Raw genomic sequence first — 108,238 nt, 5'->3', positions numbered from 1 at the left:
AATCAGATCACCCTGCCGAAATCAAATCACAAAGCCCACCAAAATTAGATCACATCTGCCAAAATCAAATCCCAAAATCAACCACACTAGCCAAGCCACTGTCGCCTAAACCCACAAAATCAACCTAGACCCACTCTCGCCGAACCACCGTAGTTGCACTTGCCGAAACCCAACTAAAGTCAATTCACAATAGAGACACATGAACTCACCAAATCACAAAGTAAGATCACCTTGTCGAAATCAAACCACAAAACCCACCAAATCAAATCATACCGCAGCCCACACTTGCTGAACTACCTAACCATGAAATCAACCTAGACCCACAAAATCACGAACAAGGACAATCCACCACCACCACCCACGAAATCAACTCGTCCTATGGAGAGATGAGAAAGAACAACAGTCAAAGAAAGAGAGTGAGAGTTAGAAACAGAGAGGAGACATGGAGATAAATGAAAAGGCAGAATGCAAGAGAGAGAAAGCAGAAATTAGGAGTGTGTATGAGTTGGGTTGGGTCGAGTCGTGAAGCTAAAGTATTTCTTTTTGAAGACTCTAGGAGTGAACTTTGTCGCTTGTAATCTTCTCGGTTGAGGGTTATTAGATTTCATGGATTCCTTGTACATTAGCTAAATGTTTTTCCGTTTTCCTTTATTCTTGCTGTTGTGCTTTTTGTGTGTATTTTCTGTAAACAGCTTGTGTATGGGGATTGTACCTTTTTTGGTGGTAATGAATTTAGTTACTGAAAATATGTTATATATGTCCTAGCAAGTATTTAGCACCCTTAACACGAGATTTTATAGCTAAGTTAGTTTTAACACTAAACTAATCAAAATTTGTGTAAGTGACTTAGCGAATTTCCAAAACATAAATTACACTACATATGCATGGTAATATAGAAAGCTAAAGGAAAAAGAGAGAGGAAGGCAAGCAAACCACACATAACACCACAAGTGTTATGGAAGAGGGAAACTCGAGCCTCAGGCATAAAACCTTTCCTCCGACCACCTGTCGAAAATCTCCACTAGGCAAGACAGTTGCAGTACATAAGGAATACAATGAACCCTCCAGGTCCAATCTCTTACACATACTTGAGACTTCTAAGCTCAAGCTAGCAACTAACTTTACCGAGCCCTTCTCCTCCCAGCTTATGGGAGACCCTCCATTGGAGCTCCAATGGAATCACCGCCAATGAAGATTGGATTTAGGTTGTGGCTTCTCAAGTTTCCTTACTCATTCACTCACTCACAAGTATGTGTTTGTGGATGAGGAATGTTTCTACAAAATTTCTATCAATGGAATGAAAGAGATGATAAAGAGATAAAGAACTTGGTTTTTCTCTAGAAAAGAAGCTCTCTTTTCATACAAAGGAATGGCTTCACTCTCTTGGCAAACTTAGGGTTTTTAGGATTTGGTCATTATTTATCTAAAGCCCCTTGCCACATCTCACAACTATCTACGTGTGCTAGTAGAAAAACAATGGTTGGTGCAATTTATAGACTCTCAAGTACACTACCCCAACTTACATGAAACCCATAAAACAAAACATCACCAATAAAATATATTACATATAAAGTTTTGTCACTACATAAAGCTAACATTAAACATGACTTCTTAGTTACCTATCATAAAAAAGGAAAAATGATCATTGAACTCTCCACTTTTCTTGTACATGTATATACAACACTAGTCTGCTGGACAAATTTTCTTACAAAAATTATCCATTGTAAGAATTTTCTCCTTAATTCTTGTGTAAGAAAAAAAAACAAAAACAAACAAACAAACTTCTTGAGTAGGGACCTTTACATTCCAAGTAATCTTTGTGAAGAGGGATGACCTCTAGTAGAAAAAACCTTAAAAAATATTATATCTCAAAAGTGTCACTTTTGGCAGGAGTTCCAACATTTAGGTTTGATAAATTATTCTTGATATTGAAGGAATATCGGAGATCAATTAAAGATTGAAGGATTTTCAACTCCTAGTCATGAAAGGGTTTGATGAAGACAATATCCCAATGAACATGCCCATTGTGGCAGCAAATGTAATCTACCATAAAGGCCTCTAGCTCGGGCAATATAAAATAGGTTTGGAAATTCATCCTTAAGTATCATATGAATTAGTTTTTCAAATCAATTAGCTATATCTCGTGACATGCTAATAGGAAAGGGAGCCAAAGAGGGGAAGTAGGTTCTTCAGCTAAAAAGAGTACTCTTGATCAAAGTGATTCTCCCCTCCCTTTGATAGATAAATTTCCTTCCAACCTACCAGTCACCCTTCCAACCAGTATAAAATTGGATCTCACGGTGCTTTGGACTTATATTTATTATTTAGCCCCTAATAGCGGTCTTAAATATTTCATAATCAAATTAGAGCAACAACCAAATTAGATAGCTTGCACTTAAGAATATCAACAAAAGCTTCAATCTTTAGGATCTCTCCAAGAGAAACTATCTGACTTGATATAGCTAAAAAGGTCAATATAAATAATTAAGAATTTGTAAATTTTAAATTTAAAAAAAAAAACAACTAATAAAAAAATAGATGTTTTAGGGGGATATTGGGCTTTTGCCCTTATTTTGTAAAAATAACAGCAATATATTCCTGTTTTGAAACTATTTTTGAAACTATTTAGGTCTATATTCCTATTTTGAAACTCAAGTTCTATGCATATTTTGCCACTTATTTATTTATTTTTAAATTTAAGTGAAACTTGACCTTGATAAAGTCAAGTTTCAATTAAAAATTTACATATAAATCGATTTTGAGGATATCGAGTTTCAAAAATAGGGACACAAATCTAAATAGTTTTAAAACAGGGACATATTACTGCTATTTTTGCAAAATAAGAGCAAAAGCCCAATATCCCCTAGTTTAGGGGGTAACTAAATCTATAAGACCCAGAAAAAATCCAACTAAGTAATTAATAATTTTCTATTAATAGTTTAATACCAAATAGTTTCCCACCATAAATAATTTATAAATACCTATTAACTTTCTACAATGAACTGATTTATCAAAAAATAAATAATTAAGATAAATTTTTATAAATTTGTGATTGGTAAAAATTTGTAACGTTAATTCAACTATTAAACATAACAACACAAGAAAATATATATGCCATTAAAAAGAACAATGCGCAATTACAAAATAAAATAACTTTAGAATTACCTTTTAAAACTCCTTTTAGCTCTTTGTATCTAGGCAAAAATGGGAAACTAAGCATAAATATCTAACTATATAGTTAGCAGGCAATGTTTACAAATTATATTTTTTACTAGCATCTTGAGTCTAAGAGACTCGATTTTGGCCTATAAATCGAGTTTCAAAAACTCGATTTTTATGGTCTAATCACATCTGATGTGTCATCTTTTTCCACGTGGCGACCACTTGAAAATCGAGTCTTTAAGACTCAATTTATAAACCAAAAAAATTTAAAAAAATTTAAGTCTCATGCGGCCTCACCTCACCAGATCAAATCAGATCAGAGAGAGAGAGAGAGAGAGAGAGAGAGAGAGAGAGAGAGAGAGAGAGAGAGAGAGAGAGAGAGAGTTTTTCTTCTTCAGCTTCTTTCCTTCTTCTTTGGCTTTTTTTTTTTTTTTTCCTTCTGGCTCTGATTTCTTTTTTGTTGGTGCTGTTGTTTTGTTATATATAGGCTTATAAATCGAGTCTCAGAAACTCGATTTCCATGTGGACGCCACGTGGAAAAAGTGCCAACTCAGACCCGATCAAAACATGAAAATTGATCCTTAAAGACTTGATTTATAGACTCTAAATTGAGTCTCTTAGACTCGAGATGCTAGTAAAAAATATAGTTCGTAAACATTGTCTGCTAACTATATAGTTGGATATTTATGCTTAGTTACCCATTTTCGCCTTGTATCTATCCATAGAGAAATTATAGAGTCTTCTGGTAGATCACGTTATTTGTCTACTATTATACTAAAAAATTTCCATTTGTTTAAAATTGCTGAGTCAGTAATTAATTTTTATTTTAAAAAATTTCCTAACTAACAATTTTAAATAAGTGGCAGTTTTTTAGTAGAATGGTAGACCACGTCACTTATCTACCATGTTGATCTTATAATTTCTCTTATCTATGCCATTTAATGAGGAATTTTTACCTGTTATATTTTTTGTTTTAATTTTTATTAATTTATACTTTTAATTTTTTTTTAAAATTTATTTTAGAGATAAGGATTTTATTTATTTATTTATTTTTTGGGTAGAAAAGGAAATAATATTTTGTTTGATAGGAGCTCGTCAACGTTTCATAAACAAAGGAGGCGAAAAGTGAAATTGGCTAGAGTACTCTCTACCAGTCTACCATAACTTCATTTCCAACGTTCAGAGAAAGGTTTATCCAAAAAAAAAAAAAAAAAGGTTCAGAGAAAGGAATTCAAATCCCTAACCCTAGCCCTAACCTCTATGCTCACTAGTCCAACCACCGTGATGTGTTATCCTCCGTTAGAGTTAATCACCGACATACTCTCCCGATTACCAGTGAAATCCCTGGTAAGATTTCAATGCGTTTGCAAGGGATGGCTCGCCCTAATCAACGGCCAGGATTTCATCAAGCTGCACCTCCACCGCTCCTTCAAGTCCAACACAGATCGCACCCTCATCGTCCAGGAACAAAACGCCGGTATTCCCTTTGATTTCTTCTCAGTCAGTTTCCATGACGAGAATCGCTTCGGCAAGCGTTTGGAAATTTACCAGCCTCTGCATTGTTCAAATACCTCCACCGACATCTTGAGCTGTTGCAACGGTTTGGTTTGAATTTACAATCAATGGGGCCAAGTGATCGCGATTTGGAATCCATTGATAAGGAAGTATAGGAAATTGCCCCGCGAGCCAATTGAGAAACCTTCTGGTTTTTCAAATTCTTGGCCTATCAGTTTAGCATTCAGGTATGATTCACATAATGATGACTATAAGGTTTTGAGGGTTGTAAGATTTTTGAACTTGGGCACGCCCGGAAAGGAGTTTGAAGTTAAGTTATGTAGTCTTAGGTTGCAGTGTTGGAAAAAAAATTGAAGATCAATGGCCAAACAAGGAATGGTCGATAAGGTCTGACTCGGTGTTCTCGAATGGAGCTTTGCATTGGTTAGTAGCTGTGAATGGGCAGAGTCCGGAAAATATTGTTGCTTTCTATCTTGCCACGGAGAAATTCCGGGTCATTACAACGCCACTTAAAGCACCCACTTCTTGTTTGACATGTCTGGAAGTATTGGAAGGACAGCTCTGTTTTATTGTGATTGTTGATGAGATGTATAATGATATTTGGTTGATGAAAGAATATGGGGACGAGAGTTCTTGGACTTGGATTTATAAGATTGAGCAAGGTGTAGTGGGTTCAACTTTTGAGTATTGCAAGCCTCTAATGTGTTCTAAGAATAATGGGAAGAAGATTGTGATGGAGGAGTGCCATATGTATCGTACTTATCTTATTTGGTATGACATAGAAAAGAAAACACGCAAGAGGGTTAAGATTCGTAAGCTTCCGGCACTGTTTCAGACGGCAACTTGTATAGGGAGTCTTCTTTTGCTTGATGGTGATAATGTGATTGATCCAACACAAAAGAACAATAGGTAAAACAATTATAGTTTGATGAATTTGTTTTTGTTTGCTTAATTGTCTGTCTTAGTATTGTGTCATAATTTTTGGTTGCATAAGTCTCTTGATAATGGGAAGAAGATTGTGATGGAGGAGTGCCATATGTATCGTACTTATCTTATTTGGTATGACATAGAAAAGAAAACACGCAAGAGGGTTAAGATTCGTAAGCTTCCGGCACTGTTTCAGACGGCAACTTGTATAGGGAGTCTTCTTTTGCTTGATGGTGATAATGTGATTGATCCAACACAAAAGAACAATAGGTAAAACAATTATAGTTTGATGAATTTGTTTTTGTTTGCTTAATTGTCTGTCTTAGTATTGTGTCATAATTTTTGGTTGCATAAGTCTCTTGAAGACCAGTCATGGGTTCTATTCAGTGGTATGCATTTTGTTGTAGACTTTATTTGCTCTTTCTCTTTTCCGATATAATTCTTTGATTATGTAATTTTTTGAGATTTTTTTTTTCTTTTTGTATAGGTAATACCTTTATTGAGAAAAGACTACTTCATGGAAAAAGATACTAAGTAGCCTAAAGAATTACATCACAAAAATATGGGAAATTGTTTTTATGATAAAATAAATCATGTAGCTGACTCGATTGCTAACAAGTGTTAGTCTTTGTCTTTGCCAGGAATCAACGTCCATTAGAGGGTCTTAATCCGTTGGTGAAAGTAGTGATTGATTAATAAATGAAACACAAGAACGATAAAGAGGTGATTGTTGACTCTACTGTTTGTGGGTTTGGATAGAAGGTTTAGTTGCGGTGCGTTTTCCTCCTGTGCGTTTTCTCTTCTTTTTTTTTTTTTTTTTGGCCACACTTGTTGACTTTGGGGGGACAAAATACACAGTGCGTTTATTGTGCGTGCACTGTTTATGCACTATTCATGCATTGTTTATGCACTGTTCATGTAATATTTAATATTAAAAGTACGTAGGTCCCACAATACTATTCACACATTTAAAAATTATTTTGCTATAATGTTTTCAGCAACAATTAATTTTTATCAACTTTCAGCAACAATAAGTGCTATCCAAATAGACCCTGTATCTTTCAAAATGAATGGATACCGTTCTTTGATTTTGAGCTTGCTCCGTTAAATAGTCAAGTATGATTATTTCTACCTACATATAAGAGAAGCTGGATTATTTGTGTCTTCTGTAATATTTAGCTGTTTTCTCATCATGCCATGTTGTTATACTTGATAGTTCCTGTATTGATGCATACAGTATGACAATGCTTTTTTGGTGTTGGAATATGGTTCATCAGTTGTCTTAGGCTCTGAATAGGTCTTTTTATTCCTAGATGCTTTTTGTATATACTTATGTCATATTAATTGTTGTGGTAGTTATTAAGCATCCTTTGGGGAAGGGCTCATGATTGCTTGCATACTAGACTTTTCAAATTTGAATGTTGATATTGTTAGGAAACAACTGTTAGGCCATCATCTTTATGGAAATGAGTTTGTAGCTAATGTCTTGAGATTTATCATTTGCTTTTTTTTGAGAAGTATGATTGGTTTGCTTTCTTAAAATCCTGCTGTATTTGTTTTCTAAACTAGGGATGTGAATGACTTTTATTTAAAAAAAAAAAAAAAGGGAGAAACATCGCAACCCATGTACACAGAAAGTGTATGCGGCCTATTTTAAATATTGGCAATTGAATCTTTCAAGACCTGTGAATGATTGGGAGTTGGAGTCTTTGTTGACTTTTATGGACATAATTTATTCTTTCCCAAGAATGGGAGTGGTGGGTGATGTCTTGGTTTGAGGGAATATGTGTACTAGTTGCTTGCCAAATCAAAACAATCAAAGGTGGTATCTTAGGAATTTTTTCCTACATTCTGTTTCTCCTTTAAAGGTGGTGTCTTATTTTTTCAACTTTGATTTTGCTGGTCTCTAAGTTAATAAGTACACAATTGTGGTTTGGTGTTTTTAAGGGATTTTACTTTTAAGTTAATCTTGATAAGGAAAGATGGGAAAATTAGGGTTTTGAAGACTTGGGGTTTTGGATTTGGCTTGTAAATGAGAGAGAATTGATGTTGAATGTGAGATTATGGTGAGTTGAAGGTTAGGCATTAGGAATGGTAGTGATTAATAATGGTTCTTCGTTGGGAATGTAACTAGGGTTTGAGATTGGAAGATGGAATTTGGTAGATGAAAGATTTAGAGAATAGAAAGTATGAAGTTGCTGGATGATTGAAAGTTGTGACTTTGAGAGAGACTCAAATTCTCCAATTGAGTCTACTTTGACAGAGCCTCTACCTCCAAGCAAGATTATGTAAAAGTCTAAGCACACAAATGAGTATTCTTTATTTAATGAGAGTTACAAGCCGTTACTTATACAACAATAGCCCTAATCTAATTGGCCCACGTGGCTCCACATTATTGGTTTACTAATTCCCCATGTGCTCTTACTAATTCACCAGGTGATCCTATGGTTTTAAACATGTGATTAGTGTGATATATGTTCTTAACATTAACTAACTCAAGCTAGCGTACCTCCTAATAACTGACTTGAAACTAACCAGCCTTATCATCTGCAACCCTTGATTCTCATCCAACTGAGCTCCATGCTGCCAGCTTAGAATTGGATCACATGCATGGGAGTGAGAGGGAACCACCGCATGAATTTTGGACCAATCTGACAATGGAGTGCTGATTGGCACCTCCCCTAAACTAGGTTTTTTGTTTTGTTTTTGCTGCTCTATGTGCCTTCCCATGCATTCCTATCATTAGTAATCAAATCTAGTGATATTTTCTGATAACTTTTTAAGAGTAATTTAATGACTATTAGTTGTCTTAAGGTTTGTTTAGATATTACTTATTTTGCTGAAAACTGAAAAAACTGTAGCAAAATAATTTTTAAATATGTGAACAGTGCCGCGTGATCTATTTTTAATGAAAGTTTGTATGAAAAAAAAGGTTTATGGGTCCCGTGAACAGTGCTTGGGACCCACTAGAAAAGCCAACAGCCACAAAAACACGCAGCTAAAAAAAAAAAAAATGAAAGAAAGAAAGAAAAGGAAACGCAGATTCAATAAGCTGGCTTTTCATCAGTATCCAAACAGGTACTTAGTAATAATAATGGTGCTGACATGTGTTCATGCAAAATAAACCTCTGGTTTCTCTTAAGTTTTCTTCTTTTTTATTTTTTATTTATTTTTAAATTTATTGGGGAATTATTGAAGAGAATGTAACATAGTGTTGTTGATACTTTTAATTCAATTCAATGCATCAAATTTCTTTAATTAATTCTTTTGTGTATTTATCATCAGAGTTATTAGCTTGTATATATGCTCTGTTCTATTATGACATTTCAATTATATATTTTTTGGTATGCATACGAGAACCCTAGCAATCAATGATAAAAAATGTGTCCACATTTTAATAAAATTTTCAGGCTAAACAAGTAAGAGGAGCTCTATTAATGTCTTTGGTTGCATTTTACACTATTTTTCTTGAAATACCTCCTTATTGCATCATGGGTCTTATGCTTCTATGGGTGGATGTTCATTAATTTTCAATTTTTTTGGTTGGTGTTTCATTCTACAACTCTCTCTGATATTTGTACAGCATGCTGGATAAAATCTTTTATTTTATAAAGAACTTGCTAGAGAGTATGCTGGTGGAGGAATGAGAATGGCTATCAATTGTATGCCTATAATATGGCAAGTATTGACAAGTCTTTACAGTCTTTGTTTCCTTTGATGAAGTTTGTTCTTCTTTGTCACCAAATCTGACACTTAATCATCTAGTGGAGTTAATAGCTTACAACTGCAAGGTAAGGGTTATTGGTTGGTATTGGAATCATAGCTAGTTAAATTCAAATTTTCATGTTTTTGCAACTCTTTATCTTTAGATTGGTTCAAAATTGATTTCAATGTTGCTTGACATAAATGGAGGATGATTTGTTCTGTACCACTTGAAGTCTTTTGGATAGAACTTAGATGTAGATCTTTGCGTAGCGGCTCAATTTGTTGATGTCAAAGGTGCCATGTTTACAACTTTGACATCTCACTACAGTGTGAGCAGGCTCTCACTAATGTTTTAGTGATGATTTTCTTTATGTAAGGAAGCTTCTTATAAATATACATGGTTAACCCCCATTTCTCCTTATTTTTGTGTTTTTTTTTTTTTTAAAATCTTTTTTACCTTCTGATTACCAGTTTTGGTTTTTTTTTAGTTATTCATCTTGTATTAGTACAACAGAAAATGAAATGAAGCATTTAACACCGATAACATATATTGTACATTTTTTTTGTCAAACATGTTGCTTTTCAACTCTAGTTATTTACGACTCTCAACCATAGTACTATAGTAGCCCATTGTGGTCAAAAGATTGTGTGCTGGGGGGTTATGGCTTTTCAATCTTTCTTGTTTCAATAACACATTAGTTTCGCATCTTTTGGATGGTTGGAAATTGTGATTTCAATGTTGCCTTAAGAAATGTCAAATGGCTGCAACTAGTTTTTGTAAAAATCAATGAAAGTTTGGTGTCTACTTAGTTTCCTTTGATGGAGTTTGTTGTTCACGGATGTTCTCTGCAACGTGACTTCTCTAATGTTCTCATTTGATTGTATCAACCAGGTACGAATCTTGTAAATAAATTGTCAATTTTCTAAAACAGGTCCTATATTATAATTGTAATGCTCATGAGATGTTATTCATAAATCAACTCTTACAAAATAGTGTTTTTTTTTTAAAAAAAAAAAAAAAATTATAAGCCTCTTACAGAATAGTTACTTTCTGTTTAACAGAAAAATCTAACAAATTAAAAGCAGACCCATTCATGAAGCAATAATAATAATTAAAAAAAAAAAAAAAAATTTGTGAAAGGCACAACTTACTCTAAGTTTGGATGGGGGAGGCCTATTAGGGGAGGAAGGATTTGAGGGAATTTAAATTATCAATTTTGTCTTTATGATGTCAATTTATATATATATATATATATATTTCACAAAAGAGGGTCATAATTACCAAATTGTATGACAATTCCCCTCCTCTTCCCTTGTGACTAATTTTTTAAATGTCCAAATAAAGGTGAGTAATATCTATTTTCCTTGCGCCTTACTTCATTTTTAAAATATCTAGATAAGGGAAAGGTTCACAATTTACTATTCTCTCTATCTTTTCCTAACTCTTAATTATTTTCTTCCTTCAAACTTCCGAACACTCTTTTTTGAGAACTTCCAAACACACTGTTAGTTGTTTGGCTAATTACTTATAAGAGTATCAGCATTGGCGATGTCAAAATTTTAGCAATTTAATATCACAAAAGGTTATTTTATCTATTTTACCATATCACTTTACAAAACAATCAACATTAATAGTTTTATTTTAACATTCAACACAATAAAATAATATAAACAACACAATAAAATAATATATCTACTACAATAAACAACAACCACCACCACTAATATAATAAAATAATATATCTTTTAATAGAATATTATATATATATTTTACCTTCTTAGCTACAGTGCTTAGCCATCTTTGGCTGTGCACTGTAGCTCAGCAGCAAAATATTATGCCTTTCCATTGATGTACTTGACTTTTGCTTAGCATTTTAGCAAAATGTCTCCACCAATACTAATGCTCTAAGTGAGACAAACTAGCTTAAACTTGTCTGTGATAATACTATAGCTAGAGAATTACAAAAAATAACTCTAGAAAAAAAAAATCATAAAAAATCAACATTCTTCTTGGTTACTTTCTAGTTTATATGTTGTAAGTTAGAGGAGGTGGAATCACAAGAATATCTGAAATTAATCAAATGATCTAACGTGAAATATTTAATCATAATACTAATTATTTGCCCTGTGGCTAAATTTTGAAGCTGTTTTTCCATCCTTTGCCCATGGTCCATACAGCTACATCATAATAAAATCATATTTCTATCATAAAAGAGAACAGACGAAAAGAACCAGATAATAGTGAAGTATCCAAAAGATGTCCAAAAAACGTGTGAACTATATATAGAATGGTTTTTAAGACCACAAACTATTCCACAATTTTTTGTCATAATTCTAATGAAGTAGATTATGAGTAGTTGCTTATCACTTAAACATGAACTCTCAAATAACAACTACCACTTTGAACATGTACATGGGACATGAAGACAAGATCATAAGTTCATAACCCAATAGTTTTAGAAATATTTGTTTTTGGGGATATATGTATTTCCTAAATATGTTACTATATTGTTTGGGATATTAAATATGCATGTTCCTAGTTAAGTCTATCATAGAGTTTCTAAAATCCGATTCATTAATTTTTTGAGATAATTAGAAATATATAAATTAATATGCTACTAACCATGTAGCTCGAACCTCTCCCCTCCTAAACCCCAAGCATTTTGTGCATATCTAATAAATTCTTATGAAAGCTTTGTTTATACTTAATAGTGACATTCATTTTCTCACCAAACTAGCATAAAATCACTTGATTTGCTAAAATTGTAGCATTTACTAAGGACTATTTTTGAGTACATCGTATGGGTTAATGACTAGTTAAATTGAACAAGGGAATCAACTTTTCTAAAAGAAAAAGATATCCACCCATCATGACTCCGTGAATTGAGGCTTACACTCCACCTCACATCAAATTAAAGTCTAAATCCAAACAATTAATTTTTGCTTAGGCCCAAATAAATAAGTGACTGCAAAAGTAGAATTGTACCTTTTAAGTGAAAAAGAAGAAAGAGAAATGCTAGTGCCACAAAACACTTCATAACTTTTGCTACAATTTGTCGCGTGGCAAGTTGTGAGTGATGGAGATAAAATAATGGGTCCATGTGAGTCCACATCTTAACCTGTCACAACTCACCACGTAACAAGTTGTAAAGTATTTTGTGGTACTAGCATTTCTCAATATGAAATTATTATAACTCTTCTTACCTATTTCTCTCTCACTTTATCATGCTATACAAAGATGATCTACCCTTGAATTGTATTGTTCTAACTTTTTCGCTAATCTTGTTCAGGTGTTCTTTTTTAATTACATATTAGTCATGCAGGAGGCAGAGCATTTCAATAGACTTTGCACATTAAATATATTAGCAATGTGATGTGTATATCAAGTTGTATATGCTAGAGTGGATGCAGAAAATGAAGCATAGAATAGGAACACTGAAAATACGAGGATTACATGGTTTAGCCTTGTCGGCCTAAGTCCACAAATGAAACTTTTGAGGGCTACATTTTTATTATGTAAGAGTGTAATACAATAACCTATGTTACAATGAACCGTAATATGAGTATAAACAGACGATTAAATCCTAGACTACTAGTACAACTAGGTATGGGTTTGGGCCTATTACATTAGAACCTATGTTACAATGAACCGTAATATGAGTATATATAGGCGATTAAATCCTAGATTACTAGTACAACTAGGTATGGGTTTGGGCCTATTACATTAGGCTAATATGTCAAACATATCTCTAACAGCACAATTCAAAAGGGGATTATTCCATTTTGATTATAACACCTTGAAATCGAAATTAAAATTTACTTGTACATAATGCGATTAGTGTTCCTTTTCTAAATTCGAATAGCTTTCATAATTATTTTTCTTCTTTGGAAACCAATGATGTTATCCACACAAAACATATGCATTTAATTCTTGGTGTATTAATTTTCAAAAAGCACTTTATAGAAATTTTGTGTCGTGTTATACAGTTTCTTCTTTTTTGCAATGATGTATTATATGATTATACATTTTAGGTTTCTACAAGAAAATAATAGTGTAGTCTGTAGAGTAGATTTCAAGGAAGTCAATCTTATGTTGCAATGGCATATTAGTACATTTCTCCAAGTAGAGTGGTGCTTTAGCGACCATCAATTTCAGAAATTGTTACTTCATTTACAGAATTAGCCGCTTCACCATTTAATTTGTCTTTATTATTGAAAGTACTCTTCAAAGTAAATGCAGGTTCTTTTGGAGAAGGAAGAGTCGTGTCACTACCCAACATGAAAACAATTGCTGACATGGTTGGCCGATCTGTTGCATGTTCTTACATGCACAAAAACCCGATTTGAATGCATCTTGAAACTTCAATAGAAGGGTATGTCTCACCAAGTGATGGATCAACAATTTCCATTGCTTTACCTTCTCTCCATAGGTCCCAAATCTGCTGACAATATATTCATCACATCAGGCTAAATAATATAAGCTAAATTTAGTACTCATTGTCTGCACTCGTACTTACATGTCCAATCAAATTTGAGGGAGGACCATTAGGATGATAAGTACTGTTCTTTTTACCAATAATTATCTCTAATAGCAAAACCCGAAAGCTATATACATCAGACTTTATTGAATATAGTCCTTGCATTGCATATTCTGGTGACATATAACCACTGCGTAAAAAAAGAAAAAGAAAAAATCCATTGACCCTTGCTTATTATTTAACAAAAAAAAGATTAAAAATGTTCCATTGGGCAAGAACATGGCATATTACATTAGAAGTAGCATAAGATAATAAAGAATTATAAAGATATTCTAGATATTTTTCTTAGAGAGGCCTGCGATTTGTACTCTTTCTAGATATGGAAACGTTAGTCTCTAGATATGAAAATGTTAGTCAAGTAATTGGGCAGAAACTATAAATATATCTTTGCAATTTGGCAAACTTACTATGTTCCAACGATGCAATTTGTATATGCTTCAATTTGGTCACCCCCAACAATTCTAGCCATACCAAAATTTGAAATTTTTAGATTCAAAGTATTATCGAGAAGAATATTGCTGGCCTTTAAATCTCTATCGATAATTCTTAATCTTGAGTCTTGATGAAGATATAAGATCCCTCGAGCAATTCCGCAAATAATCTCAAATCTCTTTTCCCAATCTAAACATGACCTTTTTGTTTCATCTAAATGAAGAAGTGAGAACTTGGATTAGATTGCATTTGTGCTTACTTGGTTATTTATATAATCTCACTAGTAGGAATTGATATGTTTGTAATTGGAGGACCATTTTCTGGTGATGATGAGTTAATTTTATGTGAAAAGAAGACATACCAAAGATGAAAGAGTCTAAGCTTTTATTTGTCAAGTATTCATAGACTAACATCTTCTCTTCTTCGTGAATGCAGCAACCTAAAATTCTCACAAGGTTCCTGTGTTGGAGTTTAGCGATTAGTGCTACTTCATTTTTGAACTGTTCTATTCCTTGTCCTGAATATTTTGATAGTCTTTTCACTGCTATTTCCATCCCATTTTGTAGCAAACCCTGAAATTAAATTTCAGATTTCATTATATCAAAAAAAAAAAAAATTTAAATTTCATTTTGTCATAGTGCACAATTATTGAGAGAAATACAACTTAGTGCATTATTTGGGCAAGCCTAATTTCATTTAACAAATTCTTGCTCAGTGAATACCCCTAGACATTTAGGATGTCCTTTCTAATCCATTTACACACTTGAAATAAGATTATGCAATTTTAGGTACTTGTTCACGAAGAATACCTTATAAACTGAGCCAAAACCACCTTTACCAAGCTTGTTAGACACAGAGAAGTTATTTGTGGCTGCAATAATTGTTCTTAAATCAAACACTGGAAAGTTTGAATTTCTAGTTCCATTGAGGTCCCTTTTACTTGGAGAGTCTTCAAAGTTTGGAAAATGGGAAGCAATGCTTTGATTCTTCCCTGTCATAAAATAAGTAACAAATAATGTAAGTTACCACCTTTCTGGAAGGACATAGTTTGCCTCCAAACATTGTTTGAAGCCTTAGGCTTCAACCCCCATTAGAAAAATGACAATCGTCCTTGTCATTTGTAATGACAAGGATGAGTGTCATCTTCCTATTGGGAGTTGAAGCTTAAGACTGTGAACATAATTCGAGCCAAACTTTTACCTTTCTCCAATCATGAATTCCCACACAAAGCCCTATCTAATGAAACTGAGCAGATAACTCAAAGAAAAGAATGAAACAGAGGAAAATAAGAGGAAGAATTTAAGTTTATAATTTTTAGTTCCTCAGTAATAAGAAATCCCACTTGGTTGCTTTCAAGGGAAAATAATGCATTTTGTAATTTCGGTCATGTTTGTTAACAATTCTTTGTAGTAGACTGTATGAAGACATTTTTCTTAACTTTTACAAATACCAAGGCACACCAAGCTCTAGTTCTCTCTCTCTCTCTCTCTCTCTCTCTCTTGAATTCTTATTCCATTACATAATCTCCTAAGTATTTTAGAACACTTATTCCATTAATGAAATGGAAATAATATATTGATTTTATCTATATCTTGAAAAAAGCAAATAAAAGATAAAGGATATGCATACTAGTAAAATTTTAAATTTCTTTCTATTTTTTCATTCATTCTTTTATAAATTCTTATACTAAAAAAAAAAAACCTATACCATGTTCCATCACATTCTTTTAAATACTCCCATTCTCAAAAAAACACACAAAACAAAGCAAAACTCTCAATTCCCAAATATATTGTTAGAATTGCCTTTAGGGATTTTGTTCACCAACATTAATAATAAAGCTCGTATGTTGTATTTTTGTATCCACCGCCTGTGGTGGAAAGAATTCTAGCGGATAGTGTGTTTTGTAACAGACTTATAATTTCCTAATCTAATATTATCTCCTTGCTGACCAAAAAAAAAAAAAAAAAATAGATGAAAAGGAAGCTACTTTATAAAGAAGAGAGAGTAAAGACTTGTTTACTTTGTTTTTTCCTCATTACCAACCAATACACAATAGAGATCCCCACAAGAAGAAACATTACAGCATCAAAACCTCCTAGAATTGCCAACATCGTCTTTTTCCGATGAAGACCATTTTTCTTAGCATATTGAGCTAATGTTTTAAAATATATATATATATATATATATATATTATTTATAATGACATCAATAAATTTGAGAAGTATATCGAACATAAATAATTAATATTGATGTAGTTTTAGAGAGAAAAATGAGTAGGAGGAAACAATGGGTGTAAGGAGAACCTGTGATTCTCTTTCGGATGCCAAAACTCACTTATCAAAAGAAAAAGAAATAAAAAAGCACAAATATTTTTTCTTATATGTCAACAAATGTCAGATTGAACAAGTGTCATGTAGTAGGACACAAGTGATGAATCTAATTATAGAAAATCATTTGATATTAGGCACATGCAAATCTTAAACGATTTCGACTTGTGCCCACGTTGCTTATGGGTTTAGAATAAAGTATGAAAAAGAGAAGATAGCCATTGTGAACGATAAGGAATATTTCTACAAGTACTTATCACCTACATGCTCATCCATCATCTACATTCTCATTCGTCACCTACGTGCTAACTACTGGGGAATATTTTCTTTAGTCAGCTTTATTAGTCAGCTTTACCCATTAGCTTCACTAGCTAGCTTCAGAGAACTAAAACCACAAGCTCAACTCGTCGTGCAAGATTAACCCTTCCGAATTGGTGAATCTGTTTGTTTGTTCCACTTCGACTAAAAACATCCTATTGAGTAGTCTGGCTTCACCACTCTTTTGTTATCCCTAAAGATGGAAGAGTAAGGGCATCTACTTGAAGTTAGTCATCCTACCATGCCCAGGTGTAAAAACCGTTGCGCAAGACCCAATAATCTACCTGACGTTAGTCATCCTACTATGCCCAAGTAGTCTAATTATGGGGTTTGCAACCACTAAGTGTAGGAATATTGAACCCTGTAATCTTGGTGCCGTTAGCCCATGATCTCCATTATGCTGATGCCTACAATTCAACGAAAGTGATAACTCCAAACCCCTACAATTCGACAAAAGTGGTTACTCTAGACCTCTGCATAAACACCAAGATACCACAGGTTTGGGCATAACTATGTGAGTGCAAATAACTTAATGTACTATTTTTGTTTCATTGCTTGTTAGTTGGAGACAACAAGGTAACATCTATATTCTATTGACTATGATTAAGTGAAACAAATTAAAACTCTAGACTCATAGGACAAAATTTTCGTCACTAGCATCAGGCATTATTGCTGGGGCAGGTATTTGGCAGTGTCACATATTTTGTAAATTCAAAAACATTATATGAAGTCAAAAAGACCAATAGATGAAGCTTTGTAAAAGAATAAAATATACTTAGTACAATAGCATCCATGCGTATGTATAAATCTTGTCCTACATCAAAAAATGTTCTTGTATCCACCAACTCCCCATGCCATCTCAAGCATCCAATCCCTTCACTCTCACTTGTGCTCGAGTAAGCTGTACACGAACAATTCCTCAAGTACTCTCGCTCACACTCTTCCAAACTTAAACTCATGTTTGCAAGTGCTTTTGAAGTGTCGGGCACCTTCACATGTGCCAACTTTACAAATCCTTCTCCAGTATTGCACGTGGACACTCCTTGCTTCCTCACGCACCCATGTGACCCATTTCTTAAGTACCAATCATGGGGCAACTTGGGTTCAAACCCAGGTAAGCACATGCACTCAAACTTGTCCACGTTATACTGATCACAGTAACCATTTGGACCGCAAAGGAAATACTTATCGCAATACTCAAATTTTAACGGGATCCCCACCCATCTACTCTCAGACCAAATGAAGAATTGCAATGTTCCTAATTCATGGAGAACGAATCTAGGTTTAGGGAGAGCTTTGAGATCAGTTGTATAATACATGAGGGTGATCTCATCTTGATAATTCACAAAGATAAAATTGAAGGTGAAATTAAAAAATTTAGGTGTCAATTCGGGTACACCACCTAATCCTTGGCTGGTCCAAGATCCGAGTCGCCATAACGGAACCCGATCCATGTAGAAGAAAAACTGGGGATACCCATTTGGATCCAACCCTAATGAGTAATTGCTAATTCCCATGTCATCTTTGGATTTCCATGATGTTAGGTACTTGTTTAGCCTGGTCCTCCGGTTCAACCCCAATTTCATAAGTGGAAGCATAGTATTGGTAGGATAATCGAAGCTTTGCCATAACTTCACCCCTTGGTTGTCTTGTTGAACCAAAACAAGATTTGCTGAGCCATAGAATTGTTTGTGGGTGAGACTGAAACAGAAACATTAGCAGACCAAATGGGAATGGTCCGGTTTTGGGAGTGGAGAACGAGGTTTCCCTGATCGTTGATAGAGAGAACTCCAGAGGTATCATTGAGAGGATTGTCTCTGTTTGCAACCCACACAATAGTTTGTTCAGTAATTTGGTAATACCAAATTCCAATGTAGCGGCGGTTGGAATTGCCGGGGCTGAAAAATCCAAGTGCAAAGGTTTTTTGGTTTGAGAGTAGAGTTTGACCGTCCTTGATGGGCTGGTCTGGTGTTATTGTATCAAGAGAAATGCAAATTGGGAAAACAAGGGAGAGAAGTAATACTGCATTTAGTAACGGTTTAGTAGGGATCTTGGTTTTTCCAATGAATATTACTCATATACTATGTAGGACATGAAAGTCCGAAAGGAGGGCATGTGAATATGTGTGCATGTAACTTCAATTTATTAATTACCATTCACACTCCAGTAAACTATTTAGAAAAGAGGTTTGGGTTCCAAATCTTGATGTAAGCATGTATGGACTAAGAACAGGTACAATCGGTGATTTGACAACAAAAATGAAAAGAAATCTAATATCAGGAATTATTTCAGTGTTTACTAGGTAAGTATTGATTAGATAATATTTCAAAAGCCCTTGGATCCTATCTTTTTTTACCATTATGAGATTTTTCGTATGAATTTTCCATCCTTGCGTAAGAAATACATCATCTTTCACTAAGCACAACTAATTTACTAAGCTACACGTGTTGGGGGACCTTTTATGGCCGTGATTGAAGGCCTTGACGAGTTGACCATTACCTTAAACTTACTAGGGAATAGCGAATCCAATGGAATCCCTCCACTAACATGAGACATGCTTGATTAGTGGATAAATTGAAGAAAATGGAGCGCTTAATTAGGAGAAATTGATAATTTCTCATTAATTAGAGGTCTCCTTCAAGTCTTAATTTATAGAGGGGTTATACATCACACACAAAAAAACATACAAATTCTATCTCCAAACACTCTTTCTCTTTCTATCTTAGGTGTTCGGTGTCCGAGTTGATTGTATAGATTTTTGCATTATTTGTTTTGTGTCGTATGTGGAAACAAAGTTTCTTCAACACAAGTCTTGGAGGTAGCCATAGTTTTTCAATTAGTATGGTCAAACTGGGGACTTGGAAATAAAAACCTTGACAAATATGCACGACTTTCAACTTAATTAGCACGTATATACTATCTTAGTTACTTGTTTTTTTTTTTTTAGGAAACATCTTTGTTACTTGTTTGAATGAGTGACAGGGGCAGAACTGTGTGTATAACAGGGGGGCCATGGCCCCTGCAAATATGCCTTTTTTTTCTTATGAGTTGGCCCTCCACCAAGGAAATTGCTTGCCCTGCCTCCCTTACGGCATGGCCCTACCTATCCATGTCCCTTTCAAGCCTCAAAGATGTTATCTTGTGAGACAGGTGCATTCGCCTGTCTCACCCAAGATTTTTTTCAAGCGTTAAAATTGCTTTCCCAAACACATATGGCCACTACACTTGGCAAGCAAATCAACACTTCCTTTTTATTTTTTATATTTTATTTTTACTATCTTCTTTTTCATTCAACTCTAGTAATTAATTTCCATTTCTCAGTACTTTACTTTTCAGCCATCAACCACTCAATTCTAAAAAAGTCTCATCTTGGTGCAATTTTTCTAGTCTCACTCTTCATTGACTTCAAACAATTTAGTAATCTCATAGTCACATTCTTATTCAATTACTTTTTTTAATAAATATTTTTCTTGATTGAACTTAAGGGAAAGTAGTTTTAAATCTTGGGAGGCACAAAAATTTTCTTATATATATATTTTTTAATATTTATATTTCAGTTCAATTTCCATTTATTTTATCCTATAGCTTATGATTTTAGTTTTTTTTTTTTTTCATTGTATAAAATTTTCTTATATATATATTTTTTAATATTTATATTTCAGTTCAATTTCCATTTATTTTATCCTATAGCTTATGATTTTAGTTTTTTTTTTTTTTCATTGTAATTTATAAAGCCAATTGATTATCCATTGATGAATACATTTTTTTTGTTATATTGGTATGTTTAGTCATTCGATTATTTAAAGAGGAGCTAATTTTTTTTTTTTTTTTTTGATAGAAAAGAGGAGCTAAATTTGATGCCAAATGTTTTACTCTTGTAGCATAATGCCACATCGCCACTTTATGATCAAGATGCTAAGCTCTTTTTTTGAATATTTTTTATACGTGTGTATTGCAAACTAAAAAAAATTTGTATTCTCAAAAGCATTTAGAAAGATATGATGCTCTTGTAGTGCTTGGAGTTTTTTCTTGAATGTTGATTCAAAATAATAGTTTAGTCTTGCCCCCAAGCAAAAATTCCTAGTTCTGCCCTTGATGTGTGTGTAGAGGGGGAAAATTCCCGACCTATCACAAGCTGACACATCACACTACCAAGACCACAAAATGCAGCCAATTACAGAGCACCACATACTGCTGTTAGGCTTTACCATTACTATTCAGAAGCCAATAGAAATTCGCCAAGTGTCCTGCAAAGACCAATCACACATCATCGCACGTGTAAGCGATGACACAATCAGCCTCGCACGTGTAAGCGATGACATAAGCAGACCAATCAAACTCTGCCGCGTGTCACCAATCAAACTCTGCCATGTGTCACCAATCAAGCCCCGCCATGTGTCACTTACCTACCCCAAAACTCCTATAAATAGAGGCTTCCTAAGCCATTTAGGGAGGACCAGGCCATTGGAAGCACTCAGAAGTCCAGAAGCTCTGCCGGAACCAAGCTCTAAAGCCTCCAAGAACTTCAAGAACTTCAACTTCGAATACGAAGAACATTCGAAGAAAAATTATCCAAATCATCCGCCTAGATCCAAAAGTTTGCTGGAATCAAGCTCAAAAGCCTCCAGAAACATCAACAAATCACAAAACAGTGAAGCTCTACGGATCAAGCCTCTAAAGCCCCGAAGAACTTCCACCACAAACCTTCGAATACCAAGAACATTCGAAAAGGAATCATCCAAATCATATTCCTAAATCTCAAAGTTCACTGGAATCAAGCTCAAAAGCCTCCAGAAACCTCAACAAACCACAAATCATTGAAACTCTACGGATTCAAGCCTCTAAAGCACCGAAGAACTTCCACCGCAAACCTTCGAAGACGGAGAACACACGAAGAACACACGAAGAACGTGAAGAACAAAGGATTTCTAACAAGCTCATAGCCAGAGATTCATTGTAATTTCGTTTCAACAATCTTCGATCCATCCTTCAACCAAATTGAAGGATACTTTGTGTTCAAGTGAAAATCACATTACCACAAATCCAATTAACAAATCTTTCAAGGAGATCGAATCAGAGGATCACTCTTTTGTAATTACAGAGAATTGTACCACACATTCATCAATACAAATTCACATTTGTGACACTATTTTACTTGTTTGACTTATTTCGAACCGAGAAATTTAGTCGTTGTGTGTGTATATATATTATAATAAATATAAAAGTTTACCATAAAACATTTCCTCAATTCAAAACTAATTATTCATAATTTTAGACTTTAGTATCAATTAAAAGAAAAAAAAACACACAATATAAAAAATAGAAAGCTTAAAAGTCACCATTGCATACTAAGAAAACAAATAATAATAATAAGTTAATGCAAATAAGTTATCATTCTATCCTAATAAAAATTCAAAAATTAAAAAACTAAAAAAAAAAAATTAAAAAAAAACTTTTTTCTGTACCGGCTGGTATTGCCCGAAATTGTCCGATATGGCCGGTACATGGCCGGTACGGCCGGTATTTAAACCGGTACGAAACGTTAATGTTTTGATACCGGTATGCAACCGGTACGGCCGGTACCGGTACGGTATCGACTTCCTTGGTTCGGTGTCCGAATTGATTGTATAGATTTTTGCATTATTTGTTTTGTGTCGTATGTGGAAACAAAGTTTCTTCAACACAAGTCTTGGAGGTAACCATAGTTTTTCAATTAGTATGGTCAAACTGGGGACTTGGAAATAAAAACCTTGACAAATATGCACGACTTTCAACTTAATTAGCACGTATATACTATCTTAGTTACTTGTTTTTTTTTTAGGAAACATCTTTGTTACTTGTTTGAATGAGTGACAGGGCAGAACTGTGTGTATAACAGGGGGGCCATGGCCCCTACAAATATGCCTTTTTCTCTTATGAGTTGGCCCTCCACCAAGGAAATTGCTTGCCCTGCCTCCCTTACGGCATGGCCCTACCTATCCATGTCCCTTTCAAGCCTCAAAGATGTTATCTTGTGAGACGGGTGCATTCGCCCGTCTCACCCAAGATTTTTTTCAAGCGTTAAAATTGCTTTCCCAAACACATATGGCCACTACACTTGGCAAGCAAATCAACACTTCCTTTTTATTTTTTATATTTTATTTTTACTATCTTCTTTTTCATTCAACTCTAGTAATTAATTTCCATTTCTCAGTACTTTACTTTTCAGCCATCAACCACTCAATTCTAAAAAAGTCTCATCTTGGCGCAATTTTTCTAGTCTCACTCTTCATTGACTTCAAACAATTTAGTAATCTCATAGTCACGTTCTTATTCAATTACTTTTTTTAATAAATATTTTTCTTGATTGAACTTAAGGGAAAGTAGTTTTAAATCATGGGAGGCACAAAAATTTTCTTATATATATTTTTAATATTTATATTTCAGTTCAATTTCCATTTATTTTATCCTATAGCTTATGATTTTAGTTTTTTTTTTTTCATTTTAATTTATAAAGCCAATTGATTATCCATTGATGAATACATTTTTTTTGTTATATTGGTATGTTTAGTCATTCGATTATTTAAAGAGCAGCTAATTTTTTTTTTTTTTGATAGAAAAGAGGAGCTAAATTTGATGCCAAATGTTTTACTCTTGTAGCATAATGCCACATCGCCACTTTATGGTCAAGATGCTAAGCTCTTTTTTTGAATATTTTTTATACGTGTGTATTGCAAACTAAAAAAAATGTGTATTCTCAAAAGCATTTAGAAAGATATGATGCTCTTGTAGTGCTTGGAGTTTTTTCTTGAATTTTGATTCAAAATAATATTTTAGTCTTGCCCCCAAGAAAAAATTCCTGGTTCTGCCCTTGATGAGTGATTTGGCATATTGGCTAAATTTTTCTTTTTTAGCTTTTTGCCTTTTTTTTTTTTTTTTTTTTTTAGAGAGAGAGTTTTAACCTATGGTGTTTGCTATTGTGAAATTTTAAAATACTCACAAATGTACAAACCGTACAAAAGTATAGTTTGACAGGAACGAGGTCGAATTCTCAGGGACTTGAATGAACGTAGGAAAATTAATTAAACCTTAACCAAATTAATCCTAATCTATTTTAATAAAAAATGGTTGGTTTGAAATTAAATAAACTAAAAAAATAATTAAACTAAGCAAAGATATAATATTAAGCAGTAAAGAGATGTAAACAATCTTTTTTTTTTTTTTTTTTTTTATACAAGATGTAAACAATCTAGAGTCAAGAATTAAGGTTTTGGAATCCGTCTTGTAAGTCATATCAGCATATATTTATAATCATTAATTTTTCCCAACTACTGCATGATAATCTAGAAATCAATCTTGCTATCATGGAAAATATTTTCATTAAAACTTCTATTTAAATATCTAAAGCATGCTCTTCTTAATTTGCTTCCTAGTTATAAAATCAAATCATCAATTGTATCCGTAACTAAACAAATTATAAGAGATATCCAATTTTAAAATCAAGAAATAATAAACCAAGCATTAAATTAACTAAGACAAATCCTAAATCATGAGAAAAATATGATTGAACTCATATCTAGAATCCCATATCTAGAATCCCATATTAAAGAACAACTATTGTAGAAAAAATAAAATCACATAAATATTAATGATAATCCTTAACAAGGTTTCATCCTCAACTCTAATTATAAATTTAGCTACTCATGGTAATTAAAATAAAATACTAAACATTAAACTAGAAAAATAATTAAAACTAACTGTCATGGAAGAGGTAGCCGCAGCTCTCTATGTATTTAGCCCTCACAATCTCTGTTACACAAATTGACCTAGAGGCTTATATACAAAAATAGTCGCCTTACCCACTATATATGCTATAATCCTAATACAATTAGAATAAGGAATTCATATTTCCAACCCACGCACATGCAAGGGACTTCGTGGCCTAGCTTTACACGCTGACTTCTATTTCTTTTGTGATATGGACATCTCATTGCTTGATTGTAAGAGTTTCTTTCCTAGCAAACTTCATCCATGTTGGATTGCATGTTGGGCTTCTTCTTGAATTCTCGCCTGGGCTGGATGCTCAACTTCTTTGGGCTGAATCTTTACTTCATGGCAAGCTCTCTTCTCTTGAGTTGCTTTATAATCGACCTGGCCCACCTCGCATTCAACTTGTGACTTGTTTAGCCTCTCATCGTGAATAGCCTTTATTTTCCATAAAACAAATATAATATATAATTAGTCACAAAATAATATAAAAGGAAGGCTAATTATGCAAATCTGATGGTACTTTATTGTATATATTTCATGCACATCATTTTCTTCTAATGATAACTCTTAATCATCAGACTAAAATACTAATAGAATCTCATTAGAAACTAACCATTAGAAACTTTACTGTTGAGCTAACCATTAGAAACTTTACTGTTGAGTTAACTGAAATTCCAAATCTCTTAACTTTTTGCCCTTGGTTTGATGTTAGTTGGTGAAATACAGAAAGTAGCACATTACCAAAGTTTAGAATTATTATTATTATTATTATACTTAAAGGAATGCGAATTTTCCTAAAAAGAAAAATGAAATTTTGAAAAGTTTTTATCTGCCAAATTCCCATATAAAGTTTTGAGTTTTGTCTAGAGACGGATTTGTATATCATCATTTATAATACTCTTTCATTCTTCAATGGTTCCGATCATGGATGGTTTCTATTGGCTCACATTATATTCCGGAACAATTGTATAATTTCTACTCCATATCATTCTTGTTAGGAGCCATTTGAGAATTTCATCCAAAAGAAGGTTTGTACTGCACACTGTAAAAACGAGAACAATAATAAGAAAGGTTTTATAGGTATTAGTTTAGTCCCTCGGTTCAAAAAGAATACTTTAAAATTTAAGACAGCTTAGAAACATGTAAATTCTATATTATTTGGAGAACTTACACTTTGTCATCTTGAATTATACCCCAAATTACACTTTACATCATAAAATACCAAAATGCGTAGCTAGCACCATAAACTACAACTTATGTTACACTTTGCACCCATTGTTAATTTTGTCTTTATTTTGGATGACATCACATGAAAAGACCCAATTGCCCTTTTTTTCAATCTCTTAAAAATACAAATTTAAAATGCACAGTGGCAATACTTGTGTATATTTGCACATGTGCTGAAGCAAAAGTACATTTTGCACAACAGATGTGTAAGTTGATGTTGGTGTTTTTTTGGATTGATTGGGCAAAATTTGCCACTTATGTTATTTTACAATGCCTTATGCTAATGTCCTTACATAGTGGTTTTGTAAATTGTACATTATGTTATTCCAACGCACATAATAACTTTCTGGCCATTTAAACCATTTTAAGGAGTAATTTTGGTGACACAACTATTTGCACAATTTTGTGCACAACTCGCCCACGTGGCGAGTTGTGATTGGTGGAGGGGTGACCCACCAACACCCTTCCACTAACCACAACTTGTCACGTGGGCAAGTTGTGCACAAAGTTGTGCAAATAGTTGTGTCACCAGAATTTTCCCATTTTAAGCCCAACTCACTTCACTTGTCTGTATATATATGTGGAAAGTGACAATTCTGCTTAGTAGTATTTTGTGAACTTCTTCAACTAGATGACATACTAAGTAACCAAATCCTAAGACCGGTTGAAAGTTCATGACTATTCGATCTTTGATCAAACAACTTGAATATGATAAAACCTTAATACTTCAAAGCCCAAATGAAAGTCAACTGAAAAATTTTAGGAATAAGGTTTTGTTATTGTTCAAGAGAGAAACAATCAAATGTAATAAGTTCGCATAATATTTTTCCAAACCAAATATTAACGAATTTTAAAATCATTATTAACAAAAAGAAAAAAAAAAGTGTCATATGCCTCATATCTGTTACACTGCTTGCAAAACCCAAAAATAAATGTAGTTCTTTCTCAGCCTCACGACCTTGATTGGGCTTATACACCAAGATTGGGCTTTTAAAATGTCCCGCCATACCATATATTGCATAAAGAAGGCATGAGTATATATATAAAATTGAAAATAGAAATTGACCAGAGTTTTAATTTCATAAAAAAACTTTTAGAGTTTGTTTAGATACCGTTTATTTTGTTGAAAACTGAAAATTTATTGCTAAAAATATTGTAGTAAAATGCAAAACATAGGCAAACGCAAAATGCAAAACAGCACTGTTCACAAGTTTGGTTGGTTTGTAAATAGTGCCATGGGACCCCGGATTTAAAATGCAAAATGCCAAAAACGCGTTAGGCAAAACGCACGGTTAGAGTTTGTTTGGATATTGCTTATTTTACTCAAATTGAAATTTATTGCTGAAAGTACTATTAGAAGTTAGTTGAAATAGTGCTCATGAATAGTACTAAAAAGTACAGTGAGACTTATAAATAGTAGCAAAAAAAAATTAAATAGTAGTAAAAATAAACTAAATAGTAAAATAATACACATGCTTAATCAAACTAGATAGAAGGATTCTAATCTCATTAGAATCTATAACTTTTAATTATATCTTTAATCTCATTAAAAAACTCTAATTAAAAATAAATCAATCATTTTTAATCATACAACAACGATTTAGGACTAAGAGTTTTATTTTAACTAAAAACCTTCAATCTCACCTCATAGTTAGATAATAATTAATAAATGTCTTCGACTTTTAAGGACTTTAACCATTACTCATCTAGATTAACAATCGTAATCACGTTAAAATTCAATTTTCAATGTGGAAAAAAATTTATATATAAAAACCAGAAAAACAGAATAAATAGATGAAAAGCGATATTGGCCTTGCCCAAGTTCTCGTTTCATAGGAATTAACAATCCCCTCCGCGATGTTTAATCTTCTTCCGCTTAATGTGATCGCTGAGATACTCTCTCGATTACCAGTGAAATTTCTCTCACGCTATCTCTGCGTTTCCAAGCAATGGTTCACTCTAATCCACAGTCAAGCTTTCATCAATCTCCACCTCCGTTGCTCCATCGAGTCCAACACAGATCGCACCCTCATCCTTCACCAACAACATGCCACCGTTCCATTTGATTACCTCTCCGTCCACTTCCCAAACGACGATTAGTTCGGCAAGCCCATGAAAATTCACCACCCACCACTGCTACGCTGTGTAAACATGTCCACCTAACAAATCCACGGTTTGGTTTTCGTGCATAGTAATACGGGCGAACTCGCTATCTAGAATCCACTGATACGTAGGTACAGGAAGTTGCCGACGTTAGAAAAAACTTTTCCTAGTACTATGATCGCTTTAGGATTTGGCTATGATACTCGTAACGACGATTATAAGGTGTTGAGGGTCGTACAATTTTTAAATAGAGAGTTTGATGTTAAGATGTATAGTCCTAAATCAAAGTCATGGAAAAATATTAAAGAGCAATGGCCCAAAAAGGAGTGGACAATATCTTCCAAGTCAGTGTCGGTGAATGGAGCTTTGCATTGGTTAGTAGCTGAGAATAAGCAGGGTTCGGTGATCATTCTTGCTTTTGATCTTGCCATTGAGAAATTCTGGGACTTTGCAACGCTGCGCCAACCACCCACCTATGGGGTGGAGGGGTTTTTGGGAAGCGTGTTTGGAAGTATTGAATGGAAAGCTATGTTTTGTTGTGAATCTTGATAAGAAGGATATTGAAGTTTGGTTGATGGAAGAATATGGGGAAGGGAGTTCTTGGACTCGGGTTTATAAAATTGATTATGATGGAGTGTTTAAGAATGTCAAGTGTTTCAATCCTCTAATGTTTTACAAGAATGGCAAGAAGATTCTCATGGAGAAGTGCTATCTGGTTTGACATAGAGATTAAAAAACACAAGAAGGTTAAGATTCGGAAGCTTCCCTATGTGTTTCGGACAGCAATTTGTACAGGGAGTCTTCTTCTGCTTGATGGTGATAATGTGATTAGTCGATATTGAAGAACAATAATGTAATTGATCGATATAGAAAGAACAATAGGTAAAACAAATGAATTCGTTTTTGTTTCCTTAATTGTCTGTCTTAGTATTGGTGTCTATCATTTTTGGTTGCATAAATCTTTCAAAGACCAGACTAGAATTCGAGAATTGGTGAAGTGGTGGTTGTGAATGATAGGGGACAACTCTATGAAGTTTCGTGTAGGACTTGAGATCATTGTTTGAGTGATAAACATTTTAACTCTTTGAATTCCTTTCTCATCCTAATATAAATACCCCTTATATCCACAAAATGTAGAGAGCTTCTAGAGAGAATTTTGAGAGAGAAACTCTAGAGAAAAACAAGATTGACTCATCCATAATTTTTACATAGAGACTTTTCAAATTCCTCTACTCTTACCCTCTCCATTGTTATATCCTTGAGAGGTTCTCGGCCAAATCATTTTTTCACCATACCCACATCTGTGAGAAGGCTTTTTGGTGCTTTGGGAAGCAGTTAGGAAGGGACCAATAGTTATTGGTTGATGCTATGGGTTATAGCAGAATCTAGTAAGCTAGAAAAGATAAAGGTTCGGCGTAACTTCGTTGGAGCAAGAAGCTTAGAGGGCTTAGATACACTGGGTAGATTAGGCTTGGAGGGTCTATTGCTATTTATGTATTCCAAGTATATTTTCTAGTGGATTATTGAGTGCTTAGAGGGCGATGAAGAGGTTTTATGCTGAGGGCTTCAGTTTCCTCTTTGATAACACATCGTTGTGTTGTCCTTGTGTTTGCATCTCTGTTCTCTTAATCTTTACTATTTAATTTTTGCTGTGGATGTGATTTTAATTGGTTTAGATTGTTTATCAATTCTGTTATTAGCTTATGTTCATTTTCCGCACATATATTGTTTGACAGTAAACTTGAATTGATATTTTTGTAATTGGAGGTTTAAACGTTTATAGTGTTTTATACGCTATTTGAACTTTCAATTGGTATAAAAGCGGGTACACTAGTTGTGGTTTAAATACCTAAGTGTGATCCTTGATCTCTTGTGTTTATTTGCCATGGATAGTGCTTTGTATGCCTCTATGCATGTTTTGGATGTTGATGAATGTAACATGTCACGTATTTGTGAAAATACCTCTATGAATGATAATCCTCATGATTGTGATGCTATATTACGTGAATCATTTGCTGTTGTTGATATTTCAAATGACAAACTCTTAAAGAAAAAGGCTAAGAAGTTTCAAAAGAATTTGAGCAAGTTATTTTTTGAAAAGGATGATTTGATTGCTAAGCTCAATGAATCTAACAAATTGGTTGAGAAATATAAGAAACTTGTTGAAAATTCTCTTGAAAAGCTAAAAAAGTTTGAATGTTTAAATATGGACTTGGATGCTAAATTTGTTTTGTTTAACAAACTAGTTAATGAGTTAAAATGTGAAAATGAATCTCTTAATATGCATATCAAGTGTTTGATTGCTGAACCTATTACTAAAAATGATGAAAATATTTGTTGAAATCATGTTGTGGTACCTAATTTTGTGCTTATAGTGTGTTCTACCTCAAAGAATAAATTGGTATACATTCCTCCATACAAAAGAAATCAAAAGGTGGAGAGAAAGGCTATTAAGTCAAAGCCTCCGTTTTGGTCTCAATCTAAGGCTTTGGATGGATCTAAGTTTGTTCCAACTTGCCACCATTGTAGTGTGATTGGTCATATAAGACCTTAATGTCGTAAGATGAAGAGATAACAAAATCATATGGCTAGATCCCTTCCTAAAAAGCCTAGTGGACCTAAACACATTGTTTGTCATCATTGTGGTGCTTTTGGTCATCTAAGACCTCATTACTTTAAGTTTCATGCTCTTAAAAGAATAAAAAGAAAAGAGAAACTTGAACTTCGTGGAAGTTGTGCTAAAAATGGTAAACCGGATTTGAGTGAAAATAACATGTTGTTAAAGAAAGTGTTTAATGCTTTTAACTCCTTGTCTATGTGCATCTCTAGTTCTCATTCATTCAACTCTTATCTCACTTTTTATGAGATACTCATTTTAAACAATCAATCCGTTTGGATGAGGAAGGGTTCCTATGGTTGAGTTTTTGCTCTTTTGGTCCTTGATATAATTTTTTCGATCTTTGTAGGACCCTTTATGCATTAGATGCTTCATTGTCATGCATTTGTGCATCATGCATAAATGCATTGTTTGTGTTGTTTTTGCATTTGATCTTACTTTTATGTTTTAGCTTATTGTGAGTAAAAAATCCAAAATTACATAAAAAGTGAAAAATTTAAAAAGTTTAATTGTATATGTTTGAGCATATATCTCATGTGAGTTTGGCATTGTACCTTCGTATAAATAGCTTAGTGCATTTATAAGCTTAGATTTTTTTGTATGCACATCTATCTTTGTGGGAAAAACTCTTAACATCTATGTGTAATTGTTGTAAATCGATCTTCAAACTTGTCACGAATGATTAGTTAATAGTCATGTTGGTTTTGACACATGCATAGACTTCTGCATATATATCTTCCCACACTTTTATTTTTTTTGCTTAAAGAGCTCAATCAATGTAAATCTCAAAATGAAAAGAGATAATGAGCTGTGAAAGCCGTCCCACATACTAGTATTTGACTAAGAAAAAGGGAAAACGACTTGTATTGAAAATGTATGGTGCCCAAAAAGCCAAAGGCTTTTCATCAAATTGAAATATAAAAAATTTCAAGCATCAATCTCAAAATGAAATGTATTCATTCAAAATGATTAAATTTTATGATTTGTAAAAAAGCCAAATGAAAAGTTTCAAAGATATGTAATCATTTTCTTATGGGAGATCATATATGCATATTTTTATAAGTGAGATAGACCACTTGGCTTAGTACTAGTTGTGTATGACTTGATTGAGTTGACAATTTAAGCTTCACCCTAAACTAAGGACTATTTCACGTTTGATACACACACACACAACACACATGCCTAATGTTCAATGAATGCCTTATTCATTTGTTCGATTATACTTGTTTAAATATGATGTGTGTGTGATCTATATAAGGATTAAACCAAAAAGATTTTTAATCATTTTATATGTATTTGGAAGTGATTTTTATCACTTTTGTGTTCATGTCTTATGCTTACTTTGTTTTTCATTATTTAAGCATGTTTTGTGTTGAAAAATAGGTGTCAAAAATTTTGGCTACTCATTTTGGCTACTCTCACAAGTAGCGAGTTTTGGCTACTTGTTTTGGTGACTTGCAAGTCGCAAGTTCCAGTCATGAGTTCACACAGAATGCTTTCGCGACTTACTTGTGACTTGCTAGTCACGAAACACCCAGAATCAGCTTTTTAAGGAGCTTTTCATGGGAAACCTATTTTAAACCTCTCCTATTCTCTCTAAAACCCCTCTTTCAATATTTTTACATCAAAACCTAATCAATTTGAATAATTTTTCATTCCATTAATATCTCTAAGATAATTTTAAACTCTTTTCATTGTTTTGGATCTTTAGATTATGTTTTGGAGAGTTTTGTGCTCTTAGTTGGGATTTTCATTATAAAGGTTGGGAAAACTTAATTTTTGTCAAATTTTTGTATGGGATTGGTTTCTTTTGATGATTTGCTTTGGATGTTGGCCCTCCAATTTGCTTGTAATTCAGCACTTAGAAACCTTGTATTTATGTGGGAATCATATGAGGGTAGTGTGTGAGATAGTGTGAAGAAATGCTCAATAATGTGTAGTGAAGCAAAGACTCATGACTGGATCTCGCGGGTGGCTTGCGACTGGCAAGCCGCCAGATGATGCACACGAGCGAAGCATGCAGAGAAGCTGAACCGTCATGCCAACTATTGCACTACAGGACAAAAAGTCTAAACTGACCATTTAGTTAGCTCACGGCTTGAACTTGCAACTCAGTCAAGTCGTGAGGCCAAGTCGCCAGCTAACTCTGTTTTGAAAAAACTGACTCTTCGCATTCCTTTCTCACCCTAGTATAAATACCCCTTATACCCATGAAATGGAGAGAGCTTCCAGAGAGAGTTTTTAGAGAGAAACCCTAGAGAAAAACAAAATTGACACATCTATAATTTTTTCATAGAGACTGTTCAAATTCTTCTACTCTTACTCTCTCCATTGTTACATCCTTGAGAGGTTCTTACCTAAATCTTTTTCTCACCATACCATATCTGTGAGAAGGCTTTTTGGTGCTTTGGAAAGCAGTTAGAAAGGTCTAATGGTTATTGGTTGATGCTATGGGCTATAGCGGAATCCAGTAAGCTAAAAAAGACAAAGGTTCGGCGTAACCTCATTGGAGCAAGAAGCTTGGAGGGCTTAGGTACACTGGGTAGATTAGGCTTGGAGGCTCTATTGCTATTCATGTATCCTAACTACATTTTCTAGTGGATTATTGATCGCTTGGAGGGCGGAGGAGAGGTTTTTTTTCCAAGGGCTTCGGTTTCCTTTTCGATAACAAATCATTGTGTTGTCTTTGTGTTTGTATCTCTCTTTCCTTAATTTTTGCCTTTCAATTTCTGCTGTGGATGTGATTTTAATTGGTTTCGATTGTTTATCAATTATGTTATTAGCTTGTGTTCATTTTCCGCACATATATTGTTTGACATTAAACTTGAATTGATAATATTGTAATTGGGGGTCTAAACGTTTATAGTGTTTTATACACTATTTGAACATTCAAAGAGAAAGAGGCCCATTACGACTGATAAGGGGAATTTTTAATTGAAAAAATAAAAGTTGATCTTCAAAGACCCGTCAGCTCTATTATGCATACTGAAGACAGTAAGCTGAAGGTAGTAAGCTGAAGGGTAAGCTGAAGATAGTAAGCTGAAGGTAGTAAGCTGAAGATAGTAAGCTGAAGATAGTAAGCTGAAGGGTAAGCTGAAGATAGTAAGTTGAAGGTAGTAAGCTGAAGATAGTAAGCTAAAGGGAGTAAGCTGAAGGGTAAGCTGAAGGCAGTAAGCTGAAGATAATAAAGCTGACGACCCTAAAGCTGACGACCCTAACGAGGTCGTAGGCAAAGCTGACGACCCTAAAGCTGACCACCTTAACGAGGTCGTAGGCAAAGCTGACGACCCTGACGAGGCAGTAGGCGAAGCTGACGACCCTAATGAGGGAGTAGGCAAAGCTAACGGCTCTAAAGCTGATGGCTTCAATGTATTCTTGACTTGATCACCACGCATGAATGATAAAAAGATGACTTGCTTTCCACGTTCAATATTAGAGTTCTATAAGGAAAGGATTCCGCAATCTACGCTCATAAGGATTCCTATAAGGAAAAGACTTCTACTCCAAGGAAGAGAGGTCCACCCTCTACTACTATAAAAACCCCAATACCCTCACAAGCCAAGGTACGCATAATTGACCCCGCTCTATTGGATCTAAGTTTGTTCCAACTTGCCACCATTGTAGTGTGATTGGTCATATAAGACCTTAATGTCGTAAGATGAAGAGATAACAAAATCATATGGCTAGATCCCTTCCTAAAAAGCCTAGTGGACCTAAACACATTGTTTGTCATCATTGTGGTGCTTTTGGTCATCTAAGACCTCATTACTTTAAGTTTCATGCTCTTAAAAGAATAAAAAGAAAAGAGAAACTTGAACTTCGTGGAAGTTGTGCTAAAAATGGTAAACCGGATTTGAGTGAAAATAACATGTTGTTAAAGAAAGTGTTTAATACTTTTAACTCCTTGTCTATGTGCATCTCTAGTTCTCATTCATTCAACTCTTATCTCACTTTTTATGAGATACTCATTTTAAACAATCAATCCGTTTGAATGAGGAAGGGTTCCTATGGTTGAGTTTTTGCTCTTTTGGTCCTTGATATAATTTTTTCGATCTTTGTAGGACCCTTTATGCATTAGATGCTTCATTGTCATGCATTTGTGCATCATGCATATATGCATTGTTTTTGTTGTTTTTGCATTTGATCTTACTTTTATGTTTTAGCTTATTATGAGTAAAAAATCCAAAATTACATAAAAAGTGAAAAATTCAAAAAGTTTAATCGTATATGTTTGAGCATATATCTCATATGAGTTTGGCCTTGTACCTTCGTATAAATAGCTTAGTGCATTTATAAGCTTAGATTTTTTTTGTATGCACATCTATCTTCATGGGGAAAAACTCTTGACATCTATGTGTAATTGTTGTAAATCGATCTTCAAACTTGTCACGAATGATTAGTTAATAGTCATGTTAGTTTTGACACATGCATAGACTTCTGCATATATATCTTCCCACACTTTTTTTTTTTTTTGCTTAAAGAGCTCAACCAATGTAAATCTCAAAATGAAAAGAGATAATGAGCTGTAAAAGCCGTCGCACATACTAGTATTTGACTAATGGAAAGCGACTTGTATTGAAAATGTATGGTGCCCAAAAAGCCAAAGGCTTGTTCATCAAATTGAAATATCAAAAATTTCAAGCATCAATCTCAAAATGAAATGTATTCATTCAAAATGATTAAATGTTATGATTTGTAAAAAAGCCAAATGAAAAGTTTCAAAGATATGTAATCATTTTCTTGTGGAAGGTCATATATGCATATTTTTATAAGTGAGATAGACCACTTGGCTTAGTACTAGTTGTGTATAACTTGATTGAGTTGACAATTTAAGCTTCACCCTAAACTAAGGACTATTTCACGTTTGATACACACACACACAACACACATGCCTAATGTTCAATGAATGTCTTATTCATTTGTTCGATTATACTTGTTTAAATATGATGTGTGTGTGATCTATATAAGGATTAAACCAAAAAGATTTTTAATCATTTTATATGTATTTGGAAGTGATTTTTATCACTCTTTGTGTTCATGTCTTATGCTTACTTTGTTTTTCATTATTTAAGCATGTTTTGTGTTGAAAAATAGGTGTCAAAAATTTTGGCTACTCATTTTGGCTACTCTCGCAAGTAGCGAGTTTTGGCTACTTGTTTTGGTGACTTGCAAGTTGCAAGTTCCAGTCACGAGTTCACACAGAATGCTTTCGCGACTTACTTGTGACTTGCTAGTCACGAAACACCCAGAATCAGCTTTTTAAGGAACTTTTCATGGGAAACCTATTTTAAACCTCTCCTATTCTCTCTAAAACCCCTCTTTCAATATTTTTACATCAAAACCTAATCAATTTGAATAATTTTTCATTCCATTAACATCTCTAAGATAATTTTAAACTCTTTTCATTGTTTTGGATCTTTAGATTATGTTTTGGAGAGTTTTGTGCTCTTAGTTGGGATTTTCATCATAAAGGTTGGGAAAACTTAATTTTTGTCAAATTTTTGTATGGGATTGGTTTCTTTTGATGATTTGCTTTGGATGTTGGCCCTTTGTGGCAAAAAGAGCATGTATAAAGGGTGGTTTTCATGATGTTTATACATTGTTTCACATTGTTGTTCATAGTGTACATGCTAGGTGTTTGATAAAATGCCACTTAGGTATTTTCTTGCTTGTTTGGACTCTGTTGAGTACCAAACTTTGGGGTTTCTCATGTTTGCTCATTAGGAAACACACCTTACCCCACTTGTGCATTTTTCATGCATTGGTCATGCATTGGACATAGCCACCTCTTGCACACACCTTTGCTACCCTTGCATTGCATTGGTTTATACCTTGTTTCTTCATCCTAGCATGCCATGTTTACCTTATGCTGTGTAGCATTTCATTCTGTCTTAGGTTTGAGCTTCATTTTCTTATTCATCTTGCACCACTCATGCATCATTAACATTGTTCGTACCTTCGTCTCTTACCCTCTTTTCTCCTTGAACCCTTTGTCTATTCGTGTCAAAAAGGGAGAGAGTATACTCTAAAGCAGTATATCAGAGAGTTTTGTCATTTCTATATGACTCTTATGCACATTCTTAGTGGGAGAAATTCTATTTCTTGTGCACAGTTGTAGGAGCAAAGATATTCCATAGGGAAGATGCATATATCAAGGGGGAGAAGACATTGTGTTAATAAGAAAACTTTGTTTTGTTTGTGTTCCTTTATGTTTGTTTTCTTGTTTGCTTTATGGTGCTTTGAGTTATATTTAGTATCTATGCTTTTTTGTTCTCTTTGCATCATGTTTTTGTGTTGGATATGCATACTTCCTTTTGCTATTATGCTTCATTGATTGCATGTTTGGATGATCATTTCCTCTACTATGTGATCATTATAGTCATGTCTATATGATTGTTTTGGTGTATGATCAAGTTGCTCACATGTTTCACATCATGCTTACTTGATCGCAATTTAATTGTTACACTATACTTATCCTTTTATTACTTGCTTTACCTTGAGGGTCTAATGTATTTTATGCAAAGGTTTCAAGTTACAGGTATATATGTTTCAAGTTCATCACAGCTCCTATGATTTATGATAAGGGGAGTGATATGATAGAGGGAGAAAGAGAGAAAAAGCTTTGTGCTATATTAACTATGTTTTTGCATTACTCATAGTCTCATAATTCATGATTATGTTTAGCTATTTAAAATATATTTTTTGTACCTTTGCTCATGTAGCTTGTTTTGTACCCATGCTTTGTAGCTTTAGTACTTATTGTTAAATGTTTTGCATTTTCTTTAAGTACATCACTCTTGTGCCCTTGTTGGATTTTTATCCTTGATGCATTTACCTAGTGTTTATGCATTGGTTGAGTGTTAGACATGCAAATGATACTTTGCAATTGAGCTTATTAGTTGCATGTCTAGATGTTCATTCCATGTGTGAATGAGCATTGTGGTCACTTTTTATAGTAACTGTTTGTTTTTTGTCAAGCCATGGTCTATTGCTTTATTCCTTTTTGCTTGATCACATTGTGCTTACTCCATATGCATTACAAGTTTTTGGCATACAATGATCATACTGTGTTGTTGTGTTTTAGGAGATACTTGTTCTTATGGTTCAAGAGTTTCACAGATTCTTGAGTAAGGTGTGAGTGAATTTTGTTCAACTGTTCTCAACTCATGTGTTAAGTCTAGATTTTGTTGTAGGGTTTTGTTTCGGAATAGCCAAAGGAAGAGATTGTAAAGTTGAATTTAATCAACTATCTTGTTGGCTGTATTTTGTGCCAAATTTGATTATAATTTAGCATATAAAAACCCTGTATTTAGGTGGGAATCATGTAAGGTTAGTATGTGAGAGAGTGTGAAGAAATGCTCAAGAATTGTGCAGTGAAGTAGGGACTCGCGACTGGATCTCTCAGATGGCTCTCAACTAGCAAGCCGCCAAAAGAAGCACACGAGTGAAGCATGCAGAAAAGCTGAACCGTTATACCAGCTGTAGCACTACAGGACAAAAAGTCCAGACTGGCTATTCAATTAGCTTGCGACTTGAACTCGTGACTCAGTCAAGTCGCGATACCAAGTTGCCAGCCAATTTTGTTTTGGAAAAACTGACTCTTCGCATTCCTTTCTCACCACAGTATAAATACCCCTTATACCCACAAAATGTAGAGAGCTTCTAGAGAGAATTTTGAGAGAGAAACCGTAAAGAAAAACAAGATTGACTCATCCACAATTTTTACATAGAGACTTTTCAAATTCCTTTACTCTCACCCTCTCCATTGTTACATCCTTGAGAGGTTCTTAGCCAAATCCTTTTCTCACCATACTCACATCTATGAGAAGGCTTTTTGGTGCTTTAAGAAGCAGTTAGGAAGAGACCAATGGTTATTGGTTGATGCTATGGGCTATAGTGGAATTCAGTAATCTTGAAAAGACAAAGGTTCGGCTTATGTACACTAGGTAGATTAGGCTTAGAGGGTCTATTACTATTCATATATCCCAACTACATTTTCTAATAGCTTATTGACCGCTTGGAGGGTGGCGGAGAGATTTTACGCTGAGGGTTTCGATTTCCTTTTCGATAACACATTGTTGTGTTGTCCTTATGTTTGCATCTCTGCTCCCTTAATCTTTGCCATTTAATTTCTGCTGTGGATGTGATTTTAATTGGTAGATTGTTTATCAATTATGTTATTAGCTTATGTTCATTCTTCGCACATATATTGTTTAACATTAAGCTTGAATTGATATTTTTGTAATTGGGGGTCTAAACGTTCATAGTGTTTTATACGCTATTTGAACTTTCATGATCCATCGAGGAATTGTTGCCATCGACAGATTTTCAACAGCATCTCGATAGATTTATCTGTTGAGAATTAGTGCTCAATAGATCTCAAAAGATCTTCGATCCATCAGACACGTTTTCATAAAATAGCTTCAGCATGATTTCAAATTTCATTTTTCTTTATCTCTCTTGATAGAAACTTGTCTTTTCACCTCCCAAACATTTTCTTCTCTCTCTAAACCTCAAACCCACATGATTTTCGGCCTATTCAAGTCTCAAATAACTTGGTGTGATCTCTTTATCCCACATTCTTCATGCACTTCACACATTTAGACCTAGGTTTTGGGGTTTCTTGAATTTTTTGGGGTTTCTGAAAATTGATGAGTATTTTATGAAATTTTTGGGTTGGGTTTTGCTTATATGTTGTTATATGCTCATGCATTGCATTACATTTGTATTTTCATAATGTTTCATGCATTATAGATGTGTGTTTATATGTTAAACCTTGTGTGTTGTTAAGATTGGACTGGGTTGAACCCATGATTTTTTTTTCTTTTCACATCACATGCTTATGCATTGTTCATGCATACATACCTTTTCATTTCCATATTTGGTACTCTTTTTTATGGTGCTTTTCTCTCTCTCTCTCTCTCTCTCACATAATTTGTGCATGGTACCCAAGTGCAAAACCACTTTGTCTTGGAACCCTCTTTGTTCCAGGGCATCTTTTTCTGATCCTACTCCTCTTTACGTTCAGTTCCGTGATGAGAATGCCCAAAAGGACTTCTCGAAGAACTTGTCCAGACATGGTGTTCAATTGGAGCACCTCATGATTCTATCGAATTTTTCCAATACTACTCTACCCACTATCATTTACAGTCAGGGATGGGAATCTCTATGTGAGATACTTGTGAGTTGTCCCATCGTGATCATTTAGGAGTTCGACTCTAACATGCGTGGTTTCGATACCTCTATACCTCAGTTTGCTACGCACATTCGGGGTACATGTATCGTAGTCACTCCAAAGATTGTTTCCGAGGTACTACACGTTCCAAAGATATCGTATCCTGATTACCCTTCGAGTCCACGTCTAAGGACTGTGTCCAAAGATGAACTTCTGTCTCTTTTTTGTGAGGCACCTTCTTTATGTGGTGATTGTCAAAACACCTCATTCTCGGGCTTTGCAAAAGGTTCGAGGTTCCTTAACATGGTAATGACATTTGTTCTCCATCCCTTGTCTCACTATAACTCCATTATCGAGCCTCGAGCTTGCTTTTTGCTTTCCCTCATTGAGGACCTTATTATAGACTTTCCTTCTCATTTCATTTTCTCCCATATTGATGTCTATAAGGATACAACGACTCGTAATAAATTTATCTTTCCTTCTGCTATCACGAGGTCATCTGCCATTTTTTTGCGCCTTATCCTGAGTCTTCTCACTTCATCGTCATGGGTGCCATTAGCGCGGCATCTGTTCGATATAACGAGGTCCAACTTCAACTGAAGCGGCCACGGACTAAGATGGCGACTCCTCCAGCCCATTCTACTCCATCCACCTCCGCTCCTTCTTCTTCCACAGGTGGTGTGACGCTAGAGGTCGTCATGGCACAGCTTGAGCGCATAGATGCTCACTTTGATACACTTTCTACTGAGGTTTATCAAGTGAACACCCATGTTAGTCGCATCACATGATAACAGGCTCGTATGGGTGGCTTCATCGCATCTCCATCTCCCTCTCTATCTCCACAGGCTTCAGAGGATGATCACAATGATGATGAGGATAAGGATGCTAACTCTTCCGATGTTGAGGAGATGACCGCTTCTTAGTGACTTGCCCTTTGTCATTTGTGACAAAAATGGGGAGTTGTTTTGGGTTGAGAGTAGTCATGCACTTAGGGGGAGAGTTAGCACAGGACTTTTTGATAGGGGGAGTGTTTATTTTTTTTAGAGGGATATAGTAAGGATTTATGTATCTTTTCTTTTCTTTCTCTTTAGATACATTATCTTTTGTATACCGGTCTTGTGACCATTCAGTGATAGTAAATATTGTACTTCTTTATCTTATATATATGATGATGTTGTTATCATTTCACCTATCTCTTCATGTGTTGTTTTTTTTCTCTCTTTATACACATGTTTCTTATTATGTATGCAATCTTTTATTTCTGTTTCACACTAAGATGCTTTAATGAGTTTTGTTTAAAGTGTTTCAAAAAGATAGGTTGTCAAAATCTATCATTCCATGAACTCTTTTCTCGCAAAGTTTTTCAAGAGTTTGTGTTATGATTATATTTTATTGTATTCAACAAGTGATTATGAGTTGAGTGATTTATGACTTCTCTCATATTTCATTTGTTTGTTATGGTTTTGTCATAGATTGTTAAAGGGGGGAGATTGTTAGGACATATGTGGAACTTGTTAGAACATTTGTTATTATAGAATTGGCTAATCCTTTGACAAAATGCACTTTACTTGTAATTGAGTAGATCTAGGATGTGTTTAATACTTCAAGGAACAAGAGTTCAAGTCTAGTATTGAAGTCATGCAAGTCTTTCCAAGAAACAAGTAAAGAAGTACTGTTCATTAAACCTTGATAGATAGCTCGACAAATGTATCTATCGAGATTTAATGTTTAATTCTTGACAACTTTCGACAGAAGTTGTATCAATCAAGAATTATGAAATTTAAATTTCCAGATCTATTTTTCACGCATATCCAAGCTATTTGTGTAGGGTTTCTTTTCTCATAATTCTAGATATATATAAGGATTATTTTAAGAGCCATCAATGGTGATGCAACTTGATGCAAAGTGATCATTCACTTAAATTGTGACCAAAGACAATTTGCCCTAGTTCATCTCTCTCTTAAAGAAGCTGCTGCGTCTTTGCGTCAAGGGTTTTGTAACCAATGAGCTTTTTGATCTTCATCGTCTAGATGAACTGAAGGACTTTGCAGCCAACATCTTTTTTAAGTTAGTGTGTTAGTCACGTACTAGGATCTGTGCATCGATTGGTTAGTCACGTACTTGAAGTCATGCATTGAAAGGAGAATTAATACCGTTTGAACACATACATATTGTACAACCAACTCTTAATTTTCCCATCAATAGCCCTTAAAAATATAAACTACAAATATATAAACAAAAACCACGACATGAGGAGCACACCAAGCTTCAAATATGAGTAGTAATACGACTTTCTCAATCTTGCTTAGTTGTGGTAATAATAATTTAGATAATTCAAGACATGGAACAATATTAAATTATAACACTTTATTCTATTATCTTTTATGTTGAATCTAAACAAAAATTAATTGAAATATAAATGGATCATACATAAATTATATGTGAGATTGAATGACAATTTTAATCAACCAAAAATCACACCTTTAATTAAAGAAAAAAAAAAAATCACATGAACCCAAAAAAAAATTCTCAAAGAAAAAACATATAAAGTGACGAATTAAGATTTAGTAATAAGTTTTTGATGTAGTTGTCTTGAGACGTTTGTGAAGCATTTTGATTGGTAGACTCTTTTTTGAAGTTTATGTTACTTCTATTTTCTATTACTATTAAGAAGTATTAATCCTTAAATGGTGAAGGAATTGCAAGATATTGGCACTAATGATACAAATGATAAAGTTTGGTTTAAAAGAAAACTTTGGTGGTATTTACATGTCTGAAATAACGCATGTAGTTATACTACTTGTGATGTAGAACAAACCCCCTATGGCCTTTTTGGACTTCCAAGCGCGCCTAAAATTGCGCAAGGCAAAAAAATGCACTAATAAAAATCATTTGGCCGACAAAGTTGGAATCGCATGAAATTTGGCAAGCTGAAGCTAATTATACAAGAGAATTACATTAAATTAAACTGTTGATGCTAATTAGTGCAATTTTTGACCAACTCTACTCTATTCTCCCTCAATCCAAACTAATTATGAAAGAAAAAGGAAGGAGTTGTGAAACACACGTGGCATACTGAACCTTGTGGAGTATAATTAATGGGAGCAAAGATTATGATTCATCATTGTAGAAACTTTTGGCTGACTTAGAAATTTAGTCTCATGTTAATTATAGAAATGAATTTCGTCTCATGGAGGACCACATTATAAACTATAATGTGTTGAATGATTCATTAAATTTAATGTGTCCAACTATTGCCAGAGTTTTTTTTTTTTTTTTTTTTTTAAATATTTAAGAAAATGTCAAATTTTTAACTGACAATATTTCAATTTTATGTCGATGATTGTTTCAGTTTGGAAAAACGAACAATATGTTGTGTACCAATTAATACTAGTGAATCATTTTAGAGTTACCAATATCCATATATGTACATAAATAATATTTGTTTATGTATGTATGTTTATAAACATATAATTTTTTTTTTAAAGTCATAATATCAAGTTAAATTCAATAACCCAATTTATTAGTTCAAATAATATATTTTAATTTTTTAAAAACATTTTTAATTATTTTTTTACTATACCATCTGGAATGCCTATAAAATTTCTGGTACCAGTTTAAAATGTTAGTACAATATTGACTTGCTTAGAAATCCTCAAGGAATGTCTTAGGTGTGTGTGTTTATGGAGACACCACTTATTTCTTTATGAAAAATAAGAAACCTTTATGAATATATCTCTTTATTGAACAATTGAATGAAATAATCACTTGCTCAAAAGAAATTTAAAATTACATGACTTTGGTATTATTACATTCTATGAAAAAGAAAATTACAAGGGTTTGGTTCTAATAAATTATATATATAAATAAAAGTTTCATTTTCTATCAAATGCCAAAGGACTTTCACTCAAAAAAGCTAGTAGCGATATTCCAATCTCGGTCATAAACGAGTAGGCGCGGCTTCTGGTAAAAGTTTCCTGGTCATAGACAATTCTAAAAAAAAAAAAAAAGCAATTCGACTTTCTTGTATAAGATTAACGAAGATGAAGAATCAAAGTCTATTTAAAGACTAGAAAGATGCATCAAAGTCTTTATAGAGACTTTAATATTGTCAGTTAAAAATTTGACATTTTCTTAAATATTTAAAAAAAAAAAAAAAAAAAAAACTCTGGCAATAGTTGGACACATTAAATTTAATGAATCATTCAACACATTATAGTTTATAATGTGGTCCTCCATGAGACGAAATTCATTTCTATAATTAACATGAGACTAAATTTCTAAGTCAGCCAAAAGTTTCTACAATGATGAATCATAATCTTTGCTCCCATTAATTATACTCCACAAGGTTCAGTATGCCACGTGTGTTTCACAACTCCTTCCTTTTTCTTTCATAATTAGTTTGGATTGAGGGAGAATAGAGTAGAGTTGGTCAAAAATTGCACTAATTAGCATCAACAGTTTAATTTAATGTAATTCTCTTGTATAATTAGCTTCAGCTTGCCAAATTTCATGCGATTCCAACTTTGTCGGCCAAATGATTTTTATTAGTGCATTTTTTTGCCTTGCGCAATTTTAGGCGCGCTTGGAAGTCCAAAAAGGCCATAGGGGGTTTGTTCTACATCACAAGTAGTATAACTACATGCGTTATTTCAGACATGTAAATACCACCAAAGTTTTCTTTTAAACCAAACTTTATCATTTGTATCATTAGTGCCAATATCTTGCAATTCCTTCACCATTTAAGGATTAATACTTCTTAATAGTAATAGAAAATAGAAGTAACATAAACTTCAAAAAAGAGTCTACCAATCAAAATGCTTCACAAACGTCTCAAGACAACTACATCAAAAACTTATTACTAAATCTTAATTCGTCACTTTATATGTTTTTTCTTTGAGAATTTTTTTTTGGGTTCATGTGATTTTTTTTTTTTCTTTAATTAAAGGTGTGATTTTTGGTTGATTAAAATTGTCATTCAATCTCACATATAATTTATGTATGATCCATTTATATTTCAATTAATTTTTGTTTAGATTCAACATAAAAGATAATAGAATAAAGTGTTATAATTTAATATTGTTCCATGTCTTGAATTATCTAAATTATTATTACCACAACTAAGCAAGATTGAGAAAGTCGTATTACTACTCATATTTGAAGCTTGGTGTGCTCCTCATGTCGTGGTTTTTGTTTATATATTTGTAGTTTATATTTTTAAGGGCTATTGATGGGAAAATTAAGAGTTGGTTGTACAATATGTATGTGTTCAAACGGTATTAATTCTCCTTTCAATGCATGACTTCAAGTACGTGACTAACCAATCGATGCACAGATCCTAGTACGTGACTAACACACTAACTTAAAAAAGATGTTGGCTGCAAAGTCCTTCAGTTCATCTAGACGATGAAGATCAAAAAGCTCATTGGTTACAAAACCCTTGACGCAAAGACGCAGCAGCTTCTTTAAGAGAGAGATGAACTAGGGCAAATTGTCTTTGGTCACAATTTAAGTGAATGATCACTTTGCATCAAGTTGCATCACCATTGATGGCTCTTAAAATAATCCTTATATATATCTAGAATTATGAGAAAAGAAACCCTACACAAATAGCTTGGATATGCGTGAAAAATAGATCTGGAAATTTAAATTTCATAATTCTTGATTGATACAACTTCTGTCGAAAGTTGTCAAGAATTAAACATTAAATCTCGATAGATACATTTGTCGAGCTATCTATCAAGGTTTAATGAACAGTACTTCTTTACTTGTTTCTTGGAAAGACTTGCATGACTTCAATACTAGACTTGAACTCTTGTTCCTTGAAGTATTAAACACATCCTAGATCTACTCAATTACAAGTAAAGTGCATTTTGTCAAAGGATTAGCCAATTCTATAATAACAAATGTTCTAACAAGTTCCACATATGTCCTAACAATCTCCCCCCTTTAACAATCTATGACAAAACCATAACAAACAAATGAAATATGAGAGAAGTCATAAATCACTCAACTCATAATCACTTGTTGAATACAATAAAATATAATCATAACACAAACTCTTNTATAGTGTGTTCTACCTCAAAGAATAAATTGGTATACATTCCTCCATACAAAAGAAATCAAAAGGTGGAGAGAAAGGCTATTAAGTCAAAGCCTCCGTTTTGGTCTCAATCTAAGGCTTTGGATGGATCTAAGTTTGTTCCAACTTGCCACCATTGTAGTGTGATTGGTCATATAAGACCTTAATGTCGTAAGATGAAGAGATAACAAAATCATATGGCTAGATCCCTTCCTAAAAAGCCTAGTGGACCTAAACACATTGTTTGTCATCATTGTGGTGCTTTTGGTCATCTAAGACCTCATTACTTTAAGTTTCATGCTCTTAAAAGAATAAAAAGAAAAGAGAAACTTGAACTTCGTGGAAGTTGTGCTAAAAATGGTAAACCGGATTTGAGTGAAAATAACATGTTGTTAAAGAAAGTGTTTAATGCTTTTAACTCCTTGTCTATGTGCATCTCTAGTTCTCATTCATTCAACTCTTATCTCACTTTTTATGAGATACTCATTTTAAACAATCAATCCGTTTGGATGAGGAAGGGTTCCTATGGTTGAGTTTTTGCTCTTTTGGTCCTTGATATAATTTTTTCGATCTTTGTAGGACCCTTTATGCATTAGATGCTTCATTGTCATGCATTTGTGCATCATGCATAAATGCATTGTTTGTGTTGTTTTTGCATTTGATCTTACTTTTATGTTTTAGCTTATTGTGAGTAAAAAATCCAAAATTACATAAAAAGTGAAAAATTTAAAAAGTTTAATTGTATATGTTTGAGCATATATCTCATGTGAGTTTGGCATTGTACCTTCGTATAAATAGCTTAGTGCATTTATAAGCTTAGATTTTTTTGTATGCACATCTATCTTTGTGGGAAAAACTCTTAACATCTATGTGTAATTGTTGTAAATCGATCTTCAAACTTGTCACGAATGATTAGTTAATAGTCATGTTGGTTTTGACACATGCATAGACTTCTGCATATATATCTTCCCACACTTTTATTTTTTTTGCTTAAAGAGCTCAATCAATGTAAATCTCAAAATGAAAAGAGATAATGAGCTGTGAAAGCCGTCCCACATACTAGTATTTGACTAAGAAAAAGGGAAAACGACTTGTATTGAAAATGTATGGTGCCCAAAAAGCCAAAGGCTTTTCATCAAATTGAAATATAAAAAATTTCAAGCATCAATCTCAAAATGAAATGTATTCATTCAAAATGATTAAATTTTATGATTTGTAAAAAAGCCAAATGAAAAGTTTCAAAGATATGTAATCATTTTCTTATGGGAGATCATATATGCATATTTTTATAAGTGAGATAGACCACTTGGCTTAGTACTAGTTGTGTATGACTTGATTGAGTTGACAATTTAAGCTTCACCCTAAACTAAGGACTATTTCACGTTTGATACACACACACACAACACACATGCCTAATGTTCAATGAATGCCTTATTCATTTGTTCGATTATACTTGTTTAAATATGATGTGTGTGTGATCTATATAAGGATTAAACCAAAAAGATTTTTAATCATTTTATATGTATTTGGAAGTGATTTTTATCACTTTTGTGTTCATGTCTTATGCTTACTTTGTTTTTCATTATTTAAGCATGTTTTGTGTTGAAAAATAGGTGTCAAAAATTTTGGCTACTCATTTTGGCTACTCTCACAAGTAGCGAGTTTTGGCTACTTGTTTTGGTGACTTGCAAGTCGCAAGTTCCAGTCATGAGTTCACACAGAATGCTTTCGCGACTTACTTGTGACTTGCTAGTCACGAAACACCCAGAATCAGCTTTTTAAGGAGCTTTTCATGGGAAACCTATTTTAAACCTCTCCTATTCTCTCTAAAACCCCTCTTTCAATATTTTTACATCAAAACCTAATCAATTTGAATAATTTTTCATTCCATTAATATCTCTAAGATAATTTTAAACTCTTTTCATTGTTTTGGATCTTTAGATTATGTTTTGGAGAGTTTTGTGCTCTTAGTTGGGATTTTCATTATAAAGGTTGGGAAAACTTAATTTTTGTCAAATTTTTGTATGGGATTGGTTTCTTTTGATGATTTGCTTTGGATGTTGGCCCTCCAATTTGCTTGTAATTCAGCACTTAGAAACCTTGTATTTATGTGGGAATCATATGAGGGTAGTGTGTGAGATAGTGTGAAGAAATGCTCAATAATGTGTAGTGAAGCAAAGACTCATGACTGGATCTCGCGGGTGGCTTGCGACTGGCAAGCCGCCAGATGATGCACACGAGCGAAGCATGCAGAGAAGCTGAACCGTCATGCCAACTATTGCACTACAGGACAAAAAGTCTAAACTGACCATTTAGTTAGCTCACGGCTTGAACTTGCAACTCAGTCAAGTCGTGAGGCCAAGTCGCCAGCTAACTCTGTTTTGAAAAAACTGACTCTTCGCATTCCTTTCTCACCCTAGTATAAATACCCCTTATACCCATGAAATGGAGAGAGCTTCCAGAGAGAGTTTTTAGAGAGAAACCCTAGAGAAAAACAAAATTGACACATCTATAATTTTTTCATAGAGACTGTTCAAATTCTTCTACTCTTACTCTCTCCATTGTTACATCCTTGAGAGGTTCTTACCTAAATCTTTTTCTCACCATACCATATCTGTGAGAAGGCTTTTTGGTGCTTTGGAAAGCAGTTAGAAAGGTCTAATGGTTATTGGTTGATGCTATGGGCTATAGCGGAATCCAGTAAGCTAAAAAAGACAAAGGTTCGGCGTAACCTCATTGGAGCAAGAAGCTTGGAGGGCTTAGGTACACTGGGTAGATTAGGCTTGGAGGCTCTATTGCTATTCATGTATCCTAACTACATTTTCTAGTGGATTATTGATCGCTTGGAGGGCGGAGGAGAGGTTTTTTTTCCAAGGGCTTCGGTTTCCTTTTCGATAACAAATCATTGTGTTGTCTTTGTGTTTGTATCTCTCTTTCCTTAATTTTTGCCTTTCAATTTCTGCTGTGGATGTGATTTTAATTGGTTTCGATTGTTTATCAATTATGTTATTAGCTTGTGTTCATTTTCCGCACATATATTGTTTGACATTAAACTTGAATTGATAATATTGTAATTGGGGGTCTAAACGTTTATAGTGTTTTATACACTATTTGAACATTCAAAGAGAAAGAGGCCCATTACGACTGATAAGGGGAATTTTTAATTGAAAAAATAAAAGTTGATCTTCAAAGACCCGTCAGCTCTATTATGCATACTGAAGACAGTAAGCTGAAGGTAGTAAGCTGAAGGGTAAGCTGAAGATAGTAAGCTGAAGGTAGTAAGCTGAAGATAGTAAGCTGAAGATAGTAAGCTGAAGGGTAAGCTGAAGATAGTAAGTTGAAGGTAGTAAGCTGAAGATAGTAAGCTAAAGGGAGTAAGCTGAAGGGTAAGCTGAAGGCAGTAAGCTGAAGATAATAAAGCTGACGACCCTAAAGCTGACGACCCTAACGAGGTCGTAGGCAAAGCTGACGACCCTAAAGCTGACCACCTTAACGAGGTCGTAGGCAAAGCTGACGACCCTGACGAGGCAGTAGGCGAAGCTGACGACCCTAATGAGGGAGTAGGCAAAGCTAACGGCTCTAAAGCTGATGGCTTCAATGTATTCTTGACTTGATCACCACGCATGAATGATAAAAAGATGACTTGCTTTCCACGTTCAATATTAGAGTTCTATAAGGAAAGGATTCCGCAATCTACGCTCATAAGGATTCCTATAAGGAAAAGACTTCTACTCCAAGGAAGAGAGGTCCACCCTCTACTACTATAAAAACCCCAATACCCTCACAAGCCAAGGTACGCATAATTGACCCCGCTCTAGCACTTTAGAGTTGTGAGAAGTTCTAACTTGACCTTCGGAGGATATTTGGCTGGAACCATACCGGTACTCCTCTTAAGGTCTTCAGCTTTTGTGTTGTGCAGGTGTTGTTTTGAGTGTGCGAGGCCCGTGTGGCTCACTGGTGGTTTTTTCGGCATCATCAGCGACTAATGCTTCTACTTCCAATATAGAATCCTAATAAAATAGAGCAAACTATACTACTGAACTACACAAAATTTAAAATTGAGAAAGATTAAATTATCGGTGACATTTGGGATATGCCATAACCACAACTATAAGTCTATACCAGTTGTTAAGAGCCTTGTGGCCATAGACCTCTATCAGTGTCTTGTGGCCGCACTTTTAATCACCTATGAGCAATACATATTTTTAATGATATGAAGACTTGAATTTTTAATTTACACAAAAACTGTAAGATAATTTAGGGATAGGGATAGGGATGGAAATAGAGATGGGATTGGTACATGAACCTTAGGCCATGGAGGTGTTGTCACCATGGAGAGAGCGGAAGTTTTGGTCATGACTACAATAATGAGCCTTCTCTTTTGTGAACCTTAATATGACTTTCTTTAGTGTAAAGTAAATTATTTGGACTCCATAATAATTTTGGTTATTAGGATTTTGATCCAGAATCGAATAGCCTGACTGAAGATTAATGGGACATTTGGCCATGCTTTTTTTTTTTAAAAATTTTTTAAATATTATTTGTGCACACTCTTATAGATGCAAACTGCAATTATATATATATTGCCACGTCCCAAACCTAAAAGGGTCCAAAGAATGAGAAAAATGTCTCAAAGGTACTTGTAGATTTGTTCCTTTTGGCAATTCAATCCAAATAAAATCATAACAAATACCAACATCAATAATTATCCTAATAATTCCATTAAATATACTCCCAAAGTAAATCAGAGCTCTATGCAATAAATACAATGACTATTGGTCACAAAAGAATGGCAGTCTGAATAAATAATTGCATAACATCAACTCGTCCCATTAGTGGAAAATAAAGGCATAACAACTATTAGATACAAAAGAATTGGGTCAAGCCTAATCTAAGTTATATATCATCAATTATTTCCATCACAAAAGTCAACCTCCATCAGCAGTTAGTCTAACTACTGCTAGCCACCAAAAAGCTATCTAAAAAAGATAGTTGCCTACTCTGAAAAAGTTTGTAAAATAATGGAATGAGACAGAAGCCAGTAAGTAGAATAATTAATGGGGGTGGGGGAAATGCAAGTTTCATGATGATAACAATTTACAAATCATGTTTTAATTTGGGAATTTCCAAATAATTTCTACAAAACCATTTCCAAAAAGAATATGACAAGAATGAATAAAATTACATGGCACAAAGCTTCTCAAAATGCTCTCATGAAACTACATACTATAATTTGTGAGTAATAACAATACAATTCCAAACCCAAGGCCACATGACAACGCCGTCACAAAGACGAAACTAATTTGCCGTCACAAAGACGGATCTCATTGCCGACACACAGCCGGAACTAAATATGCCATCACAAAGACGAAACTCATCGCCGTCACAAAGACGGGTGCTAAGATACCAATGTCACACAAACTATAATATCTAGCTAGGTAATCACCGAATAATTACATGTCACAGCACATGGGTAGAACGTAAAGAGCTTACAAATTACCTTTAATTCAAAATACATAATTCACTAGCAAGTAGTTTCATAAAATATTTGAATGCCCAAGATATTCACAAAGTTCTCAAAGCCCTCAACTCATTTCTTGTCAAAATGATTTTGTATTAACTTCCCAAATAACATAGGTCAAGATAAAGCATCTTTATATTTTGCAAATAATGCAATAAATCCATAAAATTCATTCTCAAGAATTTAATCAAGATGCTAGTCTTTTATATGCTAACAAATCATGTAATTTCCCATATGCAATAAAAATATGCACTTTCATATATAATCATAAATAGTAGGGTCACAGCACAACACTTTTTAGAAAAAACATAGTTCCATCATTAATTTTCCAAAATGTGTTTGACCCAAAAATAATGTTTATGCACATGATTATTTTCCAAAAATCCCATTAAAAGCTACTTACCTCGCAACCTGCAAAAGCCTAATTTTCCAAGCTCCAAAAGAAATTAGCTAGAACCTAAACAATACCAAGCAAACCTATCAAAATAACCATAAAGCTTGAAATTTTATCCGCTACCTATTAGAAAATGCTAACTAAGAAATTAATTAGGCAAGCCTAGCATTTAACCTCACAAATAATGTATTCCACTTCCAAAGTTTTTCAACAATTTCATTACAAGGCATTGACTCCAACTTATCATCACATCATTCCAAGCTTCACCTTTACCATAAGAGATCCTAACACTTTATAAATTTCTTCCTTAATATACATGTCATTTTCAAGAGACCCACAAAACAACAACATATATAACAATACCCACCACTACAAACCCCAAATGTAAATCCTCCACTAGCTCCAAATACACAATCAAAATTAGATTCATCAACTATTTAACATTAGAAAGCCAAAAATCTCAAATTTTCACCACTTAGCTAACCACCATTGCAAAAATCATAAACCCACTCATCAAATACATCCACCAAGACCAAAACCATACATAAAAACACATAAATATCACTTCTAGTGCTCATAAATCACATGGGTATTATTATTAAAGCTTAGATAAACATAACCTCAAGCAAAAGCATATAAACCCACAAAAAAATTAGAAATTGTACTTCAAATAGTAGAGGTGAGTGAACCTTACCATTTTCCTATGGAGTTTTCCGGTGATCTTGCCGGAAAAGATGGCGGAAGTGATGAGAAGTGAAGGTGCCGGTGGGTGAGTGAGGGAGTGTGAAAGAGAAGTGTTTGTATTGTGTGAAAAAAAGAAAAAAAAAAAAAAAAGAAAAAAAAAAAGGAGAATATGGTGGAAAGGAGTGATGGCCGGTCAAAGAGGGAGGGAGATATTTGTGAATGTGTGGTGAGGAAATAAGGGGTAGGTGGGTCATACTGTGGCTCCTTAAAAGAAATCTGACTTCCCCTTTTATTTTATTTTATTTTTTTATTTGGGCTGGGGCATTACATATATATATATATATATATGTAAATGGTGAAGTAGCCAACACAAATTAATCCTCAATCACATTCTTTTTAGTCCATTTTATATCATACTAATCACAACTTGCTAAGTATTATTTCACTTTCCTTAAAAAAAAAAATTTAATGCCAAAAAAAGAAGCCAAGTAGATAGCATAACGCAATTGGTGAAGTCTAAATTAGAATATAAAAAATGTGATAGAGAATTTGTTTTTCCTAAAATTTCATTATATCACATTTACAAACCAATGTGTTATCAGTCCCAAAAAAAAAATTTCCTCAAAAAAAAAAAATCTTGAAAAACTAATTTGAAATTTCTTTAATTGTCTTTTTTTTTGTTTTTTTTTTTGTTTTTTAAATTCACCCATCACACTCATTATCACATCAATTTGTAAATGTTATATATATAACTATATAATAAAATTTGCAATATATTTTTTCCACACACCCAAGAGAGAGACGGAGGAACACAAGTGTTGCGTTGAGATTGGTGGAGTACAATTTGTCCCAATATATATATATATATATAGTCTCAGGGGGCCAAACCATGAATTATAATTTCGGTTGAATGATTTCTTCTATTTAATGTGTCCAACTACTATGTAAGTATCTTCTAAAAAAAACCTAATATATGTAGTCAAAGGTATGAAGTATGAACAGAGTTGCTTGGAAAAAATTGGTTGGTTTTTCCCAGTCTTGTACAGCTGAGTTGGCAACAAATGTTGTATTTGTTTAGATGCTTTCAAAATATCTTTCTAAATTTCCATAAAAAATACTAATAATAGTATTAAAGTTAAAGTCTTTAGAATTCAGGCATTTTTTATTTTATGGGTCATGCTAACGAGTGTCCTTAGGACATTGGTTAACAATCTAATTAAATAAAGTTTTTATGGGAAAAGAAAAAAAAGGCAATTAATGTTTTGACAGCTTTTTTTATTTCCCATAAAAGTGATGTCAAAATTTTCCTAAAATGGATTGTTAACTAATGCCCTAAGAGCATTCGTTAGCATTTCCCTTATTTTATTTTATTTTTTCTTGTCTTTGTTTTACTTATATTGGGATTGTTGGATAAGTCGACTTATTTTTGAAAGAACTTCCATCAACTGTCATTAAAAAACATCAACTAGCTACACCAAGAGACACTTGATTTTGGATGAAAGAAAAGCACCTCTTCCATCCACAAAATCAGGTCTGAAACAAATTGTATAGCCAATTAATGGGCAACTACATTTCTTCCCTCTTAATAACAAAAACCTTACATCTCTCAAAACATCCCTAGCAAAGTAGCAATACCTTGACTTCTGGAATTTCATTTCTAAGAGCAATTGCATCACTGAGTCTAAAATACAAAAAAGTACAAAAATTTACACAATATAGCATAAAAAACACACGCATTAGCCCTTGTAAAGCTTTGTAAATATCCAAACTAGCTATAGTAAATTTGTATATATACACGGTTATTGTAACTTTCTATTTCATTATTTACATATTTTTTATCTCTCCATACACACACTCTCTCTCTCTTCCCTTTACTCTCTCTCTCTTCAACTCAAAATCTCTACAACCGATCAATCCATCCACCTAACACTGCAACCTAACACTACCAACCACCACCACCACCACCACCACATTACAATACATAACAATTTGACCACAAAATCAATTAAAAATCAAACACACCCACACATAGATGTACCAACAGAGATAGAGAAAGCATTGTTGTGAACTTGTGGCTATGGGTTGGTACTTGGAAGTTGATTGGAACAAGTCTCAAAGCTTGTGGAGGAGAACGGAATTTGTGGCTCGACTAGAACGAATCTCTATGCTTGTGGATCGATGCTTGTGGCAGAGAAGGATGCTTGTGGCGGCTTAAGGGTTTGAGTAGAGGGGGTGACGTCTGGTTGTGAGGGAGAGAGGGGGAGAGGGCGATTTGACCAAAAGGGGAAGAGGGAGAGGCGATTTGAGGAAATGAGGCTCTTGGAGCTCTCATCCATGGAGAGAGAGTGTGTGTGTTCATATTTGTTAAAAGGGAGCTAAGAGAAATAATAATAATAAAAAGTGAGGAAAATAATTATTTAAATAAAATAGATGGTAGATTAGACAAACTGATGTGAGAGTTTTGGATAAGTGACTGTGTAAAATAGAAAAAGTGGATTCTTATATTAAAATAGATAATAAAATTTGCACAAACTGATGCAATTTCTCTAAGCCACGAATCATCCACATATCTGAGCTTTGTATCACCATAAGGGTTTGTTTCAAGTCTCCCTCTAAAATAATCATCCTTATCCCAACATCCATTATTAAGAAGTTGGCAACTTTTTGGTGCCAAAACATTTTAGATTTGAGTTTATTAATAGAATTGTGTTAGAGTTTGGTTTTAGTGTGGTGTTTTGGATTTTGAGATTTAAATCTGTTAAGTTTTTTTTTTATTGGCCTTTCCCTCAAAAAAATAAAAATAAAGGGGGGGGGGGGGGGGTTCTTTTTTCATTTATGGTTTTTTTGAATAAAATTTCCTAAATTATGACTTGAGTGATTTTGGATTTTAATACACATAAATGGGCTTTGCTGGTTTTAATGGACTTTTAGGTTTACTGGCAAGTTTAAGCTTATATTAGGCTGAAAGGGCTGATGGACCTAAGGGCTTGAGCCTAGGCCCCTGGCTATTGGTGGTGGTGCCATGGGCCTAAGACAGGTGTGGGGACCGGATCATACCACAATTGACTGGGTCAAATCAAATTGTTGTTTGGGCTGTTCATTTAGTTTGTATAGGAAACGTTATGCATGTGTGTATTTGTGAATCATATATGCAGTGCTTGTGGGTGAGTGGGTAAATGGTTCTTTGTGTAAATTTAAAATCTATGTGTGTGTCATTGTGAGCAAGTTGTGCAATTCTTACAAGATGTAAGTTGTGTGCAATCTAGGTATGTGAATCATACAAGAGAATTACATTAAATTAAACCGTTGATGCTAATTAGTGCAATTTTCAGTTAATTCTATTCTACTTTACACCCCTCAATCTAAACTAATCAAAAAGAAAAAGGAACTAGATGTGAAGCACACATGGCATATTGAGATTCGTGGAGTACAATTAATGGGAGGGAAGATTATGATTCATCATTCTAGAAACTTTGAAATTTAGTCTCATGTTAATTAAAGAAAGAAATTTTCTCACGGAGGGCCACATTATAAACTATAATGTGTTGAATGATTACTTAAATTTAATGTGTCCAACTATTGCCACAGGTTTCTTATAATATTTAAGAAAATGTCAAATTTTTAATTGACAAAATTAAAGTCTTTAGAAAGACTTTGATTCTTCTTCTTTTTCATTAACCTTATATTAGGATTGATAGATGTGTTGGCAAATTTTGGCGCAAAAATATTTTAGATTTGGTTTTATACTAATTGTGTTATGGTTAAATGTAGGTCAAAGATACTCAAAGATGACGAGATTAAACTCAATTCATATATTTTATCGATATGATTTACTCCATAACTAATTTTTGAGTGAAATTTGTTTCATTGGAAAGTATATATATATGCTTGATTCCTATTTAAAAAAATCATTTCCAATGCTTGTTTCATTGGAAATTTGAGAATTTACATTTGACACAAATTTCACTAATTTTGGATTTGAAACGAATAAAATGTAACCATTTAAATTTGGCATAACTATTTTGTCCCCAAGAGTTTGCTAAACCCTCATTAGACTGCTCATTCAAGCGAAATCGTAACAAAATATAACTAAGTTTGAAGGCGTAGTGACTTAAACTAATGATTTTTAATTAAAAACTAACGCTTTTTCGTCAAATTCTGAGGAGAATAGCTACAATATAAAGTTTGGCTAAAAACAAACCCTCTCGAGCCTAAATAATTATAAAACCCTATCTCTAGAGTGTGCTCCACATGAGATCATTTTAGAAATTTTCACCTTAAGCCATAACAACGAGATTATAACATAGTAAGTGTTCTTTCAAATTACAGAAAACTAAAACGTCTACCACAAGTTTATTGGTAGAACACCATGAGAGTGTTCTATAAAGTACCATAAGCATTGTATTTCTTCAAATATGAAATTGTAGTACAAGTAATAAGTGCATACTTCAACGAGCTTCAAGCGTAGACATGGTTACATCATTGATTGAACCAGGTGCTCCTGCGGAACTTGATGAGTCTTGACCATTACTTATATTTCTTCTATTAATAAATGCTGGTTTTTTGGGTGCGGGAAGAGGTGTTTCATTTCCCAGCATGAATACAATTTCTATCATGGTTGGTCGATCCATCGCTTGTTCTTGCACACACAAAAGGCCAATTTGAATACATCTTGAAACTTCATCAGCAGGATATGCTTGACCTAATGATGAGTCGACTATATCCAAGGCTTTGCCTTCCATCCATAAATCCCAAGCCTGAAAATGTAACAGTATCATACTTGATATGTCTACGGTGAAGTTCATCAATTCAAAAAAAAAAAAAAAAAATTGATAATATATTTTACTTACATGTCCTATTAAATTTAGCCATGGACTTGCATCATGATAGTGATTATTTCTCTTGCCACTAATTATCTCTAGTGTTATGACACCATAGCTAAACACATCTGATTTGGTAGAATATAATCCTTCCATTGCATACTCTGGTGCCATATATCCACTGCAATTGAACAAAAGAAAATAATAAAGATTGTGTGATTTTGTTTTTAGCATAATAATGATTGAGTTTAAAGGTTTGTATTAAGGATATGAATTTATTTGAGAGAGAGAGAGAGAGAGAGAGAGAGAGAATTACTAGGTGCCAACAACTCTCTTTGTATTTGCTTCAATTTGGTCATCTCCAAACATTCTAGCCAAACCAAAATCAGAAATTTTTGGATTCATTGCAGCATCTAGTAGTACATTGCTTGCTTTTAGATCTCTATGGATGATTTTTAGTCTTGAATCTTGATGAAGATATAAGACTCCTCGAGCAATACCAGAAATAATTTCAAATCGCTTACTCCAATCCAACAATTGCCTTCTGATTTCATCTGGGTCAAAAAAATGAAAGTGTCTATCCATAATGCATAGTGAAAAATAGTTGAAGTTAAAATCATAATTTGTCTCGAACTTGGTTTTAATTATACTACAGTTATAATAATGCTTGAAAGAAAGAATCAAATGGTTGAAAGCCATAAGTGAAGGAAAAAATAGTATACCAAAGATGAAAAAGTCTAGGCTTTTATTTGGCATGTATTCATAGATTAACATCTTCTCTTCTTTATGGATGCAGCAGCCAAAAAGCCTCACAAGATTCCGATGCTGAAGTTTGGCTATTAGCATGACTTCATTCTTAAATTCTTCTGTACCCTGCCTTGAACTTCTTGAGAGTGCTTTTACTGCTATTTCCTGTCCATTGGCTAGTTGACCCTAAAATTATAATTGAGACTTAAAATTATTAATATATTAATTGATAGTTGCAAATATTAATAAATTGTTATGATTTTTCTTACTATACTATCACTATGCATGTGCCACTTTTAAACCACATGCGTGGGCTCCACCAAATATTATCTTAGACATGTGGGGTTACTAGAAATTAAAATAACAAATTGTGAGAGCTTCCACCCAAAATTCTGTGCAATTATGATATTAGCTTTTTGACTTCAACCGTGCCTTAGATGTAAAAAATTGTAGCCGTACACTAATAAGCATTGCTTCACATTTAACAAAGTTGTGTAGTTATCTTAGATGCTTATCATGTGTAAGGTGAAAGTACCTTGTATACCGAGCCAAAGCCACCTTGACCTAGTCTTTTAGTGGGTGAGAAATTGTCTGTTGCTATAAGTATGGTGCTTATGTCAAAAATTGGTAAATACGGTTTTCTTCTACCTTCATCAAGCTTCTGAGAATCTTGAGAGGTTGTTGAACTTGCAGTAGCATCAATGAAAAATTTGAGCTGTCTTTCCCTTGCTGTTCTAATGCAAGAACAGATACAAATGATGGTTGTAAAATTGTAATCATATTAAGTATCTATATAAAATTGGATAAATTACCCCTTCCTACTGAGAAATATATTGAAATAACATTTTTCCCAACGTTTGTACAAAACTCCCCTCCTTGAAAAATTTGATGGCTATTATTTTGTGAATCTTCAAAAGACATTGGAGAAATATTAATTTTTCTAAATCTTTTAGTGATTATTCAACTTTGAAGAAAATTGTTGATTTCAAGGTTAAGAAGAAATGAGTTTATCTTTTAGCTAGTTTGGTATTATAACAACTATTGGTATTATAACAACATTTGAAAGGAATGATAGGGCACCTACCTTGCGATCGTGTGATGACTTTTATAGTTTACCTACCCTACTTCATCTCATCCTAGCCCAACCAATCTAAAGCATGCATGTTGAGAGAGGGGGTTAATGTGTGTATAGAATAAAATTTCATTTTGTATCAAAAAAATATGTGTCAATGCCACATATCATGAAAACATAACTCTACTTGCCCCACTCCAACTTGTCTTGCTCCTTTCTTGCATGAGTTTTTACCATCCAGAAGAAAGGACAGGATACTTGGGATCCAACCCCTTCTCAACATGTTATAATTTCTATAATTTACTATAACAAATATATATATATATATATATAATTTTTGTTAATTAATAAACAATATATTAAATTTCTAAGTATAATTTTTGTTAATTAAAACAACAACATAATAAAATAATTTTAAATAATACTTTTAGTTTATGTTTAAAAATTAACAAATCAATTCTGAAGATTTATGTAATAAAGTTTAATAATAATTATAGCACCTCTGCAATAATTCACTCATGTAGGAAACATTGCATACCTTTCCTTTTTCTCCTAATCAACCAATATGCACAGAAGAAAATTAGTAATGGAGTAACAAGTAGGGCCACTATCATAATTGCCAGCCTCCTCTTGTTGGCAAAGAACCCATTGGAATGACCTGAAAACACAAAAATTTCTCTGTTAACGCGAGATTTTGTGCGTGCGCGCGCGCGCATGTGGTAGGCAAATATATATATATATATATATTGTGTACCTAATTCAAGCGCATCCACTCGTACGTACAAATTTTGACCCCCATCTAACACACTCGTGTCTATCAAATCACCATGCCATCTCAAACACCCGACTTGCTCCTCTGTATCCACACCTCCATACGCCGTGCAACTACAATTCTGCAGGCATTTTTGCTCACACTCCTTCAAACTCAGCTTCTCATCAAGTTGTGCAAGTGAACTATCCGGAGGCTTCACATTTTCTACCTTCACAAACCCATCACCACTCTTGCATATAGATTCCTGTCCACGCTTTCTCACACACCCACGAGATGCATTTCTCGAAGACCATTCACTTGGTGACTTGGGTTGGAACCCAGGTAGACAAGTGCATTCAAATTTAGTATCATTTTGAAGTTGACATTTTCCAAATGTACCACACTTGCCGTAATTATCACACAGTTTGTCAGGCATTTTCCCCAAAGAGACCCATATTTTTCCTCCTTCCCTAGTGTCCCTACTCACAAGGCGTTCAATATACCCCGATTCGTTTACCACTGATCTTTGTAATGTTGTTCCTGGAAGGATTTCGGTCCAACTTATAGTAGTCTCAGTCTGGTTGTTCACCAGACTAGAATTGAAGAGCAAATTAGCTTTTGAGAGTTCGGGCAACCCGCTCCATCCAATTCCATTCCAATGGCCAGAACGCCACAGCAAAATGTTACTTTTGTACAAATACAACTCCGGGGAGGAGCTATTGGTGCTGAGCACATAGGAACAATTTCCAGTTCCTAGATCATCTTTGGACTTCGAAGATGTTAGGATTCGGCTCAGACCAGTTCTTCTGTCCAGCCCAAGTTTCATGTTTGGAAGATTTGTATCAGTTGGATAATCAAAGCTTCGCCATAGTACCTCACTAGTTTTGTCAAGAGACAATTGTAGATTTCCTGAATCCAAGAGCTGAGCAACAGTACTCTTGTTGGTTAATTTTGAGGTAATATTTGTGGACCAGATGGATTGGTTTTGATCTTTGGCATGGAGTACTAGGTTTCCATGAGCATCGATTGAGAGAATCCCAGAAGAATCATTGATAGGATTGTCTCTGTTTGCAACCCACACAACGGGATTTTGTGGAGCTTTATTATACCAAATTCCAACGTAGCGGTTGGCGGACACTCCGGGACTAAAGAAACCAAGTGCAAAGTTTTGTCCTTTAGACACTAAAACTTGACCATCTCTGATGTGTTTGCTGATAGTAAGAAACCCATCAGAGATGTTTTGCGAAGTGCCATACTGGGAAAAAACAAATAGAAGAAATGTTTGTAGAAGTAGAAACCCCTTAGCAAAATATATTATCATGACGAGTAAGGTTGTAGATATGTCTTTTTGCTCACTGGAAATAGAGGTTGAATATATGATACAAGGAACGTGTATGACATTTTTATTCATATTCTAAAATATATTGTTTTTTGATTTTTTGGTGAACTATGTTATCAAAGATTGCCCCATCTTCTCCCTCAAAAATAAAAATAAAAATAAATAAAATAAAAAATTGCCCCAGCTGTTGACAACTTTTGACGGAGTCAGAAATTTATGTCTTATATATGGGCCAAACTATCACCTATTTAATTCCAAAATTTAATGCGTCCACCATCCACCTACTGCCTCGGATTTTTCTAAAGGTCCACTGTTGTTAATGTATTTATTAATAATCAATTTTAAAAAAATCTTAATAATTTTTTTATTTTTTATGAGAAATAAAAAAAAATTCTCAAAAATAAAAATTTGCTAAATATTAATTTATTTTTCTATAAAAGTTTTTCTAAAGTAGTTAATTAACAAATGTTCTTAGGGTATTTGTTAACTTTTCTCTTCTATTAATATGAAAATGTAAAAATAAAAAAATAAAAAAATAAATTAAGTTTATCGATTAAATTTAAATTCATGGTTAGTGTTTGACTTTAATTACAGAGTATAATGTACGACACTTATTGAAGTGCATAGAGGTTCTACCATTTTCTTATTTATGTTAGGGTTTAGAGACTATATATATGTTAATAAACTCTAATTTCAGGACATCAAATTTTGATTTACATTGTGGGTCAAATTTTGATTCTTCCTCTTACATAGGAGAAGTGTCGTTGATCTTAGAGGTCATATTTTTAAAGCGAAATTACACTATTGGTCTTTGAAGTTTACCATATAAGTACAATTAGTTCCTTAGTTAAGTTTCAAGTGAGCACAATTAGTCCCTCAAATTTAAAAAATGAGCGATATTAGTTCTTCTGTTAACTATTGTTGGCAGTGTTGTTTATGCAGTTAATGATATAGTAACCTTGCCTTTTTTTTTAATGAAGTGGCATTTTTTAATGAGAAAAATACAAAAATTATTTTGCACATTAGAAACCCATTAACTCAGTTCCAAAATAAAATCTTAATTCTAACTAGTTCCAAATCAAATTCCCACCCAATCTAATTATGTAACGCACCACCTATCCAGTTATAACAAAAGAAATCAACTTGAAATAGTATTTGTGATAGATTTTATCAATATATAAAAGCAAATAAATATTTGAACACAAAGTCGATGGTAATTGGAAATTTGAAGGTGACAAAAAGAATGTGTTCAAACTGGGGTGTGGTCTACGATCTGGTGCTCAAACCGTGCAAATCCAGCCAATGATCAGAGGGATATAGATTTTCTCTTCATTAAAATATCAAAAGTGAATGCAACAAAAATTTGAGGTTTCAAAGATTTCAGATTTTAATTTGGTATTATGCAGTATTTAAATATTTTGGTATTAATAGGTTTCTAAAGTGTAAAATATTTTTTGCAAATTTTTTCATTAAAAAATGTCACATCATTAATAGAATAACTAATAATTTTTAAAACATGACTGATTTATTGCGTTCACCTAAAACTAGAGAGACTAATTACACTCGTAGGATAAATTTTAAGAACCAACAGTGTAATTTCGCCTATTGTCAATATGAACTGTAAAAAACTGCAAATGAAAGATGTATTAAACTGATTTATTTAATGGATGTATTAGTTATGAGAATCAAATTGCAAAGAACATATACCAAATTTCGGTTTTCCAAAGTTATTAGATTAATTGGATGGAAGTTGAGTGATGGTTGGGCGTTGGGAGGTCATTAAAATCTAAACCCAATAAGGTTCCTTTCCATAGTTGAAAGTTCAAATTTTGAAAACAGGAAAACCTCGCACAAAACGCGCATTTCAGATTTCACAAATCTAAAGTCTAAAGTCTAAAGTCTGAGAAAATGTCAACAACAATGCAAGCACCGTGACTGGAGGGTTAAGGTGTCATTCTCCTTATCTTAATCTTAATTATAATAAGGGTCCTGATAAGGGGTGACTTTAATGCAATTTTTATACTTTACTTTCATAAAACAAAAAATATTTTATACTTCATTGAGCAAATTTTGGAATTATTATGTGTATCCCTTTCTGTGCTTGTCAAATGACATTAAATTTTTTTTTTTCTTTTTTGAACTATTTCCAAAGTCACAATCTAGCAAAGCAAAAACAAGAATATTTTTCTTTTAAAAAAATTAATTAATTTCTACCATAGAAGTGAGGTTCTCCCAAAATAATAATAATAATAATAATGAAACCAATAAAACGAAAGGAATATGAATATTTACCCTTTTGCCAATAAAAATGAAGAAGATGATAATGATTTTGTTGTTTGAGATCTAAAATAGTTTTTTGTGTTTTTTAATGTTGGTAGCATTAAAAAAAAAAAAAAAGTTAAAGGAAAATTGTCTCTAGTCAATAAAAAAGGTATGATTTACTTTTAGAGATTGTTTTCCACTAAATTTTTTTGGAAATCAACTCTATTTTACAACAAGCTAAATAATGGAAATTAGAATACTGTTTTTTTATAACTCATTTAAGGTTAATACCAAACATAGAAAAATGACATAGGCTTATATAAAATAATTTTTGAAAATTACTTATTTTCTAGATAACATTGTCCTTGAAACAAATAGAATAGTAAAAATAAAAATCAAATTCATTCATGATAAATATTTATATTTTATTTTGTAAAAAGGATTGAACTATACTTCTACCTCTAAAATATACTAATAAATTCCAATTTGGTGCTTAGATTTTGTAAAATTTCCATTTTTCCTTAAACTTTTTTGTTTTTAATTGATAGCACAATTTGGTAACAAAACTTAACTTTGCAAATTGTCTCAACATTTCTCATGTCATCAATTGCAATACTCCGAATTTAAATTTTAAAAGAAAACTTTAGAACTTTATAATTTGAATTTTCAATAAGTGTATAAAACACTATGAACGTTTAGACCCTCAATTTACAAAATACCAATTCAAGCTTAATATTAAACAATGTATGTGCGGAAAATGAATATAAGCTTATACCAGAATTGATAAACAATGTAAACCAAATAAAATCACATCCACAGCAGAAATTAAATGGCAAAGATTAAGGGAAGAGAGATGCAAATACAAGGACAACACAACGATGTGTTATCGAAGAGGAAACCGAAGTCCTCGGCGTAAAACCTCTCCCCCGCCCTCCAAGCGGTCAATAATCCACTAAAGAATGAAGTTGGGATACATGAACAGCTAAAGACCCTCCAAGCCTAATCTACCCAGTGTACCTAAGCCTTCCAAACTTCTTACTCCAACAAGGTTACGCCGAACCTTTGTCTTCTTTAGCTTACCGGATTCCACTATAGCCCATAGCATCAACCAATAACCATTGGTCCCTTCCTAATTGCTTTCCAAAGCACCAAATAGCCTTCTCATAGATGTGAGTATGGTGAGAAAATGATTTGAGTAAGAACTTATCAATGATGTAACAATGGAGAGAATGAGAGTAGAGGAATTTGAAAAGTCTCTACGTAAAGATTGTGGATGAATCAATCTTATTTTTCTCTAGGGTTTCTCTCTCAAAATTTTCTCTGAAAGTTCTCTACATTTCGTAGGTATAAGGGGTATTTATACTAGGGTGAGAGTAGAATGTGAAGAGTCAGGTTTTTCAAAACAGGGCTGGCTGGCAGCTTGGCCTCGCAACTTGATGGAATGGCAAGTTCAAGTCGCAAGCTAACAGAACGGCCAGACTGGTCTTTTTGTCCTGTAGTGCTCCAGCTGGCGTGACTATTCATCTTCTCTACATGCTTCACTCGTGTGCTGCAGTTGGCGACTTGCCAGTTGCAAGTCACCCGCGAGTCCTAGCCGTGAGTCTCTGCATCCTTGCACAATCTTGAGCATTTCTTCACACTCTCTCACTCATTACCCTTACATGATTCCCACCTAAATATAAGATTACTAATTGCTAAAATACAAACAAATTTGGCACGAAATAAAGCCAACACAGTGGTTGATTAAATTCAACCTTACATAATTAAATCTAACGATCGATCAAATGTGACTTGTAGTCCTCAACTATGAAAATGTAGTTCAACTAGTAAGTGCAGACTTTAACTAGCTTCAAACACAGAAAATGTTAAGTCATTAAGTGAAGCAATTGCTCCTACAAAACTTGTTGAATCTAGACCACAATTTATATTTTTTCTGTTGATAAATGCTGGCTTGTTGGGAGGGGGGAGACTTGTTTCATTTCCCAACATGAATAAAATTTCTGTCATGCTTGGTCGATCTGTTGCTTGTTCTTGCACACATAAGAGCCTAATATGAATACATCTTGAAACTTGATGAGCAGGATATGCTTGACCCAAGGATGAATCAAATATATCCAAGGGTTTTCCTTCCTCCCATAAGTCCCAGACCTAAAAAATTAATAGTATAATCTTAATTAGAGTACTACCAAGGTGAAGTGCAATCAAATCAAAACCAAATGATAATATATTTTACTTACATGTCCAATCAAATTTAGGTAAGGACTTTCAACATGATAGTGGTTGTTTCTCTTGCCACTAATTATCTCCAGTATCAAGACATTGTAGCTAAAGATATCCGACTTAGTAGAATATAATCCTTCCATTGCATACTCCGGTGACATATATCTACTGCAATTGCACAAATAAAAATAATTATAATCATAGGCAAAGCTAGGGGTGAGGGTGCTTTTTGCAATTTTCAACTATATATAGTATTTAAATCATAAGAAAGTACAAATTATAGAAAAATGTAGTTATTGGCCCCCACAGATTTTAGAATTTAGGCCTTTAACTCTTCAATCCTTTTGAATTAGTCTAGAACACAAGTTTGATACATTGTGCAATTGTTAATTTGGGTTTTGGATAGCTCATAAATAATTTTTTTATATTTAGCTTGACCCCTTATAGAAAAAAATTTCTAACTTTGCCACTAATTATGATTGTGTAATTTTGTTTTTAGCATTCTTTGTTAATATGTTTGTTCATGTTAATTAAGGATATGGATAACGAACTCACTTATTAACAAGCCAAACCAATATCTTGTATTCATTTTGTTCCTCTCTCTCTCTCTCTCTCTCTCTATGTGTGTGTAGTAAGAGTAATTATTAGAATTATAATTAAATATAAATATAGCTTTTTCTAACGACTTAATCTTTTGAAATAATAGGCAATTTATCATGATATTAATGTAATCCCCCCCCCCCCCCCCCCTTCATCCATTACCATGCACATGTGGAACCGTGGATAATGTCATCCTCACATGCTTTGTCTATCACACCATTGACGTTATTATCATTCAGTTATTAGTGGTTGAATTTATCATCAAAGTTCTGGGTTCTCTGCATTACTTTCTTGGTCTAGAGGCCCTTTCAGTCTCGGACCTCCTTCTTTCCTAGCTGGCAACTTTATATTACGAATACTCATTCTAGGTACTAAGCCAATTAATTTCATTCCTAATAATGATTTTGGCCCACAAACTGACTCATATTGATATATACGGACCTATTGTTAGATCTAACCATGTATTGAGGCACCGTTGGCTTTGCATAATCTACCCCTTATTAGACCTAATATATTCTTTGCTGTCAACAAAGCACGATACACCATTGTTAAGCATATTTTACTATACCTCAAGGCCACCATTTCACCATGGGCTTCATTTATTGTGTTGCCTATCTTTGGCTCTTAATGCATACTTTGATGCTAGTAGTGCTCCCCTTTTGGTAAAGGAAGGTATTTACCTTTGGAGGTATGGCAGAATCTTGGGCAAATTTTAAGGGATTACCAAAGGTAAGTGAAGTCGCCACCAATCATTGGGTTTTTCTAAGGTGTATTGGTCAGTTGTTTCTAGTTGATTTTATTACCAATCCTAGGCTGAGAAAAAAGCATTTTTCTTAATCTAATGTGGATGGCAAAAAACCTTGATTCTTGAGTTCAGAAGTTTGGTTATGTGTGGGAAGGTGTTAGGCACCCCACAACTCTGTCCAAGGACTGTCCTTTGTTTTGATAAGACCTTAATTTTCGAAGATTGCAATAAAAACATGATTTTTGAATTGGCTTTCAGGCTTTGCATGCATGGGGGCTTTGAGGTTTGGCTTTGAATGGGTGTGGTCCCAATCTATGCTTTCTAAGGCATTCAGGAAAAGTAGCAGACTTCTATGGCGAAAATCCTAGCGACATGTCACCTTACTTTCATGGTGGAAATTAAGCATCGTTTTGCCTTAGGTGACATGGACTGTGACAATCACATTGGAAGGGGTGAGCAAGTATGTATATATATATATATATAATAACATACATCATGCACAATGCAAGCACACAGAGCAAGGAATAAATCCTGCATCCTTAGAGCATGACCTAAAATATAGGTGTGGAAAGTAAACAGGGTTGCCATACTCTAGAGATGAGGAAATGGTACATGGCATGATATACCTAATACAACCCATCTAAGAGGGAAAGGAAGGAGGAAGGAAGGGGTTTTAAAAGAGTACATAACCAAATGAGAGAGGCTATACCCCTAAAACTATTGAACATTGCCCTTGGCTTAAATCTAAATGCTTGTGTCTTCACCCTTTTTCTTTGCCTGGGAGGTCGTGCCCTAACTCCATTTCTCGCTCCATGTGTGTACATGCAAAGGCAAAGACAAGAAGCCAGCAGACAAGCAATGGAAGGAATAGATGCAAAGAGCATATGAAGAGGCATAAAGTAGATAAGCATGATAGACATGGAAGCAAAGAAACAAGAAAGCAAGCAAACAGCGAGAAGGCAAACAAGAAGAAAGCAAACAAAAGGTGGTGTTCCGAGGGACAAATGTGGGTTTAGATCGAATGTCCATAACTTCATTGTGTTGAAGTATGGACGACACACTAGTAAGCATGACTCATGCATGGACATGTAAGCAAAATGAAAGATGCATAGAAAGCCAACGGGTGGCACAAACAAGATGACAAGCATAGCAAGTGGAAAAAGGAAAGGTACGCATGAGCAACCTGGCATCGGAAATGCCTCCCAAATGGTTACATCCGAACAAGGTTTCATAGGCGTCGATGTAACCACACAAGGTCAAGCCGCAAAGGCGCCAAACATGGCAAAGCCTAGAACTAGAAGGCTAACATAGAGCATAAAGCATAGGAGCAAGATATAGGATGATCCAAACCCTTTGATGTGGGCCTTAGTGTATGGACGATGGCAAAGACCACAAGGTTAGATCAGGTCCTAACCATTAGGCCAAAACACAAGAAAATATGACAAAAGGAACAAAAGGGCTACAATAGCACATTGCAAGACAAATAAGGTCTAGGCCTAAGCACATAAACAAGGCTGAAATGCGCAAGCACATACATGATGGCATAAAGCATGTGAAAACACAATCCAAGCACATAGGCATGTTAAAACATAGATCCAGAAATATAGCATGGAAATAAACACATAAACACATAGATCCTAGCAAGGCATAGCCAAGAACATCATACAAGCATGTGAGCATGTAACCCTAACATCAACCTAGAACAAAAGAGGAACAAAGCATAGGAAATCATGGCATAAAGCATAAAACAAGTAGATCTAAACATATAAGCATGTAAGGATGTAGATTGAGCATGATACATGGCAAAAGACAAAAAAAAAAAAAACAAGGAAATTTAGATTAAAAGCACAAATAAAGCAAGAATCATGCTAAAGAAAGCAATAAATCATGTTATTCAAGCAAAAGAGCAAGATAAATACTAGAAAAAGATTTAGAAAGTTAGGGGTGTGGATAGTAGCTAAAAAAGCTACATTCACACCCTAAACCCTAAATCCAAGATGTAGAGCCATGGAGGAAAAGATTGGTATAAGAACAATACCTTGTATTTTTGGTGAGGAAGGAAGAATCAAGAGGTTTTGATGTGTTTTTTGTGTTTGGAGGAGAGGAAAAAGCTTAAAATTTTTCCAAGAAGAGCATAGGACTGAGGGAGTCTTTATTTTTTTTTTTTGGTCTGGAGGTGCTTGGGGCCTATTTATAGCCCCGACATGCTTTACGAGGCGGCGGCCCTTGAAGGGCCTCTGCCACCTTCAAAAGGTTTTAAATTGGGTTGATCTTGACACTCCTAAAAAGATCTTGACTTCTTGTTTCTGAAAAGGTATGGAACTTGAAAATCCAAGGTCAAATCAAAAGTTATGGCTCTCGGAAGTTAGAGTGCATCGATCGGTGCGTTATCCTAGTTTTCGTGATATCTCGGCCGTTCTAACTCCGATTTTGACTCATTAATAGTATTGGAACTAGAATTTGATAATATTCGCAATGGCATTGTTTCCAACCCGTTCTAATGGCCAGATCAAAAGTAGGGTTTTCGGGGCATAGGTTCAGTTAGGTCAATTCTACAGGACCCGTTCTAAATAGTGCTGCAGATCTAAAATTGGTAGGGTTGTTATCAGGGGACATATGGTTCGATCGGTCATACGATCACAAGAGGCTCAACGATAGTGTCAAATTGCTTAAAATTTGGTAGGTTGAAGGAAATGGTATCCTGATCCAAATCAAGATGTGTCAAGCGTCGCCTAAATTTAGGAAATTCCTTCATTAAGGCTTCAAAACATGTTTTTGTTATTTATAGTAATAGTTTTTTTTTTTTCTGAAAATTTTTGCTTTAAAAGTCAGAATAAGTCTCATTTGTTTCGAGATGACCCTTAAAGTTAGTAATTTAAGATTTTGAATTTAACTCAATTTTACTATTTTTAGTAAAATTGATATTTTTCTACCTAATCTCGTAAGCAAATCAGGGTTTCTAGGCGTTTTCCTAGCCTCCATAGGATTTCTTTTACTATTTAAACATATTGTAGCCCCAAGAAAATTCAAATTTCATATTTTATAAAAATACAGACTTTGTCTATTTCTCTCTGGTGGATTCCAAACCCTATCACCTTGTGGAAAAGGACCCCTGGTGAATTTGAGGTTTTTATTTTTTTATTTTATTAAGAAGCTAACGTGTTTAGTTTAGGTTAGTGCTTTTTTTTTTTTTTTTTAATTCAAAAAGCAAGGTGTTTGTTTTCTTGTAGCTTTTGTGACATTAGTCACCCACGATAGATGAATCCCATGAACCACCCACGACTAATGAAGAGAGGGGATAGAGAGGAGAGAGAGAGCTAGGTCAGAGAAGAGTGATTAAAAAATTAGAAAAAATAAATATCTATATAGATCTTATTGTAGCAAGTTGTAAATTTTTTTACATTTTCTATTATCGGATGTGGGGGGTAATTTTGTGTGTTTGGAAATGTATTTTGCATTTAGTTGGGTTTTGGATTCTTGAACGGGATTGCTCTCAAGTCTTGGAGGTAGCCATGGTTTCTCAATTAGTAAGGTTAAACCGGGGACTTGGAAACAAAAGCCTTGACAAATATGAACAACTTTCAACTTAATTAGCACGTATATACTATCTTTAGTTACTTGTTTTTTTTTTTTTTTTTAAGGAAACATCTTTGTTACTTGTTTGAATGAGTGACAGGGGCGGAATAGGGGGGCCATGGCCCCTACAAATATGCCTTTTTTTTATTATGAGCTGGCCCTCCATCAAGGAAATTGTTTGCCCCGCCTACCTTACGACATGGCCCTACCTGTCCATGTCCCTTTTAAGCCTCAAAATTGCTTTCCCAAACACATAAAGCCACTACACTTGGCTAGCAAATCAACACTTCCTTTTTATTTTTTATATTTTCTTTTTACTATCTTCTCTTTCATTCAACTCTAGTAATTAATTTCCATTTCTCAATACTTTACTTTTCAGCCATGAACCACTCAATTCTAAAAAAATTCTCATCTTGGTGCAATTTTTCTAGTCTCACTCTTCATTGACTTTTGTTGGTGCCCATTTTGGCAAAATGGCCCAATAACAAGAAGAAGCCCAACAATATGAAAAGGGTGAAGGAAGAAGAGCTAGTAAAGTAAGGAAAACCATTGAGCCCAACTAGTAGGAATAATAGTCCACAGGCCTATAAAGTAGTAAAAAAGGCCATAAAGAAAGCAAATGGGCCCAGGGGAGCCTAAAGAAGAAAGTAGTAAGCCCATGGGAATCATGAGAAGTGGAACGTAAGTAAAGATGGGCCGGAGGAGCCCAAAGAAAGGAATTAATAAATGCGGTTGGTGCAAAGGCCAACAAACCCCGAAGGTAAAGGATACGGTAACTGGGCTGGGGAAGCCCAAAAAATTTAGCAAAAGCCCATGAGAATGTAGCAATGGAATGGACCAAGGATGCCCTAAGAAATGAAGCAGACCGAGGTTGTCCAAAAGAATAAAATGGGCCAAGGAAGCCAAGATGGTATGAGAATTAACCCAGCAAAAATATTGGGCAACGTGAACTTAGTAAATGAAAAGTATATGGCAGGCCCAGTAAGCACAGTTAAGCGATACATGGTAGAAACAATACAATAGGCGTGACAGGAGTATCAGTTGACCCATAAACTAAAAGTAAGAGAAAACATGGGCTGAATTGAAGAAGGAAGAGTCCATACCTAAGCAAAACCCAGCCTAGGGAAGAAACGAGATATAAAGAATGAAGACCCAGTGACTCATCCATGCCACAAAGGGTTAAAAAATGAGTAGCAGAACACGTAGCACGACCAGACAAATCTCCAGGCAATGGCAAATGCATGAATACCAGACTAGCCATGGACTCACAAGAAAGTGGAGTATGCACAAGGCTCAGGCACCGCCCACTTGTACCTAGCTAATACAGGCGCAGTAGGCCATGAGTCAAAGGTAAGTGAGGGTATGGTTTGGCGGTGGGGAAAAGGGGGGAGTCTATTTTGGGATTCATGCTCAAGCTCTTTTGGGAGAAATATCCTGCTGGGATGACATATTACTCGAAAAAGGGAAAGCTGAGTTGGAATCACTAGGTGTATGCTATAGGAATTAGTAAGAGAGAATACCGAACGTTTATCTAGATAGGAATGCCACAGAGAACAAGAAAATAAAACAAAACTCTTTTGTCTAGGAATGGAATGTGGCGCAATTAGCACAGGGTAATGGTGATGGCTGAGCAACTAGCAAACTAGTGGGTGGCCTAAGAAGGACACCCACACCAGGCCAAAAGTGGTCGAGGGGTAAAATAGTAAAACTTATCATGGTAGTATAAAAAGGCCTTAGTTGTGCACAATAAAATAGGGGGGAAGTGAGGAGTAAGGAGGAATAAGTAAGAAAATAGTAGGAAAGAAAACAACGAAAAAACAAGGAAGAATACAGGGAATATAGGAATAAGAAAGAAAGTAAAAGGCAGAGAGAAACAGAGAGGATAAAAAGTAAAGTAAGGAAACAAGAGTGTGATGAGGCATGCACCAACAGACTATTCCTTTCTCTCCCTCTTAATAGCCTACTCTCTAGCAAGTTAAAGGACTTGAGATTAAGTCATTTAGGTCCATTCTTTCAAAGTAGGCAATTTCCATGGCAAGATTTCCCTGTGAGATTGCCGCATTAGAGATTGGTTCCCTTCTTGGACTTAAATTTGTTGAGGAACCAAGCACAGTAGACTAATCCCCCCTTCCCTCTTTTATTGCGATTGATTAAGCATTAATATTATTCCTTTTTTTTTTTTAAATTTATTGTCACTAACCTATTTCTGCTATTCACATTACTGGGTTTTCTTATGAGAAAGTGGTTTAAATATTATCTTTGGTTGATAGCAAACATGTGTTTCTTATCCAATTATATTATCTGCCTCCTGCTATAACATTTTTTGTGACAATATCCTCTGTCATGGGCACGTGACAAGATCTTAGCAAAGGGGTTCTAGCTTGCGCACAAGCTAACTTGAAGTGAGTTTCAATCGAGCCAATCCCGACTCTCCTACCCCAGAACTGTTGGGCTACAAGTGGCAGGAAGCAATACAGCCCAATAAATACAAAAAAGGCTCACCACAACTTCCAACAATTTAGTAATCTCATCACATTCTTATTCAATTACTTTCTTTTTTTTTTCAATAAAAATTTTTCTTAATTGAATTTAAAGGAAATAGTTTTAAATCTGAGAGGCACAAAAATTTTCTTATATTTATTTATTTATTTATATTTCAGTTCAATTTGTATTTATTTTATCTTGTAGCTTATGATTTTAGTTTTTTCTTTTTAATTTATAAAGCCAATTGATTATCCATTCATGAATACATTTTCTTGTTATATTGGTATGTTTAGTCATTCGATTATTTAAAGAGGGCTAAATTTGATGCCAAATGTTTTACTCTTGTAGCATAATGTCACATTGCCACTTTAAGGTCAAGATGCTAAGCTCTTTTTTGAATATTTTTATACATAAGTATTGCAAACTAAAAGAATTTTGTATTCTCAAAAGGATTTAGAAAGATATAATGCTCTAGTAGTGCTTTGAGTACTTGAATGTTGATTCAAAATAATAGTTTAGTCTTGGCCCCCTAACCAAAAATTCATGGTTTTGCCTTTAATGAGTGATTTGGAGTATTGGTTGAATTTTTTTATTTTTTTTTTTGTTTTTTTTTTTTTTTTTTGAGAGAGAGAGAGAGAGTTTCAACCTATGGTGTTTACTCCTAATGATAGCTCTTTATCATCAGACCAAATACCAATTAATTTTTTATATAAACGAGGATTGAACCCTAAATATCTTATTTAACTATTAGAGACTACTGTTGAGCTAACTGGAATCCCAAATCTATTAACTTTTTGCCCTTGATTTGAAGTTAGTGGGTGAAATATAGAAAGTAGCACATTACCAAAGTTTAGAAATTTATTATTATTATTATTATTATTATTATTTTACTTAAAGGAATGCGAATTTTCCTGAAAAGAAAAATAAAATTTTGAAAATTTTTTATCTGGCAAATTCCCATATAAAGTTTTGAGTTTTCTCTGAAGACGGATTTTTATATCATTATTTATAATTCTCTTTCATTCTTCAATTGTTCCGATCATGGATGGTTTCTATTGGCTCACATTATATTCCGGAACAATTGTATATTTTCTACTCCATATCATTCTTGTTAGGAGCCATTTGAGAATTTCATCCAAAAAAAGGTTTGTACTCCACACTGTAAAAACGAGAACAAAAATAAGAAAGGTTTTATAGGTATTAGTTTAGTCCCTCCGTTCAAAAAGAACACTTTGAAATTTGAGACAGATTAGAAACATATAAATTCTATATATATTTGGAGAAATTACACTTTATCACCCTAAATTATACCCCAAATTACACTTTACATTCTAAAATTCCAGAATGTGTAGCTAGCACTATAAATTATAACTTATGTTACACTTTGCACTTGGTGTCAATTCTACCTTTATTTTGGATAACATCATATGAAAATACTCAATTACCCTTCTTTTCAATCTCTTAAAAATTAAAAATTGAAATATACAACGGCAATACTTGTATATATTTGCACAAGTGCTGAAGCAAAAGTACATTTTGCACAATAGATGTATAAGTTGATGTTGGTGTTTTTTTGGATTGATTGGGCAAAAGTTGGCATTTATGTTATTTTACAATGCCTTATGCTAATGTCCTTACATAGTGTTTTTGTAAATTGTAAATTATGTTATTCCAATGCACATATAGCTTTTTGGCCATTTGTACCATTTTAAGACCAACTCACTTGACCTGTATACTTCTTCAATTAGATGACACACTAAGTGACCAAATCCTAAGACCGATTGAAAGTTCATGGCCGTTCGATCTTTGATCAAACGACTCGACCATGATAAAACCTAAATACTTCAAAGCCCAAACGAAAGTCAATTGAACATTTTGGGAATATGGTTTTGTTATTGTTGTATTTTGTAAATTCAAGAGAGAAACAACCAAATGTAATAAGTTCCCATAATATTTTCTCTAAACCAAATATTAACGAATTTTAAAATCATTATTAACAAAAAATTGAAAAAAAAAGTGCCATATGTCTCATATCTGTTACACTGCTTGCAAAACCCAAAAATAAATGTAGTTCTTTCTCAGCCTCACGACCATGATTGGGCTTATATACCAAGATTGGGCTTTTAAAATGTCCCGCCATACCATATATTGAATAAAGAAGGCATGAGTATATATATAAAATTGAAAAGAGAAATTGACCAGAGTTTTAATTTCATTAAAAAAAAAAACTTTTAAAATCTATTTAGATACCGTTTATTTTGTTGAAAACTGAAAACTTATTGCTGAAAACACTGTAACAAAATGCAAAACATAGACAAACGCAAAATGCAAAATGGCACTATTCACAAGTTTGGTTGGTTCGTAAACAGTGTCGTGGGACTTAGGATTTAAAACGCAAAAAACGCATTAGGCAAAACACACGCTTAAGGTTTGTTTGGATACCGTTTATTTTACTAAAATTGAAAACTTATTGGTGAAAGTACTGTAAATAACAGTAAAAGTTAGTTGAAATAATACAGTGAGACTCATGAATAGTACCAAAAAATGTAGTGAGACCTATAAATAGTAGCAAAAATAAGCTAAATAGTAAAATAATTTTAATTTTTCATTTCAATCCAAACGCATGCTTAATCAAACTAGATAGAAGGATTCTAATCTCATTAGAATCTATAACTTTTAATTATATCTTTAATCTCAATAAAAAAAAAACTCTAATTAAAAATAAATCAACTTTTAATCAAACATCGATTCAGGTCTAAGAGTTTTATTTTAACTAAAAACCTTCAATCTCGCCTCATAGTTAGATAACAATTAATAAATGTCTTCGACTTTTAAGGACTTTAACAATTACTCATCTAGATTAACAATCCTAATCACATTAAAATTCAATTTTCAATGTGGAAAAAAATTTATATATAAAAACCAGAAAAACAGAATAAATAGATGAAAAGCGAAATCGGCCTTGCCCAGGTTCTCGTTTCACAGGAATTAACAATCCCCTCCGCGATGTCTAATCTTCTTCCGCTTGATGTGGTCGCTGAGATACTCTCAGAAATTTCTCTCACGCTATCTCTGCGTTTCCAAGCAATGGTACGCTCTAATCCACAGTCATGCTTTCATCAAACTCCACCTCCATCATTCCATCGAGTCCAACACAGATCGCACCCTCATCCTTCACCAACAACACGCCACCGTTCCATTTGATTACTTCTCCGTCCACTTCCCAAACGACGATCAGTTCGGCAAGCCCATGAAAAATCACCACCCACCACTACTACGCTGTGTAAACATGTCCACCCAACAAATCCACGGTTTGGTATTCGTGCATAGTAATACGGGCGAACTCGCTATCTGGAATCCCCTGATACGTAGGTACAGGAAGTTGCCCACGTTAGAAAAAACTTGTCCCAGTACCATGATCGCTTTAGGATTCGGCTACGATACTCGTAACGACGATTATAAGGTGATGAGGGTCGTACAATTTTTAAATAAAGAGTTTGATGTTAAGATGTATAGTCTTAAATCGAAGTCGTGGAAAAATATTAAAGAGCAATGGCCCAAAAAGGGGTGGACAAGATCTTCTAAGTCAGTGTCGGTGAATGGAGCTTTGCATTGGTTAGTAGCTGAGCATAAGCAGAGTCCGGTGATGATTCTTGCTTTCAATCTTGCCAATGAGAAATTCCGGGACTTTGCAACCCCGCGCCAACCACCCACCTAGGGGGTGGAGGGGTTTTTGGAACCGTATTTGGAAGGGTTTTTGGAACCGTGTTTGGAAGTATTGAATGGAAAGCTATGTTTTATTGTGAATCTTGATAAGAAGGATAATGATGTTTGGTTGATGGAAGAATATGGGGAAGGGAGTTCTTGGACTCGGGTTTATAAGATTGAGTATGATGGAGTGTTTGAGAATGTCAAGTGTTTCAATCCTCTAATGTTTTCCAAGAATGGCAAGAAGATTCTCATGGAGAAGTGCTATTGGGGTCGTACTTTTCTTATTTGGTTTGACACAGAAATTAAAAAACACAGGAAGGTTAAGATTCGGAAGCTTCCCTATGTGTTTCAGACGGCAATTTGTACTGGGAGTCTTCTTCTGCTCGATGGTGATAATGTGATTAGTCGATATTGAAGAACAATAATGTAATTGATCGATATAGAAAGAACAATAGGTAAAACAAATGAATTCGTTTTTGTTTCCTTAATTGTCTGTCTTAGTATTGGTGTCTATCATTTTTGGTTGCATAAATCTTTCAAAGACCAGACTAGAATTCGAGTATTAGTACAGTGGTGGTTGTGAATGATAGGGGACAACTCTGTGAAGTTTCGTGTAAGACTTGAGATCATTGTTTGAGTGATATGCATTTTATTCTAGATTTTATTTGCTCCTCTTTTATATTATAAATCTTTGATCATGTAATTTTTTGGGATAATTTTTTTACTTATAAAAAAATTTCATGCATTGCTAACATGTGTTAGTCTTAGTCTTTGTCTATGCTAGGAATGAAAGTACATTAGAGGGTCTGAATCTGTTGGTGAAAGGAGTGATTGAATGATTAATAAATGAAAAGTAAGAAGGATAAAGAGGTGATTGTGGACTTCACTATATCTTTCAAAAGTTGTCTCTCTCTAACTAGGTCTTATATGGCTAGATGCTTAGTGCATCTACTATGACATATTAGCTGTTGTGGTGTTATTAAGCATCCACAAGGGCTCATGACTGCGTGCATATGAGAGTTTTCAAATTTCAATGCTGACATTTTTTTTCTTAAAATTATTAAGGGTGTAAATACTAATTATAGTTAGGAAATAACTTTTAGGCCATAACTAATTATAGTTAGGAATATTTAGCTGTTTTCTCATCATGCCAATGTTATTAATTCTTTTTTTAAAAAGAAAAAGATTAGGCATTAGGGTGTTTTCCTTATTCATCATAAGGTGATTCTGAGGTCCTTAACTTCATAAGTCTTTTCAAAGACTGATTAGTATAGAAATGCTGGTAAATAAAATTATAAGTAAAGCCTGGGGACTAAGGAATGGGTTTGCTCTTTTCTAATTTGCATATCATTCTGGACATTCTTTTGAGATATATGGTGAACCTTTTACTCTTTGTTTTTACAGGGTCTGCAAACCTGCTTGGTGGCTTTGTTTTCATGGCATCATCGTTGTCCTTTTTTTTCTTCACCATTTCAAAAACAAAGGAGAGGGGCAGGGGAGGGAGCATTTCAGTGACGATCTATCCATTTCATTTGTGGAAATTACTGACACACTTGATTAGGATGATACTTTTCTGGGGAAAGCATGTCATATGTTTGGCAATCAATTTTATCTAGAAGGTTGTTTCTGTTCCTTCGTATTGATTGTATAGATTTCTCTCTTCCCTTGGAACCTTTATTTCTAATTTTAGAATGTAATCTATCTAGTAAAGCAATCCAATTTTGTAAGTTATTGAAGATTTGAGCAACATCAAAGGTTGGAGAACTTTCCAGTTGTTGGACTCATTTCTACCTATATATAAGAGAAGCTGGATTATTCATGTCTACTAGAATATTTATCTGTTTTCTCATTATGCCAATGTTTTTTTTATGAAACTTATACACTTAATAATTCCAGTATTGTTGCATATCTAATATGACAAAATATAGTTGTCCATTTCGGTATCCCAGAGACAGCCACTACAGTACACGCTCGGATTCAACGAATTCAAACTTTGCAAGTCTTTGAAGCTTGAATGGCTATCAAAGTCTGTAATTTTTGAACTCATTTGAACCTTGCATCATGTCTTATTGAGCTTTGTAATCACAGTTAAAAGAAACTAATGAAACATACCTCACCAATTAGAGGATCCCTAACACGTTCTTTGCATTATATTTCATTTATTATGCATTTCCTTTACTGTTAAACGTTATTCAATACAAATACTTTTCTTTTAGTTGTTTGTAATTGTAGGAAGCTTGTTTCTGTGCACAAATCTATTCTTAAATCAGCCTGTTAGCTGCGGAGAATTGATCCCAGTCCACCAAGAACCTCTCACACGGCCCAGGATCCTTGGGCCATAGTGCTAAAAAAAAAGCACTCTCACAGAGTTTTAAGGAATTTAACAATTACTCATCTAGATTAACAATCCTAATCACATTAAAATTCAATTTTCAATGTGGAAAAAAATTTATATATAAAAACCAGAAAAACAGAATAAATAGATGAAAAGCGAAATCGGCCTTGCCCAGGTTCTCGTTTCACAGGAATTAACAATCCCCTTCGCGATGTCTAATCTTCTTCCGCTTGATGTGGTCGCTGAGATACTCTCAGAAATTTCTCTCATGCTATCTCTGCGTTTCCAAGCAATGGTACGCTCTAATCCACAGTCATGCTTTCATCATACTCCACCTCCATCATTCCATCGAGTCCAACACAAATCGCACCCTCATCCTTCACCAACAACACGCCACCGTTCCATTTGATTACTTCTCCGTCCACTTCCCAAACGACGATCAGTTCGGCAAACCCATGAAAAATCACCACCCACCACTACTACGCTGTGTAAACATGTCCACCCAACAAATCCACGGTTTGGTTTTCGTGCATAGTAATACAGGCGAACTCGCTATCTGGAATCCCCTGATACGTAGGTACAGGAAGTTGCCCACGTTAGAAAAAACTTGTCCCAGTATCATGATCGCTTTAGGATTCGGCTACGATACTCGTAACGACGATTATAAGGTGAAGAGGGTCGTACAATTTTTAAATAAAGAGTTTGATGTTAAGATGTATAGTCTTAAATCGAAGTCGTGGAAAAATATTAAAGAGCAATGGCCCAAAAAGGGGTGGACAAGATCTTCTAAGTCAGTGTCGGTGAATGGAGCTTTGCATTGGTTAGTAGCTGAGAATAAGCAGAGTCCGGTGATGATTCTTGCTTTCAATCTTGCCAATGAGAAATTCCGGGACTTTGCAACCCCGCGCCAACCACCCACCTAGGGGGTGGAGGGGTTTTTGGAACCGTATTTGGAAGGGTTTTTGGAACCGTGTTTGGAAGTATTGAATGGAAAGCTATGTTTTATTGTGAATCTTGATAAGAAGGATAATGATGTTTGGTTGATGGAAGAATATGGGGAAGGGAGTTCTTGGACTCGGGTTTATAAGATTGAGTATGATGGAGTGTTTAAGAATGTCAAGTGTTTCAATCCTCTAATGTTTTCCAAGAATGGCAAGAAGATTCTCATGGAGAAGTACTAACACAGAAATTAAAAAACACAGGAAGGTTAAGATTCGGAAGCTTCCCTATGTGTTTCAGACGGCAATTTGTACTGGGAGTCTTCTTCTGCTCGATGGTGATAATGTGATTAGTCGATATTGAAGAACAATAATGTAATTGATCGATATAGAAAGAACAATAGGTAAAACAAATGAATTCGTTTTTGTTTCCTTAATTGTCTGTCTTAGTATTGGTGTCTATCATTTTTGGTTGCATAAATCTTTCAAAGACCAGACTAGAATTCGAGTTTTGTACAGTGGTGGTTGTGAATGATAGGGGACAACTCTGTGAAGTTTCGTGTAGGACTTGAGATCATTGTTTGAGTGATATGCATTTTATTCTAGATTTTATTTGCTCCTCTTTTATATTATAAATCTTTGATCATGTAATTTTTTGGGATAATTTTTTTACTTATAAAAAAATTTCATGCATTGCTAACATGTGTTAGTCTTAGTCTTAGTCTATGCTAGGTCTGAATCTGTTGGTGAAATGAGTGATTGAATGATTAATAAATGAAAAGTAAGAAGGATAAAGAGGTGATTGTGGACTTCACTATATCTTTCAAAAGTTGTCTCTCTCTCTAACTAGGTCTTATATGGCTAGATGCTTAGTGCATCTACTATGACATATTAGCTGTTGTGGTGTTATTAAGCATCCACAAGGGCTCATGACTGCGTGCATATGAGAGTTTTCAAATTTCAATGCTGACATTTTTTTTTCTAAAAATTATTAAGGGTGTAAATACTAATTATAGTTAGGAAATAACTTTTAGGCCATCATCTTTTTGGAAATGAGTTTGTAGAATATTTAGCTGTTTTCTCATCATGCCAATGTTATTAATTCCTTTTTAAAAAAGAAAAAGATTAGGCATTAGGGTGTTTTCCTTGTTCATCATAAGGTGATTCTGAGGTCCTTAACTTCATAAGTCTTTTCAAAGACTGATTAGTATAGAAATGCTGGTAAATAAAATTATAAGTAAAGCCTTGGGACTAAGGAATGGATTTGCTCTTTTCTAATTTGCATATCATTCTGGACATTCTTTTGAGATATATGGTGAACCTTTTACTCTTTGTTTTTACAGGGTCTGCAAACCTGCTTGGTGGCTTTGTTTTCATGGCATCGTTGTTGTCCTTTTTTTTCTTCACCATTTCAAAAACAAAGCAGGGGCAGGGGAGGGAGCATTTCAGTGACGATCTATCCATTTCATTTGTGGAAATTACTGACACACTTGATTAGGATGATACTTTTCTGGGGAAAGCATGTCATTTGTTTGGCAATCAATTTTATCTAGAAGGTTGTTTCTGTTCCTTCGTATTGATTGGTATAGATTTCTCTCTTCCCTTGGAACCTTTATTTCTAATTTTAGAATGTAATCTATCTAGTAAAGCAATCCAATTTTGTAAGTTATTGAAGATTTGAGCAACATCAAAGGTTGGAGAACTTTCCAGTTGTTGGACTCATTTCTACCTATATATAAGAGAAGCTGGATTATTCATGTCTACTAGAATATTTATCTGTTTTCTCATTATGCCAATGTTTTTTTTATGAAACTTATACACTTAATAATTCCAGTATTGTTGCATATCTAATATGACAAAATATAGTTGTCCATTTTTATATTTTTAAGGAAAACTAGTTTGTGCTGCACGTGCTAGCCAGTACATTGAATAGTGATATAAGATCAAGTATAGAACCTACTATAGCTTTCACCCATAATATAAATCCCACATCTACAATAAATTCCAATTGAAGAAGACACATATATGTCATGAAATAATGAAAAAATATTATTATATGTCATAAAAATTGATCTTTCTCTTCACTCCTTATACTTCTAATTCTGTTTCTAGTCCACACTTCTTACTCTACCAAAGGTTTAGGCCCTCAAGTATCCATTGTCTTAAGTCATAAAACCTTCATAAGTTGACATTGCCATATCACACAAGGTGACCGCCTATTTAGGAATGAATGCTGTTTATTGCACCATACATACAGTACAAATTAATAAACAGAATTCTTTTATGAACATAGGAAAGAACAAAATCAAGTAATCGGCTATATCTATTATCTAAAAGACAAACTGGTAAAATAGAATCAGATCAATGTTAGTGTATACCAAAAATTTTGAAAAGTAATGTAATAACATCTATTCGCAACTTTTAAATAAAAGTCTGAAAAAATATGACACTTGTTCAAGATACATGATGCTCACCATTAATCTAAGTGAGGAAAATATAACATGTATAGTTGGACCAAATCCCTTTTATAAAGCACTGAAAAATAGAATCCCTTGGAGCAAGCTGCAAACAATGACCAAGAGATCATGAGGTCCCTAATTAGTAAGCACCCATCAGAATTTATCTCGAGTATTCAAAGCGATTACAATAAACAACAACGTTTTCATGATTTTAGGATTCTTACTGTCACTATCCAGTTTACATTACATACAATGAGGCTTTAGAGAATTTAATTGAACAATAAAAATCTGAACAAAATATTTATTTTTGAACAATGAACTGAAACTCTTGGTAACGTTAGAGACAATCATTACAATGAACCTAAATTGTTGATAGTAAAAGTATATCTCTAAAGAACTTGCAATACTTTAGAAGGAAGTCTAAACCAATTTCCTATAATTTATATTAAAGAACTTGCAATACTTTAGAAGGAAGTCTAAACCAATTCCCTATTTTAAAAAAGCATAATTTTAAGGCTGTAGCGTTTTCAGTGTTGTTGAGCCTAAATTGAGAAAATGGCTTAAACATTTACTCTACAATAACATAATGGCTAGTCTATATATAAAAAGAGTCAATAGGTTCATGAACAGTAATTTTGGTCTAGTGAGTTGCCTTTTCCCTTTTTTTTCCCCCCTTCATGATAAAGAAACAATTAAACTGTAAACCGTAGAAGTACTATTCTAAAAGTGAATTGCCACTCAGAGAACAGAAAATAGAAATTGACTAATAACATATACTGAACACACCAATAATGTTAGAACAATGACACTTCCTCTCCTCTTAAAAACCAACTGGAGGGTAAGGTCACACTACACAATCCAAAAATGAAAAACAAATAGTAAAAGATAACAAAGGGCCAAGTCTACCCAGGTCTAACCAATTACTTTAAAAATAAAAATAAAAATACAAAACATGCACTTTCAGGAAACTCAAAATTATACTTTTGTTCCTTGACTCCCAAAACTAATATAGCTCCTAATTGATCTTAAAAGTTTCTCCTCACATGAATAAAAAAAATTACAAAGAAAGAAGTGCATACTTAAGAAAATCATAGAACAATGCTGGCAAAAGAAAGCACCACCATACACATGAATTGAGCATCAAAATACAGACAAAAAAATAAAATTTACATACCAAAAATGGATCATATTCTAAACATATAGCATTTCAGAGAAAACCCCACATGAAAACATCAGTGCTTTAACAAAACCCTAATGGAAAAAAAAAACATGAAAAAGTGAGCACAGGAAGTGAGTTAAACAGAGTTGATAAGTACACATACCTGAAAGGTGTGAGCCGGTAGTTGCCATCCATGTTTTCTCACCATAACTGCCTCAAGTCAGACCCCAAAAACCAGTAACCAATATAATATGAAGCTCCAAAGAATGTCAAGATACTATCTTCCCACTAAAAGCAGAACCAATGCAAAATATGAATTATATTGCAACTCAAAAACATACTTTTAGGATGCTAAACTACATAAAACACATGTAACACCTTAACTACCACTGTTAATATGGTTTATTATCAAAATTCAGACCAACTTAATATAGCGACCAACATAATATAAAGCTTAAAAGAACTTGAAGATAATATCTTTCCCTCTAAAAAGCAGAAATATGATGCAAAATATTGGCATATATTCACCAATATTAGAAGCCCAATCAAATTCCCACAATAGGATTACATTACAAGTTTACAAATATACCAAAGAAATGCCTCTACTTACTGATTCTAATGCAATGGAAGCTGAAAAACAATTCAGAATCCAAAATAAGCAACTGGGTATTCACCTAAACTTCATTAAGAAGTACAAGATAAGAAAAAGAAAGAAACTTGGTGGACCTACAGAGAATTGAGTTTTTATGCCACTAAAGTGTCTCTCTCTCTATTGTATCTAAGGTTAGAGTGCTTATGTTAGCGATTTTTTAGGGAGGGTAAATAGTAAACACCTAAGCCATCATCTACTCCTAGCGCCTAGACCACAATTGATCCCAAATGCATAAACCTTTCGCTCATATTCTTTAAAAATAACTAAAGATTTTTTTTTTTTTTTTTTTGAGAAACCTAATCCACTCATTAAACAGTAAAAGTTCCAACTTAACTTATTTTATAATTTGTTATGCTTCCATAGAATACACTATTTTTTGCTTCAAATTTATTTCTACTAAGGTGACCCCACTATTTGGACACTTAAGGTAAAGAGCACTGAGCACATAAACTTGTGGAGTATATATTCCACTTCAAAAGTTCTTATGTGATCATTTAATATCAAAAAGTCTACCAAATAACTTAATCAAAACCAAATCTAACCCAAATACCAAAATCAAAACCAATCCAGGCAAGATACCCAAACCTAAATCATATATATTAACCAAAAAAAAAAAAAACCTTTATTGGTAGTGGCAAATTTTTTGGTTATGGGTTCTATAATGAGTAATTGGAAACTTTATAGTTGGCATGCTTTTCAAAAGAATAACCCACCAAATTGTTCAAACAAATTTTCAAAGGAAGAAAGCATAGTTAACAATAATAAAGGAGCAAGTTAGAATGGCGTAGACAATAACATTTAGCATCTCTATAAAATTATTTTATGATTTCTCAGGTTTCTTTCTTGACTGTTCAAACTACCAAACCATAGTAAAATATTTACTACTCAAGCAACCAATTAAAAAATGTAGCAAATGCAAACAATAACTCAATTGAGCCCCCAATATGATGTGAGAAAATAAAGATCAAAAGCTTCAAATCAGCAATCTATGATGTGTGAAAATAAAGTGGTGAAAGAATGGAAGTCATATTCATAAAATATAATATGGTCACTCAATTTAGTGCCACTGATCTCCTACATTTATCTAAAAACTGATAGGCATTTTTGACTAACATTGTTCATTTTAAAGAAAGGAAAATAACCTCCAAAGACTTCATATGCTTTCTCACCAAAGCATCTCTAATGATGCGAACACAAAGTGTGCAAAAAATTATGAAAGGATTAAATGATTATAAACCAACTGAAGAAGAATGATCCATATAGGCTAAGAACTACAAAAAATGTCCAGATTTAGTGGGGATATTGCAAGTAGAAGAACAAAGACAAAGGCAAACACAAAACTCGAATGATATGATCCATACAGGCTAAGCATTACAATAATTGTTTGCATCGGAGTGGTAAAGGTTGGGCATGAGAAAATCAATTCCTAGCTATAAATAATTATAGATATAAACATGTTTAGAACTCTATTTTAAAAGAATCCAGCCACAAGAAATTACAAACGGCTACACATATAATTCCTATGTCATTATTTGTTGTTGAAAATGTAACTTGATCTAAAATATAACTTAGTTAAATATGATTAAGCAGGATGAGAATGGTATGGACATACCAGCAATATTTCAAGACCAAAGAAGATATTGTCGTTCATCTCTTTCAAGGCTTATAAGATGCAAAGATAAAGTGCACATAGTGAGGCTAAACTTATAAGATGCAAAGATAAAGTGCACATAGTGAGGCTAAACTGTCTACAATACAAAAATAAATATGAACATGGTTAAGCTACAACATCTAAGTTGCTCCACATCAAACATGTTGTGAGGGAAACTATCTAAACAAAAGCTAATTGTAAAATCACATTTCAAACAAAACATACATACACATGCATTTATGTAACCAATCTCAGCATGTAATACAAAGTTTGAAGAGTATCAACCCAGACCCACAAACAAAAAGTAAATGATTTCTGTGTTCTATCCTCAGTTAATATGTTGAGTCAAAATAATAAACAAATAGATAACATATCTTTCCGATTTCAATGCCTTAAAAACAAAGATTTACCAAGCAACTAACTAAATTTGAATGCTGAAACTAAAATTCTCAATGCATCTGTTTGGCTGCATTGAACTTTAAAAAAATAACATTGACTCAAAATTCAATAGAATTCACCGCCTCACATCATAATCAATAATTGTTCAACAGCTATAGTTTTACATGTAACTAATTATTTATGTAGATTTTTGTCAACTGTGTTTCTTTTGTAAACTAACTCCAAAACTAATCATAAATTAATCTCAAAAACCAAATCTTGTTGGAACTTGAACGTATAGCACAAATTAATCAACCATTTATTAACAAGAGAATAAATTAAGAACAAGAATGAAAAACCCACTGAAATTTCAAAGAATTGGGTTTTGGCGAAATTCCCAACCTTGAGACGTCAAAGCTTTCATCAAATATATAAAAGCTCACTACTAGTTTTGTGAAATTAGTACCTCAGTATAATAAACAAACGAAAAAGAGAGATAGAAATCAATCAAACTATAAAGAAATTTAGAGATAGAAAATACCTGTCATGTGAGCTGAAAGAAAACCACCGAAGCCACAAATCAGTCCTCTGCTTTTCCATTTCCTTCTCTCAACCTTCATACGCTTGGCTATGATCTTGGAAGGGACGGAAGAGGGTTTGAGAAGTCTTGGGAGGGTCCTTTCCACACCTATCCATAACACATCAAAAATCTGGAAGAAAGAAAGAAATAAATAAATAAAAGCAAATTATATAGAAGCAAAAAGGAAGAAAGCAAAAGATCATACCTTTCAACTCAAAGCCTTCCCTCACTCCGATCTACCCATCCCCTTTGCTCTATTCAGATCGGCCGATATACCACCACAAACGACCAAAAAAAGCCATCTGCAACCATGGCTTGCTAATACGGATCTTTTAGGTTTTGATAAAGAAAGGAGATTTGGTATTAGCAAACAATCAAAGATTGAAACCCACAAGGAAATAAATACAAACATAGATCTTGAGAATCCCTAAAAAAAAAAAAAAAAAAGGAAATTTTGAAGAAACGGAGAACCAATAAAAAAAAAAAAAAAAAAAGGAAATTTCGAAGAAACGGAGAACCAAATCTCCTTTCTTTATCAAAACACCCGTATTAACAAACAATCAAAGATTGAAACCCACAAGGAAAAAAATACAAACACAGATCTTGAGAACCCAAAAAAAAAAAAAAAAAAAAAGATATTTCAAAGAAATGGAGAAAAATAAATAAAAAGAGATACTTACAGTAAAAATTAGTCGGTCTTTCTTCCAGAGCCGATCTGGTCCTGTCGTCTTGAAATGGTAGAGAGAAAAGAGAGAGAGAAGAGATATAGAGAGTTCCAGAGAGAAAAGAGGGAAAGAAGTTATCTGGAGAGTTCCAGAGAGTAGAGAGAAAGAGAGATAAAGAGAGTTCCAGATCCCTTTGGTTGTTTTATATATTCAGCTAAAACGCTTCAGCCCTCCACAAACGGACAAAATAGAGAGACTCACGAAACTTTGCACTATGGATGAACAGTGAAACACGTTATATGCACAGTAACAAATCACTGTAGCGGCATAGTCACTTTTTATATAGTTAATAGAAAGATAGGATTTTGGTTTGGCAATGCTCTTCAATTTCTAATAAATAGATCAGATATAACTCTAATTCAACTGTGGCTACTCCAAAAGATAAATTGTGCAAAGATGAAGCAATAGCCCAAACATATTGTTCCTCTTGGCTTTTCTTTCTTGGCCAATATGGAAGGGAAGAAATGAAAAGATATTTGATAAAAGGATCCAAATTCTTGGATTGACAACTCAAAAAGCAAAGTCTCTGCATCTATATTTATTAATTGGGCGTAGATAGATACTGACTTATCAAATTATTATTTAACAGATAATGTGATAATTGATAATAGTGTATGAGACTGTGCGTATTGAGCCAATAATGGGTGGCTAAAATGGGTTATTTTGTTTTGATGCTCGATATGAGTAAACCCAATGATAGGGTGGAGTGATCTTTCCTAGAGAACACAATGAGGAAGATGGGCTTTGTAGGAACGTGGATTAGATTATTGATGGACTGTTTATCTTTATCTTCTTCTTCTTCTTCTTTTTTGGTGAAACAATGGACCGTTTATCTATTATGCTGTACTTCATCTTCTAAAATGGCGAGCCAGTGCCCTAATAATTTTTCAATAATTATTGAGTTTCAATAATTTTTCTATGGCACCCTTGAGTTCCACCCATCCACCCCATCCAGTCCCATATTTTGAAGCTATTATTGTGCGCCATAAAGCTTTATTTTCAGTTGCATAATGCCAAAGTCATTTTCCAAATAAAGCCTGATTGAAATGTGCTAAGCTTCTAATTCTTAATCAACTAAGTTGAATGGATTTACACATTGTCTTTTGATTTACCAAATGAAATTTAAAGGCATTATCTAAATCGCCCCTGAGAAAATTCCTTTGTAATTTTTCTAGGCAACGTGACATGCTAATTAATAAGAAAGTGAAGCAGGGAGAGGAAATATGTTGTTAAGCTAAAGAGTACTCTTGATAAATAAAGTTTCTTCCAACCAGCTAATCTCCTTTCCAACCTCTCTAAAATCGGATCTTCATGGCACTTTGCACTTATCTTTAGCCCCCAATGGCGGTCTTAAATATTTCATAACCAAGTTAGATATCTTGCACTTAAGAATGTCAAAAAAAGTTTCAATCTTTAGGATCTCTCCAACAGAAACCATCTCAGACTTGATAGTCTAGATATGGATTCAAAACAAAACAAAACACTTTTTAATTGGTTAAGTTGCCCTAGGTCATTCCCACATAAAATCAAAATACCATACAGCAATAAAAGACATGAGATCGTCATCGAGTCATTATTCTACCTGCATTGTAAACCCATTTATATATTGCTCATCTATCACCTTGGAGATCAATTTACTTTAAGCCTCCACCACTATCACAATTCACAAATAAGAGAAGTAACAATGGATCACCATAATAATATCTCAATAAAAATTCATTAAAGAATATCCCCATTTCCTTCTAAGTCTTATCTTGCAATTGAAAATTACATTGCTCCAACCAACCTGGGGCTTTAGCGACCATCTATTCTTGTAATTGTTAAGTCATTTACTGAATTGGCTCCTTCACTAGTTGATCTATCTTTACTATTGTAAGTGTTCTTAAAAATATATGCAGGTTGTTTTGGAGACGGAAGAGGTGTGTCATTACCCAACATAAAAACAACTGTTGACATGGTTGGACGATCTACTGCATGTTCTTGCACACACAAAAGCCCAATTTGAATATATATTGAAACTTCATTAGCGGGGTATGTCTCACCAAGTGATGAATCAATTAGTTCCATAGCTTTGTCTTCTTTCCATAGGTCCCAAACCTACCAACAACATATTCAACGTATTAGGCTAAATAAAACAAAGATAATATTTCAAGTCTTTGTTCACACATATACTTACATGTCCGATCAAATTTGAGGAAGGATCATCATGATAATAAGTACTGTTCTTTTTGCCAGTAATGATCTCTAGTAGCAACACCCCGAAGCTAAATACATCTGATTTTATTGAAAATAACCCTTGCATTGCATATTCTGGTGACATATAACCACTGTTTGTAGCAAAATGAACAATAATTGTTATGCCATCACATTATTCAACAAAAATGATCAAAGATAGCTCTATCATTGTTCACCAACGTATCAAACAACCTTTGGAGTAACACAAGATGAAAAAGAATTATATAGCTTCACCTTTTATTCTTCTTTTTTATGGCTTTTTTAGGTTGCACTGTTTTGACATACAAGGTGAAAAATTCTATGCATCACATGAGTTTATGGCTGGTGTTTATAATGCATGATTACAACATTGATAGCAAAGGCACATGGGATGTGTGTTATATGTTACTTCAGCATGTTGTGAAATTGGGAGTATTTGTAATATCATTATTTTTAAAAATATTTCTAATATCACTACAACATTGATAGCGGAGGCACTCAGTTTTTAAAAATAGTTGAGAATGTACACAATGTAGTAGTAGTAGTATAAGCATAGGAGATAAAAGAAGTTAAACGAATAGAAGTAGGAACTAGGAAGTAATTTTATTACACGAGGAGAAAATGAGTCAAGAAAAAAGAAACTAAAAAAGAAAGTGGGGGAGGAATATGGATTGGATATTAAATAGATGACAACAAAGAAGAGAAACCCCTTTTTTAATTCAAAAAATAGATAACAACTAAAGTCATGTAATAAGGTAGAAATTATTAGTATATGTTCATTTTGTGGTCAACTTACTATGTTCCAACAACGCAATTTGTATTTGCTTCAATTTGATCCCCTCCAAAGATTTTAGCCATACCAAAATCTGAAATTTTTGGATTTAATGTAGTGTCAAGGAGAACATTGCTGGCCTTTAAATCTCTATGAATAATTCTTAATCTTGAATCTTGATGAAGATATAAGATCCCTCGAGCAATCCCACAAATAATCTCACATCGTTTCCCCCAGTCTAACAATGACCTTTTTGTTTCATCTAAATGAAGAGACAAGAACATAAATTTAGATGAAAAGTGTGCTTAAGTTTTATTTTACATTCTAGGAATTCATGTGAAATGAAAAAGAAGGCATACCAAAAATAAAATAGTCCAAGCTTTTGTTTGGCAAGTACTCATAAATTAACATCTTCTCTTCTCCTTGAATGCAACAACCTAAAATTCTGACAAGGTTTCTGTGTTGGAGTTTAGCAATTAGTGCAACTTCATTTTTGAATTGTTCTATTCCTTGTCCTGAGGATTTTGATAGTCTTTTTATTGCTATCTCCATTCCATTATGTAGCAAACCCTGAAATTAAATTCCAAATTTCATTTATTTATATTGCATATTCGTTGAAAGAAATTCAAAGTAAATTATCTAGGTAATGAGAATAGCCCAATTCCACCTACAACAGTCTTGCTATATTGAAACTTTTGAACATTCAAGATGGAATTGTTGATGCATTTAACACACATGAACTGAAGTTATGCATGTTTTAGGACTCTTTTGAGGTGACTACCTTATAAACTGACCCAAAACCACCTTCTCCAAGCTTGTTAGCTATAGAGAAGTTATCTGTAGCAGCAACAATGGTACTTAGCTCGAATAGTGGTAAATCTGAGTTTCTTCCAGTCCCATCTAGCTCCCTTCTACTTGGAGAGTCTTCATTGTATGGTGAAGTCATGGTAACGCTATAATTGTACATGCTTTGCCTCTTCTCTGTTCTCAAACACAATAACAGATAATGCATAGTTACAATATTTATCCAATTACGATTTCCTAAACAAAAGTCCCATTTGATAAATTCATAATGAAAATAAAAGAAAAGGAAGAAATCAAGTTTATAATTTTCAGTGTTTATCCTAGATCATGGTTTTTAGACTCATTCAAAGAACCGTAAAGGGAAGAGTTTTAAGGTTTTTGATATTTGACCAGGCTCCAATTAAGCTACAACCATAATGATATAATAATTATTTTAAAGTTTTATTAATACAAAAATTAAATGGAGTACATGTAAAAAATTCGACAATTTTAATTAAAATAATATTTGAAGAGGTTAAATTATATCTTAATTAAAGATAAGATGATATCTTTTGTAAATTATTACAAAGATTATAAAATGTCTCTTATTATTTAAAATATATTAGAAAATTTACCTTTTTTAGTCAAAAAAATATTTTAGAAAATTTATACAACGTAATATGATCTTTTATATACACACTAACATAATTATACAATAATAATATTAGGCGTGAGAGAAGGCAATCAAAAGTTTAAGCATTATTCTTCTCAAAGAAAAATAAAATTATGCATTAAAAAAAGAAAAAGTAAGAAGAGAGATGATTCATGAGAAAAGTCAACTAGTGACTCTGGCCACATATCGGAAAGGTGAATATAAAAAAAAGTGAGAGAGAGGTGTGACTGTTTAGGTTTAAAATTTTTAAAATCAAACTATCCATAATTCTCAATACCATATTTATTTCTATTATTTGTCTATTAACAACGGGTCAGGCCGCTTATTAAACCACTGGACCATCAGCTTTTGGGTCAGACGGTGGGTTATGGGCTATCTGGTATGTAGAAAGAGTCAAGAGGCCAATAAATAGTGCTTTTGGATTTGGTCCGGTCAATTTGGGGAGTTGGCCTCTTTTTGTTCTTATTTTTTTCCCCCTCAAGTACACTAGTTTGGTATGAGCTTATTTTTGTTTTTAATTTTTTTAAGAATTACTATTTTTTTTAAAGAAAATGTTTACATTGTACTTGCGAATGTAAGTTTATATTGTAAATACACAAAAGTAGCTGAAATAATGATATTATATATAAATGTTATGACATAGGTGTCAATTCCTTATGGGTTAAAATAAAATAAAATAATAAAATATCTTATGAGGATCTAGCCCAACTAAAATCTTACTAAAATCCAGCCCAACTAAAAATAAAAGGTATTATGGTGAAAATGTCCTAACATTTTGTTATTGCGTGCGTTTGGATTGCAAGGCAAGTTGCGGCACGTTTTCGTTTCACGTTTTCTCTTCTTTTTTTTTTTTGCCGGCTTTTTTGACTTTGGGGGGACAAATTTCACTGTGCATGTACTGTGCGTGCACTGTTCACGCACTGTTCATGCACTGTTCACGCAATATTTAATATTAAAAGTGGGTCCCACAACACTATTCACACATTTAAAAATTATTTTGCTACAGTGTTTTCAGCAACAATCAGTTTTTAGCAACTTTCAGCAACAATAAGTGCTATCCAAACGGACCCATTATCACTTATCACAATATTTTTCACTACTATTGAAATATAAGTTCCTTATAGTTTAAAAAATATATATATATCATACTGAGATCCACCTTTTTATAGTTAAAAATAAAGATATTGTAAAAATGTTTTGATATTTTGTTCCATTTTGCTTCCTTTTTTTGTTTAGTCAAATTTCGTTATTCAAAATTCATTCCTTTCTAGAGTGAGCAAACCTTTATTTTTATTTTTCTCACTCAACACATCCACCATCACCCCTCGATTAATAGTGAGAGAGCCACCTAATTAAGGATAACAAAATATCTCCACCATGCCCCAGCCTATCTTGCCCTCACTCTGTTTCAGTTTTCCTATCCTGAAACACAAACAGAGTTCTCATAATCTGACTATGTCCTGTCCCGTTGTCATACTTATCAATTACAAAACTAATCTTTATTTATTTATTTTTAACTGATTGATGTCCGACAATACTTTTACCCTGTCAACATTTCTTAACTAACCTTAGAAAATTAGTTTTTAGTGAGAAGGACAAAACGAACTGCACCCACTAACCTTAGAAATTAAGAAAAACGTGAAGTGACATTTGTTCACTGGTAATGAAATATGTGAACAGGAGGTGCCCAGACAAATGGGTGGAAAAGATTGCATACCTTTTTTCTTTCTCATTATCAAACGATAAACAATGAACCCCGCAATAAGCAACACCACTGCAACAGAAACTCCAATAGCTGCCCTTATCCCTTTGTTCCGATATGTTATGACATAGGTGTCAATTCCTTATGGGTTAAAATAAAATAAAATAATAAAATATCTTATGAGGATCTAGCCCAACTAAAATCTTACTAAGATTCTGCCCAACTAAAAATAAAAGGTATTATGGTGAAAATGTCCTAACATTTTGTTATTATCACTTATCACAATATTTTCCACTACTATTGAAATATAAGTTCCTTATAGTTTAAAATATATATATATATATATCATACTGAGATCCACTTTTTTATAGTTAAAAATAAAGATATTATAAAAATGTTTTGATATTTTGTTTCATTTTCTTCCTTTTTTTGTTTAGTCAAATTTCGTTATTCAAAATTCATTCCTTTCTAGAGTGAGCAAACCTTTATTTTTATTTTTCTCACTCAACACATCCACCATCACCCCTTTGATTAATAGTGAGAGAGCCACCTAATTAAGGATAACAAAATATCTCCACCATGCCGCAGCCTATCTTGCCCTCACTCTGTTTCAGTTTTCCTATCCTGAAACAAAAACAGAGTTCTCATAATCTGACTATGTCCTGTCCCGTTGTCATACTTATCAATTACAAAACTAATCTTTATTTATTTATTTTTAACTAATTGATGTCCGACAATACTTTTACCCTGTCAACATTTGTTAACTAACCTTAGAAAATTAGTTTTTAGTGAGAAGGACAAAACAAACTGCACCCACTAACCTTAGAAATTAAGAAAAACGTGAAGTGACATTTGTTCACTGGTAATGAAATATGTGAACAGGAGGTGCCCAGACAAATGGGTGGAAAAGATTGCATACCTTTTTTCTTTCTCATTATCAAACGATAAACAATGAACCCCGCAATAAGCAACACCACTGCAACAGAAACTCCAATAGCTGCCCTTATCCCTTTGTTCCGAAGAAGGCCATTTTTCTTAGCATATTGAGCTAGGGAAAAAAAGACAAGAAATATTATTAATTGTTGCTATAAATCTGAAAACGTAGTTCTATATATATAAAACGTTGGTGCAAAATAACATTAAAATAGTAAATACTGAAGAATTTCTTTTTATATCAATTATAAAAACAGAATAATTGTTGAAATTTGATAGAAGACTACCTAGAACATCTGCATCCACACGTAAATATAAATCCTGTCCATCATTGGTATATGTTCTTGTGTCCACTAAGTTCCCATGCCATGTCAAGCACCCAATCCCTCCCATACTCACATTTGCACTTGTGTAAGCTGTACAAGAACAATTCCTCAAGCACTCTTGCTCACATTCTTTCCAACTCATGCTCATGTTTGCACGTGCCACTGAAGTATTTGGCACCTTTACACGTGCTAACTTCACGAACCCTTCTCCGCTATTACACGTGGACACTCCTTGTTTTCTCACACACCCACCAGACCCGTCTCTAAGGTACCAATCTTGAGACGACTTGGGTTCGAACCCAGGTAAGCATGTGCACTCAAACTTGTCTGCATTGGACGGGTCACAATAACTATTCGGACCACATTCCAAATACTTATCACATGGCTCTTTTGGGGCGTGCCAAAACTGGAACCATCTACCACCCCTCCATGTGTACCTTTCAACGGCTCCTGATTCATTTACCACCATTCTAGAGAAAATACCGGGATTAATTATACCATACATGATAAAGATCTCATCTTGATTATTCACAAAACTAATATTGAAGATGAAATTTTGTGTCATTTCGGGTACACCACTCAATCTTAGCCCATTCCAAGGTCCGGCCCGCCACGTTGGAGTCTGACCCATGTATAAGAACAACTGGGGGAACCCAATTGGATCAATACGAAATGAAGAGTTACCTGTTCCCGGATCATCTTTGCTCTTCCAACATGTTAGGAACCGGTTCAACCCGGTTCGCCGGTCGAGCCCAAATTTCATAAACGGAAGCAAAGTATTTGTGGGATAATCAAAGCTTTGCCATATAACACTTTTGTTGTCTTCTTGAACCAAAACAAGATTTCCTGAATCCAAGAGCTGAGCCATAGAATTGTTTGTGGACGAGACTGAAACAGAAACATTGGTGGACCAAATTGGAATGGTTTGGTTTTGGGTGTGAAGTAAAAGGTTCCCCTGGCCGTTGATTGATAGGATTCCTGTGGTATCATTGAGAGGATTGTCTCTATTTGCAACCCACACAACAGTTTGTTCAGGAACTTTGTTGTACCAAATTCCAACATAGCGGTTTGTGGAATTGCCGGGGCTGAAAAAACCAAGTGCAAAGGCTTTTTGGTTTGAGACTAGAGTCTGACCATTATCCTTGATGGCCTGGTTGGGTGTTATGGTGTCAAGGGAAATGCAAATTTGGAAAAAAAGGGAGAGAAGAAGCAATACTGAATACAAAAAAGGGAGAGAAGAAGAAGGATTCATTGATTTTTCACGCTGTGATTGATTATAGTTTGCAGCAAATGAGTTTCCTGGCTGGTCCATTTTAAAGTGAACTCTTGGATTTGGAAGTAGCTGAGAATTTCAATGACTAGGGTCCACAAGGGAGGTAGACATTAAATAAAAAAGCAAAAAAGCACGATAAAGACGTAATACCTGTTACTTTAAATATTAGCACCTATATATATATATTTTTATTGGTTTCTTTTTTCTTTTCTTTTTTTCGTTTTGATAAGATATTTATTGGTTTCTTGTACGAAGCAATTTGAGTCACTCAGTTCCAAAAGATATTTTGCACCATAGAACTCCCAAAAATAGTACATTTGTGTGACTTCAGCTTATATCTAGTTATTACTGTTTCAAGGAAAAAGATAGAGGGAACAGTTGATTATAGATTGACATTGTCGATGTAAAGGTGCCCGCTTTCGTACCTTCAAATACTTTGAACAAAGCAAATGTGCTATGATTGATTTCTATGCGATCTTAAATCTGCTTGGATTTATCTACAAAGTATAAGGGTCTGCTGTTCCTCAAAAAAAAAAAAAAAAAGGTATAAGGGTCTGCTTGTTGTGTTCCCGTAGGAAATGGAGAGTTTCAGTTTGGTATCGTGTTACGAGTAGACATGGCAAAACGGGTGAATTAGTTCGAATTCGGATCGGGTTAATTAGATTGTTGGTCAAAAAAGTTGCAGGTAAAAAAATTGGTCATTTTAAGCGGGTTAAAAACATGTTTGGGTCAATCGGATTGCGGGTCAGGTCGGGTTGACCCGTATTTTTCACATGATTTTTTTTTTAAAAGAAAAAATCATGTATTTGCTATTTGAAAAGTTATGTAACAAATTACTTGATGTAGAATGCATTACCTTGAATTCACCACTTATATTAAGAATGAACTCAGTTGAATTTATTAATACTTATTCAATCATTTTAAATGGGCAAGATTTAAGTACAATATTTCGGTGTTGTTCTTTAAGTTCTCATCTTAAGATTTAGCAATGTGGATTTTTTTTCAGGAGATGGAAGTATATTTTTTAGTTAAGTAGCCACATGGTTGAATCTTAAGAAATAAATCTAAGAAATAGCACCTAAGGTATTGTATCTAAGTTTTGTTCATTTTAAAATTACACAAACCCTAACATTGCTATTTAAAACAAAATAACACAAAGATAAATAAAATAAATACACAAGTTTTATTTCTACACAATATCAACATCCCAAAATATAAAAAAAAAAATTACAAATGATTTATTGGATGGATAACTCATTTGAGAAAGAATTAAAACATATAAAAAATTTACAATCTTGAAAATTAATTTTATAATCTATTATAAATTGTGGTTGGCATTCTATTTCAATTTGAGATATACATTAAAATTTGATTTTTTACTTATTTATACATGATCTCTTTTATGAATATCATATCATTGTTAAACAACACATACACTAGGAAATATCATAATTTATTTCCGCTTATTTACTGTTATTAATTTGAGTACTAGGGTGCTATCTGCACAACAAGTGGTATTAGAGCCAAGTTAGGATTCAATCCTTTGAACACAGTAAAGATGTCAAGCACAAAGCATGATGTAGAGAAGTTTTGTGGTAAGAGAAATTTTTCTCTTTGGCAAAGGCAGATGAAGGATCTCCTAATTCAACAAGGAATTCACAAGGCCTTGCTTGGGAAGGAGAAGAAACCGGAAACGATGAAGGATGTAGAATGGGTAGAGATGGATGAGAAAGCAGCTAGTACTATTCGTCTCAACCTAGGTGATGAGGTCATTCACAACATCCTAGAAGCAAAGACCGCAAAGGAGGTTTGGGAAAAATTAGAAGGTCTTTATATGAGAAAGAATCTAACAAACAAGTTGTACGTGAAGAAGCAACTATATAGTTTGCATATGAAGGAAGGTTCAGATCTGTTGGAGCATCTCAACACGTTTAACATGTTGAATACCCAATTGTCAAGTTTTGGGGTGAATTATAAGGATGAAGATAAAGCGTTACTCTTATTAGCGTCGCTTCCTACTTCTTTTGATCATTTAGTGACTACATTGATGTATGGGAAAGAGACTGTAGTACTCGAGGAGGTGACTAATGCTCTCTTGTCACACATAAAGATGAAGTAAGATGGCGATGGTTCTCAGGCTGATAGACTTATTGTAAAGTCTGAATCAAGCAATAGGGGTAGAAGCAGGTCAAGAGGACGGAACTCCAACAGGAACAGATCACAGTCTAAATCACGTGCAAAGAAAGATGTAGAGTGCTTTTATTGTCACAAGAAAGGGCACTACAATAATTAATGTAAAGAGTCAAAAGAGCATATCGAAGAGAAGAAGAATGGAAAGAAGCCCCTAGAATCAGCTAGTGTTGCTGAAGAAACATCAGATGACAGTGAAGTTGGTGCAGATTTACTTTCAATTTCATTAGGTAACTATGTTCTATTGGAATCTTGGGTTTTAGATTCAGCATGCTCATATCATATGACTCCAAAGAAAGATTGGTTTGACATGTATAAGCCTTACAACGGTGGTATGGTCTAAATGGGTAATGATGCTACATGCCCGGTTATTGAAATTAGTGCCGTGAAGATCAAGATGTTTGATGGAGTTGTGAGAGTTCTTAGTAATGTCAGACATGTTCTAGATCTTAGAAAGAATTTAATTTCTTTATGAGTATTGGATGATTTAGGCTATTCATACTCATCAAAGGGTGGAATCATGAAGATTACCAAAGGTGCTTTGATGGTGATGAAGGGATAGAAAGTAAGCACGCTTTACAGATTGATTGGAAACATAGTTGTAGGAAGTGTTGCAGTCACCACTCTAGTAGAGTCCAGCACTAACGACACAAAATTATGGCATATGCGACTTGGCCATATTGGTGAACGTGGTATGTTAGAGTTGCACAAAAGAAATTTACTGAAGGGGGTGAAGACATGCAAGCTAGACTTCTGCAAGTATTGTGTGTATGGGAAGCAGCATAAAGTCAGTTTCAAGATAGGCTCTCATACAAGTAAGGGTGTTCTTGACTATATTCATTTAGATGTTTGGGGTCCAGTATCAGTTTTTTCTCATAGCGGTGCTCAGTATTTCCTCAGTTTCATTGATGACTACTCTAGAAAGGTATGGATTTATTTTATGAAGCATAAGTCTGATGTGTTTGGCATATTTAAAAAGTGGAAAGCACAGGTTGAGAATTAGACTGATAAGAAAATAAAATACCTTAGAACAGATAATGGACTAGAGTATAGAGATAAAGAATTCATAAGATTTTGTGAATTAGAAGGCATTACTCATCACTTCACAGTTAAAGGAATTCCACAACAGAATGGGGTTGTAGAGAGAATGAACAGAACCTTAGCAGAAAGAACCAAATGCATGAGATTGAATGCAAGGTTGCCTAAGGTGTTCTAGGCAAAGACAGTTAACATAGCAAGCTTCATTATTAATAGATCTCCATCATCAGCCATAGATTTCAAGATTCTAGAAGAGATTTGGTTAGGTAGACCAGTTGATTATTCAAGTCTAAAAATCTTTAGTTGTCTAGCTTATGTGCATGTGCAAAGTGGAGAGCATTCTAAATTGGATTCGAAGTCAAGAAAATGCATATTTCTTGGTTTTTAAAAAGGAGTTAAAGGCTACAGGCTTTGGGATCCAATCTCAAAGAAAATGGTGACCAGCAGAGATGTCATATTTGATGAAACCTTTATATTGAAACAGAATGAAGCAAAGACATGTGATGATAGTCCACAGGAGAAATTAATTGTTGAGGTTGAGCTTGACGAGAATAGTTCACCCAATGATAAGGGTGATGTTGAGATTGATCCACAGCAGCAACAAGAAAAGCCTTATTCAATTGCTAAAGGTAGAGAGAAGTAGGTTCACAAAGCATCTCAGAGATATGGCTTTGAAGACATGGTTAGTTTTGCTCTCGTAACCAGCGGTGGGGATCCATTCACTTTCAAGGAGGCTACATATAGGAAAGACAATGATAAATGGCTTGTAGCAATGTCAGAAGAGGTGGAGTCTTTACAGAAGAATAAGACTTGGGAATTAGTGAAAGAAGGCTATTGGTTGCAAGTGGATATTTCGCAAGAAAGAAGCATTGTCAGAAAAGGAAGGTGAAAAATTCAAGGCACGGTTAGTGGCTAAGGGTTACAAAGAGAAGGAATTGATTCTAATGAGATTTTTTCACTAGTTGTGAAGCACACCTCAATTCAAGTAATCCTAGGGTTTGTGACAATGCATGACATGGAGTTAGAGCAGCTAGATGTGAAGATCACATTCCTCCATGGAAATTTAGAAGAAGAGATTTACATGCAACAGCCCGAAGGCTTCAAAGAACCTGGCAAGGAAGATTATATTTGTTTGTTGAAGAGATCATTATATGGCTTGAAGCAGTCTCCCAGGTAGTGGTACAAACGGTTTGATTCATTCATGGTCACACATGGGTACATGCGCTGTGAGTATGATTGTTGTGTTTATTTTAGAGTACTTGCTAATGGCTCTTATATATTTCTTGCTCCATATGTTGATGACATGTTAGTAGTTGAAAAGAGTAAGCAAAAAATTGTGAAGTTGAAGTCTTTATTGAGTATTGAATTTGACATAAAGGATCTTGGAGCTACCAAGAAGATCCTTGGGATAGAAATTCACCGAGATAGAGGGGTTGGTAAATTATGGTTATCTTAGAAGGGATATCTTAAGAAGGTGTTAGAGAGGTTTAGTATGCTTGATGCAAAACATGTTAGTACACCGCTTTCTGCCCACTTTAAATTGTCTTCAGAGTTGTGTCCAAGTTTAGATGAGGAGTCATAGTATATGTCTAAAGTGCCATATGTGAATGCAGTTGGGTGTCTCATGTATTTGATAGTGTGCACTAGGCCTGATATTTCTCATGCAGTCAATGTGGTTAGTAGGTATATGGTAGATCCAGGTAAAGGGCATTGGAATGCAGTAAAGTGGATCTTTAGATATTTTACATGCACTCGTGATTTCGGTATCCTATTTGATCAAAGAGCTAGTACAGAAGCTGTGGGTTATATGGATTCCGACTATGCAAGGGACCTTGATTCTAGAAAGTCCACGACAGGCTACGTCTTTAGGTTTGCTGATGGCCCAATTTGTTAGAAGTCTACACTACAAGATGTAGTTGCTTTATCCACTACAGAAGTAGAATATATGGCAATGACACAGGCAGGAAAAGAAGCAGTTTGGCTTAGTGGATTGGTTAATGAGCTTGGTTTCAAGTAGGATAGCATGGTGCTACATTGTGATAGTCAGAGTGCAATTCATTTGGCGAAGAATCAAGTATATCGTGCAAGAACAAAGCATATTGCTATGCGGTATCACAAGATCAAAGAATGGGTTCCGTCTAGTGATATTTCTTTGTCAAAGATTCTCACTAGTGAGAATGCCTCTGATATGTTAACAAAGCCAGTTTCAACAGACAAGTTCAAGCACTGCTTGGAGTTGATTGGTGTTTGTAGCTTGTGAGCCCTTAAGGGGCAAAGGTGGAGGCGATGGAGGAGTTTGCTCGTGTAGCTTGATTAATTCAAGCTAAGGTGGAGATTTGTTGAAGTGGGCTTGTGTATGTGGCTTGAATTGCCACAAGCCCAAGTCTGGCTAAGTCGGCCACAATTGACCGAATTCAACTAGGAATATAACTCCTAGTATAGCTGACCTATAACATATATATAAATATATATATATATATATAGATATATTAGGTGTGTTGAACGACAAGAGAGAATTAGAGAATTCCTAAAAACCTAGCAGCAGCCGCATAAGAAGAAGAATAGTGTTTTCTTGTTTTGTGGGTGAGAAAGAGTTAGGGTGTATTGAGATTTGGGTTTCTTGAGAGTGTTCTTGTGCTCTATTATATCTTCCTATTTTTATAGTGAAATTTCTCCGTCGTCTCTGTGGAGGTAGGCAGTTTGCCGAATCACGTAAATTCTTGTGTTCTATGTGCGTGCTTGTTATTTAATTTCTACTTATTTACTGTTATTGATTTGAGTCTTGGGGTGCTATTTGCACAATATGGTGAATTTAAAATAATGCATTTTACATCAAGTAATTTGTTGCATAACTATCCAAATGGCAAATACATGTTGTTAATTTTCTTTATAAAAATAAAAAATAAAAAAAATTCATGTGAAAAATATGGGTCAACCCGACCCGACTTGCAACTCGATTGACCCGAGCCCCTTTTTAGCCTGCTTAAAATGACCTGTTTTTAACTTGTGGCCTGTTTGACCCGCAACCCGATTGACTCGACTTGAAACCAACCCGACCCGCCCGTTTTGCTATGTCTATCCTCAGCCATGTCAACAAAATTAAATTAGAAGTAGAATCTAATTTCATTTTCTAAGTGTGAAATCTTATTTTCTTTTGCAAAGCTTAATTTTGAAAATATTTATGATTGAAAATACCTTTTATGTTGTTGAAAATTGAAATAGAAACCGAGAGAGTAAGTAGAACAAAACCACTCTATGAAAAAAATTGATAGGTTATTCATTATTGATCTCCTAATTGTTACTAAGCAGTGGCATAAGTCTAAAATAGATGACAAGTTTTGGGAAAAAAAAATAGGGTGAAGGCACGAGAGAACGTTGGAAAATGATTTGTGCCTTCACCCCATTATATATATATATATACACACACACACACAATGCAAAGGCCCACACACTTTTTTCTGCTAGCACCACCATGGACACTCTAGCCACAACCTCCATTGACTTTTTAGGCCACGACCACCATCATCATCTCCTTTGGTGCCACCACCACTTCTATTACCACTATCATTATCACGATAACTACATAACCTTCATTTTAGCGATCACCACTGACACTACGGTTATATTTTTTATTTTTAGTAAAAGGCGAAAGAATAGTTTGCTTTGTGCTCACCGCACGGCAGCGTCAGTTATATGAAATTTTAATGAAATTAAATAATTTTTTTTTTTTTTTTTTTTTTTTTGCATTACTTTCAAAATTACAACTAAACATTAAAAAAAAAAAAAGTCATTATTTCAAAGAGATTTTTTTTTTTTTTACTGAAACATTTTTCTATAAAAGCTAAGCGTGGATATTTTCTTCTTTGTCAACAAAGGTGAAAGAAGATTCAAATGATTTTATTGTTTGAGAAATACATAAAGCACTAGTAAAAGAAAACATTAAGAACTAGTGAAAGCAAGGATGATGAATATATAATAAATAATTGAAAATGGGATAGAACTTTACTTCTAATTCTAAAATATAGTAAACTAAAATATGATTTTTATATTTATTTTTTTTTATTTTACTCTGAAAATTTTTACTTTTGGACATTTTTGTCATTTCATTTTAATTGATACAATGAGGTGGTCACAAAAATTAATTTAGTAAATTTTCTCAACATTTCTCATGTCATCAAGTACTACATTACTTAAAATTTAAATTTTCAATGATGCTAAAGTTGTTAAGTGATTGAGTGATTAAAAGAGATAAAAGAGAAAAACAGAAGTAAGACATGGTTTGACCTAATGACTTATATCCATAGAGGAAAGTTTATGATGGCTACATCTTAACTATACAACTTCATTGTATTACAATAAACATAACGTTGAATCTATATACTAGATAACTATAAATTAAACTTAGCTAACCCTAATTCACTTAGAATTAGTTTGCTTACTCTACAAGTACATAAGCTAACTACAGATTTAGACCTTTCGTCCATAATATCTCAAACAAAAGATAAATTTTGGAAATTTATAAAAATCTACAGTTCAACCAAGAACAAGCAATGTATTTCTTCAAGTATGAAAGTGTAGTTTAACTAGTAAGTGCAGACTTTAACGAGCTTCAAGCACAGAAATGGTTACATCATTAAGTGACGTAGGTGTTCCTGTAGAACTTGATGAATCTTGTTCGTAATTTATAGTTCTTTTGTTGATAAATGCTGGCTTGCCAGGTTGGGGTAGAGCAGTTTCATTTCCTAACATGAATACAATTTCTACCATGGTTGGTCGGTCTGCTGCTTGTTCTTGCACACATAAGAGTCCAATTTGAATACAACTTAAAACTTCACTAGCAGAATATACCTGAGCCAAAGATGAATCAACTATTTCCAAGGCTTTACCTTCCATCCATAAGTCCCAGACCTAAAACAATTTAATAGTATATAACCTTAGAGCCACAGTGAAGTTCACTATTTCAAAATGAAGTGATAATATATTTTACTTACATGTCCTATCAAATTTAGGTAGGGGCTTCTAGCAAGATAGTGGTTGTTTCTCTTGCCACTAATTATCTCAAGTGTTAAGACACCAAAGCTAAAGACATGTGATTTGATAGAATATAACCCTTCCATTGCATATATATCCACTGCAGTAAAACAAATTCTTAAGAATAATATGCTTGTCTGACTTTTGATTTTAGCATTTGAAGAGAGACAGAGAGAGAGGGTTACTATGTGCCAACAACTCTATTTGTATTCGCTTCAATTTGGTCATCTCCGAACAATCTAGCCAAACCAAAATCTGAATTTTTTGGCTTCATTGTAGCATCTAGTAGCACATTGCTTGCTTTTAGATCTCTATGGTTGATTTTTTCTCTAGAATCTTGATGAAGATATAAGACTCCTCAAGCAATACCAGAAATAATTTCAAATCGCTTCCTCCAATCCATGATTTTTCTTTTTATTTCATCTGGACCAAAGCATGAAAACTTCCATCAACAATATACAAACTATACTTAATTTTAAATTATCATAATTTACCTTTATATTTTAACCATATTTAAGTAATAGTGCTTGAAAACAAGAATTAGTTACATAGTTGAAAGCTATATGTGATGGAAGAAATGGCATACCAAATATGAAAAGGTCTAAACTTTTGTTTGGCATGTATTCATAGATTAACATCTTCTCTTCTTTATGAATGCAACAACCAAAAAGCCTCACAAGATTCCTATGTTGGAGTTTTGCTATTAGCATAACTTCATTCTTAAATTCTTACTTACCCTGCCTTGAACTTCTTGAGAGTGTTTTTATTGCTATTTCTTGCCCATTGGCTAGTTGACCCTGCAATTATAATTGAGACTTAAAAGTGATTAACTAATTATAATAATTTTTTTCTCCATTATACATTTATACTATGCATGTGCCATTTGTAATCCCTGCCCTTCACTTCCACCAAAATCATCCTAGCAGTGTGCGTGGGTGATTAGAAATTAAAATAACATATTGTGAGAACTTCAGCCCAATAATTTGTGCATTTGTGATCTTAGCTTATCCACCGCAACCTTGGTCCCAGATATATAAAATTGTTGTGGAACATAAATAAGAATTGATTCACATGTAATAGATGCTTATCATTAGCAAGGTGAAGCACCTTATAGACGGGGCCAAATCCATCTTGTCCAAGCCTTTTAGCGAAAGAGAAGTTGTCTGTGGCAGCAAGGATGGTGCTTATGTCGAAAAATGGTAAATCTAGATTTTCTATACCTTCGTTCAGCTTCTGAGAATCTTGAAAGGTTGTTGAACTTGCAGTAACATTACTGTTCAATGTGGGTTGTCTTCCCCTCCCTGTCCTCATGTAAGCATGGTTACCAATGACGCTTGTAATCATTTTAATCAGTTGTGTAATATTAAGAGCATATGAATTATACTGCATATATAGGATTTACAAACCGGTGTGCCAACTTTTAAACACAACATAAGAAGGTAATTAAAAAAGTTATTGTGTTCTTTAAACTTTTAAAGAGAGGGGGGAAGGGGGGAGGTTGTGTGTGTAATCATTGCCCCATGTTCCATTGTGCATTGCCACTAAGGTTTTTTTTTTTTTTTTTTTTTAGCATATGAATTATACTGCATATATAGGATTTACAAACCGGTGTGCCAACTTTTAAACACAACATAAGAAGGTAATTAAAAAAGTTATTGTGTTCTTTAAACTTTTAAAGAGAGGGGGGAAGGGGGGAGGTTGTGTGTGTAATCATTGCCCCATGTTCCATTGTGCATTGCCACTAAGGTTTTTTTTTTTTTTTTTTTGTAAGCCCATGGGCACTAGCAGTGTATAGCAGGGCGTGTTGCTACTTGATTTTTGCATATTAGAAAGTATGGATTAGTACTAGACTCAAACCCACAATCTTTTGGCACTTGGTTCGAAGTGATAGATCTTTCCCAGGGCTTGCAACCGTTGCACTACACTTGCTGGTGGTGATTGTGTTCTTAATGTGACACTAATCACATTAATTGCAATACCATTTTGTAAACCTTTAATAGTAAATTTAAACCGCTACGCATTCTTGGTGTGGTATTTATTCTACAAGTATGAGTATTTGTGGGGTGTGAAGGGTAAGAATTATGAGGAAACTTCACACACATACACATTTAGATTAGATTAGAGTAAAATTTCTATCTTGTATTTAAAAAAAAAAAAAAAATAGTAAATTTGAAAGTAGTTTTAATGTTATTATATTTTTCTATGTTTAAACACCAACAAATCAATTTATAAGGTTTTTGTGGTAAACTTTGCTCCTAAATGATGCTTATAATTCACACATGCAACTTTAGATCGAAAAAGAATATCAATAGGAAACTTGCTTACCCTTCCTTTTCCTCTTAATTAGGAAATGCACAAATAGGAAAATGAGTAATGAAGTAATAACAAGTAGGCCCACTGCTAGAATTGCCAGCCTCCTCTTGTTGGCAAAGAAGCCCATGGAATGACCTGATCGAAAAGAATAAAATTTCTCTAGTCATGTATGTAACATAAGCGGTGCACACTACGCAAATTATTTTCATTCATAATTATTTTTTCAATGTTGTTTAGTAAATAAGTTGTGATAGAAGTAAGATAATTTTATATAAGGAAAATATTTAATATACTAATAATTTTAGCATTAAATTCTTGAAGCTGACCAATATCAATGAATGTAATTGGTGTTTTTGTGGTAAACTTTGCTCCTAAATGATGCTTATAATTCACACATGCAACTTTAGATCGAAAAAGAATATCAATAGGAAACTTGCTTACCCTTCCTTTTCCTCTTAATTAGGAAATGCACAAATAGGAAAATGAGTAATGAAGTAATAACAAGTAGGCCCACTGCTAGAATTGCCAGCCTCCTCTTGTTGGCAAAGAAGCCCATGGAATGACCTGATCGAAAAGAATAAAATTTCTCTAGTCATGTATGTAACATAAGCGGTGCACACTACGCAAATTATTTTCATTCATAATTATTTTTTCAATGTTGTTTAGTAAATAAGTTGTGATAGAAGTAAGATAATTTTATATAAGGAAAATATTTAATATACTAATAATTTTAGCATTAAATTCTTGAAGCTGACCAATATCAATGAATGTAATTGGTGTCACTTCAACAATATAAAAAATAAATATAAGAAGTGCTACATAACACTTCACAAGGAATATATATATATATATATATATATTCATAACACTTCAAGAACACCTTTCCAAAAACACTTCACAAGGAATGTAATTTGTTGTGAAAGTTGTGTGAACATAACATTTCTCAATATATATATATATATATATTAATTGACGATATCAATTAGTGATGTTTATGTAATAAAATTTGTAATATTCATAACATCACTCTTCAAATTAACATATAAGTCATGCCACTTTTGTTACATAAGAATCTATAATATGTAGTATAAGTTAATTGAAATCTATGACTTTTTTTGTTGATTTCATCTTTTGTTTCTGCATAAATTTTTGAGATCTCACAATTTTATATATCATTATTTTAAATATATATTTTTAATCAAAATTTAATTCTATTCTATATTTAAGTCCGAATCTTGGCGAATCATATTTTCATTAAATTGTATAATAGATAGTTCCATTTACAATTTCAATCACAATAAAAGCTTATA

General features: G+C 33.9%; 5 protein-coding genes, 3 long non-coding RNA genes and 1 pseudogene across 12 annotated transcripts in view; 2 read left to right on the top strand and 7 right to left on the bottom strand.

Annotated features, from left to right (window-relative positions):
• Positions 1-17,443: 17,443 nt before the first annotated feature.
• Positions 17,444-18,998, bottom strand: LOC136061076 (G-type lectin S-receptor-like serine/threonine-protein kinase RKS1; annotated as a pseudogene).
• Positions 18,999-50,575: 31,577 nt separating this feature from the next.
• On the bottom strand, positions 50,576-52,631 carry LOC136067636 (uncharacterized). The gene is made up of 2 exons (XR_010629070.1): positions 52,487-52,631; positions 50,576-50,878 (listed from the first exon to the last, which is right to left on the bottom strand). It is a non-coding gene; the product is annotated as an uncharacterized LOC136067636 (long non-coding RNA).
• Positions 52,632-56,814: 4,183 nt separating this feature from the next.
• Positions 56,815-60,804, bottom strand: LOC112036078 (G-type lectin S-receptor-like serine/threonine-protein kinase At1g11410). The gene is made up of 7 exons (XM_065773794.1): positions 59,870-60,804; positions 59,654-59,773; positions 58,579-58,772; positions 58,019-58,229; positions 57,613-57,850; positions 57,327-57,477; positions 56,815-57,233 (listed from the first exon to the last, which is right to left on the bottom strand). Exons 1-7 carry the CDS (start codon positions 60,690-60,692, stop codon positions 56,925-56,927), a joined length of 2,046 nt encoding a protein of 681 aa, XP_065629866.1. The 5' UTR covers positions 60,693-60,804; the 3' UTR covers positions 56,815-56,924.
• A 4,387-nt stretch (positions 60,805-65,191) lies between these two features.
• On the bottom strand, positions 65,192-65,837 carry LOC136067630 (uncharacterized). Its single transcript, XR_010629064.1, has 2 exons — positions 65,705-65,837; positions 65,192-65,615 (listed from the first exon to the last, which is right to left on the bottom strand). It is a non-coding gene; the product is annotated as an uncharacterized LOC136067630 (long non-coding RNA).
• A 10,283-nt stretch (positions 65,838-76,120) lies between these two features.
• On the top strand, positions 76,121-77,218 carry LOC112036079 (F-box protein CPR1). The gene is made up of 2 exons (XM_065773825.1): positions 76,121-76,735; positions 76,883-77,218. Exons 1-2 carry the CDS (start codon positions 76,121-76,123, stop codon positions 77,216-77,218), a joined length of 951 nt encoding a protein of 316 aa, XP_065629897.1.
• Positions 77,219-79,371: 2,153 nt separating this feature from the next.
• Positions 79,372-80,061, top strand: LOC111985732 (F-box/kelch-repeat protein At3g06240). The gene has a single exon (XM_024017387.2). The coding sequence runs from the start codon at positions 79,372-79,374 to the stop codon at positions 80,059-80,061; it is 690 nt and encodes a 229-aa protein (XP_023873155.2).
• A 1,990-nt stretch (positions 80,062-82,051) lies between these two features.
• On the bottom strand, positions 82,052-87,830 carry LOC112036024 (uncharacterized). Of its 5 annotated transcripts, XR_010629059.1 has the most exons (6): positions 87,636-87,830; positions 87,161-87,284; positions 86,917-87,085; positions 85,959-86,008; positions 83,858-83,982; positions 82,423-82,670 (listed from the first exon to the last, which is right to left on the bottom strand). It is a non-coding gene; the product is annotated as an uncharacterized LOC112036024 (long non-coding RNA). The 5 variants fall into 5 exon arrangements; XR_002885584.2 differs by lacking the exons at positions 82,423-82,670; positions 85,959-86,008 and adding an exon at positions 82,052-82,292 and having other exon boundaries at positions 87,636-87,825; XR_010629057.1 differs by lacking the exon at positions 85,959-86,008 and having other exon boundaries at positions 87,636-87,823.
• A 1,527-nt stretch (positions 87,831-89,357) lies between these two features.
• Positions 89,358-96,414, bottom strand: LOC112036023 (G-type lectin S-receptor-like serine/threonine-protein kinase At1g11410). Its single transcript, XM_065773824.1, has 8 exons — positions 95,045-96,414; positions 94,744-94,872; positions 93,840-93,965; positions 91,448-91,647; positions 91,026-91,236; positions 90,691-90,928; positions 89,857-90,007; positions 89,358-89,777 (listed from the first exon to the last, which is right to left on the bottom strand). Exons 1-8 carry the CDS (start codon positions 96,393-96,395, stop codon positions 89,475-89,477), a joined length of 2,709 nt encoding a protein of 902 aa, XP_065629896.1. The 5' UTR covers positions 96,396-96,414; the 3' UTR covers positions 89,358-89,474.
• A 7,769-nt stretch (positions 96,415-104,183) lies between these two features.
• Positions 104,184-108,238, bottom strand: part of LOC111986126 (G-type lectin S-receptor-like serine/threonine-protein kinase At1g11410) — a 42,865-nt gene continuing 38,810 nt past the window's right edge. The window contains 6 exon segments of the mRNA XM_065773823.1: positions 104,184-104,492; positions 104,576-104,708; positions 104,710-104,715; positions 104,801-105,038; positions 105,202-105,412; positions 105,723-105,916. Of these exon segments, the coding sequence (XP_065629895.1) occupies positions 104,184-104,492; positions 104,576-104,708; positions 104,710-104,715; positions 104,801-105,038; positions 105,202-105,412; positions 105,723-105,916 (1,091 nt within the window).

This window comes from Quercus suber, unplaced genomic scaffold (genome assembly GCF_002906115.3).
Source record: "Quercus suber isolate HL8 unplaced genomic scaffold, Cork oak 2.0 scaffold_80, whole genome shotgun sequence".
Lineage (NCBI taxonomy): Eukaryota > Viridiplantae > Streptophyta > Magnoliopsida > Fagales > Fagaceae > Quercus > Quercus suber.
Note: the sequence above shows the minus strand (reverse complement) of the source record. Positions and strands in the feature narration are given on the sequence as shown.

Bases quoted from the DNA above. Each gene is read 5' to 3' on its own strand.
- LOC112036078 (XM_065773794.1), bottom strand. From the start codon at position 60,692: ATGAAACTTGGGCTGGACAGAAGAACTGGTCTGAGCCGAATCCTAACA. The intron at 58,773-59,653 runs GTATGCAATGTT...GCATTAGAACAG, and splicing joins GATTAGGAGAAAAAGGAAAG to CAAGGGAAAGACAGCTCAAA. The intron at 57,851-58,018 runs GTATACTATTTT...TTTTTGACCCAG, and splicing joins CCTAGACTTTTTCATCTTTG to ATGAAATCAGAAGGCAATTG.
- LOC112036079 (XM_065773825.1), top strand. From the start codon at position 76,121: ATGTGGTCGCTGAGATACTCTCAGAAATTTCTCTCACGCTATCTCTGC. The intron at 76,736-76,882 runs GTGATGATTCTT...TTGAATGGAAAG, and splicing joins CTGAGCATAAGCAGAGTCCG to CTATGTTTTATTGTGAATCT.
- LOC111985732 (XM_024017387.2), top strand. From the start codon at position 79,372: ATGTGGTCGCTGAGATACTCTCAGAAATTTCTCTCATGCTATCTCTGC.
- LOC112036023 (XM_065773824.1), bottom strand. From the start codon at position 96,395: ATGGACCAGCCAGGAAACTCATTTGCTGCAAACTATAATCAATCACAG. The intron at 91,237-91,447 runs GTAGTCACCTCA...ATTTAATTTCAG, and splicing joins GTTTTGGGTCAGTTTATAAG to GGTTTGCTACATAATGGAAT. The intron at 90,929-91,025 runs GTATGCCTTCTT...CTCTTCATTTAG, and splicing joins CTTGGACTATTTTATTTTTG to ATGAAACAAAAAGGTCATTG.